The sequence below is a fragment of the Nomascus leucogenys genome, chromosome 12 (genome assembly GCF_006542625.1).
Source record: "Nomascus leucogenys isolate Asia chromosome 12, Asia_NLE_v1, whole genome shotgun sequence".
Taxonomy (NCBI): domain Eukaryota; kingdom Metazoa; phylum Chordata; class Mammalia; order Primates; family Hylobatidae; genus Nomascus; species Nomascus leucogenys.
The window spans coordinates 53,437,436-53,581,614 of record NC_044392.1 but is presented as its reverse complement, the minus strand read 5'-3'; the positions used below and the strand labels follow the sequence as shown (position 1 = coordinate 53,581,614).

Sequence of the window (144,179 nt, the reverse complement as noted above, 5' to 3'; positions counted from 1 at the left end):
GATGCTTCTGTGTAGAAACAAGACTCATTTTGACTCAAGAGTTGGTACATTGCACCCATCCATCAAATCTCACCATTCACAATCTCATAAACGATCAAATTCTGGGTATTTGATTAGAGAAATTTAATATTGAACTATCTCTCCTACGAGGTGTTAGAACTATTTGCCTACAATTTATTGGGGAAAAAATTGCTCATTTGTGTACACAAACCTAGAACAGAGCACATTGGGAAGATAACATTCCAAAACAGGGGAATTTTGCCCAAGGCTCATGATAGGACCCAAGCCAGTTCTCTCAAGACTTGATCTCAGGCCTACTGGAATATTTCTCTCAAAGTCTCCTGTTCTCACACTGACAAGACTGATGCCCCTGTGTTAGGATTGGACAGAGGAATGTTTCTGTATGCAAGGAAGAACTGCTTAATGTAAGAGACCCCATCTGAATTTATTTGCAGGACCTGTGTGATCAAGTGAAAAAGGAGGATCGAGAGGCAACATGTCCCAGGTGAGTCTGAGAAATTGTGGGCAGTTAATTTGGTGTTGACACCTGGAGATGCCAAGTCCAGGGAAAACCGAACATGCTGAAAATAGTGATTTCATTCTTGTCAGCCAAGCCTGAATTACTCCTACTAATATCGCTGTTGCTTTTCATTGCACTAAATGTTTAGGTTTCCATTTCTTCCTACCCTTATCATTTACTAACCTGATGAAGATTGGCCATACCTCAAAAGCTGTATTCTCATGGCGACTGCACAGAAACTTGAGCACATTTTATGGAAAATTATTGAGCCCACACTATTCATGCTCACTGTTTGCTGTGTGTCCTGAGGGCACTAACTCAGAGTGTCCTTTAACTCCCTCATCAGTGTGTCACCTGGACAATTCACTAAGTTTTCTTTGTCTGTCTCTCTTTCTTTCTCTCTGTATTTCTCGTTCATCATTTACTACCCAGCTGTGGCCTATTCCAACATAAAGGCAATAATTTGTTACCTCATTAATGGATCTATCCTTTTTCTTTTTTAACCACTTCCTTATGCCTCATGAAATCTAGCTGGGGCTCTGTGGTTTCTCATTTTCCCTCACTTACCCTTTAGTTTTTCCTACTTCTTCAGGCTCAGCAGGGAGCTGTTGGAAGCAGAAGAGCCTGAAGTCTTGCAGGACTCACTGGATAGATATTATTCGACTCCTACCAGTTATCTTGAACTGCCTGACTCATGCCAGCCCTACAGAAGTACTTTTACTCATTGGAGGAACAGCATGTTGGCTTGGCTCTTGACGGGGACAGTGAGTACCTTACTATGAAGGTGATAGGACTCCACCTGGTCTTCCAGATAGGGGTCATATTCCTGCACCAAGTGGCCCTTACTGACCCAAGAGATGTCATTGCCACAGGGAGGACCTATAGGTGCATGTAGGTTGTAATGAAACTCTAGTTCCACTTGGAAGCCCAGACATGAAATGGGTCAGTGAGCATGGCTCTATTCCTAGTCTCCAGCCATGCCTGTGGCAACCTGAACCCGCTCTCAGCACATTGGACCCAGACAGATGTAAAAAATTCACAGAACTATGATTTTGACTCAAGGGTTTGTAGGTTTCCTCCTTCATTCTAATTTCAGTGTCTAAAATTCTTGCATCCATGAACGAGCTGGGCATTTGATGAGACAGGGCTGAATACTGCAGTTTTCCTCCTAGAAATCATCTGGGGCATTTTCTTTGAATTGATGGGAACAATAAGGCATAACTGTTTGCACAAACTTGGGATAAATGATTTTGGAATAATGATCTACCAGAATAGGGATATTTCACCCTCGATTCTGAGATGCAAACCAAAGAATCTCTGTCATGACCAGCTTTCAGGCCTCCTGAAGTATATCTCTCACATTGTCCTGTTCTCATGCTGAGGAGCCTGAGATCCCTGTGTGGGGATTAGACAGTGGGCTGTTATGGATGTAGGTGAATTGGCTTATTTTGTCTGTCCCTGTCTGAATTTATTGCAGGAATTAAAAAGGACCAAGAAGAGGAAGAAGACCAAGGCCCCCCATGCCCCAGGTAACTTTGAGCAATTGTGAACAGCTACTTCTGTGTTGACACCTGGAGACTCCTGGTTCAGGGAAAACAGAGCAGGCTGACAATATCGATTACATCTTTTCAACCAAGCCTGAATTATTCCTACTAACATTGCTGTTGGTTTTCATTGCAGTAGATGTTTAGGTTTCCATTTCTTCCTCCCCTTATCATTTACTAAGCTACCATAGGTGGACCATACTTCAAAAGCTGTATTCACATGGCGACTGCATGGAAACTTGAGCACATTTTATGTAAAATTATTGAGCCCATTCTTTTCATGATCACTGTATGCTGTGTGTCCTGAGGGCACTAACTCAGAGTGTCCTGTTACTCCCTCATCAGTGTGTCACCTGGACAATTCACTGAGCTCATTCTCTCTCTCTCTGTCTCTCTGTCTCTCTCTCTCTGTCTTTCTCTTTCATCCTTTTCCATTTGGCCCTGTTCTGTCCCAACAAATAGCCAATAATTTGTTGCCTCATTAATGGATCTATCCTTTTTCTTTTTATAACTACTACCTTATGCTACTCATGAAATCTAGCTGGGGCTCTGTGGTGTCTGATTTTCTTTGGCTTACTCTTTAGTTTTTCCTACTTCTCCAGGCTCAGCAGTGAGCTGCTGGAAGGGGAAGGGCCTGAAGTCTTGCAGGACTCACTGGATAGACGTTATTCAACTCCTTCCAGTTATCTTGAACTGTGTGACTCATGCCAGTCCTATAAAACTGCCTTTTACTCATTGGAGGAACAGCATATTGGCTTGGCTCTTTACGTGGACAGTAGATTCCTTACTATGAAGGTGATAAGTCTCCACCTGGTCTTCCAGATAGGGGTCATATTCCTGCACAGAACAGCCCTTACTGAGCTGAGAGATGTCGTTGCCGCAGGCAGGACCTATAGGCGCATGTAGGTTTGAATGAAACTCTAGTTCCAGTTGGAAGCCCAGACTTAGGATGGGTCAGTGGGCATGGCTCTATTCCTATTCTCAGACCATGCTAGTGGCAACCTGTGCTCAGTCTGAAGACATTGGACCCAAGTTAGTTGTGACAGGTTCACATAACTATGCAGCACATGCTGGGAGTAATCTATCAGACATTCTAACTTGAACCACATATCTCTGGGTAGCTACAAAGTTCCTCAGGGATTTCATTTTGCAGGCATGTCTCTGAGCTTCAATACCTGCTCAAAGTCAATGTCATCTTTGTGTACAGCTCATGCAAAGGTGTTACCCTGGTTTTAATTAACCTAACCTCATTCTTTGTATCTTCAATGTCTGCTTGTTTTAGCTGATCTGTCTGTTATCTTTTGTTTTGGTTTTGGAAGCAAGACTGAGCCCTGTCACTTTTTGATGCCATGAATAACCAATGTTTTCTTATAGAACCAAAGACTTATTTTTGACTCAAGGGTTTGTTGATTTTCTCCCTCATTGTAATTTCAGTGTCTAAAATCCTCGCCTTTGTGAACAAGCTGGGTATTTGATGAGACAGGACTGAATACTGCAGTTTTTTTTTCCAGAAATTATTTTGGGTGTTTGCTTTGAATTGATAGGGAAAATATTGCATAACTGTTGCACAAACTCAGGACAGATGATACTGGGATAATGATCTACCAGAACAGGGGACATTTCACCCTTAGGTTCAGAGACAAAAACCAAGGAATCTGTATCATGTCTGACCGTCAGGCCTCCTGGAATATATCTCTCACAGTGTCCTCTTCTCATGCTCAGGGGACAGATGTTCCTGTTTTAGGATTGGACAGTGGATTGTTGCATGAATAGGGGAATAGATTTAATGTGTCTGCCCCTGTCTGACTTTGTTGCAGACATTGAAAAAAATCAAGAAGAAGAAGAAGACCAAGACCCACCATGCCCCAGGTAACTTTGAGCAATTGCAGACATTTATTTTTTATATCTGGAGATGCCAGATACAGGGAAAACAGAACATACCTGTCCATTCATTCAGCCAACCATGAAATCGCTATATTAGTAATGTTAAGATTATCAGTCTGCAATAATTATTAAGCAGGATTATTAGTTAATATTAATATTATTGGTACAATATTAATAAAGGTGCCTCTTTTCATTTTACACCTGTATTTGTTTCTCTTGTTAATTCCTCCAAAATTGTACTAATCTTTATTCAATTGACTTTGTTGAACTGATCAATCACATTTTCTGCAGTTTCCTTTTCTGCCTTTTTGGCTTAAAGAGAACTTGAGATGCTCATCCAATGTCTGCCTCTTTGCCATTATATTTGCAAATATCTGAGAGCAGGAATGTGAATACAAGTAATTCATATCATGCCAAAATTTTGAGAATAAGAGATGTTGAGGTCACAGTAACTCTATCAGTCTATGAAGACACAGGATCTGCTGCATGTGCCGTGTTTTAGCTCTTTGGTAGAGGGATCATTCCAGCTCACTGTCTACCCAGGGCACTGAGCACCTGCTGCTCTGTCTCCTGCTGGAGACAGAGAAGGATCATTCTCTGCCTGAGGGGACTGTTTTTTGCTTCCTCTGGCTTCTCCTGTCAGACTCTCTGTAGAACCAGTTGGGCACTGTAGTTTCTGTTCCCTCTGGTGTTTATCTTCTGTGTTCTTCACTCACCAGGCTGAGCCTGGAACTGCCAGAGGTGGAGGAACAGGACGTCCTGCAGGACTCCCCGGATGAAGTTTACTTGACTCCTTCACTCCCCCATGACCTGTCTGGCTGCCAGCAGCCTTACAGCAGCACATTGTACTCATTGGGGGATCAGCTCACCTGATTTGCTCTCGATGTAGCCTGTGAGTACTCCAGCCTGAAGGTCACAAAGCTCTACTATTCTCCTGGGCAGCCTCTATATGTTCTGTTTCCTGTAACTTGTGCAGGTGAGATGGATCATCTCTGCAGCCAGGCCCTGTAAATTCAGAGTGTTTTGAATCTGGTTCTTGGATCCAGTTTTATGCTCAGACATTCAATGGGTGGAACCCCTTTCTCTTGTGCCAGGTGATTCCTCTGTCACCCAACCCCTTCTCACAAGAGCAGGCTGTAAGTATCAAAACAGGCCAGAGAGGGGAATGATGAGGGATCATTGCAAACTCTTGGCCACAACAGCTCACCTGGAGAATTTTATATAACAGACTTCATTCCTTAAGATAGGGTATCTCTCTTTTCAGACATTATGTTGAGCAGCACCCTTCTCATCACATATCCTGAGCAGCGCCCTTCTCTCTTCTCTGGCCATCCACCTATGCCAGCAGTTTTCCCCCATTATTTTGGAGGGCTGTTTCATGATTCCTGTGTTTCAAGCCAGATTCTCTACTACCTCCTCTGAGGTGGCTTCCCTCCACTGAGGCAGTTAGTATCCCTTCCTCCGTGCATGGCCATGGCTTGCATCCTCTGTAGAGCCCCGGTGGTTTCTTTCATGTGCGAGTTTGTAGTTTCAATCATGTGTCGTCTCAGTGCTATATTCTCATGTAAACCATCAACAGCTAGATTCCCTGATCAGGTGCTGGCCTAACTGATGAGCAAAGCATAGTGGTTCTCATCCCCATGATCTCCAGCAAACCCCTCCTGTGAGCAAGTGCCCCTTGAGGTCGCTGTTTCATAGGGTCTGTAAAGGAAAAAAGAAATTTTATTTCGTTCTCACTCATTCTATTTTTTTGTACCATTATTCTGGGAATTTCATGTGAATTGTTATGAGTTTTACCCATTGGCTCTTGTAGGAAGAGCAAGTAACTCTGTGATGTCCCCCATCTGAATATGTTGTAATGAGAGTAGTGACTGAAACTTTTGTCTTCCATTCTATTTTTGTCAGTAAGCACCTTCCTGCTGGAACCATCCTCTTTCCTGTGTTTCATTTCTCCTTTGGTTTCAAAGAAGCAAAGGCTTTTGTAGGATCACAGCAATTCATAAAACGAAGTAAAATACACATCGCCCTTCCACCTGTTGTACACCTTGCCCTTGGTCAAGCAAGCTCTGTCCTTGCTATAATCTATACAGTGCTCAAGGGGCACTCCCAAGTGGGCAGTGGCATCTCCATGTTAGAGCTGAGGATGCTGAGGCTCAGCAAGGTCCCTTCACTTGCCCAGGATGCCCTGACTAGTCACAGTGAGAACACGGGCTCCATGTCTGCCTGACTCCATAGTGCAGTTGCTGTCATTTCTCTGTGGTTGGATCTCTCAGAGACTGAGCTAGGATGGGTGCTCAAGCTTTCCCCCTTTGTAGAAAATTTGTTGGAAATTATTTCAAACTGAAACGGAAAATTTGCTGGTCTGGTACAAAGAACTCCTGTAGCCCCTCACGCACATAACCCAGTGATAAATACCTTGGTGCACTTTGTCTGTGAGCAGAACCAGTGGCTCCTCCAGTCCCTCCAGGGGGACCTACAGCTCCAGAAGGTGCTTGCTGGAAAATGTCTCAGGGAATGAAAGGTGCTAGTCTATTCCTACCTTGTATCACTTAGGTTTCTGCTCTCCACATGGCAGTCTTGGAGCCCTTGTAAAGTTACTGGGCTCTGTCTCAGGAACACCCCCGCCAGGTCCAGGCTCCCATGAGCAGGAAGGGAAATGCTCAGACACATGTCTCAGAAGTGAGATGTCTGTGATATGGGCCAGTTCTGCCAGGGCATCATGAAACATGGGCCAGGAGAGGCCACGTTCATCCATGCAGACAGGCTGAGATGCATTAATGCACTGTCTCAATTACACCAGGAGGCATCCTGTGTGTGGGTTCTGCTGATAACCTATGAAGAGTCTGTACCATGCACAGCTGTGATCCTAGCCGTGGTGCCAGAATTGATGTGCCCCACCTATCCTCTCGCTTCAGGGAAAGTCACAGTAGAATCAACCTAAATCATAACTTGATCACTTATTGAGGACTTTCCCCACCTGTTCAACCAATAATATGTACAGTATTTCAGAAGTTTGAGATATTTTTTGTTTTTTTCTGAAAATGCAAACAATATTAAAAGTATAAGCTTAAGAAGGCTTAGTATTCTGAGAAAGAGAGATAAAAGGACTTAACAAAATTAAGTATTTAGAGTTAAAAACATTCCTAAACATTGATTCTAAATGGCACTTGCAGAGGACAAGAATGGGAAGCCTGGGTTTGATCAGGCTTCCCCAACCAGATTTGTTGTTTTGAGTTGTTTCTCCATCTGCCCCATATAAACTACCATGAAGTTGCATTGAGTCTCCTAAGTGATGTTTAATGAACAGTAAACTGTGCCCTGAGCAACTAAGGAGGCCACGTGAGGTGGCGCGAAGGGCTCGGGGACAAAGACCCAGAAGCTGGAAGGCACCCCATGCAGGGCTGTGCCAGAGAGGGGCCAACCTGACTCCAGGGAAGACTCTGTATGAGGAAGTGGTGGGAGGTGATGCTGGATAGGATCGTGAGGCAGAAGTTGGAAGGGGCACAAAGGCAGGGTAAGCGGGGAGAGTCATACAGTGGGCAGTACAGAGAGAGTTTTCAGAAACAGAGTAGGAATGTGGAAAGAACAGGACTTCTGGGCAATAAAATTGCTGAGAACATTGCTAGTGTGAAGATGGCAGAATCAGAGAAAGCAGTTGTGGGGGTGTATGAAGCCAGGCATCAGTGATGAATGTGTAGGGAAAAGAAAGAGAGCTCAGACTGTTACTTTGTCTATGTAGAAAGAACTAGACATAAGAGACTCCATTTTGTTCTGTACTAAGAAAAATTGTTCTGCCTTGAGATGCTGTTAATCTGTAACCCTAGCCCCAACCCTGTGCTCACAGAGACGTGTGCTGTGTTGACTCAAGGTTTAATGGATTTAGGGCTATGCAGGATGTGCTTTGTTAAAAAAAAGTGCTTGAAGGCAGTATGCTTGTTAAAAGTCATCGCCACCCCCTAATCTCAAGTACCCAGGGACACAATACACTACGGAAGGCGACAGGGATCTCTGCCTAGGAAAGCCAGGTATTGTCCAAGGTTTCTCCCCATGTGATAGCCTGAGACATGGCCTCATGGGAAGGGAAAGACCTGACCTTCCTCCAGCCTGACACCGGTAAAGGGTCTGTGCTGAGGAGGATTAGTAAAAGAGGAAGGAAGACCTCTTTGCAGTTGAGATAAGAGGAAGGCATCTGTCTCCTGCTCATCCCTGGGCAATAGAATGTCTCGGTGTAAAACCCAATTGTATGATCTATTTACTGAGGTAGGAGAAAACCACCTTGGGGTGGAGGTGAGACATGCTAGTGGCAATACTGCTCATTAATGCACGGAGATGTTTGTATATGTGCACATCAAGGCACAGCACATTTTCTTAACCTTGTTTATGACACAGAGACCTTTGTTTACATGTTTTCCTGCTGACCTTCTCCCCACTATTACCCTATTGTCCTGCCACATCCCCCTCTCCAAGATGGTAGAGATAATGATCAATAAATACTGAGGGAACTCAGAGAACAGTGCTGGCGTGGGTCCTCTGTATGCCAAGGGCTGGTCCCCTGGGCCCACTTTTCTATACTTTGTCTCTGTGTCTTTTTCTTTTCTCAGCTTCTTGTCCCACCTGATGAGAAACGCCCATAGGTGTGGAGGGGCAGGCCACCCCTTCAAGTCTGATACACTGTGCTCTCAGGAAGATGAAGAACAGATACACAGAAGGCATTTTAAAGAAAACTTAGAGAAACCTTGGGGAGAATGAGGATGTGCAGAGGGGAGGAGAGAGAAAGAGGAGCCCTGCAGCAACGTGGATCAGGCCCTGAGGGCCCTGTCCCTCTTCTGAGCCCAATCTGGACTGGAGTGAGGCCATTGGACGTCTTTCCTTAGTCCACTTCCTGAGAATGTGATTTCCTCTTCCTGTGGAAATAGCAATAATTTTTATAAGGGGGTGCTGCCCGGACCCCACTGGAGGAGCGGGTAAGATGAGGATTGTGCTCGGTGTTGCCTCCCTACAGAACCACACATGCTGATCAGTAATACCTGGTGCCCCTAAGTGTCCACGAAGGGACTGGTCCCTCTACAACATTGCTTATGGCTGCGGACACCCACTATATGGCAACAAGATGTATATGTGTGGGTTGGTGGTAAAACCATTATAGGCAATGGAAATTCAAAGTGTTTCAGAACTCTAAAAAGTTCACCTCGTGTAGTATTTGGTCTATTGCAGGGGGCCCCAAGCCCTTGGGGCTGTGGTCAGCTACCTGTCCCTGGTCTGTTAGGCACCAGGCCATGCAGCAGGATATGAGTGGCCGGCAAGCAAGCATATTCCAGCCTGAGCTCCATCTCCTGTCAGATCAGCGGTGGCATTAGATTCTCATAGAAGCACAAACCCTATTGTGAACTGTGCATGCAAGAGACCTAGGTTGTGTGCTCCTTATGAGAATCTAATTAATGCCTGATGATCTGAGGTGGAACAGTTTCATCCCAAAATGATCCTTCCCTCTTTTCACATCCCCCACCCCTGGTCCAAGGAAAAATTGTCTTCCACAAAACCAGTCCCTGGGGCAAAAAGTTTGGAGACTGCTGGTCTACAGTGTCCCAAAACCCTTTTCTATGGTTCCTTCCCAAAGCCTGGAGGCTCTAAGTCCTCCCCTGTTCTTATACTCCTGTGTGTTGAGAAAAATAGCATTTCCTATGCTCTGAAGTTTCTCCAGAACATTCTTTCTAGGCGGCAGGATGGGGATTAATTATAACAGAATATTTGGCATGGCCTTGTTAGCCAATCCAAAGCCCTCTGGGCTGAAGTGGGGGTTTTTCACTTCAGGGGCATCCAGCCTGGGTACCTTCCATCTCAGCATCCCCAGGCACAGACAGGAAGGTGACATCACCCCATTTACATGATGTCTGTCTTTGTGGCCTGGGCCACTGGGTGGCTTACCTCAGAGGCAGAGATGCCAGAGATGGGTGTTCTGGGCATGATTAAGAAAGGGAAAAGTGAGAGCATTCCTACTGAAGCCCCTTCTCCTTTCAGCTCTCACCCAGGCGGCCTGTCCTTATGGGCCTTGGAGTGGAGACTTGAGCCACCACCTGTTAGAGGTGCAGGCTTCACAGGCATAGCCAGAGCCAAGAACCCTGGTGCCCAGTTGTCTGTGACTGAAACTGGATCAAGGGTTTGACTGTGGCTATGGCTTAGCCAGGTGGGGCGTTTCCTCCACCACCTGCAGCTTCACAGCCAACGCTTAACCTGGGAAGCAATGGCCCTTCCAAGGTAGGGAAGGAAAGGGGACCAGGAAGCTCTAATACGGGTGTTGGTGGTCATGGTGCTGTGAGGGGAGGAGGCAATGGGGTCTCTTTGTGCTCCCTCTGAGTCAAGCAGAAATCCACAATGTTCCAACCCAGTGAGGTGAGCAAGAGCCTGGGGTTTAGGATCAAATCTGCTCTCAGGTCCTGGGTTTAACCCTTACTCATTATTGACCTTGGCAAAGTCATTTGTGGTGGTGGTATTTACATCTCAGTTCTGTCATCTGTGAGATCTGAAAAATAATATTGACATTCAATTATTGTTGATAACATTAACTATGAGAATTTCCAAAGGGCTAATTCAATAAAAATTGCTCAATAAATCTATGAATAGTTATCTAATTCTGTTATCTTTCTGGTAAATTAGCACTTAGGAAGTTATTGTGGGATCTGGCCAGCAGCCCACAATGCAACGGGGCTCTTCCTTTGTTCCCAGGCAGATCGGCAGGTCGAGAAATTATAGACACACACAAGATAGTGAAAGCTGGGTCCAGGGGCATCACCACCTTCTGGTCCCATGATGCTGCCAATGCACTGGATATGCCAGCATTTATTATTAAGTTTAGTGAGGGTGGGAGTAGGTTAGTGAGGGATTTAGGATCATTTGATTATGAGGTGAGATGGTCACATGGGGATGAAGTAATTTTTTAACGTAACATCTGTATGCAGAAGTACAGTATACAGAGATAAGAATTTACAGTATAGTGTGTGCATCAGTAATTTCTAACAGAGCCTTAAAACAGAAACACAGTCTTTCCATAACCTATGATTAGCAAGATATTAATCAGCAGTAACAGTTGCAGCAAAAGCTTGTTACAAATAATCCATAGAAACAGGACGTGAAGCTAGATAACCAGTTAGACCAGAAATCCTCAGAAGGGAGTATGCCTTAACCCCAAAGAGGCCTAGAAGAGCCGTGGCAAGATGAGGGTGTTTATAGCCCTATCTTATCCATATAAACATTCGCCCCCCATGTGTCCGTTTATAGACTCTCCACAAGGGTTGCATTCCATTCCCAGAGCTATGAACATCTGCTTTTCTGGGATAGGAATCTTGGTGATGTGAAACCTCCCTGAATGCACATCTGTTCATAGGGTCTCTGCAGGGGGAAGCACATCACGCGCTGTTGGCTAATTCTGGCAGCCCAACCTGGCATTGTCTTTACACAATCCTGCATGCAATTTTGTATTTACAATAATCAGGAGCATTTCATCTTTTATTCCATAGCAATAGTTTCAGGGGGTCTCCCTACAGGAAGTGACTTCACATGCACTGTTTCATCTTAGGGAGAGTAACTGTTAGGATCTCTACTTTCTAGGGACCCCTCTTCCTGTGTTTTCTTAGAAAGTCTCTTTTGCTAGTTTTCTTCCTCTTTGTCAGCATCCCTTTTTAGGTCAATTTTCCCCTATCAAGCACTTTCAGTAACAACTTATTAGGCACATTCAGTAAAAGTGCAAATCCTGGGCCCACAAGTTAGTCTCCTGACATACCCAGCTTCTTGCTCTGTTTTTTTCCCCCCTTGATTTGAAACAAAAGAATAAAATGGCAACCTTCTCATGGAAAGTGTACAAATCTGTCTCTTTTATGAAACTCCATTTAGTTCATCATCTCCACTCACGTCCATGGCCATGTCCTCAGTTTCCTCCCAGGGTTCCACTTCTGCTCCGATTTCCTTAAAACCCTGGGTCGTGTTCATCCTTACTCTCTGTCCCACTCAATATCTCCTCCTGGAGCCCCTGGGGCTGCCTGGTGCTCATCTGTCAAGTGATGCCCCCAGCTGAGGAATAAGGAGACCCGCGTCCTCAGGAGGAGGGAGGGTCATGTGAGATAATGAGCACCATCTGGGTCATGGAGAGGACACATGGAAGATGCTCAGTGAGTGTCGGGGGATGTGTAGTCCCTGACACGTGCCCTGGTAACTTTAAGTATTTAAACTGATTTCTTCCACTGATGTCTCTTTTGCTTCTCCATGGATTCCCACACCCCCAGTCAGGACTCACCCACCTGGCTCCGACACTCTCACCTGCTGGCTTTCCCAGGAGTCGAGAGCACTAACCAGGCTCCAGGAAAGAGGACAGAGTGGATGCCTTTTGTTTCATTCTCCTTTACCGGTGACTTCTCCCTGCTGTCTAATAGGGCATTTGTTTCTCACCATGTCTTCCCTCTCTCATTCATCATATTTTTCTGAATTTTTTTCCAATTTCAATGGACCAGATTATAATGTTAGTGATTATAATGCTAATTCAACATCCTCCACATCCCTATGTAATTATTTCTTCCAGTAGATTTTTATATATAAATACATGCATTTATGTCTTTTGTCATGTACATTATGCATATTTGGCATGTGTTTTTAATTAAATGTGTATATATGCCATATACATATCTGCATGATCATTTCATCAATATCCCATGTTTAGTCTTCCCAATTCTTTTCTCTCATATGTGCATTTAATGTTGATTTTGCTTGATTTTTAGAATCTCCTCCCTCCCAAAACACAGCCTGTATCCAGTGTGACTTCCTTGCCTTTGCCTTATCTACCTAGAAGCTATTTGTGTTTATTAATCCTAAGTTTCTTGAATATGTTTGTCAATTGAGATCACCTTTTCCTCCTGGCAATCTTGTCATTACCGGGTGATGCATGAAAAATCAACAATGTAGAAAATACCAAAATGTCTTTCTCGGCTTCCCTTTACCCCTTGGACTTTCTTGTCCAAGGCCACTTTCCTTCTCTGATGATCCTCTTGGGTGGAAGAGAAAGTCACAATAAGATCATGGACCGCGTGAACACTGTTGGGTGTGGTTTCATTTTCAGAGCTGGATTTAGAGTCTTCCCTTGAATGAAGAACCCTCCCCAGCTGGAAGGTGATGCTCTTGAAGGCTCAGCTGACAACACACATGGGCATCAAGTCATTGGCCACATTCATGCCTCAAGTGTCCTAAAACCGAAGATGATCAAAAGAAAACTGCCTTTCAGCAAGTGGAGACTGGCATGCAGATTCCCTGGCCTGCAAGCTTAGGGTACGAAGGTAATCACATCTATGGTTCTTAGCTGCACTCACTCCTGTGTCTATGATGACAGCTCATTCTTCCATTGCTTTTCTCTTCCCTATTTGTTCTCTCCAGCAGCTGCTGTCATGTCTGTCTGGTCTTACCTCTGTGTTCCATGAGCTGCCACCCTGCCAGGACCTTCCATTCCCATCTGCTCTTTGCTCTCTGAACTCTGCTCGGTTCCCATTGCTACCATCTTGGGCGTCCCTCTCTCTTCAGAGTTTTGTTTGTCTAGATGTTGAGAATATTTCTAAATGCCTTAAGGTGTAACCAGGTGTGGAATCAACTTCAGGGAATTAGAGAAAATAAGTTGAGCCATGGTTACAATCCCCGCTCTCTCTTTGCTAACTGCAAGTAGACTCTCTTGTTTTTCCTTCTTTCCTGAGCCCCTTGGAAAGAATACTTATGATTTTATATATATATATTTTGTTTGTTTGTTTGTTTGTTTGTTTTTTGAGACGGAGTCTTGCTCTGTCGCTCAGGCTGGAGTGCAGTGGCACGATCTCGTCTCACTGCAATCTCCACCTCCTGGGTTCATGCCATTCTCCTGCCTCAGCCTCCTGAGTAGCTGGGACTACAAGTGCCTGCCACCATGCCTGGCTAATTTTTGCATTTTTCGTAGAGACAGGGTTTCACTGTGTTAGCCAGGATAGTCTTGATCTCCTGACCTTTTGATCCACCTGTCTCAGCCTCCCAAAATGCTGGGATTACAGACATGAGCCACCGTGCCCAGCCTTCTATATTTCTCTTTTTTTCATTTTTTATTTGTAACCAACCAAACAAGCAGCAGTAAAATCGTATTTCATTATAAAACTTTATTCCTGTCCTAGCCAAGGTGACCCAACAGCCTCTCATGACTGTTGAAATTCCAGATTGGAGCCTTTTCTCTCCCTTCTTCCAAACGCTATTGAAAGGGTCTGAGGCTGGGCTGTAGTTCCCAGGTGGTCAAGAGCAACTCATGTGGCCTTAGTTCAATCTTAGCCCTGTGGCATCACTGCTTCTCTGTTGTGAAAGGCAGAACTGGACGTGGATGTGGTCTGAGGCCCCTGCTGCTTCTCACATCCAGGGTTCTTCCCGTGGCCCTCCCACTGCTCCCTTAAAAGACTGGGACATGGAGTTGTAAGGGGGTGGGTTTCTCTGCAAAGGGTCGTCTCCTTCTGCAGCCCTCTGTTTCTGGGCACGCATGGTTGATGCTGAGCACAACCTCACTGGGAGGTGTGAAAAGCAATCACTTTGCTCCAAACAGAGCTAATCAGGAAGAAAGGTACTGATGTTACCGGTTGCTAGTAGGGCATAGATGAGGTCCCTACATTCTGCACCCCAGGCTGACTGGAAGTTCTGCGGTATTTTCTTCTCACTTGTGGATGGCACCTGCCACTTCAGCCAGCCTGAGGCTCACCCTGCAGCTGGTCCTCCCAGCAGGAGCTCAGTTTGCCCCTGGGTTATCACCACTTAGCAGTCCCTCCAGACTCAGCCAGACAGGACCAGACAAAGATTCTCCTTTGATTTCTGTCTCTCCCCATACAGATACCAAATACTGCTGGAAGAATGAAAAGGATGAAAGGATGTCATCAAAGTAGATTTTTCACTTGATGGAATAGACTAAAACAGCAAAGCAAGTTCAAGATCAAACACAACACCACAGGGATCCTTTGCTGAGAAGTGAACTTAAGACCACGAAATGCTGTTGATGATTTTAACCCACCAGGCTCCTTTGATTTGAGAAGCCACAGCGCTTCCCCCTCCAATTGTGATCAATTGTGATCAGTATCTAAGGAGACCGATGCCCAGATGGACAAATAGCATTGAGAGGCCTTAGCCCTGCTCCTCTCAATTCCATCCTGTAGAGAACAGGAGTCAGGAGCCGCTGGCAGGAGACAGCATGTCACCCGGGACTTTGCCAGTGCAGAATATGAACAATGGCATGTTCTTGCTGAAAGCGCTTAGCCTGAGTTTCATAGGAGGTAATCACCAGACAACCGCAGAATGTAGAACACGAGCAGGACAACTGACCTGTCTCCTTCACACAGTCCATGTCACCGTGAATCACACAACAAAAAAGAGCAGAGACATTTTGGGTTCAAAAAGATTGAAAAGATAATGTAGCTACACTTCTTTAGTCATTTTGAACCCAAAGTATCTCATCTTTTTATTGTTGTCATTGATGGTGGTGACATGGATTTGTTTGTAGAGGACAGGTCAGCTGTCTAGACCAATGGTCTACATTCTGAAGTTGTCTGAAAATGTCCTTATGATTAAATTCAGCCTAAACATTTTGCCGGGAACACCGCAGAGTCAATGCGGTGAGTTTCCTACCTCAGCCCATCTGTGGGCAGAGAAGGTCCAGTTTGTCCATCACCATTATCATGATACTAGGACTGGTCAGTTGGTTAAGGAGGGGCCTAGGAGATCTTTCACTTGTAAAGACTCCTTATGTATAATTCATTTGGAAATTGGTTTGAAAAAGTATAAATATCCTGTATTCTAATGATCTTCCTCTGAACATTTTATCATCAATTAATCACCCCTGCCTGTGTCTGTTGTCGTATTTTGTGGGTGGCAAGCCATCCAGGTGCCGAGGCAAGAGACTGAGGACATGAGCTGTTCCAGTATAATAAAATATATAAAACAACAAGAGTTATACTAGATCTAGATCATAGACATGATTATATATGAATATTATTAATCATTAGTTTGTAGCAATTACTCTTTATTCCAATATTATAATAATCCTCGCTCTATAATCATAATCTAGGAAAACCAGGCCATACAGAGATAGGAGCTGAGGGGACACAGTGAGAAGTGACCAGAAGAGTGCGAGCCTTCTGTTATGCCCGGAGAGGGCCACCAGAGGGCTCCTTGGTCTAGCGGTAACGCCAGTATCTGGGAAGACGCCCATTGCCAAGCGGACTGTGGTCTAGTGGTAGCCTCAGTGTCAAGGAAAAACACCCACTACTTAGTGGATGGGGTAAGGGAGTCTCCCTTTCCCCCAGGGAGTTTAGAGAAGACTCTGCTCCTCCACCTCTTGTGGAGGGCCTGACATCAGTCAGGCCCACCTGCAGTTATCCAGAGGCCTAACCGTCTCCCTGTGATGCTGTGCTTCAGTGGTCATGCTCCTAGTCTGCCTTCATGTTCCATCCTGTACACCTGGCTCTGCCTTTTAGATAACAGTAGCAAAATTAGTGAAAGTACTAAAAGTCTCTGATATGCAGAAATAATGGCATAAGCTGTCTCTCTCTCTCTCTGCCTTGGCTGCCAGGCAGGGAAGGACTCCCTGTCCAGTGGACACGTGACCCACGTGACCTTACCTATCATTGGAGATGACTCACACTCTTTACCCTGCCCCTTTTGCTTTGTGTCCAATAAATTACAGCGCAGCCAGACATTTGGGGCCACTACTGGTCTCTGCGACTTGGTGGTAGTGGTCCCCCGGGCCCAGCTGCCTTTTCTTTTATCTCTTTATCTTGTGTCTTTATTTCTACACTCTCTCATCTCTGCACATAGGGAGAGACCCAGTGACCCTGTGGGGCTGGTCTCTACAATATTTATGTTTGTACACTGGAAATTTTCTATCTCAATGATTAGTATATACTTGTTTTTGCTGGCATTCTGTCATAAAAAGAATAGCCCCTGCACAAATTTTAACTTTCATCCAAAATTAATTTTAGTCTATTAATGTTAGAATGTTTAAGTTTTAAATCTGTTTAATTAAAATGTTTTTGCCTATCACTGTGGCCTACTGTACTTTTTACATACAATATTTTAAGCTTTTACTATAATGTTTGGTTTTGGTGGATAGGATATGGATTAACAAAAACATTCTTATTTCCCTGTTTATATCTAAACTCTTCCGTATTTTAGTCTATATTTACCATATGTAGTAAAGTGTATTTACTGTATTTTCTTGTCGATGTGATTTGTTTTCTTTGTGTGTTTGTGTGTGTGTCTGTGTGTGTGTGCCGTTTATTTAGGAAAAGTTGTATAGCTTATGTTTAACAGTGCACTAAAAACATTTTGACATCACTCGTCCCCTTTTAACTTGACACACTTCTAGTATATGGTTTATAAATGTTAAATTATATCTTTCGACTTCAAATTTTTACCACTATGACAACCAAAGACATTATTTTCCTCTTCTCTGACCTCTTTACAGCACCATTTTTTATAGTGTTAGTTCAACCTAAGCATATACCAGTGACAGCCTGTGTTTCCCACCTTGTCTCCACCTTGGCTTTTGGTTTAGATCCACAGTTAAATATATTAATGCTCATGAGCTATTCAAAAGCACATGTCCTAGGCATTACTCGTTGAGAGGAATTCATCCTTAACAGAGTCCTCATGAGGGAATCAGTTCTCGCTGATTTGCTTGCTTAATCACCTTTTCCCGCTGCCTTGGTATATGGATTGCATCACTGGATATAAGGTACTTGCCAAAAATGATTTTTCTTGAGATTTTAGGAAATATTGTCTTGCTCTGGGTACCGGCATGATGTGTGTTCTCATTCTGGGATTCTACTTTGTTCTACCAGGACCTCTAATTTCTGCCAGTTACTTCATTCATTCTCTTCACCATGAGTATCTAGGGGATAATTCCTTTGTCCAGGCCTCTCCTTCCCTCTCCCTGCAATTCTGCCTTTCCAAGGTTGGCACCTCTGGTCCTCTGCACTTCTTAATTTCCATTAGGAAGCCCCTGATTGGTTAAGTTTTAAAATTTAGTTTGAAATTCAGCTATTATCCTATCCTAATTCTTTAAAGGCAGAACTTCAATAGTATAAAAAGGGAGACAGAATTATATAGTAAAGCACCCCCATAATCACTGGCCAGCTTCAACAATTATCATTGAATAGCTGAACTTTTAAAACTACAAAACTTCCTACTTACCTATGTAATGTGTCTATACATATATATTAATATACATGTATGTATATGTACATGGCATGTACATGTGTGTGTATATATACATTTGGACATGAGATTATGGAGGCAGAAATTCCTAAGATGGAGAGGCGGATACCCAGGAAAGCATTTCCTTCTTATTAGGCCCTTTCCTTCTCCTCTGGCCTTTGGTTGATTGAATGAGGCCCACCCACCACAGGGAGGGCAATCTGCTTCACTTAGTCTGCCTATTCTGGTGTTAATGTCATCCAGAAGCAGCCTCCAGCACACAGCCAGAATAACGTTGAACCAAATGCCCTGGCACATTGGGGCTCAGTCACAGTGACCCACACAATTAACCATGACACAACTCCTTTGTGATATGTGTGATTTTCACATTTTTCTCCCAATCTGTAGCTTATCTTTTTATTCTATTAACAGTGGCTGGTGCTGACCAAGAACTTTTAATTTGTGTAAAGCTGAATTTATCAATGTTTTCTTTAATAGTTTGTGTTGATGTAATAACTAAGAATACTTTGCCTAACTCCATATCATGAAGATTTTTTCATGTTTTCTACTGTAAGTTTTCTAGTTTTGCAGTTTACATTTAGTGCTATAATCAACTTTGAGTTACTTTTAGTGCAAGTATGGAGGTTTAAGTGGATTTTTTTCTTTTTTTGTGGTTTTTTCTTCAACTTTTGTTTTAATTTCAGAGGTACATGTGCAGGATGTACACGTAAATGTGTACCATGGTGGTTTGCTGCACAGATCATCCCATCACCTAGCTATTAAGCCAAGCGTCCACTAGCTAGTCTTCCTAATGATTTCTTTCCCCCAACCCTGCCTCCCAACAGGTGTCAGTGTGTGTCATTCCCCACCATGTGTCCATGTGTTCTCATCATTCAGTTCCCACTTATAAGTGAGAACATGTGGTGTTGTTTTTCTGTTCCTGCGTTAGTTTGCTGAGGATAATGGCTTCCGACTCCATTCATGTCCCTGCAAAGGACATGATCTCATTCCTTTTTATGGCTGCATAGTATTCTATAGTGTATATATGCCACTTTTTCTTCATCCAGTCTGTCATTGATGGGCATTTAAGTTGATTCCATGTCTTTGCTATTTTGAATAGTGCTGCAATGGACATATGCCAGCATGTATCTTTATAACAGAATGACTTATATTCCTTTGGGTATATACCCAGTAGTGGGATTACTGGTCAAATGGTATTTCTGCCTGTAGGTCTTTGAGGAATAGCCACACTGTCTTTCCCAATGGTTGGACTAACTTACACTCCCACCAACAGTGTAAAAGCATTCCTTTTTCTATGCAACCTTGCCAACATCTGTTATGGATTTTTTTCTATTTTTGCCTATGGATGTCCATTTTTTCAGCAGAATTTGTTAACAGGACAATGCTTTCTCCCCTGAATTGTTTTGAACCATTGTCCACCCATTGGCGGGGATGAGACTGGAGAGAGGACTGTCCTATCATTGGAGGGACAGGGCTTGAAATAGGGCAGGTCTTATGGAAAAGAAAAGGAACACATATTTTTTCAATGAGGCAGAGGAAAGCCCCAAGCACAAGTGGGGTACTCCCTACCCCCATGTGTGGCACACTCGCCTCTGCTCTCTCTGCCTCTCCTGCTGCACAAGCTTGGGTGTATATAGACACTGAGGCCGAGTTGTGCCACTGGGCACATTTGGGTATTGACATCAAATGTGTAGCATCAAATCCCAGAATCTCAAACAGGCAAGTGACAGGAAAACATGAGACACAATAAAGAATGAAATAATTCGGTTGAAAATGACACACATATTAGAAATAGCAGACAAGGACATTACAGCAGTTATTATAATTTTAATTAAGTGAAGAAGTGGGAGATATTTTTTAATATAAAATTCCATAAGTGAAAACTGCAATTTACAGTCTGAAGTTTAAAAAAATACACTTGATTAAACATTGCAGAAGAAAAGATTAATGAACTAGAAGGAGTAGTAGAAGAAACTAACACAAATGAAACACGCAGAGAAAAATTAATTGAAAACATAAAAAGCCCATCAATGGGAAGCTTAAACACCCTACTGTAGGGGTAAATGGAATCCCTGAGGAGAATGGAGTGGGTAAGAGGGATAGAAAAATATTCAAAACACACTGAATGGAAGCTTTCTAAGCCTCATGAAAACCATAAACTGCAAATATCCCAGAAACATAATGTATCCTAAAGACAAGAAACATGAAGAAAACTACACTAAGGAACACCATATTCAAATTGATCAAAACCAGTGATGAAGAGAAAATCCTAAGAGGGCTAAAAGGGGGAACAAATATGTTATATACTGAGGACTAAATGTAAGGATGGCATCTGATTTCTCACCAGAAACATTACAAACAAGAAGTTTGCAATACTTTTAAGTACTGCAAAAAAAGTCAACCTAGAATTCTATACCCCCCGAAAATCTCTTTCAAAAATGAAGATGAGGCAGGGTACAGTGGCTCACACCTGTAATCCCAGCACTTTGGGAGGCAGAGGCAGGCGGATCATGAGGTCAGGAGTTCGAGACCAGCCTGGCCAATATGGTGAAACCCTGTCTCTACTAAAAATATAAAAATTAATCGGGTGTGGTGGTGGGCACCTGTAGTCTCAGCTACTCGGGAGGCTGAGGCAGAATTGCTTGAAACCGGGAGTTGGAGGTTACAGTGAGCTGAGATCACACCACTGCCCTCCAGCCTGGGCAACAGAGTGAGACTGCATCTCAAAAAAAAAAGAAGAAGATGAGCAAAAATGGTTTGGAAAGAAAACAAATTATCTCAATTTGTAGATGACATGACCCTATATAGAGAAAATACCAAATAATACACACACACACACACACACACACCCCACACACACATTACTGGAGTTAACAAACTAATTCGGCAAACTTGTAGCACACAAGATAAATGGACAAAAACCAGTTGCTTTAGCAATGAAAAAAATTTTAAAGGAAAATTAATATATTTCATTTATAATAGCACCCATAAGAATAACACATCTAGGAATAAATTTAAGAAGGTGAAATACTTGTACACTGAAAACTACCTAACATTGCTTAAAGAGATTAAAGAAGAACTAAAAAAATGGAAAGACATACTGTGTCCATGGTTGGAAGATTTAACATAGTTAAGATGGAAATGCAACTCAAAACAATCTACAGATTCAGTGTAATCTTATTCAAATTCCAGTGGCCTGTTTTTTCAGAAATTAAAAAAACAGAACTTTTTATTTGGAAGAAATTGCAAGTATCTGCAAATAGCAAAAGGAATCTTGAAAAATACGATAAATAACTTATAGTCCAAAGATCTTTTTTATTTTAATTTTTTAAATTTGTTTTTGAAATGGAGTCTCACTCTGTCATCCACGCTGGAGTGCAGTGGCATGATCTCTGTTCATTGTAACCTCTGTCTCCCAGGTTAAAATGACTCCCTTGCCTCAGACTCCTGAGTTGCTGGGACCACAGGTATCCACCAGCACTCCCGGCTAATTCTTTGCATTTTTAGTGGAGACTAATGGGTTTCACCACATTTGCCAGTCTGGTCTCGAACTCCTGACTTCAGGTGATCCACTCTCACCTCGGCCTCCTAAAGTGCTGGGATTACAGGCCTGAGCCACCACACCTAGGCTCCAAAGATCTTGTATTGCTCTCAGCAATATTGTGTAGTCTTCAGTGTACAGGTGTTCACATCTTTTGCTATGTAGTTCATATTTTTTAATGTTATTGTTAATGTTTGTTTAAAGGAATCTTTTAAACATTTTTATTAAAATGCTGTATTATTAAAGTCTACAACATGATGGTTTGATATACATATACATAATGAACTAATGGCTACAGTCAGGCTTATTAGCATATCCACCTTCTCACATAGTTCCTTTTTTAGTGTAGTGAGAACACTTATGATCTACTCTTTCAGCAAACTTCAAATATACAATACAGCATTAACAATAATTCTCATGCTGTACATTAGATCTCTAAAACTCATTCTGTAATCAAAAGCAGGTCAGTTGCTCACCACATGTAGAGTCCAGTTAAGTGTGAGGCCCGCTACAAAAAAAGTGAATTTATTTCCAAAGGTAGCTTGGGGGAAGAAGCACAAAACCTCTCTGTTTAAATGTGTCACTTCACCTTTGGAGCAAAAAGTGGATGTTTTTATTAGGTAAATGGGGAAGTGAGCAAGGACAGGGGGTCTCCCTGCTCCTAGGCAGTTATCCACTGGGCAGCCAAGGTGGTGCCTTTCTGGTCAGAAGTAAGTTGTAAAAGTGGCCAAGTGGGCCTGCTTTTGACATGCCCTCCTAGTGGGTGTAAGTTCTGAGGTGACCCTTCATTCACCATCGGCAGACACTTAGGCTGTTTTCATGTCTTGACTACTGTGAAGAATGCTGTGATAAACACGGGGGTGCAAATAGCTCTTTGAGATACTGACTTCATTTCCTTTGATTATATACCCAGAAGTTGGATTGCTACGTTGTTTGGTCGTTCTGTTTGTAATGTTTTGAGGAGTCTCCACAGTGTTTTCCCTAATGGCTGCACCAATTTACATTCCCACCAACAATATACAAGAGTTCCCATTTCTCCACACCCTTGCTAACACTTACTTGTTTTTCTGATAATAACCACCCTGATGGCTGTGAGGTGCTATTTCATTGTGGTTTTGACCTGCGTTTCCCTGAGGATTACTTATGTTGAGCACCTTTTCATATACCTGTTGGCTATTTTGTATGTGTTCCTTGGACAAATGTCTATTCAGATCCTTTGCCCATATTTTAATCAGGTTATTTGTTGTTTTGGCTATTGAATTTTGTGAGTTCTATATATATTTCGGATATTAACCCCTTACCCTATTGATGGGTTGCAAATATTTTCTCCCATTCCATAGGTTGCCTTTTCTTTTCTTTCTTTTTTTATTGTTTCCTTTGCTGTTCAGAAGCTTAGTTTGATGCAATCCCACTTGCCTAGTTCTGCTTTTATTTCCTGTACTTTTGGTGCCATACACAAAAAAATCATTTCCAAGACCAATGTCAAAGAGTTTTTTCTCTATGGTTTCTTCTAGGAATGTTAATGTTTCACATCTTACATTGAAGTTTTGAAAGGAGGCTGGGCGTGGTGGCTCACACCTGTAATCCCAGAACTTAGGGAGGCCAAAGGGGGTGGATCACCTGAGGTAAGGAGTTTGAGACTAGCCTGGCCAACATGGTAAAACCCATCTCTACTAAAAATACAAGAATTTGCTGGGCCTGATGGCCCAAGCCTGTATTCCCAGCTACTCAGGAGCCTGAGGCAGGAGAATCACTTGAACCTGGGAGGCAGAGGTTGCAGTGAGCAGAGATCACACCACTGCAACCCAGTCTGGTGACAGAGTGAGACTCCCTCTTAAAAAAAAAAAAAGTTGTGAGAGGAAAAGAAATCTCAACACTCCAAACTCACTATGCTAAAAGGAAAAGTCAAGCTGGGAACTGGGTCATGCAAACCTGCCTCCCATTTTATTCCTGAATAGAATAGGTTAAATAAAAATAATAAAAATAATAAGTGGAATAGAATAGAATACAAATATAAAGCTACATAACTTTCCCACAATTTGCTTGCAAGGACATTCCTTGTGGGCCCCAAGACCTTTACCCTAAAACAGTTCTGTTAAATTTCAACCTGACAATGTAAATTGATAGCTTCTCTTCATAGGTACAGGACAACGGAAAACACTCAGTCATCCCCTTGCTCACCTGGACAAATACATATGTAATTGCTTTCTCTGTCCTATGTTTACATTATCCTATGTAAAAATGCAGATTCACTGAGCGAGACAAATACTAAGTGATTGTGTATTTACACCCACCCCCCACATGTAAACAGCTGATCAAAGACTCAAAAGAATTGCAACCAGATGCAACAGCTTGCCTCGTATCTACCCACACCCTTTAAAAAATGTCTTCCTCTTTCCCCACTACCTGCCATTTTCCCACTAAATATTGAGGTCCCCAGACCCTCTTTGGGTAAAAAGTGGACCACAGTTTTTCCTGTGGATCTATGTTCTTTTCTGGAAACATCCTTAATCTTGGTAAATAACCCTCCTAAAATAATGGAGACTTGCCTTGATCAGATTTTTTTTATTTACAAAGTTTTAATCCATTTCAAGTTAATTAAGTATATAAGACAAGAGTTCAGTTTCCTTCTTTTGCATCATGTGGACATCCAGTTTTCCCAGGACCATTTTATAGGTGAGACTTTGCTATCCCTATCGTGTTTTCTTGGTGTCTCTGTCAAAGATTAGTTGACCATCTACGGGTGGCTTTATTCCTAGGCGTGACAGGTCACCTTCCAAAGATTTACTTATCTCTTCATAAGAGTATATTTCTCAGGAGTTTCATTGCTAAGTGTTGACAAGGAAAATAAACTGGAATGCTTTTCTTTCTTTTCAGGCCAACCTCCACTGAAGGGAGATAATAGCAACTGGAAGGAACACTGTGTCCTTTTTCCCACAGAAAAAAAAATATCCAGGAAAAATTTTTAGGCATAGCTTGCAAATCAGCAGTTCCGTTTTCTTCCTTTGAGAAAAGACATGCTGTTTTCTCCCAGCGTTGCTGATGAGTCAGTCCCAGATTTCAGCGGCATAGCTGAGAGTATTATTCCTAGAAATAGCATGCCTGCAATTCTCTCTGGAATCATGACCTACATATGAGCATGCCTTGTGTTTGCTTCCATGTCCGCTATTTCCATTTACTACCCCTATCACCTACATCCTTCCCACAATGATTGAGCCAGGTCAGGTGGATTGCTTAACCTGGAGGCAGGCTCAAGGAGAAACACAAGCGTGGCTATAATGGGGCAGCATCTAAAGTTCGACCTAATTTGTCTACATACAGTTACAACTTAGCTTGAAGTACCATTATGAATATGCAGTGTCAAATTCAACAGTATTGGTATGGTATACTTTTTGCATTGATAGCAACTTCTCTTTTAGAAATGTTTAGGCCTAGGAATGGGACCATGGAATCAGGTAAAATGAAAGGAAAACTGTGTGAGGTTGGAGAGATACTAAGCTAAGTCAGACTGAGTTGTAATTATATAAGTGTATTCTCCCTTAGCTCCTCCAATTCCACCTGTTGAATGTAGAAATCATTTCAGTGTAGTTCCATTTTCCTGGCCATTTAGTTCAATCTGAGGACACAGTGACTGAAACAGTTAACTCCTACTTTCAAGCTTTTTCTATAACCAATTTTAAATACCGTGTGTTTCAATTGCACATTCCCATTTACAGTGGGACCATCACTACTAGTGAGGGTGATAATGTGGTATGTCCAAATAATATATGTTTCTTTGTCTATTTCTATACTCAGGGTGTTAGCAGTTGGCTGCTAGTCTAGCTGTAACCAAAAAATAGGAGATCCAACAAATCATAAAAGTGTAGGGTCCCTGGCTTGAGCTTAGATAATGCCAGCCCACCCTTTGGATTCTGCTCGAGCTGAGAATCTCTCTTGGTGTTGCAGGCGGCTAGGTAGTTTCCCTGTCATTCCCTTGTGGAGAGTATATCTAAATTTCAGATCCAGACACCTTATCTCAGCCACAGCAAAACAAACACACATACAAACACAACTCCACTGCTTTCATGTTTGTAAAAACGTTTACAAACCTGTGAAATGCCTCCAGTCTGCTCTGGACTCCCAAGATGTGTGTTTACTGAGTTATTGAGATGCCCGTCCTCCTTTCTATCCACCCTAGGAGGAGACCCTGTAGGAGCTCAACCTAGATCACCTGAGATCCCTATTAGCCCATCTGTATAATCCTTCCCTGCTTTTGCTGCTGTGTTTTCCTTCCAAAGATTCTTCTGAGAAGAACTATCCTTGGGCAACTGGAGCCACTTTACACCCAGGTCCCAAAGAATGGGACATATCTGGGAGTAAGGGACCCACACATCCCATTCATCTCTCCCAAGGCACTTAGCCAATCACTAACAGGTGCAGGAGTATACAATCTGTTTCCTGGGCTAGGGGAGGATAACTCTTAAACTTCACTTACCATCAAGTTCCTCGCCAATATCTGGACAAAACTCCCCCAGGGGACTTTGCCTAAGATCACACATACACAGCAATCAACTCAAAATGGATCACAGACCTAAATGATAGACCTAAAATATATAATTTCAAGAGAATCCATGGGAGAAAATCGTTGTGACTTTGAGTTAAGCAAAAAGTCCTAAGACACTACAGAAAAAACATAAGCCATAAGAGAAAAATATTAGTTGGATTTTATTACAATTTAAAAATTCTGTGCTTCAAAAGGCACTATTTAGAGAAAAATAGATAAGCCACAGACTAGGAGCAAATATTTGTAATTAAATATGTAATAAAAAACACTTCTATTCACAATACCTAAAGAAGTTTTTCAACTTAATATAAAGCAATGCAATTGACCAGGTGCAGTGACTCATGCTTGTAATGCCAGCACTTTGGGAGGCCGAGGTGGGTGGATCATCTGAGCTCAGGAGTTGAAGACCAGTCTGGGCAACCTAGCGAAACCCCGTCTCTACCAAAAATACAAAAAATTAGCCGGATATTGTGGCAGGCATCTGTAGTCTCAGCAACTAGGGAAGCTGAGGTGGGAGGATCACTTGAACCTGGGAGGCGGAGGTTTCAGTGAACTGAGATCGTGCCACTGCACTCCAGCCTGGGTGACAGAGTGAGACTCTGTCTGAAATAATAATAATAATGATGATGCAGGTGCAGTGGCTCACACCTGTATTCCCAGCACTTTGGGAGGCTGAGGTGGGCAGATCACCTGAGGTCAGGAGTTCAAGACCTGACTTGATTACAGTGGTGCAATTTTGGCTCACTGCAACCTCTGCCTCCTGGGTTCAAGTGATTCTCCTGCCTCAGCCTCCTAAGTAGCTGGAACTATAGGCACGTGCCACCATGCCTGGCTAATTTTTATATTTTTAGTAGAGACAGGGTTTTGCCATGTTGGCCAGGCTGGTCTCGAACTCCTGACCTCAGGTGATCTGCCCACCTCGGCCTCCTAAAGTGCTGGGATTACAGGAGTGAGCCACCACGCCCAGCTGATTGGTGAGATTTTGATGCACCTATCTCCTGAGCAGTATACTCTAAACCCAAATTTTAGTCTTTTATCCCTCCCCCCTTTCCACCCTTTCCCCCTGAGTCCCCAAAGTCCATTGTGTTATTCTTATGCTTTTGCCTCCTCATAGCTTAGCTCCCACTTACGAGTCAGAACATATGATGTTTTGTTTTTCATTCCTGAGTTATTTCACTTAGAATAATAGTCTCCAATCCCCTCCAGGTTGCTGTGAATGCCATTAATTCATTCCTTCTTATGGCTGAGTAGTATTCCATCATTCATTCATTCATATATATATATTTTTTTTTGTTTGTTTGTTTGTTTTGTTTTAAACCATAGTTTCTTTATCCACTCGTTGATTTATGGCATTTGGGTTGGTTCCCCATTTTTGCAATTGTGAATTGTGCTGCTATAAACACGTGTGAGCAAATATCTTTTTCATAGAATGACTTCTTTTCCTCTGGGTAGATACCCTGTAGTAGGATTACTGGATCAAATGGTAGTTCTGGCGGGGCACGGTGGCTCACGCCTGTAATCCCAGCACTTTGGGAGGCCAAGACAGCGGATCACGAGGTCAGGAGATGGAGACCATCCTGGCTAATATGGTGAAACCCTATCTCTACTAAAAATACAAAAAATTTGCTGGGCGTGGTGGCAGGCGCCTGTAGTCCCAGCTACTCTGGAGGCTGAGGCAGGAGAATGACGTGAACCCGAGAGGCGGAGCTTGCAGTGAGCGGAGATCACGCCACTGCACTCCAGCCTGAGCAACAGAGCGAAACTCCGTCTCCAAAAAAAAAAAAGGTAGTTCTACTTTTAGTTCTTCAGGGAATCTCCACACTGTTTTCCATAGTGGTTGTACTAGTTTACATTCCCACCAGCAGTGTAGAAGTGTTCCCTTTTCACTGCATCCATGCCAACATCTGTTGTTTTTTTTTATTATGGCCATTCTTGCAGAAGTAAGGTGGTATTGCATTGTGGTGTTGATTTGCATGGAAATGCAAATCAAAACAACAATAAGATACCACTTTACGCCCACTAATGTGGCTATGTTAAAAAAATACAGAGAACATCAACTGTTACTGAGAATGTGGAGAAAATGGAACCCTCATATATTGCTGGGAAGAATGTAAAATGATACAACCACTTTGGAATCCAGTTTGACAGTGTTTTAAAAAGTTAAACAGAAGCTTGCCATACTACTCAGCTATTCCACACCTAGAAGTCTATCCAAGGTAAATGAAAATACAGGTGCACAGAAAACTTCTTTGGAAATGTTCATGGCAGTATTATTCATAATAGCAAAAACTAACTCCAACTCAAATGTCCATCACTGGTAGATGGATAAATAAAATGTGGCATTATCTGTACAATGTAATTCTATTTAGCAATAAGAAGGAAAAAATCTGACACCTGCTACAGTATGGATGAATCTTAAAGCATTATGCTAAGTGAAACAAGTTAGTCACAAAAGACTACATATTGTTTCATGCCATTTATATGAAAAATATAAATTTGTAGACAGAAAACAGATAAATTGTTGGATGAGGTTAAAGGAGGGAGTAGGATTTGCTACAGTGGCAGTGGAAAAATTTGGGAAGGTAAAGGACATGTTCTAAAAGTGGATTATGGTACAGGTTGAGAAACTCCATACAATAGAATCACATATTTACAATGGGTAAAATTTTTGTACGTAAATTTAATTGAAAAGAAAAAGATAAGGACAAGACAGCCCTAAATCAAAGGGTTGTGGTGTCCTCTGATCCTGTGATGAACATTGCATATTGAGATGCAACAATCTGGAATGAGAGCAAATGGTTACTTAGAAGGTGACTTCTGATGTCACATGCTTGAGGAAGGGATTCAGTGCCTGTGTCTTCAGCCTCTGACCCTGGCAGTTCCCCTGGAATCTAGAGCATCAATGCGGTGAGTGAAGGTACCCTTTGCCTTCCAGGGAGTGCAAGGTAAGCAGTGGCACCATGTGAAGATCTGGGAAAATGAGTTTGCTGGGAGAAGCTTCATGAACACCCTGGGTGATGAAAGGAGGAAATCATGAGGAGGAAATGAGGGCTGCAGGATGAAGTGGCTGCTTGAAACATAAAAGCTGCTCAAAAGTCTTTATAGGTTATGAGTAGGTTCTGTTCCTAAGTGAGCTCAAACCAGCAACCTTTTTCTTAACAGAAGGCGCCACAGAGAAGAACTACTGTGAATTTATATGCTGATATTATGGAATGACATCATACTCCCTACCTCCAAAACTATGTAATTGATTTTAATTTTTACCTTTGTTATTTACTTTCTTCCTAGTTGGAAATTAATTTGTTCTTTTGTAGTTTCTTGAAGTAAAGCTGAGGTCACTGATTTGAAAGCATTTTTTTCATTTTTTGGCTATTTTATTTTATTTTATTTTTTATTTTATTTCCAGAGGTTTTGGGGGAACAGGTGGTATTTGGTTACATGAGTAAGTTCTTCTGTGGTGATTTGTGAGATTTTGGTGCTTGCATCACTGGAGCCCTATATGCTGATTTTTTTTTCATTTTTAATGTAGACCTTTATGCTATAAATCCCCCTTCTTCATTTTGATATATTGTGTTTTCACTTTCATTCTTTTCAAAAGAATTTCTAATTTTGCTGTTGATTTAGTCTTTGATCCATGGGTAATTTTAAGTATTTTCCTCATTTTCCAAATATTTGTTGGAATTTTGCAAGTCTTTCTTCTGTTGATTTCTAACTAAATTCCATTGTTATCAAAGAACACATCTTTATGACTTGAATTCTTTTAAATCTTTTGAGCCTTGTTTTGTGGCCCAAAATATGGTCTGTCTTGGTCAATGGTGCGTGTGCATTTGAGTAAAATATGTCTTATGCTCTTTTTGGGTGCAGTGTTCTACAAACATTATTCAAGTCAAGTTGGTTAATAGTGTTGATGTCTGCTATAACCTTGTTAATTTTCTGTCTGTTGTATCAATTAATAAGAGAGGGGCATTGGAAACTCTGACAATATGGTGAATTATCTATTTTTCCTTCAGTTCTATTAGTTTTTGCATTATGTACTTTCAAGTTCTGTCATGGTGGGGGGGTGATTATTATGTCTTCTTGACAAATTAATTCCTTTATTATTATGAAATCACCCTATTTATCCCTGGAAATATGGTTTGCTCTGAAATCTACTTCATCTGATATTCATATAGCAGCTTCTTTCTCCTTTTGACTATGTTTAGCGTGGTATATCTTTTTCCATCTTTTTACTTTTATACATTTGTATTTTCATTTATACAGTGCATTTCTTCTAAGCAGCACATAGTTAATCTTGTTTTTATCCAATGTGACAATCTCTGCATTTTAATTGGTGTTTTTAGACCCTTTACATCTAATATAATTATTGAAAGGGCTAGGTTTGAGTTTTACCTTTCTCTTACTTTTCAATTTGTCCATTTTGTTTTTTATTTTTCTGCCATCTTTTGTATTAAACTAGCATTTTTATTATTCCATTTCAACTTATTTGTTTATTACCCATTGCTGTTGTTATTTTAGTGGTTGCTTTAGGGATTATATTATATATTTTCTAGTTAACACTGTCTACCTTGTAGTGATATTATGCCACTTCAAATATAGAATTAGGCTGGGCACAGTGGCTCAGACCTGTAATCCCAGCACTTTGGGAGGTGAGGCAGGAGGGTTGCTTGAGCCTAGGAGTTCAACAGCAGCCTGGGCAACATGGTGAGACCCTATCACTACAAAAAATTTGAAAATTAGCCAGGTGTGATAGTGCATGCCTGCAATCCCAGATACTTGGGAGGCTGAGATGGGAGGATCACTGGAGCCCAGGAGGTCAAGGCTGCAGTGAGCTACATTCATGCCACTATGCTCCAGCCTAGGAGACAGAGCAAGACCCTGTTTCAAAAAATACAAAGAAAGAAAGATGGAGTAAGAGCCTTAGAGTATTATATCTCTCTATCTCCCTTCCTGGCCTGTGTGCTATTGTTACAAGAATTTTATTTTATATATTTAAAAAATTTTTTTGAGACAGAGTCTTGCTCTGTCGCCCAGGCTGGAGTGCAGTGGCGCATGCTTGGCTCACTGCAACCTCTGCCTCCTGGGTTCGATCGATTCTTTTGCCTCAACCTCCTGAGTAGCTGGGATTACAGACATGCGCCACCATGCCCAGTTAATTTTTGTATTTCTGGTAGAGACAGGGTTTCACCATGTTGGCCAAGCTGGAACTCCTTGTCTCAAGAAATCTGCCCACCTTGGCCTACCAAATTGCTGGGACTACAGGCCTGAGCCACCATGCCCAGCCAAGAATTTTATTTTTATGTCACAAATTCCACAATCCTTTGTTGGATGCACAGTTTGTGAAGATTTTCTCAAACTCTGTGGGTTTTCTGTTTACACTGCTGATGATGTCTTTTACTGGGTAGAAGCTTTTAAATTTAGTTAAGTCCCATCTACTTATCTATGTTTTTATTGCATTTGCTTTTGGGTTCTTGGTCATGAAGTCTTTGCCTAAGCCAATGTCTGGAAGGGTTTTTCCAATGTTATCTTCTAGAATTTTTATAATTTTATAATTTTTACAATTTCAGGTCTTAGATTTAAGTCTTTGACTATCTTGAGTTGATTTTTGTATGAGGTGAGAGATGAGGATCCTGTTTCATTCTTCTACATATGACTTGCCAATTTTCCCAGTACTATTTGTTGAATAGAGTATATTTTCCCCATTTTATGTTTTTGTTTGCTTTGTGGATAATCAGTTGCTGTAAGTATTTGGCTTCATTTCTGGGTTCTCTATTCTGTTTCATTGGTCTATGTCCCTATATTTATACCAATACCATCCTGTTTTGGTGACTATGACCTTATAATATAGTTTGATATCAACAGATAATGTGATGCCCCCAGATTTGTTCTTTTTGCTTAATCTTGCTTTGGCTATGTGGCCTCTTTTTTGGTTGCATTTGAATTTTAGAAATCTACAAGAAACTCAGACAAATCTGCAAGAAGAAAACAAATAATTCCAACAAAAAGTGGGCAAAGAACATGAATAGACAATTCTCAAAAGAAGATATGTACAAGTGGCCAACAAACATGTGAAAAAACATGCTCAACATCACTGTCAATCAGGGTGATGCAAATCAAAACCACAATGCAATACCACCTTACTCCAGCTCATCTGGTCTTGTGGCCCCTACCCAGGAACTCACCCAGCTCAAGAGGCTGCTTTAGCTCCGTATGAATTCATCTCCCACCTGACCAATCAGAACTCCCAACTCACTGGCCCCCACCCACCAAATTATCCTTGAAAACTCCGGTCCCAGAATGCTCGGGAAGACTGAGTAATAATAAATCTCTGGTCTCCCACACAGCTGGCTCTGCATAAATAACTTTCTTTATTGCAATTCCCCTGTCTTGATAAATTGGCTGCGTCTAGGCAGCAGACAAGGTGAACCCATCAGGCGGTTACACTCCCTCAAAACCCACTACACACTTTATGATTCAGTTTATATGAAAGTAATGGGCAGGAAAAAACTCGCCTGATAGTTTTGGAATCTGTGGAGTATTGTCAGAGTTTGGGGTTGTATTCTACAGATTAAAATTAATCAGTTAAACACCTCCAATAAAATTTCCCCCAAATATTTTTTGCCAAATTTGGGTGACTTTGTTTCTGTCTTTGCACAATATAAAGTGCTAACATGAGGTAAGTGCTAAGGTCTAGAGAAGGCGGTGAAAGAGATGATAAACTCCAGCACCATGCCTGAGTGTCCCCTGTGCTCTGCTGAGGCAGCATATTTTTGTACATTGCTGTATTTGCAAAAACCCTACAAGATTCACGAAATTGGACAACCATCTGTATAACACTACTAGTGGTAAAACAACTAAGGATGGCTGGTTTGCAGTCATCCGAGCAACCTCTCTAGTTTCATAGATATGGTTTCTCTCTGATATTGAACGGCTTCCAATTTCAAGTAGAATGCTACATCACAAGAATAACGATGTGAAAAGAACTGGTTTCTTTTGTGATCCCAAACGTTCTAGTCAGTGTATTAAAAGCCATTATTTGAAGAAGGGTGCACAGGCTCCAGCTGCCCGCCAAAGAGGTCCTCAGCAACACAGGCTAAGAACCCGCTTCTGGCCGGGCGTGGTAGCTCACGCCTGTAATCCCAGCACTTGCGGAGGCCGGGGCGGGCGGATCACCTGAGGTCAGGAGTTCGAGATCAGCCTGGCCAAAGTGGTGAAACCCCGTCTCTACTAAAAATACAAAAATTAGCCGGGATGTAATCTCAGCTACTCGGAAGCCTGAGGCAGAAAAATCGCCTCAACCCGGGAAGGGAGGTTGTAGTAAGCAGAGATCGTGCTACTGCACTCCAGCCTGGGCGACAGGGCGAGACTCCGGTTCAAAACAAAACACAAAACAAAACAGAAATCAAAACCCTCTTCCTTGGGGGAGACCAGCGGCACGGAAGGGAGGAAAAGGAAGGAGTGGCAAACATCACTTCTCCCGCAGGCTCTGGCAGCATATTGTTCGGCTGAGTGGCGGAGGGTGGGACGAAAAGCTGACCGGGACGGGGAAGGCGCTGTTGTTGACATCACGGCTAGGGCGACTTCTATGTAGATGAGGCAGCGCAGGGGCTGCTGCTTCGCCACCGGCTGCTTCGCCACGAAGGAGTTCCCGTGCTGTGGGAGCGAGTCCAGGACCGCTGGTCGGACCTGAGAGTCCCAGCTGTGTGTCGAGGCTAGGAGGGCTCCGGGGTGCGCGGGGCAAGTGACCGTGCATGGGAAGGGTGAGGCGTATGAGGCTGTGGCCGGGCGGAAGTGTGCGGATTCGTACTTAACTAGCAGAAGAAATATCGTGATCATGAAGGTGGTTTTCTCAGAGCGAGATTTATTCACTGAATAGCGAACGCGCTGATCCCTGCGACTTCCACAAATGTGAGAAGCTCCACTGCATCATTTGTGGTAGTGAGGGACTGCGTTCGCATTTTCTCCTCTTTTTTTTTTTTTTTTTTTTTTTATTGCAGTGTGGAAGGGTAGACTGCGCGCAGCGATTATTCTTAGTTTATACCGTGTTATATTCTGGACGGCATCCCGAGTGTTTTTCCTTGTATTTAGGAGGCTATGAAACAGAAAGTAACGCATTGTTGTCCTTGCCGCCGGAGAAATTATAAGGTCAGCCGTGGTGAGATTGTTTAACATAAGCTAACGAGCGCGATGGCCCCAGAGCGCTTTCCTTTCTACGCGGGTCTGCTTTTAGCAGAGATTGGCCCATGGTCTCTAGTCTCCTGGGTTCTCACGCTCTGTGAAAATCTTCGTGTTTTTCCGCAGCCTCTAGAGTTACCTTTAACAGCCTCTGCTTCTAACCGCAGCCCCACGGGAGTTTATAGGATTTCTGTGCTGGCGGGGAATGTGTTCTCACCTCATAGAGCCAGGTAGAAACTGTACGCAGACGGGCTCTGTTCTTTGGGATGAAAACAGGGCCTTTGGGGCTCTGTGACCCCGTTCGGTTGTAGACACAACACGCTTACTTTGTGGATGGGAACGGCTCTGCCCGCGCCCAGGTGCCCTTGCGCATATTCACCGAGGCCCGCAGGTCGGAACCGCAGTCTCATCTGTCAGCAGAATGCCCTGCGATCTACTCTAACTACCCGAACTACCCAGCAATAAAATGGGACACATTATAAAACATGAGATGGCATGGATAATCTCAAAAACATTTAAGCTGAGTGATGAAAGCGTGCATCCTGTGAGGCGCCATCAAGGTGAATTTCTAGAACAGGTAAAACTAACCTGTATAGTGACAGAAACTACATCATTGATTGCTGGGGTCAGGGAAAGCGGGGACTGACTTCAAAGCGCACAAGAGGACCTTTTAGAATAATAGACATGTCATCAAAGTTGAAATGGATGCATTGTACCTAGTCACACCTTAATCAACTTAATTGTAAAAAGTAATAAGAAAACCACGCCAGGTGTCGTTGCTGTTGCTGTTTGTGAGCCTGTGGCACGGCTCTGTGGGACTGGAACTTTAAAGATAGCCACAGTGGCTGCAAATGATGATAATGAAAAGACGGCTGCCCTGGAGGCCAAAATCTGTCATCAAATTGAGTATTATTTTGGAGACTTCAATTTGCCACGGGACAAGTTTTTAAGGGAACAGATAAAACTGGACGAAGGCTAGGTATCTTTGGAGATAATGATAAAATTCGACAGGTTGAATTTTGTTGAATTCTCACAACAGACTTTAATGTAATTGTGGAAGCATTGAGCAAATCCAAGGCAGAACTCATGAAAATCAGTGAAGATAAAACTAAAATCAGAAGGTCTCCAAGCAAACCCCTACCTGAAGTGACTGATGAGTATAAAAATGATGTAAAGAAACAGATCTGTTTATATTAAAGGCTTCGGAACTGATGCAACTCTTGATGACATAAAATAATGATTAGAAGATAAAGATTAAGTACTAAATATTCAGATGAGAAGAACATTGCATAAAATATTTAAGGGATCAATTTTTGTTGTGTTTGATAGCTGAATCTGCTAAGAAGTTTGTAGAGACCCCGGCCAGAAGTACAGACACAGGCCTGCTAATACTTTTCAAGGACGATTACTTTGCCAAAAAAAAATAATAATAATAAAATAAGAAAGAAGAAGAAAGAAAACAAAATAAAGTGGAAGCTAAATTAAGAGCTAAACAAGAGCAAGAAGCAAATCAAAAGTTAGAAAAAGATGCTGAAATGAAATCTCTAGAAGAGAGGATTGGACGCTTGCTGAAGTTTTCAGGTGATTTAGATGATCAGACCTGTAGAGAAGATTTACACATCCTTTTCTCAAATCATGGTGAAATAAAATGGATAGACTTCATCAGAGGAGCAAAAGAGGGGATAATTCTATTTGAAGAAAAAGACAAGGAAGCATTGGGTAAAGCCAAAGATGCAAATAATGGTAATCTACAATTACAGAACAAAGAAGTGACTTGGGAAGTACTAGAAGGAGAGGTGGAAAAAGAAGCACTGAAAAAAAATAACAGAAGACCAACAAGAATCCCTAAACATATGGAAGTCAAAAGGACACACATTTAAAGGAAAAAGGAAAGGGTAATAAAGTTGCCCATCCTGGGTCTGGTAAAGAAAAAGTACAGTTTCAGGGCAAGAAAATGAAATTTGCTAATGACGATGAACATGATGAAAACGGTGCAACTGGATCTATGAAAAGATCAGGAGAAGAAACAAAGAAGAACCTGTGTCCAAACAACAGAAAAGAGAAAATGGTGCTGGAGACCAGTAGTTTAGTAAACCAATCTTTTATTCATTTTAAATAGGTTTTAAACTACTTTTGTTTATGGGGGCTTTTAAAAGGAAAACCGAATTAGGTTCACTTCAATGTCCACCTGTGAGAAAGGAAAAGTTTCTTTATTGTTTAAGTTGTCTTTTTTTTGTTATCCAAATGAGAATTTTTTTGAATGCATAGTTCTTTTTGTGTTATTTCAGATGATTCAAATATCAGACGGAAGATTCTTCCACTAAATTGCCTTTGTAATATGAGAGTATATTAGTACAAACTAATAAAATATATACTATTTGAAAAGAGAAAAAAACTCTAAATCTTAATGTCTTCTACTTAATGTAGTGTGTGTTTAGTCTTAGAAAGGTGTCTGTCTGTGATTGAGAGTTCAGGAATTCCTTGATTTCTGTTTCTGTCTCTTTGTCTTCAGTTAAATTCATGCACTATTAAATGGAATCTTTGTAAAATAGAGTCTAAGCTCAATTTTATGAAAGTATATATATACTTATATAAAAGTATATATATACAAGTATATATATACTTATATAAAAGTATATATATACTTTTATAAGTATATAATATATATATGACACTAACAAGAGAAGAGCATATGTATTTATTTAATGTAAGTTTTACATGACAGGAGTGCCTTCAAAGGAAATGAAGACCTGTGGAAAGAGCTAAATCTCAGTTGTTGTTGTTGTTTTTTAACAGTATGTTTTATGAAGAGTGGATACTCATGGAGAAGTATGATAAGACAAAAAAACTGTATGATCTAACAGTAACAAACTGGAGATAACGTAGCCAGGCCTTTGTGTTCAGGCTCTTCTCTGTGTCCCTGTGTCTTCAGACTCAAGGATGCACCTTTCCTCTGGGTACAGAGAGGGCACCTCTCACATGAGAGTCTTACGATAGGCTTCAGGGAAGAAGGGCAGGGGGAGGGTGACAGTGACCTTCCTGCTTCTGTTGTTTTCTCAAATTCCTTTAGCATAAATACTTCCTCAAATTCCTTTAGCATAAAATATTCAATACCCCATGTATGTAAGAGTGCCATAAATGCTCAATAATTGTCTTCTGTTATTATTTTCATCAGTAGCATCATCTGAATCATCAGTATTGTCTATTTTTAACAATGAAAAATGCATAAAGTAACATACATTACCTTATTTAAAGTTCAGAACAACCAAAGAAATGAGTAACTTGTAGCGGGCGTGAGAAGTTCCGTGGCACAAAAGGAAGATAGGCATTCAAGGAACACCAGGATAGAAGAGCCGGAGTAGAAGGAGAGAGAGGAAGAGGAGTCCGCCAGGTGGGATGCAGGAAGCCACCGGATAGCTCGGGCGGAGAGAGGGCGCTCCTGCTCCGCAAGCCTCCCTGCGACCGCAGGCTTCCGGCCGCCTTTTTCCAGGAAGACGCACCCTCCTTTCCTCTGGTCTCGGTTGAGACACTGCAAAGGGCATCGTCCTGGAGCATTTCTCCTCTCCCCAAGGCCCTCCGAAGGAAGGATGGCTGCACGGAAGCTTCACCCCGAAGTGGTCAAGCGCGCAGAGCTCCAGCTTCCGCAGGAGCATTTCCTGGTGTCTCTCATGGGTAAGAGTGGGCCCTGCAGGATAATGCCTCCGGTTCCCTGAGGAGCAGTGCGGGAGATGCCCATGTGGCCAGCTCCTAGGCCACGCGACCCAGGCCCTCCAGGAGAAGCGAGGAGTCCTGGGCCCTGAGCCAGCTCCCTGGACCGGCTGTGCCAAGAGAAGCAGCAAGGGAAGCTCCCGCCTCAAGGTCTCTGTCCTCCTGTGGTTAAGAGACGTGCATCTGACTCCCTCTACAAGTGCTGGAGAGGAGGCTAGGTCTTTCCCACGGGCTGGGGGCCTTGCTGTCCCAAGGACTGCTGGGGAGAAAGAGGAAGCCGGCTGAGATGTGTGAAGCAGCTCTTGATATCGCCGGTGGGGAGAGGGCGCGCGGGACCCAGGAGCCTCCGTGCGGAGCCAGGCCTCAGGAGCAGCCGCCTTGTTCCTAGAAGGGGTGCCTCCATCCATCTGGTGTCCAAAGACTGTAGGGAGACCTTCTCGCCCGGTGGGAAAGCGACGTCTCCCATGCTCTCCCACCACGCAGGCCTTGTGTGCTTTCTCCTGCTAGTGTCTGCCTGCCAGCGGGCGGGAGCTGCGGCTGCAGCAGTTCCACACTCGGTGGACGCTGCCAGCCAGCGAGCCAAGAGCCGCGCTTGGAGGCGGGAGTCGGGGAGTCGTGTGCAGGTCGGGAGAAGACCCAAGCTCTGGGTCAGGGCTTTTTTGCCAATAGCCAAATTCAGAGTGTAAAAGACAGAGAGCTCACATCTGTGTGTTCGAGAGCTTCAGTGAGAACACCAAGGAAGCGCTCTCAAGAGCCCTAGCAGGGCGGCAAAGGGTCTCTGGCGGCGATATCCGCGTAGGCGGTGAGCCAAGGCAGGTCAGGAGCGTACGCGAACCCAGCCCCCGGGTAGCACGAACACCACCGCAGACTAGGGCCCCGCGTGTGGGGAAATCGCAGGGGTGAGCGCAGCCAGAGTGCGGTGGACTAGCCTCATCCAGGGGGAACCCCCTTCCTGAACCACGGTCTGTCCCCCGCCAGGTACGGGAAGAGAAGAAACAGCACAGCCTCCTCTCCCCTAGCCGAACGCTCAGGGTCACCACCTTCCCCTCTGCTCGCCCGTCGCGCCATTCTTCCAAAACGCTTTCCGCGAAACATTCCACCAACAGTCACCCACAGGACAACACAGGCCTCCTTTCAACAGCGGCTCCCGCCCCGCAGCCACCGCGCCCTTTCACCCCCTCGGTTCTGCTCGCCGCTTCTGCCTAGTCTGTGCACTTCACTTCCCTCGCTCCGGCTCCCCCCTGAGCTTACAATGGACGCGGGGTTCCTCCGAACCCCTCTTGGGAATACTGAATGGAAAAGGGGGAGCGTGCGCAATTGCTTGGTAGAGTATAGACAGACATTGCGGGATTTGACTGTGGTACCATCGCTTTGACGTCCTAGTGATTTTCACACCTGCCTTCTGCTCACCGGCCAGTTTTCCATTCGTGCCTACTCCATCTGCTGTCTTTGTTGGGTCAGCAAACATCGCCTCCCTTTACCGCTCAGTCTACAAACGGGCGGTCCTGGAGGACCTCACCCGCCGCTCACCCCACTTCCAACCTCGCAGGCATCGCCTCCAGTCGCTACTTCTGAAGGCCTGAGAGGCACGTTACCCGCGAACGGAGGTGAGGAGGCTCCACTGACCGTCCCGTGTCAGCTGACAATTTGTGGCACGCACAAACGCTACGACTTGCCTTGGCCTCTCTCTTAGTTATTCGCAGCTCAGCCCGATCGGCGCCTCCGGGACGGCAGAGGCGGCAAAGAAGGTGGGCTTCTTGGGTGCAGCTCCAGGAGGGCTGGCATCTCTGCACAGCGGTGTACACCTGAGCGAGACGCTCAGTCGCTCTCTAAAGCCGCTTGTGCGAATGACAGACGCGGAGATAAATAAGAGCGCTGTGTCATGAGAGGTGGCCCACCAGGACTTGCCCTCCTTCCCCAGGGTTTGCACCTCGCTATGGAGACTGTTCTGCCTCTGGCCCTTGGAGAAGGCCCGCTTACAGCGGCGTAAAGGAAGATTCCTGCGGGAAGGCAGTCAGTGCAAAACAATTCCCTGACTGGTAATCGAACCCGAGCTGCGGCGGTGAAAGCGCTGAATTCTAGCCACCAGGCCACTAGGGAGGCACAGGAGGGGCTTTTTCAACCTTCTTGCCACTGAAGTGACAGTTTCCCTGTAAGTGACAGTTTCCCTGTGCGCTGGGAAGACTTGGGACTTGTGGGGGTCGCTGGTCGCTCCTGGAGTCGTCTCACAAGGTCGTTCCCTCCCTCCTTTCTACAAAAGAGGAGCACGCAGGCGACGCACCCAGCACTCCGCTGGGCTCACCAAGGCCACGAGTACCGGAGCGAGTTGCAGCGTCCGGGCAGAACCTGACCACTGACCTAGAGATGCGCCTTTGTGAAGCGGCAGTGCGTGGAGATACAGTAGCGGGTCACCGGGGCCAGAGCCGCGCACTGGGTAGCCGGGAGCAGGCAGGAGCGAGGAGCCTCCCAGGGTGAGATCGGGGCACCCCGAATATCATAAAAGACTCAGACCTTGGCATCCGCGACATCATAAAGGACTCAGTCGGATGCGGAAACCGAGACGGGCTGGGTGGGAAACTCTTTCCAGGAAGGCTCCGGGGCCCTGAACTGGTCTCCGATCCTGCTGGTTTCCCTGCAACCTGCAATACCTGCCATTTTCCCATCTTAGGCTATACTGCAACGCCACCCTTCCGTATGCTCCGGGCAAAGCTCCACGAGTTCCCGCTGACCTTTGAGTTTTTTCCTCAGAGCCAAGATCGAACTGGTCACCAGTTCGTGATTTCCCATCGGCCAAGTGCGTGGGCATTGATCTACACGTGAGTTTCTCCACCTCCGCGGAATGGCTGCTTCGGGGTCGGGGAGGGGCCCTCCGGTGGATTGTAAGATGTTTAGCAGCATCCCTCGCCTCCGCTGACTAGATAGATGTCAGGGGGTTAACATTGTCCCTCCCCGCTTCCCCTAGTCGTGGCCTAGTGTCCCAGCGGGGATGGGGGACGCCTGTGAGGAGGAAGTTGCCCCTTGTCTACAATTGGTGCGCCTAGTCCTGCTCTCTGAGCTTGTGCAGAGGACTCTCCAGATGAAGACTCAGGGGTGGATCCAGCTCGAGACCCCCTCCCTTCCCGGCACAGTCAGACCTTAGGATTTGAGGCTTTCAACATCTCGACATCATGAGTTTCTACCTTTAGGTCTTTCCTTCTGTTCTGTCCTCCAAATCTGCCTCTTCCGAGCCTGTTGACCAGGGCCAGCCAGGTAGAAGTCTGGGTTCGCTCAACGAGGATCCTCTCGCCCCTCCTGGAGCATCAGGCCTCTTTCGGTTTGGCCTGCAGAGAAGCCTTAGGGGCCACTTCGTTCGGTACAGTAGGGGGCAAGTGCGCGGTGCGCGGGGAAGAGGAGGGTGTGGCTGTGGTTCCCGACCCCCGGCGCCCAACCTCCACCCCAGTGCGCGCGCCCTTCCCGGCTCCTGCTGGTCCCACTCGCCCCGAGGTAGGTCTCCGGTCAGCGTAAGCTCCCAAGAAGCCCAGGCCCAAAAGGACAGGTAGGGGAAACAAGCTGCTCATTTCGGTCCTGTCCGGAAGGGACCCCTTTCTGATCGGAAAGAAAGGCGAGTCCTGTCCCGTTGGGTTAGCGGAAGAGAGATCAAAGGGAACAGAAGAAAAATCCTGTGAGGTTTCAGGATCTAAAGTTACGATGAAGTCGACCTCACCTCCTCTGAAGGTCCTCCCAGTCCTCCAGTGGCTGGAGAAGGTGAGTCGAGTCCCTGTCTCCAGTTTGCCAAAGTGGACAAAGCCTACGACAATGGGCCCCGAATCAGCTACTAGGTATCCCTGTCTTTCCAGTTGGTGGTACTCGAGCTTCCCTACCCAGGATTTCTGTGGATTTAAAGGGTACAACCGAACACCTTTTGTTGTTCCAACTGCTCTTATTTGAATTAAGGGCTGATCTGTTGAGAAGCACATATTCGGTAAGACTATAGCAACTGTTGTGGAGACTGTCCCATTCTTCCTCCTCCTCCCTCTTCCTAGAATGTGCAATGAAAATTAATCCCCACGACGGGCCTGTTATTTCAATGCCCAGTTGGCAGAACCTAAGGGGAGTCTAGGAGGTTCCGGGATGAGTATTTGAAGTATGACACAGTCATTTTTATTTACATATGCATTCCAAAAGCACATTGGACAAATGCATCCAGTTCACCTGTGTCACACTTACAAAGATAGGAAAAGAGGGTCTACATACAAACAAGTGAAAGATGTAATCGAATGGCTCTTAAATATCTGCTGTTTCTACTGAAGGTCTTCTTCTCTGGCTACACCTACCAGTGTCTTCTCTTTCTGCAAAATCAGACATTCAAGTGCCAGACCCTGAAATCAGTTTTCTGGTACCAGCTTATTCTTCCCCGTTCTGTATCCCTTCCTCTCCACTCTCGTCTTTCATATGCAGGAAAGGTCACTCTCCCTCAGTTTCTAGTTTGCAACACCCCACTCGAAGAACTCAATGACCAGCATCAAAAATTAGACACTCTCCATGAGACTCCATCTATGTTTTAGTTGGAGCTTCTATAGCAATGTACCATAAACTGGGTGGCTTATCCACAACAGACATTTCTCACAGTTCTGGAGTTTGGAAGTCTAAGATCAAGGTGCCAGCATGGTAGGGTTATGGTGAGGAACCTCTTCCTGGTTGTAGACTGCCATCTTCCCATTGTATCTGCAGGTGGCTGAAAGAGGGGGAGAGAGCTCTCTAGTGTCCCTTTTATAGGGGCACTAATCCCACTCAGGAGGACTCCACCCTCTGGATCTAATTACCTCCCAAAGGCCCCTGCTCCTAATTTCAACACTTTCCAGGTGTGGGTGGAGGAAGGTTAGAGTTTCAACCAAGGCATTTTGGGGGGACACAAACATTAAGTCTCCTGTGATCTTTCTAGAAGAAGAAGAAATTATAAATGACCCAAAGTTTTGTACATTTCACAGTTAGAAATAAAGAAAACTTTTCGTATAATTTTGAAAGGCCTGAAATGTGAGCTTCCTCCCCATCAACCCCACCACCAAAATCTGGACTCTGTGCTGTGTTGTGGACTTTTTGCATGTTCATTCTCCCTGCAGACAACTGGAGATTTATTCTCTTCAGAGGGTAGAGGAGAGGATCCTTGGCCCCAAGAGGGCAATCAGCATAGGCAAGCGAAGACATGTGTCCCACACTGAAATGAGAGGGATGAAGTGACAGCATACCTTGATCTATGTGATGGTTACATGAGTTATGACCTATTTCAAAGGTTATTGTGCTGTGTGAAAAAGAACAAAACCAGAGGACTTGCACAACCTGACTTTCAGACTCACTCTAAGCTGTTACAGACAAGGCAGTGTGCAAGTGGCATTGGGAGACACAAATACATCAACAGACTGCCTTGGGAGACCTGAAATTGACCCACAGCTATATGGTCCATAGGTTTTTTTGGTTTGTTAATTTTGTTTTGTTTTCTGAGACAGGGTCTCACTCTGCTTCCCAGGCTGAAGGGATCCTCCTGCCTCAGCCTCCCAGGTAGCTCATACTACAGGCGCATTTTAGTAGACATGAGGTTTCGCCATGTTGTCCAGACTGGTCTCCAACTCCTGGGCTCAAGTGACTCACCGGCCTCAGCCTCTCACAGTGCTGGGATTACAGGCATAAGCCACCATGCCTGGCCATAGGTTTTCAATAAAAGCAGTTCAATGGGGCAAAGAAAATAGTTTCAACTAATGGACTTTAATATGGGGGAAGAGGGAGACCAACAAGGTTATTTCTTCCTCACACTACACTCGAAAGTAACTTGAGGAACATTATAGACCAAAACTTAAAAGCTAAAGGTATAAAACATTTCGAGGATACTTTTGACTTGTTGGTAGATGAAATTTATTAAAGAGGGCACCGAAAAACACATGTAAAAAGGAAAGACTTGATAAATTTGATTTATGAACGTTAGCCATATCTTCTCATCAAAAGATGCCATAAAGAAAATGAAGAAACAAGCCAGCCTCAGATGAGGAGAAAATAGTCACAAAACCTATCTGACCCCCAAACCCTGTAACTATAATGTATGGTGAGATCTTCCTAACTGGTAATTAAAAAAAAAAAAACAAAAAACAACCCAAATGTGCTAGATGGGTAAAAGACTTGAACAGATACTTTAGAATAAAAGGTACACACATGGTCAACAAAGCACATAAAAGAGTGCTCAATATGATTAGCTATCAGGAAAATGGAAATTAAAACCACATTGAGACACCACTATAACTCTCAGTAGCATGGCTAAATTTATAAGGAGAGGAAACAACATCTTGGAGAAGATGAAGAACAACCACAACTGTCACACGTCATTGGTGGAAATGTAAAATGGCACAATTACTTTGGGACAAGTTTTTGCAGTTTTTATGAACTTGCACATATCCCACTCTTTGGTACCTGCAATTCGGCACCTAGGTTTTCCCCAAGGGACATGAAAACAGATGCCCTCAAAATCTCTTGTGGGAAGAATGTTCAAAGCAGGCTTATTCAGAATAGCCAATACCGGTTTATTCAGAATAGCCAATACCCAAACACCCATTATCAGGGTAGGGATGGGGTGGGAATGGCAAACAAACTGTGCTATTTCCCTGTAATGGAATACTACTCAGCAATGAAAGAGGAATGAACATGTGCTACGCTCAGCAATGGATAGAGCCAGACACATTATGCAGAGAGAAAGAAGCATGTAGAACAGAGTAGATGCACTGTCATTCCATCTACGTGAAGTTCTAGAAGAAGCAAAGGTAAAGTGAAAACAATCAGGAGAGTGATTGTTCACAAATAAGGCAGAAGACAACGACAATGATTTTTGTAATTCTAGTGATTACGTTATTGATTGAACAGTCACTAAATCCAGGCATGTCTGACAATAGCAGTGTAAGGCAGAGTTCTCAAAGTGGCCCAACCTTCCATAGAAAAATGTTGAGGCACATAAAATGTAAGATACTTAACCAAGGTCAGGCAAGGGCCAACGTAGATTACCAACACAGAACCTAGGTTCTTGGACATAGATTAGACTGGACCTGCCCACTTCTCTCTTTCAGGTGTCTCTGGGATTCTCAGCTGCACCAGAGGAGAGACAGAAGGACAGAGAAAGAGACCGAGCGAGAGAGGAGTAGGGAAGAAATGGAGGGAGGCACAGGGCCCGTAGCTGTCGAAGAGCAGAGAAGTAACTCTTGCCAGTGTGTTTACACTATAGAGTTTTCTGGGGATCAGGACATTAGCAGATGCTAAGCTTGCTCTGGTCAGGAGACGAATTTGATATGCCATAGATTTAGAAATTGAAACGGAACCCTAAAGTTATTGGAAGAGATTGTAGCAGAATACATTTCTGCCTTACCCTGACGCGCCTGGTTGCGGGGAGCAAAACGGATCAGCTGACTACCCAGACGAGCAAGTTTGCCGTGACTCGGATTCGAACCGAGATTGCTGCGGCCACAACGCAGAGTACTAACCACTATACGATCACGGCGGGCCACAGGCCAAGCAGCGATGCTTGATCTTGCTCTAGCAGTTTTGATGTCAATAGGTTTCCATTGTTAGGTGGCTTTGTTCCCAGACAGCCACAGGGGGTTCACGTTTTTCTCCCTTTCATGCCCGCTCTGCTTTCCCCTCCCTCCCTCCCAATCCTAATAGGGGTCGAGAATAATTCTCATCTCCTCCACTCCAGCCTGGGCCTCTCTGCACCAGCCTCGGCCTCCCTGCACCAGCCGTTCTAGGGAGGTCTCTCTGTCCTGGTCCGCACCTCCTCTGCTTCTCTCCTGCCTCTCTGTATTTCTGCTTTTCACTCTTTCTCTCTCCCGCGCCACCGACCGAAGCCGAGTTGAGCAAGGGGAGCCCAAGCGGCATAGAAAGTCGGGTGAAAGCGGAGCCAAGAACGGGAAGAGCCATCACTAGAGCCCACGGGGCGTTCCGCTTCCTTTGGGAAGTCGCGGACCCGGGCGTTTCCCGGGACGCTGGCTCTGACGGGGCGAAGGCCATTCCGCTGCCCTTCCAGCTTCGGAATCACCCAATGCACGGCTTTCAACCGTAGCCAGCAAGATGCGCCTCTCCGGTTTTCTGAGGCTTTGGAACCTGCACAATTGTTCCACAAAAGGCGGTGGCTCCGCCTAGCGTTGGATGGGCGCGTGCTCTGCATGGTGAGGCGGGAGCGACAGTTGACTGTCCATCCGTGTGTCGCAGTCGGGTGGTGTGCTTGCTTCCAAGTTTGGAGGTGAGTAGTTCGAACCCATCCTATGGAGCGTTTCTTGCATTTTAAAAACGCTTAAACCGCTGGCAACTTTCGTCTATCCAGCACATGCTCTCATGGAAAGGCAGAGTGAGACAAACTTTACCCTCCTCTCTTCCGTGTCTCTTTCCTATACGACAGGAGGACTTAAATCAAGGTCCTCCAGGATTCTGGGATCTCTCTCTCTCTCTATCTCTATCTCTGTCTCTCTCTCTCTCTCTACGGAATCTCGTTCTGTCGCCAGGCTGGAGTGCAGTGGCGCAATCTCGGCTCACTGAGACCTCCGGACTCTCTAGTTCAAGCGATTCTCCTACCTCAGCCTCTCGAGTAGCTGGAATTACAGGCAGATGCCACAACCCCCAGCTAATTTTTGTATTTTTGGTAGAGACGGGGTTTCCTCATGTTGGCCAGGATGGTCTCGAGAGAGAGAGAGGGAGCCGGGCATGGTGGCTCACGCCTGTAATCCCAGCACTTTGGGAGGCCGAGGCGTGTGGATCTCGAGGTCTGGAGATCGAGACCATCCTGGCTAACATGGTGAAACCCTGTCTCTACTAAAAATACAAAAAATTAGCCGGAAGCGGTGGCGGACGCCTGTAGTCCCAGCTACTCAGGAGGCTGAGGCAGGAGAATGGCATGAACTCGGGAGGCGGAGCTTGCAGTGAGCCGAGATTGTGCCACTGCACTCCAGCCTGGGCGACAGAGCGAGACTCCCTCTCCAAAAAAAAAACGTAAGAATGGTATTTCTTAGGTTTTCTTCTAGGATTTTTCTACTTTGAGGTTTCCTTATATATTATTTCATTGCAGGTGACAACCAACCAGAGACTAATCATTACAAGTCAAGAAAGGGAATTTATTGTTTGCCAGGAAAAACATCCAACACAAAAGAATTAGCAAAGGAGGTTCCTGAGTGTCTCTTTCTGTAAAGCATGTGGCATTGTTCTCTGCAGAGTTCAGTAAACATTTTTCTGAAAAGGGCTAGAGAGATATTAAATACTGTAGGCTTTTAAGCCAAGAGGCAAAACCCATGGTATTATGTAGGTGCACATGTAAGCAATGAGAAAACAAATTTCTATACCATTTTCATTGATGAGATCCTAAATTAACAATAGTAACTGGGTAGAACCTCTCAGGTCGTAAATGTTCTTTGCATTGAGAGTCTAGATCTGCTCACCTAGGCTCCCTGGTACGGCCCTCCCTTCCCTCCCCACAGGCCATTTCCTCCCTGCGTCCCTCAGATGAAGAGTTCCATACAAAAGACCTACTCCCCTGAGAAGCAGTGAAGTGCTCCTGGGACCCAGCAAGGCCACACAAATCAAGGAGTGGGTGACCTCACCCAGGCTTCAGCTCAGAGCTGATTTTGAGATCACCTTTGCAAAACGACATCGTGCTGGGAGATGTCATCAGGACAAGGCCATAGATGTGGCTGTTAAAGGAGGTGAGAGGAGAGATGTCCAGGGGGAGAAGTGGCCAAGCACCAACACCTCTGCATCTAACCTCACAAAAGACTAAAGGGGATGCAGAAATGGAGATGGGGGAATGGAAACCTCTTTCAAGCAAGGCTTTGAGGCTTGGTACTGATCTCTCTTCTTCCTCCTGCAACCTACCGCACCTGCAGTTTTCTCACCTCAGTGATGGAAACTCCATCCTTACATAAGCTCAATCCAGAAATCTTAGAGTTTTCTTTGACTGCTGATCTGTCTCTCACACCATATGGCTGATTAGCCAAGAACTCAAGTTATCTTGAACTGTCAGGCGTGGACCTTAATCCACACCACCCTTTTCTCCCTAGTTTAGGAATCTTGGCAAGTCATTTCTCCTGATAAAGACAATAGCATTTCCTTGAAATTGCATGATTTCAGTCCTTCCTAGATTCATGACTCACTTAAGAGCACTGTTTTGTTTGCTACCATTTTCCCCTATTTTTATTTCATACCTGTTTGATCTGCACTCTTTCCTATATGGCAAGCAAACCAGCTCAGGTGTGCTTTCCTAATCATAGAATTAACAATAATAGCAGCCTTGGTAACAACTTATTTCTGGCCACAACACCAGGCAAATGTCACAGGATTTAATAGGTAGAGGATCTTAGGATCATCTGTATTGCTTGATGTTATAGACTGAAGTGTTTCCCTGTGAATTCGTATGTTGAAAGCTTAATCCCCAAGTTGACTGTATTGTGAGATAGGGTTTTTAATGTGGTAATTAATGTTAATGAGATCATACAAGTGGGGCCCTAATCTGGTAGGAATGGTGTCCATATAGGAAGAGGAAGGGCATCAAAGAATCTCTCTCTTTCTCCACGCAGGCACAGAGGAAAGACTATGGGAGGACACAGCAAGAAAGTGGCTTTCTGCAAGCCAGGAAGAGAGGCCTCCCCAGAAACCAACCCTGCTACCACATCCAACCTCACAAAGGACTCAAGGAGAACTTCTGGCCTCCAAAACTTTGAGAAAATGTCTATTGTTAAGCCACCCAACCTTTGTTATCTTTCTGTGGCAGCCTGAGCTGACTAATACCCTTGGTAGATGGGCGGCATTCACCTAATTGGGCTACATGATGTGAAATTAAAGTACCTTTAGCAATAGGCACCATCTAATTTCGATGTATAGATATTGTGTCTTTCGCATTGATATTGCCTCTCTTAGTTGTATGTATATTGATGCATGGGGCTAGGATTACAAGACTAGTCAAAATAGGAAGAAAGAAGAGAAAGGTGGTGAAGATATCAAGTTCCATAATTGCATCCTCTACCCACATCCTGTTCTTAGAATCTTTTCCACTGGAGGCTGCACCTGTGTACCTTCAACTTCAATCTGAGCACACAATTATTTATACAAGCAAGGCAACTTCTCCAATTTTGCCTATCACCTGCTTGGAGAAACAAGTATTTCAGTCACCAATTTGAATATTCATTGAGATAACTGTTCGGAGTTTGACAAAAAATGTGGCATCTCTCTCTATTGTTGCCTTCTCCTGGGTCAACAATGCTGTCTGTACTCTGCTGGTTCGCATTTGACCACAAACTGGAGTCCCAGCAAATCTTAGCCCCTTGGGAAGCCTATTTTAAGATAGTCCCTATCTCAAACTTGTTTTAAGACTAGTATGCTGATTGAGAAGAAGGAGCCTTATTGTAAAAATTTAACTAGAGCTGGCGTGAACCCGGGAGGTGGAGCTTGCAGTGAGCCTAGATCACGCCACTGTACTCCAGCCTGGGTGATAGAGTGAGACTCTGTCTCAAAAAGAAAAAAAAAATTTAACTAGAGCTGCAGGTGACAGCTGTGAGTTTCAGTACAGGTCTGGGCCCAGGTTTCCCTTGAGCACCAAATGAATATGCTCCTTTGCAGGGTTCTTCAAGGTGCTCATTATTTCTATCTCATAGCCTCAAAAAAAGTGATCAGCTAACAGAATTTGTGTACTATCCTGAAGAGAAATTAGTCTAGAAATAGAGAAGATAAAGAATTTATAAAATAGATTCTACAGTTGTTTAAGATGTAGAAAGCTGCAAGAGACAGTTGTTCCACTCTAATGACAAGAGAAAGCTGTATGGTCTGCAAAATCATATTTGTTTTGATCCCACCAGAGCTGAAGTTTGAAGGCCACTAGATCAACTGAAGTCCAAAGCATGAGAACCGCCACCAAAGAAGGACAAACACATGAACCAGTTTGCTTCCAGATAATGGAAGAAAAAGATGGCAGCCATAAATGTTGGTTGGAGAAAGTCACTGAAGTTTTCATCATTTCTTAAAGGCCAAGTGTGAACTATTGTGACAGCTTAGAATCTATGCGAGTCCCAGATACATAGCATGTTTTTGCTCATTTGCCAAGTCTTTTCCTCCCACATTTCCTGAGTGCTGACAAGAAACATGTGTCAGGGAAAGAGAATTTCTTGAGCTTCCCTCAGTGGTATAGGCATATAGGTCATGATTGGCCACCACCAGAGTACAGGCACAAAACCTGGTCGCTTCTCTCACATGAAACAAAAGGCATCTGCCACTGATGTTGGAGGAAGGAACCCTTCCTACCCTTGGTCCCAGGTATAGGTCACCTGCTGAGTAGAGTTAGACACAAAAGCTACCTATACTAGACAAGGAGAGGAGAGTTACTCTTTCCCAAGACTTCCCATCATTGAAAGGTAGAGTTCCACCACCCCAAGGGGATGTCACAGGAACACTAGGACTCAGGCACCCATGGCCTGAGGTTTGGTACACATTCAATGCAGTCAGTAACTTTAGTTGGTTTCAACCAATCATTTGAATTGGTTGCAGATCCTTTCCTTTAATGAAGAAAAACTCTGATATGGGTACAAAGTTTCCATGTTTGGGACAGATTGGCCTTGTCCTTTAGGAAATTATATGAATTGGGATTTCTCTCAACCTAGTTGTGTTTACCATTATTAAAATTAAGCAACATTCACTTGGATTAAGTGGTAATAAAAAAATGATGTGAGACTTTCTAGTGATTTTTGAACCCAAGCCTTGTATGACTGTTGGGCCTTCATGTGTGTACTTGAAAACAATATATGTACAAATATTGCACTGGTTTGAAGATTTTAGTGGTGAAAGTGACCTAATCCGTAATCAGTAGAAACCAATCGGCTGGGCGCGGTGGCTCACGCTTGTAATCCCAGCACTTTGGGAGGCCGAGGTGGGCGGATCACGAGGTCAGGAGATCGAGACCACGGTGAAACCCCGTCTCTACTAAAAATCAAAAATTTAGCCGGGCGTGGTGGCGGGCGCCTGTAGTCCCAGCTACTCGGAGAGGCTGAGGCAGGAGAATGGCGTGAACCCGGGAGGCGGAGCTTGCAGTGAGCCGAGATTGCGCCACTGCACTACAGCCTGGGTGAGAGGGAGAGACTCTGTCTCAAAAAAAAAAAACAAAAAAAAAACCAATCTTGGAAATATGTGATTATGCTCTTTTAAAATAGCTGAAAAGAGGGCCCAGTGTGGTGGCTCATGCCTGTAATCCCAGCATTTTGGGAGGCCAAGGTGGGTAGATCACCTAAGGCCAGGAGTTTGAGACCAGCCTGGCCAACACCGCCAAACGCCGTCTCCACTAAAAATACAAAAATTAGTTGGGGGTGGTGGTGCATGCCTGTAATCCCAGCTACTTGGGAGGCTGAAGCATGAGAATCACTTGAACCTGGTAGGTGGGGGTAGAGCTTGCAGTGAGCCAAGATCCTGCTACTGCACTCCAACCTGGACAACAGAGGGAGACTTTGTCTCAAAATAAATAAATAAATAAATAAATAAATAAATAAATAACATAGCTGAAAAAATTACTGTGTGTTTATTCTCACTTTGTCCTTGTTTTGTTGTGTGGTGTTTAAAGAAAAGGAGATTATTTATCCCCATACTAAATTTCCAAAACTGTTCTTTGCATTTACCGTTTTGTTAAATGATGGAGAGAAATGTTAATTGTCTTACTTTGATAAGTTTGGCATAGGCCCTGTCACATTTTTGATGCTTTTGGTCATGGTTCTGTGATTAGAATGCTAGCAATTAGGTATATGCAAGGAGTATCCTAATCGCTTTAATACAAGGGTTTGAAGTGCTTCAGGCAGTAACTACTGGATACCAAATCACAGTGTTTTCATTTGTGACGTGTTAGAGAGAAATAGGACTTCCTGCAGTACCAATGTCCTATTAACTAATCCCGTGGTTTTAGCTTACAGGGCTTTGACTCCTGGGTCTGAAAAAAGGCACCTACTCTTGCTAAATCTTGAACATTGATGCCAATCAATGCCTTGTCTTCAGACCCTGGAGAAGATGACAACCAAAATGAACTGCTTTCATGAGACACAAAAGCAGAAATTGAAACCATTCAATCCATCTAGGCCCAACAATCCCACATGCACCTCTCTTCTGCCTCATACCCCCCGCTTCCTCTAGGCAGAAGAGATGGGCACATGAGATTTGTAAGGTCGGAGTTTGAGGAATAAGTTTAGTTCAGAGATTTTCTCTTCTTTAATTTTCTTTGTTTTCTTTCTTTCTTTCTTTCTTTCTTTCTTTCTCTTTCTTTTTCTTTCTCTTTCTTCTTTCTCTTTCTTTCTTTCCTTCTTTCTTTCTTTCTTTCTCATCTCTCTTTCTTTCTCATCTCTCTTTCTTTTAGTCTTTTTGGTAGAGACAGGGTTTCACTACATAGCAAAGATGTAAAAGCCAGCCAGGCTCACAATAGCATCAAGAAATATCAACTACATAGAAAACATGTGAAAGCCAGACAGGCTCAGCTTCAAATCCCAACACTTTGGAAGGCTGTGGCAAGAGAGTCGTTTGAGCTCAGATGCTTGAAACTAGCCTAGGCAACATAGTGAGACTTATCTCTACTGAAAATCAGAAAAATTATCTGGGTGTGGTGGTGTGAGTCTGTAGTCCCAGGAACTCAGTGGATGAGGCCCTAGGATGTCATAGGCCTGAGAATTCCATGCTGCAGTGAGTTGTGATCATGCCGCTGTACTCTAGCCTGGGTGAAAGAGTGAGATCCTGTCTAGAAACAAAACAAAAAAAAATGCGATAGCCTGTATATTGAAGACTACCAAGTATTGCTGAGAGCAGTTAAAGACCTTTGGAAAAGAGAATGTTCCTCCTTGCATTTCAAGATTGCTTTTGTTTTGGGGGGACACTTGCTATTTTTTAGGAATATGAAGTTCTCCTTAGCCATTCTTGTAAAAAAGGCCACTTTTTGATAGGATTGTATTGAATCTGTGGATTGCTTTGAGTTGTATTTTTATCTTAACCATGTTACAACTTCCAATCCATGGACAAAATATGTCTTTCCATTTATTTAGGTCTTTCTTAATCTCCATAAGCAATGTTCTGTAGTTGTCTGTGTACAAGTACTGCATCTTCTCGAACAAATTTATTCCCAGGCATATTATTCTTACGGGTGCTATTATAAATGAAATCATTGTGTCAATTTTCTTCCCAGATTGTTCATTGCTAACACAAGTGATTGTTTGCTGAAAGTTTGCTGAATTAGCTTACTAACTCTAGTAGTGTGTGTGTGTATGTGTGTGTGTTTGTGTGTGTCTGGTGTCTGGGTGCATGTATGTATGTTTGCATTTGTATTATTTGGGATTTTCTATATATTGGATCACATCATCTGCAAATTGAGATAATTTTGTTTTCTTTTCAAAAATATTTTTCTCATGTTTATTTTTGAAAGATAATTTGGCCAGGTGTAGAATTGAAGGCAATAGTTTTTCTTTTTTTAATTACTTTAAAACTGTTGCAAACTTCTTGTTTGTCAAGTATCCTGTGAGAAATCTTATGCCATCCTTATATTTAGTCCTCTATATTTAACATGTTCTTTCCCCTTTTATTACTTTTAGAACTTCCTCTTTATCAATGGTTTTGATGGATTTGATTAAGATGTTCCTTAGTTAAGGTTCTTCATGTTTCTTGTTCTTAGGATAATCATATTTCTGTAATATTTGAAGTTTATCGTTGCCATGAAGCTCCTTAATCTTTCATCCAGTATGTTTTAAATATCTTTGTCTCTCTTCTCCACTACACGCCCTTCAGGGATTCCATTTAGCCCTATACTAGGGTGTTTAAAGTTTTTATGCTGATGGTCCTTTCATGTTTTCAAGTAATTTGTTACTGTGTGTTTCATTTATGTTAGTTTCAACTTCTATTCCTTCTAGCTCAATAATCTTCTCTTCTGCAATGTTTAATCCAGTGCCTTCTTCCATTTCGGACTGTAAATCATAGTTTTTATCTACAGAATTTGATATTTAAAAAATCTTCAACCTCTCCATTTAATTAAAATACAATTATAACTGCTCTAATGTTCTTTTCTGCTATTTCCAACATGTGTGTCAATTTCAACTAGATTATTAGATTCTTCATTACGTGTCATGTTTCCTTGCTTCTTTGGCTGCTTGATATTCTTTTATTTCATTTTATTTTTTGGGATGGAGTTTCGCTCTCGTTGCCCAGGCTGGAGTGCACTGGTGTGATCTCAGCTCACTGCAACCTCTGCCTCCCAGGTACAAGCGATTTTCCAGGTACAAGTGATTCTGTGCCTGGGCAAGTCATTGACTTTCACTGGGATTTTTTTTCCCCACATCTAGAAGCTTAAGTTGGCAATTAATTTTCTCAAAGAAGTTGTGTGAAATTAATGAGACCTAAAAATTGCATCTTTAAAATGATAGCTAATCTTTATTAGTTATAGTGTTCATGCTGGGTCAGGTACTGTTTTAAAATCTTAATGGATATTAACTAATCGAATCCTCATAAGTCCATGAGGCACATTCTATTATCCCTGTTTTATAGAGGAGGAAACAGACTTCTGAAAGTAAGTAACTTGTCCAAGCTAACATAGCTAATAAGTAGCAGATCCAGTATCAACCTAGGCAGTATAGCTCCTCTGTTTCCTCCACTGTGTGCCATTGGTTAGTACAGAAATAGAAACCATCGCTATGATAGCAAATATAGTGTTTAGTATGCCTTTCAGCTGATCGTTTTATGCTTCCCCCTATAAAGTTACACTGGGGAGAAAACAAATAAATGAACTGAGTGTCCATTTATCCTCATCTAACATTAATTGTTACATGCCCTGAACAAATAGGAAAAAGACTTATTTCAGAAGACAATATGTATGCAAGTGGCCACTAGAGATAGTTTTCTGTATGGTTTGTATTCATTCCTGGGACATGTATTTAGAGACTTCTGTGTTCCAGGCTTATGCTAGATCTGGTAAAACAAAAATGAGTAAAATATGATACTTATTCTCAAGAATCTCACACTCCTTCTTCTATGATAGATTCTTACAAGCCCTTTGATATTTAGTAGAGGCAGTTCTTTCCTCCAGAAACTTACAGTGTCCCTTCTGCATTAGGATCTTAGTGCAACATTGCTCTGCAAACTTGGACCAGGGCACAGTGAGATAGCAGAGGAGCTGTGCCAGCATCTACAGCGAAAGGAAAGGATGCTGCAGGACCTTCTAAGTGATCGAAACAAACAAGAACATGAAATGGAGATTCAAGGCCTGCTTCAGTCTATGAGCACCAGAGAGCAGGAAAGCCAAGTAAGGATTAATGCACAGATCAGAAAAGTATCACATAGTGCATTTATAGTCTGCAACTAGGAAACATTTGCAGACTGTAGATGTGTGTATATTTATATATTTTACAGTCAACTCTGTTAGTTTCTTTCCTTCTATTTATTACCTAGACCACAGTTTTATTTATTTATTTACTTATTTAGAGGTGGGGGTCTCGCTGTTTTGCGCAGGCTGGTCTCAAACTCCTGGGCTCAAGCAATCATCCTGCCTTGGCTTCCCCAAATGCTGGGATTATAGGTGTGAGCTGTTGCACCTGGCCTTAGACCACAGTTTTACATTAATCATCAAAGTATGAAACATTTCTTGAAAACCTTGTATTTGGAAGGGTGCCTAAACAATACATGTATCCATTAACTTCACTACATACATTTTGTTTTCCTTAATAATCTGATCATTTTGAGAGAAAGGAGTAGGGGTTGTGAGTGTTTTGATTTTGATTCTAAATTATTAAGACTTGAGTGATATTTTGCATTTCCAGTAAAGGTATGGGAAAACTTACACTCAACATGTTTTTTCTTAGTTTTTGTAAAATCTGAGTTATCTTAAGAGGGAAAAAAGATTGCATTTTTCAGAGGTCATGATGAGAATAAACAATCTCATAATAGTATGGGGTCTATTAATTTCACAAATTTAAGAAGTAAATTCTTTTTTTTTTTCAAGAAGAGAGAAGATGGTGCAAGCCTTAATGGAAAGAAATTCAGAATTACAGGCCCTGCACCAATATTTAGGAGGGAGAGACTCCCTGATGTCCCAAGCACCCATCTCTAACCAGCAAGCTGAAGTTACGTCCATTGCTCCCCCCACCTTGGAGAACAGACTGATCAAGTAAGAACTATAGACTTAGATAATTCATGCTGATTCCATTTCCTTTTTACATTTGAGGTGTAAGTTTGATAATTTTAATACTAAATTCTGACAATATTCTCAGTACTGTCATTGTGGTCATAGTTCCTGCATCTTCCTAACTCCCCCGACTTTTCCAAATTTTTAGGGTTCAATGCAGATACCTTCCAGAGATGATAGCACTTCATTGACTGCCAAAGAGGATGTCAGCATACCCAGATCCACATTAGGTAAGTATCAAATTTCATTTCATTAAGGGACTTTGTTTTTCTCTTGTTTTTCCTTCTAGTAATCTCCGTATCTATAGGTTTGGCCAAGAATCTTTTCTCTTCCTACCTTAATGGAACAAATAAGTTAGGAATTCCTCTGAAAGGCTGAAGAATTGTCCTTACCTTATGTTGAGTTGAGGTCATTGCTCTCGGTTCACAATTTGGCCCAGAGAAACTCTATCATTATTCTCCTTTTCAGATAGCTTTGCAGGGATTCAGAAATGCAGGAGGTAGTGGTTCCAATCCTGCACAGCAGGGCCATGAGCTGACACCTTTTTCCGGGTATCTTTCAAGTCTGAGGCCACTCACTGTAACTTGATATCACCTACATGAAACTGTTAGGAAGGGTAGGCAGTGTACATTGAGTTATTTGCCAAGCCTAGCCCCATTCAGGGGATGGTTTAGAAAAGTCTTACAAGTAGTCATTCTCTAGTAGGAAAGCTTTACACTAATCAAAGAGTAAAAGAATGTTGGATTTGTTTTATTTATTCTTTATTTGCCTTTTTAAAAAAGTGTACTTTTCCCTAAAGTTTTTTATTTTGGAAATTTCAAACCTACAGGAAAGTGGCAAAAATAGTATAGTGAATACTCACAGACATTTTTATTCAGACTTACCAGTTATTAACAATCTGTCACATTTGCCTTTTTTCTTTCTATTACACACACATATGTAGTTGTAATGTATTTTCTGAACCATTGGGGAATTTCTTAGAGAAATCATGACACTTTATTCCTGAAAACTTCAATGAATATTGCCTAAGAACAAGGGCATTCTCCTACATAGCTACAATATAATTATCACACTCAGAAAATTTAACCTTGATATAGGCTTAGTATCTAATATACAGTCCACATTCAGAGTTCCTGTTGTCCCCATAATGTTCTGTGTAGCTACTTTGGTTTCCCCCAACCCAGGGGTTATGCATTGTGCTTAGTTGTCATGTCTCTTAGTCTCTAATGTAGAACAATTGTCTAGCTTTTTTTTCTTTAGTGAGATTCGCATTTTTTTTTCTTGTTAGCTGGATATATTTCTTTTCTTTTTCTTTTTTGTCACAGAACACTCTTTGCAGTAGAGGAAACTGGCATTGCAGTCTGGTGGTATAATGGCTTATTCACGTAAAACAGTACATGTTCATCCTTTAGCGCAAAAAGTCCTAATGGCATGTACCCTATTAAAATTCAGGACATTTCCAGTATTATCTCTCTCTGTTTTTCTTTGTCATCTTTTTTTTTTTTAAAAATAAACATTTTCAAGGTTTGTCCAAAAGAAGGCCCTATGGGTTCTTGGCTAGCAGAAGACAATTCCAGAACAGCTGTTGCACACTTGGACTATCATCTTCTCCAGGCTGGCAGTTGATACCTTATTTTTTTCCAACTAATTTTTATTTAAAAAAATTTAAAAATGCTCCAGCTATCAGTTTTACAAAATCTCTAAGGGAAACAGAAGAGCAAGGTGACGAGGTAAAAAACACCTGAGGTAGCTTTTTCTGTGTGTTTTTCCCATTAAAAAAATCTGTAAATTTAATGCCCTGGGCCAACAACCTTGGTAAATTTCTACTTTCCCCCACATTTTTTTAAAAAAAGAAATCATTTTGCTGAATATTGATGGCTTATACACCAAAATGCAAAAAGACAAAATACATTCTTTCATTGTGGAATTTTTTCTTTGTTTGGTTGATTGGTTGGTTTGATGGGTTCCTGTTTTCCTCTTCCAAAATGCTAGGACAAGTACCATTGCCTCTTGTTCTTTTGAGTAACCAAGTGTAAATTGAGGCTGGTTTGTGTGTTTCGCTTTTGTTCCTTTCCTGTGATGTGATACTCAGAGCACTGCTTTGCCTGAGAGGGAATGAGGTGCGTAGATACGGGATTGAGATGGAGGGATGAGGGAATTCAAAAGAATGGAGATGAAGAAGAAGGGTAGGGGAGGGAGGGGAGAGATAAACAGAGAGAGACGGAGAATTATATAGCAGTATGCAAAAATCCAGTGTAAAACCTGTGAAGCAAAGAGAAATGGGTGTAGGAACTAGACAGGCATGAGGAGTGACAGAGTTTCCTCTTCAAGGAGATGGTATCCCTTCTGTTGACATACACAGGTGATCCAGAACTGCTGTGAGTGTCCTTCCTTTGAGATTTCCCCCTGGGTGAATTTTGTGTGGGTGGCCTCAAAGCTCCTTTCTATACTGTGAGACCTCCCAAAGAAAGACTTTATTCTTCAAAGTCTAGAAAAGCCTGCTTTCTCTTTAAAAAGAAAAAAAATTAACGATTGATTAAAAATTGTAGATGAGTTATTTGAGATATTATTTCTAAAATACCTTACTGCTGCAGGCACCCTGTGTAACCCACAGGCCACATATCTTAACATCTTCCCCTTCTAATATGTACACACACGAACAGAGACGACTTGTTACAAAAAACAGATGTGCATTTTGCTTGGCTTTGAACACATTCACCTATGTTAGTTCAACTAAAAGGGATAGCATCGTGGGAGTTAAGGAGAGATCCGAGTAGATGGTGAAGTGGATGGCTGAAGCCTGCAGAAGCCCTGGGGGGCTGAGGGGCGGGCCCAGTGGTTCTGGCAAACCTGGCTGAGCTTCCCCACCCCTCCTCGGCCCCTGGAATTCTCAGGGCCTCTGCAGAGTCCCTGGCTGCCTCCGCAGACTTCTCATTCCTCAGATGGTCTTTGGTTTGCTCCCGATCTGGCTGGCTGTGTTTGGTCTCATTCTGTCAGGTGTTGGAAGGGCTCCATTCATCCGTTGTTTTGCTGGTGCCTGTGGGAGGCTCACTTGCTGCGCTGTGAGGCGACTCCCTGAGGGTATTTCTGCTCCTGCTGCTTCACCTGTTGTGGAATTTCCCTGATCCTGCACTGTGCAGTCTGGCAAGCAAAGAAGTGTCCGATAATTCTGATGACCACTTCCTCATTTTCATCTGGCATTTGGTCATGAGGCACGATGACTTCTTCACTGGTTAAGTTCTGCAGTTCATTCACGGTCTTGCCACCTTTGCCAATCACCCGGCCAGCTGTGGAAGAGGGCACTCTGATATGGGCTTCCAGCTTCACTTCTTCTTTGGGGTTAAAGAAGTTTTCTTCTTTCAGTTTCCCAAAGAACCATCCCTAGGCCTTGAACTGGGCTTCCGGTGGCCGGGTGATGATGACCATCCTTTCGCTGACGTCTGGGCCTTCCGCAGGGGCGATCTTGATGGAGGCTGCGGCGAATCTCTCCAGCTGTTTGATGTGTGCTCCCTTCTTCCCGATCATGGCGCCCACAGCCTGGGTTGGGATGAAGAGATTCACAAGCTCCTGCTCTGAATAAGAGTGATAATGCGGGAACGGGCCAAACTGGTGATGGGGGTACGGGCTGGAGAAGTATCCGGAGTGCGTATTAACAACCAACATATAATTTTCAAAGGTCTCACGCAGCTTCTTCATAATCTCTATCTCAGCACTGGCACAGGCCTCAAACTGTGCCCTTCACAGTGATGGTTCTTTCCTGGTTGTATATGCTCAAATACTGCAAAGATGAGATTGCTATCTTGGTCCCTGTTTCATGTTCAATTTTCTTCAAATGTCTGCCTTCTTTTCCAACCAAGCCATTGTGGGCCAAGATTTTCAGAGGAATCTCTTCGGCTAGTTTGTTCTCATATGCCTCTTTCTGCGTGATTTCAAGAATCATGTGACATGCTTCAGAAGTCCCCCCTGGACTGGCATAGATGTGACAGGGTTCTCTGCAGCTCCAGAGTTCTCTTTTCTATGGATGTCTATCTGGGACTGGGTCTGCTTAGTGATGTTCTTTATGGTCAAGCCCTCCTTTCCAATGATGGCACCAACAAACTGGGTGGGGACCAGGATCCGCAGCAGGAAATCAATCTGTCTGGCCTGAGAAGCGCCCCCAGGGGTGTGGCCTTGCTCCCCGGGTAGAGTGGTCCCCACGCTGGGCTCGCTGAGGGGGCGAAGGGGAGCTCACCTCTTCATCCGGGATGTAGGAAATCTTGAAGGACTAGTTCTCAAACTGATGCCCGCTTAGCCTCTCCATGTCTATTTTCTTCTCTTGTTGCATATGTGACGTTGACAACAATGGTTTCTGTGTCTGTGTTGACTTGTTCCACATTCTCCACTGTTCCATATTGAGCCAAAAGTCCATCCAACACCTCCCACTGGAGGTGAGGGGGGATGTTTCGAATCTGAATTTTCCTGCTCAGATTTGTGTGTTTTGCAAATTTTGGAGACTGAGTAATGAACTTCCGTGATTTTCCCATGCAATTCCACTTTACCCGAGAGAGTCACGATGGCGCGGATGGCCCAGTTCTTGTCGGGGTAGTCCACGAAGGCGTAGCCCGAGACTTGAGCAGGACTTGCCCCGTGGGGGGCAGCTTCCTGTCCCCAAAGAGCTGCCAGAGGTCGTCGGCGGTGACGGCGGGGCTCAGGTTCCCCATGTAAAGATTGTTCATCATCCGTCTCTTCCCCGAGAGCCCGCGGCTCCCCCGGCCTGGTACCCGGCGCTCCTCGCCTCCTCCGCTGCCCTTCTCTCCTCCGCTGTCCTCGTCTCTCCTCCTCCTCCTCCGCCACCCCTCCCCGCCCTCCGCCCGCCGGCCACCCACCCCCACCCTCAGCCTGGCTCCCCCCACCACGGCCCCCCGGCCAGCCCGGGGGCAGAGGCAGAGATAGGCATTTTGAAGAATCCAGGCCAGATAATATTCCTCAATTGAGCTGTGATTGTTTCCTAATGGTGAGATTCGAGTTAAACATTTTTGGCAGGAGTACCATATGGATGACTTCCTCCCTCCCTCCCTCCGTCCGTCCGTCCGTCCTGCCTGCCTGCCTGCCTGCCTCCCGGTTTCAAGCGATCTTCCCGCCTCAGCCTCCCAAGTAGCTGGGACTACAGGCATGTGCCACCGTGCCTGGCTAGTTTTTTTGTATTTTTTCTTAGAGACAGGGTTTTGCCATGTTGGCCAGGCTGGTCTAGAACTCCTAGCCTCAAGTGATCCACCTACCTCAGCCTCCTAAAGTGCTGGGATTACAAGCGTGAGCCACCGCGCATGGCCTGGGTGACATCTTTTTTAGTGCATCACGTCATTGCATGATAATCAGTTTGTGTCATCCTTGGTGATATTAAATGTAGTCATTTGGTTAAGGTTGTAGCTGCCAAATCTCTCCATTATAAAAGGTTTATTTCCCCTTTAGTATATAAGTGAATCTGCTGGCTGAATTTAAACTACGTTGGTAGTTTAAAAATAGTGATTTTCAGGATTAGGCGCGGTGGCTCATGCCTATATCCCAGCACTTTGGGAGGCTGAGGTGGGCAGATCACTTGAGCTCAGGAGTTTGAGACCAGCCTGGCCAACATGGTGAAACCCTGTCTTTACTATAAAATACAAAAATTAGTCGGGCTTGATGGTGCATGCCTATAATCCCAGCTACTCAGGAGGCTGAGGCAGAAGAATCGCTTGAACCTGGAAAGCGGAGAGATTGCCCCACTGCACTCCAGCCTGGATGACAGAGTAAGACTCAGTCTCAAAAAAAAAAAAAATTATGATTTTCTGTTTGTAAAATTTCTTCTTTATTTATTGGTGGGTATTATTAATAAAGAAGAGCTGTCCTTTCCTTATTTCTATACTCCATTTGTTTTTATCAATATGGAGTTTTAAAAATCATTATATTATTGATTTTGGTCATTATTTCCTTTAATGCCCAAATTAACCCATATTGGTCAGTGGGAGCCTCATCAAGCTGTTTCTCTGAGCCTTTGCCATATCCCCATCAGTTTTTTTTTTAGCATAGTTTCATAGTTTCTGGCACAATAAGATGGTATATGATTACCTTTTACTTTACCTGCCTCAGTCCCAGAATCAGCCATTATCCTAAAGAGCTCCCCGGTTCCTTTTGGTGGGTAATGGCATTCAGAAACTATGATCCAGACACAAGATATGTTCATTGCTACATGAATGCCTTTTGCTTCTAGGCCCTTTCAAGAGAACAGAGCTAGCAATGAATATTTTTAAGTATGTATGTGCGTATTTGTATACATAATGAAGATTTGATACTGATTTCTGTAATTCCAATTTAACAATATAGGTTCTTTTTTCCCTCATTTCATATTTGTATCTCCTCGAGAGCCCTGGTTACTTATAGCATCAATATGTTTCAAAATATTTACACATTTGCAGAATATTATAATATGCAAAAGCAGTTTCAGAATTGCTAAATACCACCATCAATAATAAATGTATTAAGTAATGTTTAAGATTTTTTTGTAATTCTTTTTATCCTTAGGATATTTTGCACTGACAGGGTTCACTTAGAATAGTGAGTTCAAAAATTATTTGGATTAATTTTTTTATTATCTTCTGGGTAGTTTTATTATCTACTTGCTATATAGCTTTATTTATATTAGTATTCAATTTTAGACATTTTCTCTCTCATTAATTGTAAAGCTGACTTACACTTAAAAATTAAATATTTACACAGTTCAAAACTCCAGTATATAAAACAATATACTCAGATGTCCCATATTTCCCTATACATTCTCTCCTGTTTCCACTCATTTCCTGCAGGTAATCAGTTTCATTTCTGGGTTATTCTTCCTGTATATCTTTTTGCAAAAATAAGCAAATGAATCATCTGTGTATATGTGATGTATATATGTACATTCTTATATCCCCTTTTTCCTAATATAAAACCTACTACCTTAGATGTATTCTTAAGCACACAGCTTGTTTTACTTAACATATTCTTAGAATCTCAAAATCAGTCCATAAAAGTTCAAAAAGATCATCGTTATTCTTTTTTTACAGCAGTATATAGTGCCATCTGTGAATATACTATAGTTTATTCAATCTTTTCTTTATAGCATCTAGGATGATTGCAGTATTTTGCTACGATAAATAATGCTACAAAGAACAATCTGTGTATCTTTTCTTTTTTCTTATTATTGGAATGTGTCCTCTGTAAATTACTCAAAGGAGGCAGCAGATATCACATTATGTTAATAGCAATTAAAACTAGTGCTATATTTTCATTTTAGGAGACTTGGACACAGTTGCAGGGCTGGAAAAACAACTGAGTAATGCCAAAGCAGAACTTGAACTCACGGCTAACAAAGAAAGAGAAAGTCAGGTGAGTTTTCTAGTCAAGTCTTAATTTCTAAATCCCTTTTATTTTTTCTTTCAAAATAGTTTATATTTAAAAGCATATAATTCTCCAAGTGTAATATCTGAGTCCAAATGCCAGGTATGACTTTTTTCTTTATGGAGATGTTATTTTATATATACATTATCTCAAAAAAATGCTCCTGTTTTAAGATTGGGACCATTAAAACTTATTAAGTGCTGGAAAAATGTAACCCTCTCTCCTCGTTGCTAACTGGAATAAAATAATTGTAAAGGCCGGGTGCAGTGGCTCATGCCTGTAATCCTAGCACTTTGGGAGGCCGAGGTGGGCAGATCACTTGAGGTCAGGAGTTCAAGACCAGCCTGGCCAATATGACAAAACCCCGTCTCTACTAAAAATACAAAAATTAGCTAGGTGTAGTGGCGAGTGCCTGTAATCCCAGCTACTCGGGAGCCTCAGGCAGGAGAATCGCTTGAACCTGGGAGGTGGAGGTTGCAGTGAGCTGAGATCGTGCCATCACACTCCAGCCTGGGCAACAAGAGCAAAACTCCACCTCGAAGATAATAATAACAACAACAACAATAATAATAATAATAATTGTAAAGCACTAGTGAAAAAAGGAAGTGTTGTGTGATTGCTGCTTAGAGTTATGACATTAGACCCATGAAATCAGTTTTAGAAACATTAAACGAGAAATTTGAGTATAATCAGTGTTTATCAAGTATTCATGTGCAATGTACTGTGCTAGGTATTTAAATAAGCACTACTGCTCACAACTCTACACAAAGTAAGTGGTGTCGGCCCAATTATTATAGACGAAGAAGCTGAAACACTGATTTCTCTTTTAAAATGGGAGTGGAGAATAGTCATGTAACTAATAAATGCTAGAGCTATGATTCAAACTCAAGCCTTTTGTGACTTCACATACTTCCTAAGAAGATTCATTTCCTAGAGCACATTTTTCCCACCTTAAGCTTTAACTCTCTCTAGCGTAGAGTTCTCATCAATTTTTTTAGAAGAGGCCTTTAAGTCTTAGAGATTCTCTTCCCCCTGCCTTTCCTCCACAGCTAGTCGCGTATTCAACTATGATGTTGAAGAAATACTAGGACCACAGCGCAGAGTTACAGACTGAAACTAAAAGCTTATTTGTTGCTATGTTGGCATCTCTTTTAGAAGATCAGTCAGTGTCATAACTTCCTAAATTCAGTTTAGCTAGCTAGTTCAAATAGCTCCTTAGTTTTTTTTACCTTTTGCCATAGCTAGATCTATAATATAAAACCTGTGTTTGTATTTGTGATGGAATTATCATATTTTATCTTTTGATTTCATTACCATATTTCTGCTTCCAAACAGACTCATGTTTTATGACTCAATTAGTTTTCAGGATATGAGAATGTGTGGCATTTAAGAAATACCAGTTTAAAAATCCCCTAGCCTCCCTTCATTTTTGTGGTTCTACCTCAGCCGTTATCTGAGTATTCATATCAGATATTTTAGTTTCCACATCCTCTTCCTGTTTTTCTCACATTTATCAAATCCAGAGTAATGTTACTTTTTGATTCTGTCCTGTTTTCAGGATCATGAAATTGTAATGCCTATGAATAGATATTTTGAGTCAGTGATATTTAGCTATTGCTAAATTCCTTTGAAGGGTTTATTTAAAATAACTTGTCCTTACCATAAAGATTGTATGGATATTTGGTATCTACAGGAAAGACATTATAGCCTAGTGGCTCTGAGTCAGCTTCCCTGAGTTCACGTTCTGGATTTACCACTTACTAGCCAGCTCTGTGATTTTTTTTTAATTCTTTTTTTTTTATTATTATACTTTAAGTTTTAGGGTACATGTGCACAATGTGCAGGTTTGTTACATATGTATCCATGTGCCATGTTGGTGTGCTGCACCCATTAACTCATCATTTAGCATTAGGTGTATCTCCTAATGCTGTCCCTCCCCCCTACCCCCACCCCAAGCCCTGTGATTTTTGAACAAGCTCCTTAATTTCTCTCAGACTCAATCACTTTGTCTGTAAGTTGAAGAGTAGAAGAAGTCACCTTATGTATAAATAAAAGTGTAGTTATCTCATAGGATTGTTGTGAGGATTCACTCAATCTTTCATTAGCTATATGGGGACCTTCTCTAAGCTTGGGCTAGTGCTGGGGATGAGGTAGTGAATGAAATCAGTAAGGTCTCGGGCTCTATGTAGTTAATTTCTACTGGGGAGATACAGACAATAAATAAATAAACATTATAATTATAGAGTATAGTAAGTGATATGAGGGAAATGATAGAAAGCAACATGGATGGAGACCATCTTAAATAGGGTGGCCAAAGAAGTCTTCTCTGAGCAGGTGACACGTAACCTGGACCTAAGGATGAAAAGGAGGCAGCCCTGGGAAAGATATTACAAGCAAAGGGAGTAGTAGTTGTAAAGGCCGAGTCAAGAGAAAGTCTGGTGTTCCTAGAAGAGAAAAAGTCTAGTGTGCCTACGGAATCATGAATGGGCAGTAAAATGGCAGATATTAAAGTAGGAAAAGTAGGCAAAGTAGGCAGGAGCCAGATCACTCGGTTTGTTAAAAGGATTAAATATATACAAAGCATTTATTAGAGCCCCCGGGGCATAGTAAGTGTTAGCAGCTATGGTTATTATCAAGTTTTTTTTTTTTTTTTTGAGATGGAGTCTCGCTCTGTTGCCAGGCTGGAGTGCAATGGCGTGATCTCGGCTCACTGCAACCTCTGCCTCCCTGGTTCAAGTGATTCTCCTGCCTTAGCCTCCTGAGTAGCTAGGATTACAGGCACACACCACCACACTTGGCTAATTTTTGTATTTTTAGTAGAGATGGGTTTCACTATGTTGGTCAGGCTGGTCTCGAACTCCTGACCTCGTGATCCGCCCACCTCAGTCTCCCAAAGTGCTGGCATTACAGGCATGAGCCACCGTGCCCGGCCTATTATCATGATTTTTTAATGAACTTTGTCATAACCAAGTACATGTCATTTTCTGGTGAGAACACTGAAAGTTTAGGGCATGTAGTGCCAGCTTTTGGCAATATTTCTTCATAGGTGGTGGCGTGTTCTTCCATCAGGAGGCATATAATGTTTGGTGATCTCTCGTGATGTTAGCAGCTGTTGCTGTTTGATGCCTTATCCTTTAATTCATTAAGGGTTGCAAAATGGAGATATCCTAATGCTATCATTTTTTTCATCTGTTAGGTGAAATACATAAAAACCTCATCTCTTCTTGCTTCTGCTGCTAATGGTGACCATTCTTTTTCAGTATCATAATAAGCTTGTTAAACAAATTTGATGTGTTGCATAGTGCCAGCTAAAGTGGAAGACATTATTAAGAACAACTGTGACATCTTCCCATGAAACATCCTTTGTTACCATACTGCATGGATTATTGGTTTGATGCTGTAGAGCCCTATTCATGTTCTCATTTTCTTTTGCATTACTGGCTGATAGTGATATGAGATGCAAAAGCATTTGCCTCAGTGTTAAAAAGTAAACATGGCAGATACTGTTTCCTCTTTTCACAGATGGAACGTTCTGCTCTACAGTCCATGATGGCTGTGCAAGAAGAAGAGCTGCAGGTGCAGGCTGCTGATATGGAGTCTCTGTCCAGGAACATACAGATTAAAGAAGATCTCATAAAGGTCTTTCAACACTTTTTAAAGACCACTGGAAATGTTCACAGCTCAGAATACCTGTAGGGCCTCTTCAGACAATATTTGCACACATCGAATCCCTTGGCCAGTGATTATCCATATCCCACTTGAAAGTATAGGCAGAATATTTCAAGAGCATTTGTTCCCGTGCTCCTCTGCTGAATAATCCTTTTATTACTATTTTCACGTCCACACTTATTTTTTGACTTCTAGGACCTGCAAATGCAACTGGTTGATCCTGAAGACATACCGGCTATGGAACGCCTGACCCGGGAAGTCTTACTTCTTCGGGAAAAAATTGCTTCAGTAGAATCTCAGGGTCAAGAAATTTCAGGAAACCGAAGACAACAGGTAAATTATTGGAATATAAACCTTATTTATTTATTTACATTTTTTTGTATTCTTTTTTTTTTTTAGTAGAGATGGAGTTTCACCATGTTGGTCAGGCTAGTCTTGAACTCCTGACTGCAAGTAATCCATCCTCCTCAGCTCCTCAAAGTGCTGGAATTACATACAGGAATGAGTCACCACATTGAGACAAGGTCTCACTGTGTCACCCAGGCTGGAGTGCAGTGGTATAATCACGGCTCACTGCAGCCCCAAACTCTGGGGCTCAAGGAATCTTCCTGCCTCAGCCTCCTGAGTAGCTGGAGCTGCAGGTGCACACCACCACGCCCGGCTCAAACCTTATTTTTCTACTGTGAAATAAACCATGGTAAAGCTGTCAATCTCAGCTATTTCTGGAGGGTTAGTTGATGGTATTTCACAGAGAAACTGTGCTCTAAAGTTTCCTACTTTGGTCGGTAGCAGCTATAGATACCCCTTTTTGACATTTGTAGTTCTGAAAAGAGCAGCAGTTCTTTTGGACACATACCAATAGTTATCCCTCACACTCATACCTAAGTCACCTCCCTCACAACTGAATCTTTCTCTTTTATCTGCATTTAACCACGTTCAAATCTCTTCCAGTTAAAAAAAAAAAAAAAAAGAAAGAGAAAGAAACCCCTGCCTTTGCCCCAAATTTCTTTGTAGCTACAGCCCCATTTAACCTTTCTTCAATGCCAGACTTTTCCAAAAGACTTACTTGTCTGTATTCCCCGTCTCCATTATCATCTCTCTCACTAACTACTCACTCCACTGCATTCTGGCTTTTAACTCTATGTTAAACAACTCTGGTTATACATTATCATAGCTCATTATCTTTATAGCACTTATTACACTCACAATGACACACATCTATGATTTATGAATGTCTTTTTCCTCCACTAGATAGTAAGCTTTCCCCTAGAACCTAGAACAAAGTCTGTCCCATAGAAGGTGCTCAGTAAATATTAATTGAATGAATGAAGAATACTAGTAAGTCCTGTTATATACATTTCCCTCTTGCCTGTCCTGTTTCCCTCTTACTCCTTTCTCTTAGCTGCTTTCCTGTGCTTCTAGCTTCTCTCTCCTTTTTCTTCTTTTTGCTCCCATGTTTGAATTCTACCTTACAGGTTTTAAAGATAAAAAAAAGATAATATGACACGGATTTGAAAACTATAAAATAGTATCAAAAGCTTAAGAACTAAGATAGTGGGCTTTTTAAGTCATAGTACATGCTAATGCATTTTCTTGTTTCTCGGGATTAACTGTGGCTTCATGTCTCACTGTGCCATTTGCGTATTGCTTCTTCTCTCTTCTCTTCTCAGTTGCTGCTGATGCTAGAAGGACTAGTAGATGAACGGAGTCGGCTCAATGAGGCCTTACAAGCAGAGAGACAGCTCTATAGCAGTCTGGTGAAGTTCCATGCCCATCCAGAGAGGTAAGAGAGTGGCTGTTTTTTCTTTTATTCTTCATTGAAATTTTTATTTCTTTTACTATTTTATGCCTTTTATTCTTCATTAAGTGCAGATGGCTTATGATACTGAAAGGGGAGAAAAAACGGACAATTACCGGGGCTACCCACTTTGTCATTTGTTTTATGGATTGCTCTGAGCTTCAGTGTCAAAATCTTAAGTTGGGAATAGCGCCTGTTTCACACAGCTATTGCAGAGATTAAATAAGAAGACAGCTTTGGTGTCTAAAACAATGCCTTGCATATAGTAAGCACTCAAAGTGTGTTCATTTCTTTTCTGTGATCCATGTCCTGTTAAAGGCTGTTCTATTATAAGTGTAAGGCTATACCCTGTCTCTACTAAAAATACAAAAATTAGCTGGGTGAGGTAGCGCACGCCTAGTCCCAGCTACTCGGGAGGCTGAGGCAGGAGAATCACTTGAACCTGGGAGGCAGAGGTTGCAGTGAGCTGAGATCACACCACTGCACTCTATCCTGGGCAACAGAGCAAGACTCTGTTGAAAAAAAAAAAGTAAGGCTATAATGGGCACTGATATTCATTTAGTATCATCAAAGAAAATATATTAATTGGGACGGCTAATATCATCCTGGGACCACTGGATAACTATCATGATGAATATATTTTCTTCTACCTCTTGATTTTTGGTCACATATATGATACCTCTCTGGATCATTTTATATTCTCTTCATTTTTTTTTTGTCATTTTGCCTTCCCTACTAGCCTTTTTTCCTCTTTTTCAATTATTATTATTATTATTTGCTATTCAGTTTCTTGTAATTTATTTTTGGGCTTTAAAAATGTTTCTTTCTACCAGGAAAATGAAGGCAGAGGAAAGGTATGATAGGACCACTTGATTGTGTTACTTTTTAAAGAACCTCTGGAGCTTTAGTTTTTATCAACCAGATTCCTTTTCAGCACACCATCCCACCGTCAAGTTTGGTAACAAATGAGAAAACAAATATCTTCAGTAATGGTTCTACTTGGCTCAGTCTTGCTCCAGTTTATATTTAGTTTGTCCCGGGTTTTAGTTTTTCAGAAACAAAAGCTTTTAGTCAAATAATGAAATTTATCTTGTTTGGGCTATAGGGGTGTGAGATAAGTCTTAGGAGCTATAATTTTATGTGAAATTGGCCCAGAATCTAGCGTAAGGGGCAAGCTTTTAAAAAAAGAAACAGTCGGCCGGGCGCGGTGGCTCACGCTTGTAATCCCAGCACTTTGGGAGGCCGAGGCGGGCGGATCACGAGGTCAGGAGATCGAGACCACGGTGAAACCCCGTCTCTACTAAAAATACAAAAAATTAGCCGGGCGTGGTGGCGGGCGCCTGTAGTCCCAGCTACTCGGAGAGGCTGAGGCAGGAGAATGGCGTGAACCCGGGAGGCGGGGAGCTTGCAGTGAGCCGAGATTGCGCCACTGCACTCCAGCCTGGGTGAAAGAGCGAGACTCCGTCTCAAAAAAAAAAAAAAAAAAAAAAAAAGAAACAGTCCTTACTAATCTATCAGCAGTGAACACAAATGCCACACAAAGACTACATTCATTTATTGTGTCCTGGAGAATAATTACTTTACAAAGTCATGTGGCCCAAAGTGGCATTGATGGTTCTTTGGAAACAAACGTGGATTCACTACAGTTGATAGCTAATCCATTTTCCTTCCGTGAGGCATGTTTAATCAGCTCTGAGAGAGACCAGACTCTGCAGGTGGAACTGGAAGGGGCTCAGGTGTTACGCAGTCAGCTAGAAGAAGTTCTTGGAAGAAGCTTGGAGTGCTTAAACAGTCTGGAGACCCTGGCTGCCATTGGAGGTGGGGAACTGGAAAGTGTTCAAATTCATCACAAGCATGCCTACTGAGCACTGGTAGGTCAGACTGCAGCCCAGGATGGAAAACCTTGTTTGCACTAACCAGAAAGATCCTTGTCTGACTTTGGCAGAATTAAATTGTGACTTACTAATGATAGAACTGGTACAAGTAGCATCAACTACAAAGTGAAATTCACTTTAGCCTACATGGATCTCACTGTACATACATATCAATCCCTAAATTGAATGGTGGAGGTTGCAAAGTGTATTTGCACATTTTAAATCACTCTGTCTTAGTTTTTCCATTTTTATTCATTCTTATCCCTAGCCCCTTCTCATTCCCTCATCCCTTCTGTGGGCCAATAAAGTTTATTCTTCCCCCACTTTCACAATCCATTTCATATGTTCCATATCATATCATAAATGCATGTGTGTGTATTATTTTTGCCATTCAGTCAACTCCTCTTTGAGCGAGAGCATTTTCTAAATCAAAAGAATACAAGTTTTAAGATGAGAGAATGGGAAAGAGATTGAGTCTATAAGAATGACTTCATGAAAGCGATATAATCCTTATCAGAAGGTAATCAAAACCAGGAGAGTAGTCTTGTAATAGTAGACTGCAGGTATTGAGAAGGCCAAGTTAAAGAACAGAGGTAAAAACTATGAAAGTGATCATAGTCAACTTTTATCTCCAATACTGTCTCAGAGTTGACTGTTGTACACAAGTGAAATTAGATTAGGTACAGATTAAGTTCTACTTTAAATTTGTTCTTTACTGATTCCTTTAGGTTTCTTTAAACCAAGATGTTGCTATTTAGTCAGAACATGACTTCTAGAATCGTCTTCCAGAGTCAGAATTCTCTGTTTACAAAGATAATTTCAAATGTAGTATTCCTGTTTACATTCAGTGTTTCACCAAATAACTCATTATAGCCAGAAGAGGGTATTGCTTCTTCCATTTGTGGCACTAGATAGGGTCCTGTGTTTTTCACTATTTAGTATGTATACATTTCTCCATATAAAAATAAGTAATAGGCTTCAGGCTTTGAAGTGTTTGAATAGCTTAAAAAGAAATGTTACAGATGTATGTTTATAGTTTTAATCATTGTCTCAATGCTTTCTTGTGGCAACATGACAGGTATAAGGAGAGGGGCACTGGAGATTGTATTTCTGATGTCTTGAATGTCAAGAGGGTGAAAAGTAACCAGGATTGCTTTGCAGCTTTGTGAGTTCAACACCATGAATTTGTTTTTATTTCCTCTTGTTGTAAGTTTCCTAGGTTAGAAGCTGAGGTTTCAGTTACTTTATTTTTTTTTTAATTATACTTTAGGGTTTTAGGGTACATGTGCACAATGTGCAGGTTTGTTACATATGTATCCATGTGCCATATTGATTTCCTGCACCCATTAACTCGTCATTTAGCATTAGGTGTATCTCCTAATGCTGTCCTTCCCCCCTCCCTCCACCCCACAACAGTCCCCGGAGTGTGATGTTCCCCTTCCTGTGTCCATGAGTTCTCATTGTTCAATTCCCACCTATGAGTGAGAACATGCGGTGTTTGGTTTTTTGTCCTTGTGATAGTTTACTGAGAATGATGTTTTCCAGTTTCATCCATGTCCCAACAAAGGACACGAACTCATCATTTTTTATGGCTGCATAGTATTCCATGGTGTATATGTGCCACATTTTCTTAATCCAGTCTATCGTTGTTGGACATTTGGGTTGGTTCCAACTCTTTGCTATTGTGAATAGTGCCGCAATAAACATACGTGTGCATGTGTCTTTATAGCAGCATGATTTATAGTCCTTTGGGTATATACCCAGTAATGGGATGGCTGGGTCAAATGGTATTTCTAGTTCTAGATCCCTGAGGAATCGCCACACTGACTTCCACAATGGTTGAACTAGTTTACAGTCCCACCAACAGTGTAAAAGTGTTCCTATTTCTCCACATCCTCTCCAGCACCTGTTGTTTCCTGATTTTTTAATGATGGCTATTCTAACTGGTGTGAGATGGTATCTCACTGTGGTTTTGATTTGCATTTCTCTGATGGCCAGTGATGATGAGCATTTCTTCATGTGTTTTCTGGCTGCATAAATGTCTTCTTTTGAGAAGTGTCTGTTCATGTTCTCTGCCCACTTTTTGATGGGGTTGTTTGTTTTTTTCTTGTAAATTTGTTTGAGTTCATTGTAGATTCTGGATATTAGCCCTTTGTCAGATGAGTAGGTTGCAAAAATTTTCTCCCATTCTGTAGGTTGCCTGTTCATTCTGATGATAGTTTCTTTTGCTGTGCAGAAGCTCTTTAGTTTAATGAGATCCCATTTGTCGATTTTGGCTTTTGTTGCCATTGCTTATGGTGTTTTAGACATGAAGTCCTTGCCCACGCCTATGTCCTGAATGGTATTGCCTAGGTTTTCTTGTAGGATTTTAATGGTTTTAGGTCTAACATATAAGTCTTTAATCCATCTTGAATTAATTTTTGTATAAGGTGTAAGGAAGGGATCCAGTTTCAGCTTTCTACATATGGCTAGCCAGTTTTCCCAGCACCATTTATTAAATAGGGAATCCTTTCCCCATTTCTTGTTTTTGTCAGGTTTGTCAAAGATCAGATAGTTGTAGCTATGCGGCATCATTTCTGAGGGCTCTGTTCTGTTCCATTGATCTATGTCTCTATTGTGGTACCAGTACCATGCTGTTTTGGTTACTGTAGCCTTGTAGTGTAGTTTAAAGTCAGGTAGAGTGATGCCTCCAGCTTTGTTCTTTTGGCTTAGGATTGACTTGGCGATGCGGGCTCTTTTTTGGTTCCATATGAACTTTAAAGTAGTTTTTTCCAATTCTGTGAAGAAAGTCATTGGTAGCTTGATGGGGATGGCATTGAATCTATAAATTACCTTGGGCAGTATGGCCATTTTCACGATATTGATTCTTCCAACCCACGAGCATGGAATGTTCTTCCATTTGTTTGTATCCTCTTTTATTTCATTGAGCAGTGGTTTGTAGTTCTCCTTGAAGAGGTCCTTCACATCCCTTGTAAGTTGGATTCCTAGGTATTTTATTCTCTTTGAAGCAATTGTGAATGGGAGTTCACTCATGATTTGGCTCTCTGTTTGTCTGTTATTGGTGTACAAGAATGCTTGTGATTTTTGTACATTAATTTTGTATCCTGAGACTTCGCTGAAGTTGCTAATCAGCTTAAGGAGATTTTGGGCTGAGACAATGGGGTTTTCTAGATATACAATCATGTCATCTGCAAACAGGGACAATTTGACTTCCTCTTTTCCTAATTGAATACCCTTTATTTCCTTCTCCTGCCTGATTGCTCTGGCCAGAACTTCCAGCACTATGTTGAATAGGAGCGGTGAGAGAGGGCATCCCTGTCTTGTGCCAGTTTTCAGAGGGAATGCTTCCAGTTTTTGCCCATTCAGTATGATATTGGCTGTGGGTTTGTCGTAGATAGCTCTTATTATTTTGAGATACATCCCATCAATACCTAATTTATTGAGAGTTTTTAGCATGAAGGGTTGTTGAATTTTGTCAAAGGCCTTTTCTGCATCTATTGAGATAATCATGTGGTTTTTGTCTTTGGTTCTGTTTATATGCTGGATTACATTTATTGATTTGCGTATGTTGAACCAGCCTTGCATCCCAGGGCTGAAGCCCACTTGATCATGGTGGATAAGCTTTTTGATGTGCTGCTGGATTCGGTTTGCCAGTATTTTATTGAGGATTTTTGCATCAATGTTCATCAAGGATATTGGTCTGAAATTCTCTTTTTTGGTTATGTCTCTGCCAGGTTTTGGTATCAGGACGATGCTGGCTTCATAAAATGTGTTAGGGAGGATTCCCTCTTTTTCTATCAATTGGAATAGTTTCAGAAGGAATGGTACCAGTTCCTCCTTGTACCTCTGGTAGAATTCAGCTGTGAATCCATCAGGTCCTGGACTCTTTTTGGTTGGTAAGCTATTGATTATTGCCACAATTTCAGAACCTGTTATTGGTCTATTCAGAGATTCAACTTCTTCCTGGTTTAGTCTTGGGAGGGTGTATTTGTCGAGGAATTTATCCATTTCTTCTAGATTTTCTAGTTTATTTGCATAGAGGTGTTTGTAGTATTCTCTGATGGTAGATTGTATTTCTGTGGGATCGGTGGTGATATCCCCTTTTTCGTTTTTTATTGCATCTATTTGATTCTTCTCTCTTTTCTTCTTTATTAGTCTTGCTAGCGGTCCATCAATTTTGTTGATCTTCTCAAAAAACCAGCTCCTGGATTCATTAATTTTTTGAAGGGTTTTTTGTGTCTCTATTTCCTTCAGTTCTGCTCTGATTTTAGTTATTTCTAGCCTTCTGCTAGCTTTTGAATGTGTTTGCTCTTGCTTTTCTAGTTCTTTTAATTGTGATGTTAGGGTGTCAATTTTGGATCTTTCCTGCTTTCTCTTGTGGGCATTTAGTGCTATAAATTTCCCTCTACACACTGGTTTGAATGTGTCCCAGAGATTCTGGTATGTTGTGTCTTTGTTCTCGTTGGTTTCAAAGAACATCTTTATTTCTGCCTTCATTTCGTTATGTACCCAGTAGTCATTCAGGAGCAGGTTGTTCAGTTTCCATGTATTTGAGCAGTTTTGAGTGAGTTTCTTAATCCTGAGTTCTAGTTTGATTGCATTGTGGTCTGAGAGATAGTTTGTTATAATTTCTGTTGTTTTACATTTGCTGAGGAGAGCTTTACTTCCAACTATGTGGTCAATTTTGGAATAGGTGTGGTGTGGTGCTGGAAAAAATGTATATTCTGTTGATTTGGGGTGGAGAGTTCTGTAGATGTCTATTAGGTCCACTTTATGTAGAGCTGAGTTCAATTCCTGGATATCCTTGTTAACTTTCTGTCTCGTTGATCTGTCTAATGTTGACAGTGGGGTGTTAAAATCTCCCATTATTATTGTGTGGGAGTTTAAGTCCCTTTGTAGGTCACTGAGGACTTGCTTTATGAATCTGGGTGCTCCTGTGTTGGGTGCATATATATTTAGGATAGTTAGCTCTTCTTGTTGAATTGATCCCTTTACCATTATGTAATGGCCTTCTTTGTCTGTTTTGATCTTTGTTGGTTTAAAGTCTATTTTATCAGAGACTAGGATTGCAACCCCTGCCTTTTTCTGTTTTCCAGTTGCTTGATAGATCTTCCTCCATCCCTTTATTTTGAGTCTATGTGTGTCTCTGCACGTGAGATGGGTTTCCTGAATACAGCACACTGATGGGTCCTGACTCCTTATCCAGTTTGCCAGTCTGTGTCTTTTGATTGGAGCATTTAGCCCATTTACATTTAACGTTAATATTGTTATGTGTGAATCTGATCCTGTCATTATGATGTTAGTTGGTTATTTTGCTCGTTTGTTGCTATAGTTTCTTCCTAGCCTCGATGGTCTTTACAATTTGGCATGTTTTTGCAGTGGCTGGTGCCAGTCGTTCCTTTCCATGTTTAGTGCTTCCTTCAGGAGCTCTTTTAGGGCAGGCCTGGTGGTGACAAAATCACTCACCATTTGCTTGTCTGTAAAGTATTTTATTTCTCCTTCACTTATGAAGCTTAGTTTGGCGGGATAGGAAATTCTGGGTTGAAAATTCTTTTCTTTAAGAATGCTGAATATCGGCCCCCACTCTCTTCTGGCTTGTAGAGTTTCTGCTGAGAGATCAGCTGTTAGTCTGATGGGCTTCCCTTTGTGGGTAACCCGACCTTTCTCTCTGGCTGCCCTTAACATTTTTTCCTTCATTTCAACTTTGGTGAATCTGACAATTATGTGTCTTGGAGTTGCTCTTCTCGAGGAGTATCTTTGTGGCGTTCTCTGTATTTCCTGAATCTGAATGCTGGCCTGCCTTGCTAGATTGGGGAAGTTCTCCTGGATAATATCTTGCAGAGTGTTTTCCAACTTGGTTCCATTCTCCCCATCATTTTCAGGTACACCAATCAGACGTAGGTTTGGTCTTTTCACATAGTCCCAAATTTCTTGGAGGCTTTGTTCATTTCTTTTTATTCTTTTTTCTCTAAACTTCCCTTCTCTCTTCATTTCATTCATTTCATCTTCCATCAGCGATACTCTTTCTTCCAGTTGATCGCATCTGCTACTGAGGCTTCTGCAATCTTCGCGTAGTTCTCGAAACTTGGCTTTCAGCTCCATCAGCTCCTTTAAGCCCTTCTCTCCATTGGTTATTCTAGTTATCCATTCTTCTAATTTTTTTTCAAAGTTTTTAACTTCTTTGCTATTGTTTTGAATTTCCTCCCATAGCTCAGAGTAGTTTGATCATCTGAAGCCTTCTTCTCTCAACTCATCAAAGTCATCCTCCATCCAGCTTTGTTCCGTTGCTGGTGAGGAACTGCGTTCCTTTGGAGGAGGAGAGGTGCTCTGTTTTTTAGAGTTTCCAGTTTTTTTGCTCTGTTTTTTCCCCATCTTTGTGGTTTTATCTACTTTTTGTCTTTGATGATGGTGATGTACAGATGGGTTTTTGGTGTGGATGTCCTTTCTGTTTGTTAGTTTTCCTTCTACCAGACAGGACCCTCAGCTGCAGGTCTGTTGGAGTTTACTAGAGGTGCACTCCAGACCCTGTTTGGCTGGGTGTCAGCAGCGGTGGCTGCAGAACAGCGGATTTTCGTGAGACCACAAATTCAGCTGTCTGATAGTTCCTCTGAAAGTTTTGTCTCAGAGAAGTACCCGGTTGAATGAGGTGTCAGTCTGTCCCTACTGGGGGGATGCCTCCCAGTTAGGCTGCTCAGGGGTGAGGGACCCACTTTAGGAGGCAGTCTGTCCGTTCTCAGATCTCCAGCTGCGTGCTGGGAGAACCACTACTCTCTTCAAAGCTGTCAGTCAGACAGGGACATTTAAGTCTGTGGAGGTTCTTGCTGAGTTTTTGTTTGTCTGTGCCCTGCCCCCAGAGGTGGAGCCTACAGAGGCAGGCAGGCCTCCTTGAGCTGTGGTGGGCTCCACCCAGTTCGAGCTTCCTGGCTGCTTTGTTTACCTAAGCAAGCCTGGGCAATGGCGGGCGCCCCTCCCCCAGCCTCGCTGCCGCCTTGCAGCTTGATCTCAGACTGCTGTGCTAGCAATTAGCAAGACTCCGTGGGCATAGGACCCTCTGAGCCAGGTGCGGGACACAATCTCCTAGTGTGCCGTTTTCCAGGCCCGTTGGAAAAGCGCAGTATTAGGATGGGACTGACCCGATGTTCCAGGTGCCGTCTGCTTCCCCTTTCTTTGACTAGGAAAGGGAACTCCCTGACCCCTTGCGCTTCCCGAGTGAGGCAATGCCTCGCCCTGCTTCGGTTCGCGCACAGTGCACTTCACCGACTGTCCTGCACCCACTGTTAGGCACTCCCTAGTGAGATGAAACCGGTACCTCAAGCAGAAATGCAGAAATCACCCGTCTTCTGTGTCGCTGGGGCTGGGAGCTGGAGACCGGAGCTGTTCCTATTCGGCCATCTTGGCTCCACCCTCCGGTTTCAGTTACTTTAAACACGGAATTTGGGAACAGGGATTGAGGCTTTCTAGCACAATAAATGTGTCTGAATACTCTTTCTAAACTGAGGCACAATGATTTTTTTCCCCCCATTTTTTTTACATGACACTTTATTTCTTTCACATCTTGACATGGCTTTTATTACATTCTAAATTTCATCTGTTTTTGTAACTTTAGCTGTGTCTATAACAGATAGAGCATCAGTCAAACTAGAGTGGACAGGGAGAAACTATTCTACTGGGGAAGCACTCTGGAATCTTCTGATTAAGTAATTTGCCAGAGATTGATAGCCATAAGCCTTACTCTTAATGGATCTGCCATTTCAGTGTCAATGGCTTTTGAGGAAAAAGGAGTCATTTAAGGAAGGAGATAGGAAGTGTAGGCCGATCCGTTCACTTTTCTCAGTGTCCCAATTTTAAGAGACCCTTTCTTGCACAAAATTTTTTGTAACTTTCCAGAAGTAAAAAGGAAGGTAATGGAGCTGTAGAAATGTCAACCCATCAAAGACTAGTTTGTCATGTCATTACGACAAGGCTTTTAGGGAACATCTTTCCTTAATTTTACTAATAGACCAAAGAAGCCTTCTGAGTGTGCTATTAAGATTCAGCTCTGGGTGATTCTTGATTTCTAATGGCTCATAGTGATTACAGTTTATGTTAATAATCACTCCTACTTCTGTCAACCTCCAGCAAGAGTAGATTGATAGAAGGATAAATTAAAAGTCTGATTTTAATGTCATAAATGTGACTAAAATATGGTACTAACTTTTTCTAGTCTAGATAGCTGGAATGAGGCTTGCAAACAGTTATCTGGAGAGAGCTTGCTGGTCTAACAACTTTGTGTGTTGGACACATCATTTAATAATATTTAGCATGATATAATATTCCATTTTCTCTTCAGGAGCACAGGTTCTTTCTCATACTGGATTATTCTACCTTTGACAGTCATTTTTCAACATGATAGTAATTTTAGATAAAGCATCTTGTGCTTATAGAACCTTGTGCTTGAGTAAAAATAATCTTCAAATGAAAATAATGAAGTAAATTTTTACTTAGGCCATGCTTAATTGGAAACATAGAACTTAAATTGAGAAAAAAATCCATATGATAGATTTTGTTTTTCTCATGCTTCCCTTTTGAATAATAGCAAATAATGCAGAGTAATGGTTGTAAGAGTTCAGGGTAGATGAAGTCTGTAGGTTTTAGAAGTATAGAGTTGAAAAGAACCTCCAAGAGGACTTATTTAATGAGTGAAATAAATGTCCTTAGATAGATATTGTCCCTAAATTCTTTTCTATTGAAATTTATAGTATTGAAAATTTGATGATTATTAGTACCTAGTATAAATCAACATTCATCTGATGTTCTCTTTTTAGATAGCCAAGTTATAACTTTTTTGAAAAGACATTATTGGACTATGTTAGTAGGTCAGCCTTTTCCTTTGATAGTGTGTACTCTTATCTGTCACCTAACCTTCTCCACACCCTCTTCTCTTCATTCAGCTGTGGACAGCAGTAATATTTTCAGTACCTTTGCTTCTTAGAGGAAATACATTTTTCCCTATTTATATTTTTAAAAGATGTTTCTATTACATTATATATAGCAAGAGATCTATTAAGGATCCAGAAAATTTTAACCTGTAGAGGATATGAGTTCCTAATCATAAGAATTAGTTTCCTTGAGGGTTCTTTAGTATATTCTATTTACACAGTTTATACATAAGTAAACTCTGTGGCAGATATACATAAAAAACCTATCACTTTTATGCTCATTCATCCTCCTAATTCAGTGTCTGGGTCATGAGATGTTTGGCTCATAGCTTCAAAAACAGTTCAAGAAAACTGATTTCAGTTCTCTCTATGTTGAACTTCCAGCTGGATCTGGAGTCTTCTGATTGTGGAAAGGAGGAGCAGATCACATTATACTGAAAATTGTCCTTTTCATTGAGAAATAAAGGTTGACTGAGCTACCTAAAGTCACTTTCCTTTGGACTGTAAGCCTTAGAGAGAACAATAATACCTTTGCTTTTCTTGAGGTAGTATTAGAAAACTCTAGTTCCCATTGATAGGATAAACTTGTTTTCTCATTTCATGATCTTTTTATATAAAACAGTCACAAAATATTGACATTTGGCATCCCTGCAAAGCTCAAGTGGCCTTTTCAAATAGAATATTATGTAGTATTCTGCAGGTTTACAGTCAGTATCCTGCAAGGAAAGGTGACAAACTTCCTGTGAGGTTAGGAAGAAATATTAGTAACCCACACACTTAAAGTCTGTTTTCCATTTTACCTTGTAGAAATTGTACTAGAGATAGAACAAATGAAATGAGTTTTCTTTTCCAGGTATATCCTGTGAGATACCAGCACAGAGCATTTTCTCTCAGTTCTCTCAGGGTTAAAGCTCAGTGAGCTTTTCTTTTCTCTTTGGTAGTGTGGAACCATTTGTACCATAGAAAGACTAGCTGGAAATACAGAACTCCAATGTGGCAATACAGTAATAAACAGAAGGAATGAGTCAGTAGGATAATATACTGGAGTGATTTCTGTAGGGTAATGATTTCAGTTATAATGTGTTTTAGAATGTGGATTTAAGCCACCTTCTCACCCTTTGCACCAGTAGCTTTGTTAAAACATTTTATTATGATCAAATAACAAGCCTGTTGCTTTTAAGTAATCTAAGTGTTAACAGAAGGCAAGTCTTCAACTTCTCCGTGTTCTCACCTGGGCCAAGATGAATTTTCTAAATAAAAAATAGCATCATAATTTGCCTCCAACAAAGAATGGGAAATGGAAAGAAACACAAAACTGTGGTCCTGACAATACTAATTCTACCAGGTTTCAAACAAGAATAATTAAACTCATAAAGTGACATACTGATTATGTTTGTGTTACTCTCCCTTTTTGTTTAAAGTCAAATTCCAGAAGTAAAAATCTTTATCATACTGTTTTCCTCTTACTTAAACTGGAAGGGTAAAATAGAAAGTTCAGCAACATCAGAACATGTTGTATTTTAAATAATGTGAAGAATAGGGGTTTTAAGTACATAAACCAAATTGGCTTCCTTGCAGGTTTACTTTTAGTGTATAACATGAATATGTAGTGCTTCTTTTTACAATAATCAAAGTCATAGCTCCAAGATAGTGACCTCTCTCTCAATTTATAACCTTTGGCGGCATGTGCATATATCAGCACATTTTATAAATTATGAGTTTCTGTGTCCATGAAGTCTTATTAGTTTTCACTTAAAATTTTGTGGGTTGTTGAGAAGAATTAAAGTGATTCATAACTTGACGCTTGAACCTGGAAGGTGGAGGTTGCAGTGAGCCGAGATCATGCCATTGCACTGCAGCCTGGGCAACAAGAGTGAAACTCCGTCTTAGATAAATAAATAAATAAATAAAGTGGTTCATAACATCAGATGAAGAAGGAGGTGAGTGATATGTTAAATGATCAGAAACTTGGCATTACATTATTTCCAGGACCATTTCCCCACCAAAATAAGCTGTGTATTTTTCATTTCTTCATGGCACTGTGCTGTTAATTTGTGTTAACATTTGTGCTAAAATGGAGTGTAATTTTTATATATAAGTGTTAGAATTTTAGCTGTCTTAGTTGAGACACAAAAAATTGTTACTGATCCAATAAAATTATCAAAGGCCAACAGAAACTATTTGGTTTTATTTTTAAAACATTTATTAAAAAAAGAAGTAGAGAAAGCTTGTATCTTTTTTTTCCTTATAGGAGAATCAGTCTATTGATTATTTACTAAATTCCAAGTCAAAGCAAGGCTTGTAGAATGAGTATTTATTTAACTAAAGGAAGGAAGAAGAAACTCGAATTTTTCTCCTCTCGAAGAAGTGAGACTAAAGAAACAGTGTTATACTTTCCCCAGAAATGCGACATAGGCTACTTTACCTTAAAAACCCTTCCTTGCTTTCTTTGCTGCAGGAGAATAGCAGAAAGCACGACAGTCGTTTGAGGAGCCAACTGCGGTGGGTAGTGCTGTCTCTAAACATTCCTAGAAAAGCCTGTTTCTTGTGTTCTCTGAAGAAAAAAGAGACCATGAGCAGGAAGAATTTATTGACGTTACAGAATTATGGCATCACAAAATAGGTGCAGTGGTCATATCTCCTGGTCTGCCCGGGAGTCCTAATTTACATGTGCCTTGGTTAGCCTAAGGATAGAAGACTGTAGTTATATTGAATAATTACCCTTTTGGAGAAGTAGAAACTCTTTCCAGAATTTTAGTGGGATTTCATACCCCCAAAAGTGTTTTAGATTATGATTTGGCCTTTTCAAGTCACTTAAAACAGCTACTTTCTGAAACATTTGAGCTGGAAAGCCCTAAGGCTACTTAAGAGATGTTGGAATTTAAAGACAAAGATAACGCCATAAAGGGGTTTGACTGCAGACAGCAGTTTTCTACCACTTCTGTTCCATGATCAGAATCTGTCTAGATAGAGAATTTTATTTCTTAGCAGAAATTATGGAGGACTATATGGAATCTTAATAGTTTTCTTATGATCTTGAAGGGAATGTGTGCAGGCGAAATTGTAGTTTGATAGGAGGCCTCTTTTCCTTGATTCTCTCATACAGCACCATAACATTAAAGTCAGCAATAGTTGGTTCATGACATGAAAATGTGAGCGTTCTTGTAATGAACGCATGGCAGAGTACCTGGGAGTCAGAGTGAGATGGGGCTGGGAGTATTAGACACAAGGGCCCAGTACCCAAAGGAAAGAACACTTGGCACTGCCACTTATTCATGCTTAAAGTTTTAGTTCTTCAGATCACCTTTTAAAATTAATAGAATATAATCTCTTGCTATGTTCTAAGTAACTATACGGAAAAACATCACTCCTTTTCTGTTGATCCCATATTAATGGCTAAAAGGAAGATAATAATGACTACAGAGTAGAATTTGGGGGAAATGGTCTTGACTCCACCCAATTTGGACTCGTTTCTAAAGAATTAACGTGTCATGAGCCAGGTGTGGTGGCATGCACCTATAGTCACAGTTACTTGGAGGCTGAGGTGGGAGGATCCCTTGAGCCTAGCCATTCAAGACCAGCCTGGGCAACATAATGAGACCTCATCTGTAAAGCAAAATAAAACAAAAAAAGAGGTCATGAAGTTTCCCCTAAGGCTTATTTAGGCATGTTGGAGTTTTAAGACAGTTATCATTTAATGATGATTAATCCTTTTTGTAAGGCACCTATTCCAAAGAGTTCGACCTACTTTACTGACCTCCTGCTGGGGAAACAAGTATTCAGAAATGAAGAAGTGCAGGTAGAATCAATCAAGATCATTCAGATAGTAACATCAAGTATAAAACTTCCTTCTGCTGATGCTATTTAGGTTCTATTGCCTTCAACTTTCTCAGCCTTCAACTTATAAGCCCACGGACTACTTCAGTTTACTTACAATAACAATAATAATAATAATACTGTTTAAGGATGGTATTTATTGAGTACACATTGTGTACTAAGCACTGTTCTAATTACTTCAAAATCAGCAAATCCTTTAAAGTTCACAACAGTATGGAGTGGGTAATGCTCTTAACCCTAGTTATTAAATGAAGAAACTTAGTTATGGAAAGGTTATGACTTGCCTAAAGTGACATAACTAACAAAAAAAGCACAATTCAAATCTAGACAGTCTATCTCCATAGTTCATATTCTTAATTATTATGCCATACTCAATTTAAAAAATTCTACAAAAGTAGGAATTTTTGCCTTAGTGATAAGAATACCTTATATTTGCATAATGCTTACATTTTCACCCAAGGATTTTATGATCTTATGTTTCAGAGGCTTATTTTTGTGTACTTTGTAGAATTAGATAGCTGATAGAAAATAATCTTCTAAATCTAAATAGGGGACATCTTGGTATCACCTCCATTTTGTATTGTTCAGAGCCTAGAAACTTCCAAGAACCACAAGTTGAGAACATTTATTGAAGCCTCAAATAAAAGTTTTTGATAAAATTGGCAGTCTAACATGTAAAACTTAATCTTGAAGCAAGTTAAATGAACAGATTCTTAGCTTTCAGAGAATCTAAAGGTGGCAGACTATTTTATATTTTATCAAAAAAATAAGCAGAAGAGTCATCAATATAAAAGCATAGGTACCTTTAAATTAGAAATTCAAAATATTCCGAGTTAGTTCTGAAGACAGTGTTTCATTGTGCTGTAAAAGTTTAGAAAAAGGTATCACTCACAAAAGAGAAGTTCTCTCATTTATTCAAAAAATGGAAAATAGTAAAAGATGTCTAATGTTGACTTATATACAGAACCTTGTATGAGATAACATACTCTTTTATTTCCATATTTTCTATAAATTTTTAGCTTTACCCCTCAAACATGGGAGAAAAAAGTTGCAGCATTTTAATTCAAATTGGTAAAAGGCTGAGCAACCCTTAAAGCTGCCATAATGGAAGAAGACTGTGAGCTAGCTTAAAAAAGAGAGAAAGAAGGGGAAGAAACAAAACCCCTGTGTGGCAGAGTGTAGAGATGAGATGAGCATTTATTTGTCTCCATCGAATTCCTTATGAAGCCAGAACCATAGCATCCTGCTCTTAAGTGAAGTAAGATGGAGCATTATCCAAGAATGCAGACATGGCACCAGAAAGGCTGTCAAGATAAGTGGAGGGCAGAAAGTGTCAGATAAAAGCCTTCAAGACCAGTGACAGTCACCCTTTCCAATTCTCGCTTCTGGAACCTGGCAGGAATGGTCCTGGGATGTGGGCCCAGCCTGACTCCACAACCCAGCAACAATGGTAGGGGATGAGGATACTGACCTCATAGAGCTGAGCTTTCTTCAACTACAGGATCCTTCTCTAGCCCCGTGTTCAAATGAGAAACAATGTGAACAGTCTGTTTTCTGTCACTGAGTGAGACAATTCATTTCCTTTGCTGGAAAAACATAAGATTGTAATCCCTACTGTTGTACAGGGAAAGATTTTCCAAAGTAAGCATAACATGATATGGGTGTCCTACATAAGTTAGTATTCTGGGTTCAGTAAGTTTTTAAAGCAGCCAAAGATTAGGGAATGTGTCCATACACCTCTACTCAGCTAGCGTCCTGAATGAGATGGCTTCTGGGGTTGGTTTGAATGAGTAAGTATTGGAAATTCCTCTTGTACACTGTCTGCCACAGACCTCTAAAGATGCTGAGTGGTAGACGTGGTAGATGCTTCACTGAACAGGACCCTTCCTTGATGCAAAGTTAACACAAAGTTCATGGTGTAGATGAGGAAACCTAAGCTGTTATCACAGCATACTTACTACCTCTTAGCACTTCCATGAGATCAGCCTGGGCCATTGCAAATATGTAAATGTGAACTGCCCCTGCTTACCTTATCTGCATTAGGTAGTGAATGCTCATGATTCAAGCACAGCCTTTCATGCCTGGATGTCTGAACTCAACAGAAGGTTCTTTGGTCTTGGAGGAAGAAGAAAAGATAAAGATCTGATTTGTCACCAGATGAAAAAGTGAGTGGCTTCTAAGAGTCCAGAGTCTTGACTTATTGGTGCAGCTCTTGTGAGGGCTAGTTGTGTAACCTTGGACACACCACCGAATCTCTTTGAGGTCCTGGTTAATCTGGTCAGAAGTGGAGTTGTAACTGGTTGGTTGCTGAGGCTAGGATCAGAACAAGATTTCAAGATTCTTTAAGTTGGGGAGGTTCTATAAGACACAGTGAGTGTCACAGTAGATTTTCTTTGATAGATTAACCATAATAAATTTCTACACTTCCTGAAAAATACAGTAATGTAAAAACATAGCTCTTGGTCTTAAAATGTATGAATAGTCTTAATTTTAATCAATATAAGGAGGAAGAAACACCCTAGATTTGTGCTGTCCAATAGGGTAGCCACTAGCCACATGTAGTCATTTAAATATGTTAATTTAACTAAAATAAAATTAAAAATTCAATGCTTTGAAATGTGGGCCATACTACCCACATTTCAAAGCTCAATAGCCATATATGACTGTGTCCACTGTACTGGGCAACACTGGCACAGAACATTGCTGTCATTGCAGAAAGTCCTCTTGATCAGTGCTGCCTTAGACCTTTGCCCATACCACAAACTGCAGCTACTTGTACCTTAGAGCATGGTGTAGATGTTTGGGCCTTAGAGTGGCTGTGTCCATCTCTGGAGAATGAAAGGATGAGTTAAATCACATGTGGATAAAGCAGTGCAAGAAACCTTTCAGGCAAAGGGTGTCTGCATAGAATAAGAGTTTGAGAGAGGTGAGGAGGAAGGGAGGTTAGAGGAAGATATTAGGGAACAACTGAATCGTTGGGTGTCTTGAATCTTGAGTAGACCTGAATGTTAGTAGGACACAGGACCCCCACAGGGAAGTCCTCAGAGAGATTGTCACCCTATGCAACTGATCCCAACAATAGATACCTCTTAGAGATTCAGGGCAGCTCTAATCTCCAGGCACTCAGTGGTGGGGAAAGGGTTAGGCATGTGGGACTCATGTTATGGAAGAGAAAGTTTTTATGTAGCCTGGCAGTGGGGAATAATTCAGGCTTTCTTGATATTCCAGTGGGGTAACCAGTGCATCTGACAGTCGGCTCCTTAGAAATGGGTCTGTGCAGGCAAAGTCAGCTTATGTTGTGAGGCTCAGGCTTGAGTATGAGTAAGAAAGTGTCTGTGATCCAAAAAGTTCTATTTTTCTTGCCGGCCCTGCTGGCTAGGGAGAGTTTCTTCTCCATGTATATGGAGAAACGAAGAAATGAGAGGCAGCTGGCAAAAAGAGTATAATTTAACCTGCTGTCTGGAAGCCATCTGTGAAGGGAATAACTTTTCTTTGCTGGACTTGTTTCCAGGTGCAGCTGCAGGGGATGACACCGAAGATGCAAGCACTGAGTTCACTGACAGTATTGAGGAGGAGGCCGCACACCATAGTCACCAGCAAGTAAGTCAGTGTCAGGGTCTGGGACTTCCAGGGTGGATGGCACACAGCCCTTCTGAGGTCTGATGGTCTCCTGCAGCCCTTGTGGACTTAGTGAGAAGATATCTTTTTATATAAACCACTTCTCAGTATCTTCCTGTTCTCCTTGAACTTCCCAGCTGCCTTTCCAACCCATATCTTCACTCCATTTTTCTCTCCAATCCACCCTTTGGTTTGTATTGTGTCTCTTTCTTCTGCTTCCTTCCCCCTCCTACCCACCTTTGCCCCTATTTATTCTCTGTAGCTATAGCTTCAGAAGAATTTTTACTTGCAAGACAATCGACACATTCCTCCTGGGCTTTTTGTAACTGAAACGTACCACAGAAGACAGGGAGTCATCGAAGGGCTGCTCGGGGAGGTGGCAGGGCGGAGGACCTGCTTGGGAAGAAACTCCAAGAAGACTGGAATGCTTCCAAAGCAAGACTCTTTCTCAGTGAAATCTCATTATACAAAGAGAACCTTATGCAACCTGACAAACCATTGAGGTCCTGGTGACTCAGTGATCAGCAGATGGTACTTCAACAGCAATCCCGTCAAACCTCAGAACTTGAGGCTGAAACATTGTTTCCACCCACCATCAGTGAAGATGTAACTAGCATGTTACAAGAGTGAATAATCTGGACTTCAGAGATTAAGTCACCAATAGTGATCCCACAAGCACTCACTGGAACTCCTATAATGTCTCCACTTTGTCCAAGCCATTTAGCAATCTCATCTCCTAGATGGACTGTGCCTATGATTCTTAAGGAGAAAGTGAATCATTGGTAGATATCCTGCACAAGAAGCTGGACTTTCCAGTGATAGCTTTCTTGGGGCTATTAGGAAAACTAAACAAGAAATGAGGCTTTCTGGGTCTGCCTGTATGTCTTCTGCATAAGAAAAAGAGGAGACATTGAATCAACAAATAAGAAGAGCCCAAGTGAGCGTCCTCAAATCTTTTGGGATTTGGCACCTGGGGACATGAGTAGTTGTCTGGGATACGTCATATTCTCAACAGTTTCTTTATAGTAGTAGGATCACCTTCTTATAATAGGATCACCTTCTTGTTGCTTTAGCTGTACTCGACCTTCCCTGCTCCCTTGAGTGTTTGCATGAGCTCCACTTTTCCTTCTGCTTGAACAGCTTCTCCTGAGTCCTCCTTACCGATGGTTGTGACTTTAATTATATACATCTCTGTCCCTCCAGACAGATCCCTCTGTCCGCACTCTTTGACTTCATTGAGGATCTTGGGTGAGAGAGAGGGACCTTCAGGATGAAGAAATGTCTACTCTGAGACAGCTAGATTGGGAGGTTGGCTGGTCACTGATGGTTATAATGACTGTGGGACAGGATTAACTTCGGAATAAATGAACAAGAGACACAGATATGAAGACAGTCAGATTCTGATTGATATGGTCTGAAGTACTCCTGGTACTGCAAGTCATTTGCTCTAATTCTCAACTGTAGGCAAACTGATTTGTAAAGTTGTTTCTTCTTCAGCCTTCTTTCCTGTAGCCTAGCATGGAGAATCTGACCAGACCCCATTTTGAGGAGGTCAGCCCACCCTGTAATGTACCTTTTACATTAGGGCATTTGTATTTCCCTCACAATACTTGCCATATTACTTGGCATAAGAGAGATGCTTACTGTAATTATGAGTTAACAAGCCTTTGGATCAGGGCTTGACTCATGATAGACAAAGTATATGCCTGCTGGGTGGAAGAATCTCTTGGGTAAGCACCATCTTTCTTTCTATCACCTTTCCTTGAAAATGCATCTTCAGCTTTGGGTAGGAGGAATCTTGGGGTATGAAATCATTGCAAATTTACTTCATCTTTTCTGGAGTTTGAGGTTGTGACTCTCCTGCTGCCAATTAAATAAAGCTTAGTTTACCATAACTGTTTTGTGTCCAGATTCTCAAAATTTGTTTGCTTGTTTTCAGGGAAGTGGTCCCTTAAGTTAGATTTTGAGTTTCTCCTTGTTATGTCCTTGGAAGGTAAACTTTTGCTTGACACAAAGCTCCCTTCCTACTGCAAGCATTCATACACTTTCCCTAACAGACACATCCAACCTTGTCTTTCTTCCAAGGTGAGAATCACCTTTTAGCCAATGCAAGTTGCTTCCTCCTTATTTTTTGGACTCAGCCACCTCAGGAAGCCTCAAGTCTGGCCATGATAGTAATTTTCCCTAGTTTTTCTCCCACAAAATTCTATTCTCAAGCAGATGTAAGAGCTTTAATAAATACCTATGAAATTGCTGTGAAAGAAACTAATCAACCATTGCATTTTTTTATGTGAAGTTTTGTAATGGAGAAAAAGTTAATCAAGAACAAAGATTCAAGCCCAGGTAGTGTGCATCTATAGTTGCAGCTACTCAGGAGGCTGAGGCAAGAGAATCTCTTGAGCCTGGGAGTTCAGGGCCAGCCTGAGTAACATAATAAGACCCCCACCTCTTGAAGAAAAAAAATCAAGATGCAAATATGAAGAACAGACATTAGTAGAGAAAGTGTGATAAACTTGAAAAAAGCTATTTAAAAAATTAGTTATTTTTGATTGACAAATCATAATTATATACATTTATGGGGTATGATATGATTATATACATATATACACACATACATATATATACACACAAACAATATGGAATGATTAAACCAAGCTGATTACATATTCATCAACTTGCCTACCTATCATTTTTGATGGTGAGACATTGGAAATTTACTCTTATTTTGAAATATACATTATTATTGGCTATAGTCACCCTGCTATGAATATACCTTAAGACCTATTCTTTTTGTTGATACCTTTGATCAACAATTCCCCCTACTCTCCCTCCCCACTCCACCAGCCTCTAGTAACCACCATTCTACTCTCTGCTTCTATGAGTTCAACTTTATTAGATTCCACATATAGGTGAGATTATGTGGTATGTGTCTCTCTGTGCCTGGCTTTTTTCACTAAGCATAATGACCTTCAGATTCATTCATGTTGTCACAAATGACAGGACCTCTCCCCCAACATTTTAAGGTTAAATAGTGTTCCATTGTGTATTATCTGCTACATTTTCTTTACCCATTTATCTACTGATGGATCTAGGTTTGTTCTACATCTTGACTATTATGAATAACGCTGTAATGAACACGAGAGTGCAGATACACCTTTAACATATTCATTTCAGTTCCCTTGGATATATATCCAGAAATGGGATTACTGGATCATAGGGTAGATTCTATTTTCAGTTTTTTGAGGAAACTCCATACTGTTTTCCACACCAGCTGTACTAATTTACATACCTATTCACAATGTGTGTGTTCCCTTTTCTCTGCATTATCTCTAACACATCATTCACCTTTTTGATAAATGCCACTCTAACAGGTGTGAGATGATATTCATTATGGTTTTAATTTGCATTTCCCTAATGATTAGTGATGCCGAGCATTTGAGAAAAGCTAATTTTTAATGCCTTAATGTTGAGAACTGACTTAATATTGTGACAGATACGAAGCAATAGGGTAAAAACAAAACAATGTCATTCAAACAGGATAGCAGATTTGCACAGAAGCCCAAAATGAACAATAACAAAGTCTAAAAGTTAACAAATTCCCTTTTGAGGAAAAGCCATAAGATCTGCTTTAATTAAAACATTGATGAATAACTTCAAGGGTGTCTTCGAGAAATAGAAAGGTGCTGGGCAGTTATTCCTACCTCTGTTTCTTCCACATGCTGAGATTTGTAGAGAGAGTTTGTCTGGCAGCATCAGCACAAGGATAAATAACCAAAAAGTGAGGTTGGCTGCTTGGCAGGGTGGCTTCACCTCCACCTTCCAGTAGCTGCAGAGTTGGCTGCTTGGCAGGGTTTCTGTAGAGGCCCCTCCCTCTCCTCTCAGCTCTCACTCATAAGTCCTTGAATCATAGAATATCAATTTTAATAATCTCTGCTGCTTTAGTAATTTTACAGAAATCACAGATAGTTCATTCATTGGTTAGATTGGCCACTCTGTCTTTGATGGCTTTTTGTCAAAAGATACTTGGAGAACATGCTGATACTGTAGGGCTGATCCATTTATTCATTCACTCCCAGGACTATAATCATCACTGCCTGTTTAAAGTACACTGTACAACTTCTAAATCATGCCCTGTTGTTTCCCTGCATATTACATACCACTTAAACTTCCCTGAATAATGTTAGCATTTTAAAAAGGGCCTAGGCATCTAGCCTCATGTCCTTGTTTCATAGCTGAGGAAACTCAGGCCTAGAAAGTTAGACAAAAACCACATGATTATCTCAATAGATGCAGAAAAGGCCTTTGACAAAATTCAACAACGCTTCATGCTAAAAACTCTCAATAAATTAGGTATTGATGGGACGTATCTCGAAATAATAAGAGCTATCTATGACAAACCCACAGCCAATATCATACTGAATGGACAAAAACTGGAAGCATTCCCTTTGAAAACTGGCACAAGACAGGGATGCCCTCTCTCACCACTCCTATTCAACATAGTGCTGGAAGTTCTGGCCAGAGCAATCAGGCAGGAGAAGGAAATAAAGGGTATTCAATTAGGAAAAGAGGAAGTCAAATTGTCCCTGTTTGCAGATGACATGATTGTATATCTAGAAAACCCCATCGTCTCAGCCCAAAATCTCCTTAAGCTGATTAGCAACTTCAGCAAAGTCTCAGGATACAAAATCAATGTACAAAAATCACAAGCATTCTTGTACACCAATCACAGACAAACAGAGAGCCAAATCATGAGTGAACTCCCATTCACAATTGCTTCAAACAGAATAAAATACGTAGGAATCCAACTTACAAGGGATGCGAAGGACCTCTCCAAGGAGAACTACAAACCACTGCTCAGTGAAATAAAAGAGGATACAAACAAATGGAAGAACATTCCATGCTCATGGGTTGGAAGAATCAATATCGTGAAAATGGCCATACTGCCCAAGGTAATTTATAGATTCAATGCCATCCCCATCAAGCTACCAATGACTTTCTTCACAGAATTGGAAAAAACTACTTTAAAGTTCATATGGAACCAAAAAAGAGCCCCCATTGCCAAGTCAATCCTAAGCCAAAAGAACAAAGCTGGAGGCATCATGCTACCTGACTTCAAACTATACTACAAGGCTACAGTAACCAAAACAGCATGGTACTGGTACCAAAACAGAGACATAGATCAATGGAACAGAACAGAGCCCTCAGAAATGATGCCACATATCTACAACTATCTGATCTTTGACAAACCTGACAAAAACAAGAAATGGGGAAAGGATTCCCTATTTAATAAATGGTGCTGGGAAAACTGGCTAGCCATATGTAGAAAGCTGAAACTGGATCCCTTCCTTACACCTTATACAAAAATTAATTCAAGATGGATTAAAGACTTAAATGTTAGACCTAAAACCATTAAAATCCTACAAGAAAACCTAGGCAATACCATTCAGGACATAGGTGTGGGCAAGGACTTCATGTCTAAAACACCAAAAGCAATGGCAACAAAAGCCAAAATTGACAAATGGGATCTAATTAAACTAAAGAGCTTCTGCACAGCAAAAGAAACTACCATCAGAGTGAACAGGCAACCTACAGAATGGGAGAAAATTTTTGCAACCTACTCATCTGACAAAGGGCTAATATCCAGAATCTACAATGAACTCAAACAAATTTACAAGAAAAGAACAAACAACCCCATCAAAAAGTGGGCAAAGGACATGAACAGACACTTCTCAAAAGAAGACATTTATGCAGCCAAAAAACACATGAAGAAATGCTCATCATTACTGGTCATCAGAGAAATGCAAATCAAAACCACAGTGAGATACCATCTCACACCAGTTAGAATGGCCATCATTAAAAAATCAGGAAACAACAGGTGCTGGAGAGGATGTGGAGAAATAGGAACACTTTTACACTGTTGGTGGGACTGTAAACTAGTTCAACCATTGTGGAAGTCAGTGTGGCGATTCCTCAGGGATCTAGAACTAGAAATACCATTTGACCCAGCCATCCCATTACTGGGTATATACCCAAAGGACTATAAATCATGCTGCTATAAAGACACATGCACACATATGTTTATTGCGGCACTAATCACAATAGCAAAGAGTTGGAACCAACCCAAATGTCCAACAACGATAGACTGGATTAAGAAAATGTGGCACATATACACCATGGAATACTCTGCAGCCATAAAAAATGATGAGTTCAAGTCCTTTGTAGGGACATGGATGAAACTGGAAAACATCATTCTCAGTAAACTATCGCAAGGACAAAAAACCAAACACCGCATGTTCTCACTCATAGGTGGGAATTGAACAATGAGAACTCATGGACACAGGAAGGGGAACATCACACTCCGGGGACTGTTGTGGGGTTGGGGGAGGGGGCAGGGATAGCATTAGGAGATATACCTAATGCTAAATGACGAGTTAATGGGTGCAGGAAATCAACACGGCACATGGATACATATGTAACAAACCTGCACATTGGGCACATGTACCCTAAAACCTAAAGTATAATAAAAAAAAAAAAGAAAAAAAAAAAGAAAATGTGGCACATATACACCATGGAATACTATGCAGCCATAAAAAATGAAGAGTTCATGTCCTTTGTAGGGACATGGATGAAACTGGAAACCATTATTCTCAGCAAACTATCGCAAGGACAAAAAACCAAACACCGCATGTTGTCGCTCATAGGTGGGAACTGAACAATGAGAACACATGGACACAGGAAGGGGAACATCACACTCCGGAGACTGTTGTGGGGTGGTGGGAGGGGGGAGGGATAGCATTAGGAGATATACCTAACGCTAAATGACGAGTTAATGGGTGCAGCACACCAACATGGCACATGTATACATACGTAACAAACTCACGTTGCAATGTACCAAAAAAATAAAAAAAAAATCATTAAAGTGGTGCGAGCATTCCACTCATGTGGACTGACATGGAACTTGACACAGGGGAACATCACACCGCTTCGTAGTGACTGAGGAATAGCATTAAGAAATACCTAATGTAATGACGAGTTAATGGGGCAAACCAACATGCAAATGTACACCTATGTAACAAACCTGCACGTTGTGCACATGTACCCTAGAACTTAAAGTATAATGTATAATAAATATATATATATATATATATTTTTTTTAAGTGGCGGTGCAAGGGCTGCTGCACAGCTAGCACAGCTGTGGTGAGGAGGACAGCGCCTGCATCGAGCTCTCCCCCTCCCCCGCCCGCCAGCCCAGGTGGCCCCAGCAGCAGCCACCAGAGGAGCCCCTGCAGCAATGCAACGGCCAGGTGGACGCCTCCATCTACAGCCTTGTGGCAGACGGGACCTGTTAGGACGCGGCCATTGTGGGCAACAAGGACCCACCCTCCATCTGGGCCGCCGTTGCAGGGAAAACATTCATCAACATCACGCCAGCTGAGGTTAGTGTCCTGGTTGGCAAAGACCGGTCAAGCTTTTTCGTGAATGGGCTGACACTGGGGGGCCAGAAATGTACTGTGGTCCCGGACTCATTGCTACAGGATGGGGAATTGACCGTGGATCTTCATACGAAGTGCATCGGTGGAGCACCCACCTTCAATGTCATTGTCACCATGACTGCCAAGACGCTAGGCCTGCTGATGGGCAAAGAAGGTGTCCACGGCAGTTTCATCAACAAGCAATGTTATGAAATGGCCTCCCACCTTCAGCGTTCCCAGTACTGACCTCCTTTGTTCCTTCCCCTCCACTGCTCCCCACAGCTTTGCCCCCATTTCATTCTCATACACACACCATTTTAATTTCGGGGTCCATTACCCCACACACCTTATTGCTGCCAAAACCACATGGGCTGGGGGCCAGGGATAGATGGACAGACATTTTCCCCTACCCATACCCCTCCTGTGTGTGGTTGGAAAACTTTTTTGACGGATTTTTTATGAAAAAGATTCTACTAAAAAAATTAAATAACTGGGCAATTTGTTTGAATCTGTATTCTTTTACTTTGATATATTTATGAATACTTACACCATTACTACCGTTTTTAAATTACTGTAGCTTTAAAATCAGGTTTGAAATCTAGCAGAGTAAGTCCTCCAACTTATTGCTTCTTCAAGACCGACTTGCTTATTCTAGGTTCTTGGATTTTCAAATATATTTTGAAATTAGCTTTTAAATTTCTCTAAAATCTCCTACTAGAAATATTAATCAGAATTGTGTTGATGTAATATGCTAACAAAATTGAGTCTTCCAATCAATGAACACGATATATATTTGTTTGGTCTTAATTTTTCTCACCAATTGCTTTTAGGGGCCTTGTACCTGCTTCATTGCATGTATTCTTAAGCATGTAATGATTCTGGCTATTAATCTTTTTTATGTTTTACTGAATTTCATTTTCTAGCTGCTGCTAGTATGGAGAAATTAAGATGATGAAATCAACTTTATAAAGGTATAATTTAGGTACAACAGACTGCACCACTTTAAAATGTGTAATTCAATGCATGTTTACAAATGTATACACTAATTGAACTACTGCCACAACCAAGATAGAGGAATTTCCCTATGCCCCAAAGTTTCTTGTACCCCTTTGCAGTTCATCAGTCTTTCAACCCTTGGCCCCAAGGAGCCACTGTCACTTCAGGTCCATTTGCATTTTTAACCATTTTCTATAAATGAAATGATGCCTGTGTTCTTTTGTGTCTGCCTTCTTTCACGCATCAATGTAATTTTAAAATCCATCCATATGAGTATTTGCATCAACAGTTAATGCCTTATAATTGCTGAGTAGTATTCCTTTGTGTGGCTATACCATGTTCGTTTGTACTTTCACTTGTTATTGGACGTTTCTATCATTCCGCGTTTGGGCTATTATGAAGAAACTATCATGAGCATCCATACGTGGCAGGCCAGGTCTCACTAACCCAGGCCTCCCTAACGGCTGTTTCAGTACTGACTGAGTGGTTCAGTCAAATATTAAGAGGAAAGAAAAAAAAAAAGCCAGTGCCCTTATATAAAGGCTGGAATGTAAAAAAAGCCCACCAAGAGTTTTGCCTAGACTTTTCCTGGGCCTTAAAGCATGACGAAATAATGAAGGCATTCTTAACAGGAGTCATTTAGTATTAAATAAGTTTTATTGGGGGTCTGAAGAAACTCCGTAGGCCTCCAGAAACAAGTTTATTGGAGGTCTGAAGGAACTCCCCAAATCTCTGTGATGTAGCCAGAGACAAGATAAGGGTCCCCAGCCCACCTAGACCCATTTAGATTAAGTGAATTTACTGAGGCTCCAGAAGGTCTTCAGGACTCAGACCTTAGTTATAGATTAAAAGAAGTTAATCACTTATGTGTTAAATGAATGCACACTTCCACATACACATATAGCTTAGAAGGTACATAAGCTCAGGAAAACTTTGTAATTTTGAGTTGCTCTGGTGATAATTTCCAGGCCTTTTCCCTGTAACCAGTTGCAGAAGTAAAAACTCTCTTCCTCCCCAGTTCATCAGCATCTCGTTACTGGGACAGTAACGAGATGCTGCTGATAGCAGCCCGCCCCTCAGTTTGGTCTGGAAACACACATACAGATCATTGTGCAGAGAGTGTGTAAATTCCCAGGAATGGAATGACTGTCCATCTGATTGGTATATGTTTAACCTTTAAGAAACTGTTAGATTTTCAGAGTTGTACCATTTTTCATTCCTACAAGTATAAGACTTCCAAGTGCTTTATATCCTCACCAACATGTGCTGTTTTTAGCCTTTTTAATTTTAGCCATTCTCATGGATATGTACTGGTATCTCATTGTTGCACTGATCTCCCTGATGACTAAACAGTGGAGCATCTTTTCCTATGCTAATTGACCATTCATGTATCTTCTTTTCTGAAGTATCTATTCAAGTCTTTTGAGAAATTGTTTCACTGTGCTGTTTATCTTATCAGACTGCAACATATATATATAGTATATATGTATAATATATATAGTATATATGTATTATACATAGTATATATGTATAGTATATATATAGTATATATGTACAGTATATATATAGTATATATTATATATATACACACTCTAAAAAAATCCTTTGTTGGAGATAAATATGATATCTCCTATATTGTGGCTTCTTTTTATGTTCTCTTAATGTTCCCTATTTGGATAACGATAGATAGTCTTCAAAAAGGTGTATATATATACACACATACATGTGTGAGTGTGTGAGGGTGGGTGGGTGTGTATACATATATATATGTCCTAGGAATCATTAATTAGACATATATGTGAGTATCTATTTCTGGATTCTCTCTTCTCTTCCACTGATATATATTGTATTTTTTTTTTCAACAAAACACATGATCTTGATTTTCGTAGCTGTAGAGTAATTCTGTAAATAGGTAGTGAATTCATTCACCATTATTCTTTTATAATATTGCTCTTTTATTGTTCTTGATCATTGACATTACCATATAAACGGTAGAATCAGCTTGTAAATTTCTACCAAAATGCTGCTTGGAATTTTTACTAGAATTGCATTGGATCTGGAGATCAATTTATGAAGAACTGACTTTTTAAACATAACAACTCTTCTGATCCATGACAAGGTTTATCTCACCACTAATTTAGTTCTTTCATAATTTCTCAAAGCAAATTTTTGTAGTTTTTGGTGTACTGTACTGGCCTTACATAAATTTTGTTGACTTTTTTTTTTGAGACAAGAATCTCACTCTGTCACCCAAGCTGGAGTGCAGTGATGCGATCTTGGCTCACTGTAACCTCTGCCTCCCAGGTTCAAGTGATCCTCCTGCCTCAGCCTCCCAAGTAGCTGGGACTACAGGCACATGCCAACATGCCCAGCTAATTTTTTGTATTTTTAGTAGAGACGGGGTTTCACTGTGTTAGGCATGATGGTCTCAATCTCCTGACCTCATGATCTGCCCACCTCGGCCTCCCAAAGTGCTGAGATTATAGGTGCGAGCCACCACGCCCAGCCTGTTGAATTTATTTATAAGCACGACATGTATTTAGATGTTACTTTAAATGAAATTGTATTTTTATTTCATTTTCCAAATGTTCATTGCTAATATACAAAAATACAAAAGACTACTTATATTGAGCTTATATTCTGCAACACTACCAAACTCACTGATTAGTTTTGGTAGATTTTTGTAGATTTCTAGGATTGTTAACATACACAGACATTATCTGTGAATAAAGACAGCTTCAATTCTTTCTTTTCAATCCTTTTATTTATTTATTTTTCCTACTTTATTGCATTGATTTAGATCTCTAGTATAATGCTGAATTGAAAGAGTAACAACAGATATTCTACATTTTTCTCTGATTTAATAGAAAAGCATTCAATCTTATGCTATTTAATATAATGTTACCTGTGGGTTTTTCAAATCTGCCCTTAATGGGGTTGGAAGTGTTGCCTTCTGTTCCTATCATGCTGAGAGTTTTCTGGGATTTGTTTTTATAAATCATGAAAAAAGTTTCAATTTTGCCAAATGCTTTTACTGTGTATGACAAGGTAATCATACAGTTTTTCTCTTTTGCCCTGATAATATATAAAATTATATTTTTTAAATATAAAAAAGATTTCTTGAGTCAAGCTAGGACAGTTTTTTTAATTATAAACTTTTAACAAATATACTGAAATATAACTTACATGCAATTGAGATGCAATAAAGTGTATAATCATTAAAGTATATAATTAAAGTGTAATTTTAAGAGTTTGAGCACAGTATACACGAGTCAAAGAGAAAGGACAGAAAATACTAAGTATGGCTCAGCATATGTGGTCTATCTTGGTGAATGTTCTATGTGAGTTTGAGAAGAGTTCTTAGCTGTTCTTAGACGTATTTTGCTTAAATGCTGACTTGGCTAACTTCTATCATTGATTGTGTGAATTAATTTTGTTCTGGTGGGCAGTAAAATTACTGTCTCATCACATTGGACTTATGTGGACTTGGTTTATGTTTTATTACAGTGGATTCACAGAAAGCCCACAGCATTTCCCAAGACCCTCTAATTTGGCAGGACTCAATCACCAATCCACTGCTTTTTGGATTTTGACAGGGTTTGGTTTTAGGCTTTACTAGGGCTGGTCTAGAATAGGCCTTATTGTAAAGCATGACAATTATTCCTAAAGCACAACCTTTCTAGTGTCTCAGTTGGATACCTGGGTGCTAATGAGGTGTGCATGAGTTCATCCCACCCTGGATGGCAGGAGCTCCATCATCCATTCCCCAACCCTCCTCCACCACAAGTACCTCTGATCCAAACTCGATTTTATAGCAGCCACTCCTATGTTAAACCTGTTAGTCTTTTCCTTGTGCAGGTATACTCCAGTCCTTGATAAGTATGCACATAGAACCCCACATGGACTTCAAGAGCTGCCCCTCTGAACAGCTGTCTCCTATTGGTGCCCTGCCCTGCAGATTGCAATTTCTTCAGTGGCCTTGAACTCTGATCTCTGCCTTCTCAGCTCAGTGGGGCTGCCCTGCTCTGAGAGGACTCTAGCCCACTGTGCAGCTGCTGAGAAATTCTCCCCAAAGAACTAGGAAATCATGGGGTTTCCCCCTTAAGTCTCCTGTTGTACTGTCGGTTGTCCACTGTCTGAAAACAATTTTATGGTTGTTTATGGAAGCAGGATTAGTCTGATATGATTTATTCTAACAGACACAAGCAGAAATCTGTTATACTCTTTTAATTACTGTGGCTTTAGAATATTATGGTAGACAGAATCCTAAGATGACCCCCAGTGATCTTTGCTCTTATATAATCACTTCTTCCTGAGTGTAGACAAAGTCAGTGATATCACTCCTGTGATTGTGTTACAATTCATGGCAAAAACAAGTCAGCAGATGTAACTGAGATCCCAAATCAGTCAAATCTAAGATACAGATTATCTTATGAGCTTGACCTAATGAAGGTGAGTTCCTTGGAGGGACTGAGGTCTTCCTGGAGAGATGTGAAATGCAGGAGGGTTTCCATGCAGGGCGATTTTCACTGCTGGCTGAAGGAAGCATGCACTAGGAACATGGGAGGCCTCTAGGAGCAGTGAGAGGCCCCTGGCTGACAGCCAGCAAGAAAACAGAGATCTCAGTCCTACAGTCACAAGGAACTGAACTCGGCTGACAACCTGAGGAAACTTGAGAGGAAGTTCTTCCCCAGAACCTCCAGAAAGAAACCTAGCCTAATTTCAGCCTTTGAGGCCCGGAGGAGAAGACCCAGCTAATCCAGGCCTGAACTTCTGATCTGTGGACACTGCAAGAAAGTAAATCATTGTTATTTTAAGACTCTAAAGCTTGCAGTAATTTAGTATGCAGCAATAGAAAATTAATACAAGTAAAATGGAGAAGACTTTGGAGTGGGGACAAGAATGAAATGGTGGGAGAGGGATGCCTGTAAGCTGATATGGTCGATGCCTGTATGGTTGAATTGGGTCTACCATTCTTCATCTAATTAGCTATGTTCTATTAAGGTGCATAGCTATACACTAATATTGGTACTATGTGAATCCAGAGGAATAAGATATTGCATTCTTGAGAGTAGACGAGAACATCCTGTATTTGGGGTCACCGTATCGTAATTCATATATCAGGTCCCTTTGGGAAGGCCAGAGGAAGATTTACAGGATACACTTGTGACAACATTGCAGGCTTCTTTCTTCCCCAAAGGGACCCAATCTCCCCTCAGTCAAGAAGCTCCAAGTCTCTGAACTGGATGCAACATTATAAATTCCCACTATACTGACTCCATCAAGCTTCTGTCCTCAGAACTAGAGTTTATCAGTAAAAGATAGACTCATGGGAGTGTAGGCATTTATTCTCTTATTTTATATAAATCAGCTAATGTGCATGAACAAAACAGACTTTGAAGAAAGAAAGTCACAGTTGCCACAGGAAAACAGCTTCGACATCCTAATGAGTCATCACGGGTGTTCTGTTGGTAGGACTTGATATGAAGCTTTCCTCCTCATGGGCTAGTACTGATCTGGGGGAAATGTCATCAAGCCCTCGATTCAGAGTGTAGCACCTGGGGCTGTTGATTCCATAGGCCTCCTGCAGCTGGAGATGCAAGCAGTGCATTTTCATGGCCACCACAGGTGCCCTTAGGTTAGCATTCTTCAGAGCCAGAATCCAACAAGCCACAGAAGCTCTGATTATTTCCCTTTCCTCGGTCACCCACATAAATGGTTTCAGGTCCTTCTGGGGAAGGCCTGGAGGAAGATTTACAGCATACACTTGTGGCAGCATTGAAGGCTTCACTCTTCCTCAAGGGATCCAATCTCCACTCAGTCAAGAAGCTCCAGGTATCTGAACTGGATGCCAGGTCATAAATTCCCACTATGGTGACTCCATCAGGTCTCCTTCCTCAGAACTAGAGCTTTTCTAATTATTACATAAGTTGATTTCTTAGTAGATTTCCCATCCATTACATTCCCAGACACCTCACAATGATTAGTAACCACCACATGTCCCTGCCTCTCAAGGAAATCCCTCCCACCTTGTTTCTAGACTGCCGAGTCCCATGGCCTGTCCTCTACTCTTCCAGAACCCTATTGTTCTCACTGATAGCAGGGAGGGCAAATCCATGCAGCATCTCCCGCCATGACCTCCAGTCTGCAGAGAAGAGGTGCCACAGGACCTTTACACGTGTGCCACTGTTCCCCTCACCTGTGCATTTCTTAACGCCTTGGTGAGGAGAATGTCTCTGGATCTTCCTTGATGGGGGCTAAAGGAACAAAGGTAAATAATGCTATGGGACTCACTGAGAATTGGGGCTGTGGAAGAGTGGCCACTGAAGTAATAGACAGATGCAGCTATTGCTAGATACTCAGTGCCAGAGCAGGGAAGGAGAGGGAAGAAATACGGACCTCACCTTCCTCTCACTTCCAGGCTCCATCAGGTGCCCCCATTGCTAAACCTAACTAGAAGTGTGCATGCAGGGGAGCCAGGGATGCATTTTAGAAGGGACAAGCCCTGAGTGGCATAAGACAGGATGGAAATGAGTGGAGAGTGGATCTGTGGGAAGGAGGAAGGGATGTTATGGGGAAATAAAAGGAGAATACTAGCTAATAACGCTAGGTGACACTAATATCCCAATGTCTGTGCTCGTATTCAGAAAAGAAAGCTCAGCATAAAGCACTCAACCAGGAGTCAAGATATTGTTATTTTCAACTGTTGTTCCAACAGCTGTATTATAACGGGCCAGTTTATTTCACGCCTTTCTAATTTGACATAAAGTGCTATGTGGCATTGGGGCTGGCACAGCCTCGCTCAATTATGTGTTGAAGAGTATACAGAGACTGTCAGGCTGAGGGAAGATGCAAGAGAATACAAGAGATGCTCACAGGGAACAACAGACCACACGGCCCCAGAGGCAGGGGCAGCATCAGCCACTGTCGGCTGCTCATTTTCCCAGACAGAGCGCACAAGCCTCAGCCATGCTTTGCTTCTGCAAGATGCTTCTTCACCTTTTCAATAAACCTGCCTGAATTTAAGCTGATGGGGTTTTATTTCTCCTTCATCATAAATGAAATTCTTCACTACAACAATCTCCAGTGAATTGTGGGCACAGCAGGCAGGCCCATCCCTGCTTCTGTTCCACTATCTCCCCTGTAGGTTGAAAAGGAGGAGGTACTGACTTACCTCCAAATGTTCCTCTGGCTCTGATATTCTGTGATTCTGGTTTCTTTTCGGCTACTTTGTTTTTGGAAGCATGTATCCTAAGGCGTCCAGTTAAACAACCTTCGTCTACTGTGTCCAGGCATTCCTGGTGGTATTTCAGACAAGACTCTCTTGGGTTGCTGCACTCACAACCACTGAACCAATTCTATTACCATCCATTTCATGGCCACATGTTTGCTCATTTTCTATGCACATAAAGGGAGGGGACAGACAGCAAACTTGCATGTTATAAATTGTATCATCTTAAAAAGGAAACAAGGCAACACTTTGCAATAAAACCTTAAGATGCATTAAATTTAAGCCTAATGCAATAAAGAATGCCCATAAAATTCTTATCTAAAGAATGTTTAGAAAATTGTTGAACAAGGGAAATCATCATTCAAAGTGATATGAAGAAACCTTCTCAGCTAAGCATATGGGCTAGATTAGAGAGAAAAATAAAGGACCCATCTCTGCTCTGGAAAAACTACTGGTAGCATCTTTCAAAAAGCTCCCTGTGTTTGAGTACATACCTTGATCCATAGGCTCACATTTGATCCCAACTGGTGGCTGCTTCTTGGCATTAACATTGGATTCCCAAGCAGTAAATCTTAGCAAGATCTGAGTTTCTCCAGGTACGATATTATTTTGTTTGACCATATTTATCCTCAAGGGCTACCAAGAAGGAACAAATAATTTATTTACCTCCCCAAAGGAAAAGGTTTTACCAATTAGACACTTTCTCACCATGACCCCAGGGCCCCCTATGCCCTGTTCACTTGAGTGCCGTGTGGCCTGACAGAAGCTCATACTGGTCACAGGGTTCTTTATATGATTAACCTCCTTCCCGAATCCCAACTTCATGGTGGTGGTGATGACAGGTGTCCTGTATCCCATGCTCATGTCCCTGAAGTCATCAGCCTATCTCCAGTTAGAAAAAATTACATGTATACAGAGAGGCCTCTTTGGAAGTAGCAAAAGCTTCCTCACCTTCATACATTAATGGTTGGAATGTAAAATAGTATAAACACTTTGGGAAAAAATGTCTGGCATATTCTTACGGAACTAAACAACTATCTATTCTATGACTCAGTAATTCCTAAGCATTTATCCAAGAGAAATTAAAACATATGTCCGGAAAATGATTTATATAAGAACGTTCATAGCAGTTTTATTCATAATAGGAAAAACTGGAAATATTCAAGTATCTGTCAATACAAGAATGGATCAATAAACTTTGATACATTCATTCCATGGAATGGCTAAAGGAACAAACTGTTGATACACAAAACAACATGGATGAATCTCAAAAACATTTTGAGTGCAATAGGAGCCATACACAAGAGTGTGAGAAAAATGATAAATAATAATGGTTTCAAGAAATGCAGAGCAGAGAGCCCAGAGGCAAAGACCCACAGGACACAGGGTCAGTCCCAGGCTATGGATCCTAACTAAGAAACTCCTGCTGGATTTTGCCCAGCTCCATTTCCAAACTATTTTGGGTCAGTGACTTCTTTATCCCTTCCATATTCCCTCATTTTGAACTAGAATCACTGTAGTTGTTATTCTATGTCTGTCCCATCATTTCACATCAGGGGCAGATAAGCTGTTTGTTCAGTTTCACAGGTCGACGGAGGTAAGGGAATTACATCAAGGATCTGTACTTAATGGACACTCTCAGAAGCCTCATTCACACCTGGTGTGGATGTTTTAGATGGGTTTTTAAATTTTTGATCTGATGTGGTCTACATGACATTTTTCATGTTGAACTAATGCTTTAATGACATGAAATTTGGAAACCTTAGGGGAGAGGGTGAATGCATTTTGTAGATGGGGGAATGTGAGTGTCCTACTGTGGTAGATGTAATTTCTGAAATGGTCCCCAAACATGCCACACCCTTGTCTCTAAAGCCTGTTAAGGTGATGAGACACCATTCCTGTGATTATGTTGTTATATGCCAGTTATATGACTTTAAGATGGTGAGGTTACCGCATGAACTGGATCTAATCACATCACTCCATACATGACAGAGCTTTGTGTGGCTGGTTGGAGAAGATGAAGTCAGAGAAGGTGGGAGCTTGAGAAGGACTTCATGAGTTGTTATTGGTTGAAAGATGGAACAGACAGGTAAGGAGGAAAGCAGGTGGCCTCTGAAGTCAGTGTCTCCCCGCTGACAGCCAGCACAGAAAAAGGGCCCTCAGTCCCCCACAAACAAGAATAGAAACTCTTTAAATACCTGTAGTGAATTTGGAAAAATAGCTTGAGCTCTAGGAAAAAAACACAGCCAGCCCATTCCTGGATTTTAGCCTCACATGACTCTGATCAGAGAACCAGCCACTTCATTCCAGCTCCTGTGGTTTCAAACCACCGGTTTGTGGTAAAGTGATAATAGGCAGCAAGAGAAAACTAGTACAGGTGCCTGTCTCTCCTCTTGAATTTCAATTTCAGATACACAGATGCTAACCCCTCTAAGAGAAAAAAATCAATCAATCAATCAATGAAAGAACTATAGTAAAAATATTGCCCTCATCTTTATGTGGCTGTTCCAGAGCCCTTGCCACCTGAAGAAGACAATGAGAGGTATTTCAGGCACGTGAGGAGTGTGGCTTTACTGTTATCAATCACATTTCTGAAAGAATAAAAATGGTTCAGGTCAGGCAGTGGCTCATGTCTGTAATCCTAGCACTTTGGGAGGCCAAGGCAGGTGGATCACTTGAGGTCAAGAGTTAAGAGACCAACGTGGCCAACACAGAGAAACCCTGTCTCTACTAAAAATACAAAAATTAGCCAGGCGTGGTGGCAGGTACCTGTAATCCCAGCTATTCAGGAGGCTGAGGCAGGAGAATCACTTGAACCCAGGAGGTGGAGGTTGCAGTGAGCTGAGATCGTGCCATTGCATTTGAGCCCAAGGAACAGAGCCATAACTCCATCTCAAAAAAATAAGATAAAATAAAATAAAGATGGTTCACTACTTAACTCCACATATTATTATGTGAAAATGTATCATCTCGATTTTAATAGCAGATTTTTAAAAATTCCTTTTCTTGTGCTCACCAGACAAGGTTTGGTAACAAATACCAGTCACCAGCACAGATGAACCAATTCAAGGAGAGCCATAAACAGGACTACTATTATGTTCCCCCAAAAACCATCCCTAGAATGCAATCTCTTCTCTACTTGTCACAAAACAAACACAATAGTCCACTACATAAAGTCCCAAACACAGGAAAATGTAAATATAATGAAGTCTGCTTTCCAAATATTTATTCTATTCAGACCCAGTCACGGGGACCAGGGCTTAGGAAATGACTACAAAGAGGTTCAAGGGAATTTGGGGAAGTGACAAAATGTGCTGAAGTAGAACTCTGCTGATGGCTGCACAATTTGATAAATCAACTTAAATCACTGAGTTGTGCATTGACAATGGGTGACTTTTATAGCAAGTAATTCTTTAAATGAACTTTTGGGTTTCTATTTCAACATGGATCACTTGTCCTCACAGCTAGAAAAAAGCTGAACGAACTGAAAGTCAACCCTTTTAGGGTGGACCAGAGAATTGAGGTCACAGGGAAAACTGCCACCCTAAAAATGAGAAACACAGGCTAACACACAAGGAGTCACAGCTCACAGGGAAGAGAAGCTACTGGAGACACAAGTGGGAGGAGCACTTAAATGGTATTGACAGATTACTAGAAGCTGAGGGTGGCCTGGCTAGAGCATTAAAAACTCCTTGAAGACCAGACTAAGGGGGAATCTCACACATTTCCAAGTTTTACTACAATGGTCTCAACCAGGTTCTCATGATGAAGTTCAGAGAAACTCCCTGATGTTTGGCACTACCAACTTCAGGACTTACATTAAGCTACAGTAACCCGAGTAGTGTGAAGTTGGTGAAAAGAGAAAACACACACAAATAGATACATGGAAAAGAATATAGAGCCCAGAAGCAGGCCTACATACAGTCCACTGATCTTCCGTGGAGGTTTAGAGACAATTTAAAACAGCAAAGATAGCCTTTCCAACTAGTGGTGCTAGAACAGCTGGATAACCACATGCAAAAAAATAAATAAATCCAGGTATGCATGTTATACCCTTTATAAAATAAATCTTACATGTAAATGTAAGGTGCAAAACCATAAGAATCCTAGGAGATAACACAGAAGAAAATCTCAGGGATCCTGGGTTCGATGATGGCTTCTTAGGTACAAAACCAAAAGCACAATCTACTAATGAAAAAAAATTAAGTTGAGCCTCATTAAAATGAAAAACTTCTGCTCTGTGAAAGACACTGTTAAGGGAATGCAAAAAGCAAGTCACAGACTGGCAGAAAATATTTACAAAATAATCTGATGGAAAAACTGCTGTCCAAAATATATGAAGAATTCTGAGAATTAAAGAACACAAAGCAAAAAACAAAACAAAAAGAAGGTGAAAGATCTGAACACCTCATTAATAAGATATACAGATGGCAAGTAAGCATACGAAAAAGATGCTCAAAATCATTTGTCGTGAGGGAATTGCACATTAAAACAACGAGATATCACTGTAAACCTATTAGAATGGCTAAAATGCAAAAAGGTGAACACATTAAATGCTGTCAAAGATGAGCAGCCAGAACTCTCTACAGCTAGTAGAAATCAAAAGGGTACAGTCACTTTGGAAAAATTAAGTTCACTAAAAATCCTGCACATAAGTACTTACAGCAATTTTATCATAATTGTCAAAACTTGGAAGTACCCAAGATGTCTTTCACCAAGTGAATGAATAAACAAACTGTGTTGTAGCCATACAATGAAATCTGATTCAGTGATTTTACAAAACAAGCTATCAAGCCATGAAAAGACATGGAGGAACTTAAAGTACATAATGCTAGAAAGAAGCCAGTCTGGAAACCTACATACTATACAATTTCAACTCTAGGACATTCTTTTTTTTTTTTTTTTTTTTTTTTTTTTTTCTTTACTGGATAGTCCCCTCCTCCCCCCCCCCCCCCCCCCCCCTCCCCCCCCCCCCCCCCCTAATTTTTTTTTTTTTTTTCCTTTCTTTTATCTATCTTAATTTTACAACTCCCCCTCTAGGACACTCTTGGAAAGTCAAAAAGATAGTAGTAAAATGATGAGTGGTTGTCAGGGGTGGAGGAGAGGAGGAGGCATGAAACGGTGAAGCACAGGGAATTTTCAGCAGTGAAACTATTTTGCATGATGCTGTATTGGGGATTTAGGACATTATGTAATTGCCAAAACCCGTAATCTGTAAAACTCAAAGAATGAACTCTAATGTAAACTATGGGCTTTAGTTGATAATGATGTATCAATAGTGGTTCATCAATTATAACAAATGGACCACACTAATACAACATACTAATAGGGGAAATTGTGTGCTGGAAGACAGGGGAGTCTAGGAGAACTCTCTGTACTATCCACTCCATTTTTCTGTAAACCTAGAACTGTTCTAAAACAAAGTATCTATTAATTTTTTTAAATTAGGATGCAGCAGCCCCATATCAAGGTTTTGGTGGCATCCTGTTATCGTTTGGTTAGTACTTGGCATTGAAGTGCACCAACCTGGAGTCAGAGCAGTTGGAGATTTCAATGCCTGTGCCATTTACCTCTAACCCTGGGGTGCCCCCAGAACACAGATAACAGATCAGTTAGGTAGAAGCAGCCTCAGTGATCTAGACCGTGCAGGCTTCTGGTAAAGACAGGGACAAACTATTTGGGTGGGCAGAACTTGGTGAAGACTAGGAACCACTGAGACTCAGCAACTGCCCCAGGGCACCCACAAATCAAAGGAGGAGGAGGCTGGGAGGAGCTAAGGGCTGCAGGACCAGCTCCCTGCCTGCAAGACAGAAGCAGCTCCAGAGATTTTGGTAAATAATGTAGGTTTCAGTACAGCGTGGTCTATTCAAAAAAGTAGAGAGAACGAAAAGGAAAGAAAAAGAGCATGAGAGGGAGAGAAAGAAAAAGAAGAAAGGAAGAAAGGAAAGGGAGGGAGGGAGAAAAGGATAAAAGAAGGGAGGGAGGGAAGGAGGGAGGGAGGGAAAGAATAAAGAGAGAGAGAAAGAGAGTGGGAAGGAAGGAAGGAAGGAAGGAAGGAAGGAAGGAAGGAAGGAAGGAAGGAAATGAACAAATTTACATGAAGATGAGAACATCCAGGGGAACTTACACCACCAGTATTTTCCATTAACAGGAACACGCTAACTAGTTCTTAGAGAGAGACGCACTACTGTAAAACTATATACTGTTTCCATGGGGTACAACCCCTTCTTCCTCCTCTGAAACACATTCTGTCTCTGGTCCACTGTTGCCAGAGACACTGAGTCTTGTCTTTGGATAAGTTCTGGTGCCCACAAGAATGAGATGAGACAGTGGACCCCAGAACACCAGGCCACGACCTTCCCTGCTGCTCCTTGTCCACTCCAGAAGCTGCCCGGCTGCAGGTGGGGGCCTCTGCCCCTGGGTCTGATGTCATCCATTTGCCATTCTCACCGGACTTCTCTCCTTGCACTGGCTCCTACTCCCCCAGGATCTGGTGGGCGGCCATGTGAGAAGGACACAAAGAGGCCATGCCCCTTTCTTTCTCCCCCTCTCAATGCCTGCAGTGGTGGGGTAGTAAACTGAGATTTACTCATTATGGGGCCTCCAGCCCAGACCAGGCCCTGGTACCTAATAGTCACCCCATGAATGCTCAGTGAAAGAAGGCGTCCACCACAAGGTCCTGGGGAACCAAGAATTCCACTGTGGCCCATAAATTCTAAGTCCTACAGGATTCTGGAATGGGAGATGGGAACGGCCTTCAAAAGTGGCCTCTCTTTTAACCCATTATACTGGCAACTGAGCCATGTTTCCCCATCCTGGACACATCTAGAGGGCACTGCCTAAAACCACACACATCTCCCCACCCAGGACAGTGCAGGGGCCTTAGCCTGGGGGATGTGGGTGGACAGGGAGGGGGTGAGCCATGAAAGCTGAAGAGAAAGCAGGTGAAAGGGGACAGCAGGGTGGAAACAGAGAGAGAAATGGGGGCAGAGAATGGGGGGTGAGATGGGAAGAGAGAGGAGAGAGATGCAGATCTAGCTACTAAGGAAAAGTCCCGGAGAAAACACTGTCCTCTCCTGAAGTAAAATCACTTCCACCTGACCACGGCACTGCAGGTTGAGGGTGGCACACGCTGTGAATATTTGTTCATTCATTTAACAAATATTAATTCAATATCTGTTTCATGCCAGGCAAGGCCCTGCGATGTTTAGGGCCCTTGGCATCTTCCCTTCACATCTGAGTCATAATAGAAAAAGGACTCTCTGACTCCATCGAGCTGGCAATGCCTCAGGGTTTTTACCTGTGGGATCTGGCAGCTCTTCATTCGGCCCACACCGTGTGAGGCTGCTCTTGGTGCACCGAATGGGGAAGTTTCTACATCAGTGCCTCGGAGAGTCCACTGGAAGCCCTGGACAGTGGGAGTCGGTGGCACCCCCAGTGTGGAGGCCAAGAGCACACAGCACTGAAGCTCCAGACACCCTCAGGAGGACGGTAAGGGACAATCTGCTCATGAGAGCCTGGGTCACCAGGAACCTTTGCCTGCGTCTAAACAGGATTTGCCTTCAGAATGCCTATGAGATAAAAGAGAAATCAAGGTTAACATTGAGATTTGGGGCTTTGGCAACTTGAAGGATGGAGCTGCCATTTACGGAGACTGGGAAGACCCAGGCAGGAGCAGGTTGAAAGGTGGTGGGGAACTAGAATTGGTTGGGTTTCTGTCATATGTAACCAACAGTCCTCACCAGCCTCGGCAACATAGTAAGACTCCATCTCTGAAAATAAAAAATGAAAAATTAGCCGAGCATGGTGGCGCACACTTGTACTCTCAGCTACTCGGGAGGCTGAGGCAGGAGGATTCCTTGAGCCTTGAGTTAGAGGTTAGTGAGCTATGATGGCACCACTGCACTCCAGCTTGGGGGGAAAAAAAATAAAGAGTCCTGACTAAATATTTGAGTAGCCAGGGAAGTCTTCACAAAGTAAGGAATATTTGAGGCAGATCTTAGTGAACAAGAATTCGATTCTTTCCATTAGGGAATTAAGAGTGTGTGGGTGTAGTTAGTTAATGCTTATTGAACTATCTTTGGAATCTCATCTACTGGTCTATCTAGTCTATCTGTACATGTATATTCTATAGGCTGTCTCACTGAGCTTTCACTAGGTTATGCTACAGTAACAAAAGCCCCAAAATCTTAGCAGCTACACATACAAAGGTTTATTTTTCATTGACATTTCCTTTTATGGCAGGTTGACTGTGACTCTGCTCTATACAAGCTATTTTATCTGTTAGATGGTGAAAACCGTGACATTTGGAGATTGTTGAATATGGTATTAGTATGTTCATTCATTCATTCATTTAACAAATATTTATTCAATATCTGTTTCATGCCAGGCAAGGTCAAGTACTGAGAATACAGTGGTGAATAAAAGAGACAAAATCTCAAATTTCCAGAAGCTTATATTGAAAATGAGATTGAACACATACAAAATAATCATAATAACAATAATGAATACTATATTTACAAATAATAGCTGTAAGAGATTTTAGTACCTGTTTTAAATTAGAAAAATATAAAAATTATTAAAACTAGAATGGCCAGATGTGATGGCTCACACCTGTAATCCCAACACTTTGGGACGCCAAGGTGGGACAATCAACTGAGCCCAGGAGTTTGAAACTGGTCTGGACACCACAGGAAGACCCTGTCTACAAAAAATAAAAAATTAGCCGGGCATGGTGGTGCATGCCTGTAATCCCAGCACTCTGGGAGGCTGAAGCAAGCAGACTACTTGAGCCCAAGGGTTTGAGAGCAACCTGGGAAACATGTTGAATCCCCATCTCTACAGAAAATACAAAAATTAGCCAGGCATGGTGACACACACCTATAGTCACAGCTAATCAGGAGGCTGGGGCAGGAGGATTGCTTTAGCCAGGAGGTGGAGGTTGCAGTGAGCTGAGATTATGCCAACACACTTCAGCCTGGGCAACAGAGTAAGACCCTGTCTGAAAAAAAAATGCAAAAACTAAAATAAAATAGCTATAAGGTTAATATAGAAAAATGTGTTCATATTCTTAGGCTAGGCATTGATTTCTTTTTTCTTTCTTTTTTTTTTTTGTACAAGACAGAGTCTTGCTCTGTCAACCTGGCTGGAGTACAGTAGTGAAATCTCTGCTCACTGCAACCTCCACCTCCTGGGTTCAAGCAATTCTCCTGCCTCAGCCTCCTGAGTAGCTGGGATTACAGGTGCCCGCCACCACACCCGGCTAATTTTTGTGTTTTTAGTAGAGACAGGGTTTCACCATGTTGGCCAGGCTGGTTTCATACTCCTGACCTCGTGATCCACCTGCCTAGGCCTCCCAAAGTGCTGGGATTACAGGTGTAAGCCACCGCACCTGGCCAGGCATTGATTTCTTAAACAGGACACAATAAGCAGTAACCATAAAGGAAAAGATGGATAAAGTATATTTCATTAAAATTAAGATACTCTGGCCGGGTGCGGTAGTTCATGCCTGTAATCCCAACACTTTGGGAGGCCGAGCCAGGGGTATCACTTGACCCAGGAATTCCATATCAGGCTATGCAACATGGCAAAACCCCATGACTACTAAAAATACAAAAAACAGCTGAGCATGGTAGTGGTGGTCTCCTGTAGGTCCCAGCTACTTGGGGGCTGAGACACGAGCATCATCTAAGCCTTGGGAGGTCGAGGTTGCACTAAGCTGTGATTGTACCATTGCACTCCAGCCTGGGCAACAGAGTGAGATCTTGTCTCAAAAAGAAAAAAAAATAGAGAATCTCCATTCATGAAAAACATCATTAAAAGAGTGAAAACGCAAGCTGCAGATTGAAAAAAGAGAAATGCAATCCATATATATCCTAGAAAGGATGCATATCCAGAATAAAGTATTACAAATCAATAGAAAATCATACCAATGAAAACTGGATAAAAAGATTTAACAGGCATTTCATAAAAGAGGACATATAAATGGCAATAAAAGATACTCAACCTCAATACCAGGAAAATGGAAGTTGAAACCACATTGATATATTACTGCACCTCTATTAGAATAACAAAATAATTTTTAACTGACCAGCATCAGCAAGGATGTGGGGTAACTGGAATATTCCCTGCTAACGGATAAAACCACTTTGGGAAAATGTTCAGCCATATGTAATACTAAAGTTTTATCATTCATATAGCTTTAAAACCAACAATGCCACTTCTGCATATATACCCCAATATAGTAATGTTCTATTTCTTAATCTGTGGTGGTTCATTTAATAAAAACTCATAGCCTGTACTTTTTTTTTTTTCAGACAGGGTTGCACTCTGCCATCCAGGCCAGAGTGCACTGGCACGATCACCGCTCACTGCAATCTCAACCTCCGGGGTCAAGCGATCTGCCCACCTTGGCCTCCCGAAATGCTGGAATTACACGTGTGATCTACCACGCCCAGATCACCTGCACGTTTAAAATTGTGAACTTCTTCTGTATACTTTAGTAACTTTTCGAAGATTTCTTTGACACAAAGTTCTCAGAACTCTTAAAGCTAGCATTTTAGAATAGAAAAAAAAAGACCTTTTGGTTCACTGGTGAAATTTTACTAATCAAATTTAAAAACAAAAAGAAAGCTATTAACACATATCAGCTCAGAACAAAGATTAAAAACTACCAGCACATCAGTTTTCCTTAACTTCGTGAAGCAGTGGGATTCATTCTTTCGGCAAAGAAAGGATGAACAACACTGTGACTCAAAGAAAAGATACCACTGCATGAAAAGGCCTTTTTTTTTTTTTTTTTTTTCCAGAGGGAGTCTCGCTCTGTCACCCAGGCTGGAGTGCAGTGACAAGATACCTCCGCTCACTGCAACCTCCGCCCTCCAGGTTCAAGCGAGTCTCCTGCCTCAGCCTCCCAAGTAGCCCGGACTACAGGCGCCCGCCACCACGCCCTGCTAATTTTTTGTATTTTCAGTAGAGACGGGGTTTCACTGTGTTAGCCAGGATGGTCTCAATCTCCTGACCTCGTGATCCGCCCGCGTCGGCCTCTTAAAGTGATTCTTTTCGAAAGCAGCTCCACCAGCAAAAGGTAAGAGGAAAGCGAGGAAACCACTCCTCGCTTGGTTAACTCTTGGGTGAAAGGACGCCAAATGAGATGATCTAAGAAGCCTCAAGGAAAGACAGACAGACAGGCAGAGGAAAATCACAGCAACTCTTTGGACTGCCAACACCAACACCACAGTCCAACCTACCAGAAATCCAGTGGTTAATTTGAGGCTCGCCCCGCTAATCATGAGGTGATTCAGTGATGGCTACAAACGCTCCTCAACTGCATCCTGGACCTGGCACACCTGGCTTGCCCATCATCAGCCTGGAGACACCGCCAGGAGCGGAATCCCGGAGGCCAATAAAGACCCCAACTTTGCAAGTCGGGCGGGAGCACTCCTGCCTCTCAAGTTCCCAGAAAGAACCGCCTCGAGGGTGGGTGCGGGGTCAGTGTGTTCCACAGGACTTCCGAGGACGTGCCCCCCAAGCTGCTCCGTCCCTCCAACCCCTGGGATGCCACAGAACACCCGCCAGCGAGTTTCTTCCCCAGCGCCCACGAGAGGAGGGCTGCGGGCTGCAGCGGCAGGCGAGGAATCAAGCGCAGGGAACTTAAGCCTGCGCAGGGAATTTAAGCCTCCGCAGAGCCCTGCGGTGCCCGACAGGGCCAGGCGCATCCGCCCCGCTCGCGTAGCAAAACTTGCGCGGCCCGCGCGCCGCGCCTCAGTCTAGCTGTGCACCCGCGGGAACCGGACTCACCTCCTGCCCGGCCTGGCGCGGTGTCCTCACCTCCGCAACGCTAGGTGGACTTCGCAGTAAACTTTAACTTCCCATCCAGGCTGCAGCCGTGCCGCCGTGCCTCGGTCCCGCTCCTGGCGCCGCAGGTCGCCCGTCCCGCGTTCCCAAAATCACCAGGCTCACTCAGAAGCTCAGGCAACCTCGCGATCCTCACCTACCCCTCCCAGCACCGCCGCTGTCTCAACCGCCGCCCAGCACCTTGCCTGCGGCCCGCTGGCTCCTCAGGGTCCCGCTCGGCCGCGTCAGGAGATCCTAAGGCGCAGGCGCAGCGGGGCCTTAAAGGGACCCGGCCGCCTCTACAGCACAACGGGTTCGAGCAGGTTAGGGGCCGCGCGGGCCGAGAAAAGGAGTAATGGAGGACGGAGTGCAGCGGGGACGGGGAAATCCCTCTCTCCCCTCCGCCTCTCTTTCAAAGCACCAGCCCTTGACCCTGAAATTCGCTGATTTCCCCGGCCACTTGAACCGCCCCTGCCAAGTTAAAGAGGCGGGAGACACACCCCCTCGGAAGCCCGGAGCGACCCCGCGTTTAGGACTGCAGGCCTCGCGCTGCCGTAGCGCCCCATAGTCTGACTTCCAGGCTCGGCCCGCGGGGCAGACGCACAGGCGTCGGAAGGCAGCCCCCAGCTTCCCCGAGACATGGCCTTAGGTCACTCGCAAAAACAACCAACGTGTCAATGGCACTTGTATTTATTTTCTAATTTAAATTTATAACAGATTTCGCAGATGGGCTTCCACTGAAATAAGCCTTTGAGAAAAAGAAAAACTTTTTTTTAACAGGATTAGGAAATACGAAGAAATAGGAAGTAAAGCCATGCCATCTACCCAGCTAAAAACTTTGAAAACTTGAAATTTTATCTAAGGCAAATGTTTGCATAATTTTAGGTCGTGCCATTATTTAAACTCAATTTCAATTAACAATTTCATTGCAACTAAATACATCTTCTATAAGAAAACTAAGATACATCCCTGATAATCTACCTTTCCCCTCCTATAGTCCATCCATCAGCAAATCCTACTGGTTTTTACCTTCCAAATTTTCCTTGAATCTGTCCTCTTCTATCTCCTCCATCACCACCCTAGTCTAGGCTACCTTCACCTGGGGAGTGGGGTTGGAGGGACTACTGACCTAGTCTCCTTGTGGTTTACCCATATCCCCTTTATCGCCTCTCTAATCTCAACACGACAGGCAGAGTGGCTTTTTCAAAATGTAATGTGACCCTGTCACTTCCCAGCCCAAACCACTTAAACACCTTCCCATTCTCTTAGACAAAACCTCCTAACTAACCAAGCCTTGAATGGCCAGGCGCTTTGCCCACCTCTCCATGTCTTCTTACAGGTCAGACCAATTCCATCCTGCTCTCTCTGCTCCAGACAAACTGGCCTCTTTTATTCCCTATTTACCCAGCTTCCTGGACTCCACAGAGCTTTTGCTCATGCTTTGCTCTGTGCCTGAAGATTCTTCCAACCCTCATCCTTCTGACAACAGCTGTAGTCTCCACCTCTGAGAGGCAACTTCTGACCTCCTACGGTGGTCCCTTACTCCTATCACGTGGCATAAAACTGTAATCGAGTGGTTACGTTGGGGAATGTTTTGCCATCAGCTCCCTAAGTCCAGGATTTGGTTTTGCTTAGTTCATGGTTGTATTTCCACATTTGTGAAATACATATTTGTTCCTAAATGAGAACGATAGATGTTAGAAGTTGAAGTAAATTTGGCATAAAGTCAGAGAAAGGTAAAATGTCACAATCTGATATTTGGAGTCAGAATCTAAAAACTTCAGTTATATTAAAACTGATTTTATATCATTTTAGGCTGGGTTGTCGCAGGGATTCTTTGGGTAATCTTTAAAGCTGAGTTCTCGGAGAGCCTTGTATAAACACCTGAATTAATAATGATAGCCCTGGGATGGTCCACATAAAACTAATAACATTGGTTGCTTCAAGAGAGGAAGACTGAGCCAGGCACAGTGGCTCATGCCTGTAATCCAAGCACTTTGGGAGGCCAAGGCTGACAGATCATTTGAGCTCCGGAGTTTGAGACTAGCCTGGGCAACTTGGTGAGACCCTGCCTCTACACAAAATACAAGCAAAATTAGCTGGGCATGGTGGTGGGCACCTGTAGTCCCAGCTATTTGGGAGGCTGAGGTGGGAGGATTGCTTGAGCCCAGAAGGTTGAGAGGCTGCAGTGAGCCATGATCATGCCACTGCACTCCAGCCTGGATGACAGAGCAAGATCCTGTCAAAAAAAAAAAAAAAAAGGAGAGGGAGAGAAAGAAAGACTCTTGACTGGTGGCTACTGGTGGGAAGGAGGTTTTTACTACATCCCCAATTGGACCTTTTTATTTTAAAGTATGTGAAGATAAATAAATGACACAAAAGAGTGTATACCATCCCATTTATTTGAAATTCCAGAAAAGGCAAAATTAATCTGTGGTGAAAAAGTCATAACAGCAGTTCCTTCTAGCAGGGGATTCACTGGGAAGGTACACAACAGAAATTTCTGGGTGCTAAAAATGGTCTGTCTTGATAGGGGTATGAATTACGTAAGTGTATTCATTTATCAAAAAATTCAGTTAACATTTCAATGAATGTAAATTTTATCTTAAAAACTTTAAAAATAATTTAAAATTTAAAATCTAGTAGCTAACACCTAGTTGAGCACTCAATGTGTATGGGTATCGGCCAAAGCTATACGTACACAATTTTGTTTAGTCCTCATACTGTCCTCACGAGGTAGGTATTATTATCATAACCCCCTTGCATATGAAGAAGCCCAAATTTAGTAAATACTAAATAATTTTCCTTAATTTACACCTGCTGGAAAATGGGGGAAGAGCTTTGAATACCATCAGTCAAATGCCAGAAGTTATTAAACATTAGACTCTATAGCACTCCTCTGAAATTGTAATATTTTTGGTGTATATATATATATATAACTCATCTACTAGATCAAGAGTTTCACAATGATTGAAATAATAGTTTGCTTTTTGTGTGTTTGAGGTTTATGTGTTTATTTTATGTCATTATTTTAAAGATTGGGTCTTGGCTGGGGACGGTGGCTGACGCCTGTAATCCCAGCACTTTGGGAGGCCAAAGTGGGTGGATCATTTGAGATCAGGAGTTCGAGACCAGCCTATTAGAGAGAAACACCATCTCTACTAAAAATGCAAAATTAGCTGAGTGTGGCGGCGCATGCCTGTAATCCCAGTTACTCGGGAGGCTGAGGCAGGAGAATCACTTGAACCCAGGAGGTGGAGGTTGCAGTGAGGCAAGATTGTGCCGCTGAACTCCAGCCTGGGCCACGGAGTGAGACTCCATTTCGGAAAAAAAAAAAAAGACTGAGTCTCACTGTGTTGCCCAGGCTGCACTTGGACTGTTGAATTCAAGCCATCCTCCTGCCTAGGCGTCTTGAGTAGCTGGGACTACAGGCACACACTATCACGCCCAATATTTTTGTCTTAAGTTTCTAAGGAGTCCCAACACTGCACAGTAGCTGTTCAATGTATTTTGAGTGAATGATTAAAAACAAGCTTGGTGTTGATTTTATTGGTACAATTTATATTTACATATGTAATATTTATATTATATGCTTTTTATATATTTATATGTGTGTAGGTATATAATTGGCACCAACTTAGCATTGCTGTGCTTAAGTGCCTGAGATGTATCTGAAATGAATAGACCTGAGGAGTGAAGCTTGTGTCATTATCTGTGACCCTGCAGCACTAATTCTGGTTTACCCCTTTCTTTCACTCACCCTGAGCACATCAATTTATTTGGTGAAAGAGCTTACACTTTAACATCTGACTGAAATAGCTCATTCCAAAGAAAGAGCTTTGAATACCATCAGTCAAATGCCAGAAGTTATTAAACATTAGACCCTATAGCACTCCTCTGAAATTGTAATATTTTTGGTATATATATATATATAACTCATCTACTAGATCAAGATGCCTAGGCTGCACTTGGACTCTCACAAGTGTTTAAGCATTTGCATAAGTGAAATTTCACTGTGTGAGTTTCACCCAATACCACCTCTGCTCCAGCTCCTGCTACTCTACTGCTCATACCGTGGAACTCCACAGGTGGAGTAGAAGATCATCAGAGAGAGTTTTATTTGCAGTAAATTCGCTGTGCAACGGGCAAAGCAACGAGGAGTCAAGGTGAGGCAGGAGAACAGCAGAGGGAAGTGGAAGTTGGATAAGGGGAAACTGAGTAGGAGCAGAAGCAGGATAAAGAGGTGGGTGAGCAAGAAGCAAGATAAGCAGAAGTTGAGCAGCGAAAACAAAAGTGAGATGGAGTAGTGAGTAAAAGCTTATGGCTGGCAGGATCCACAGCAAACCAATAAAAGGCATGCATATGAGAGAGAAAAAGTAGCCTTAAAATGTCCCCGTATGATAATCAGCTCATTAAAGCTAATGCGTATGGACTGCATATCATGGGTGTACTTAAAATTATGGGATGGAGGTGACACGGAAGCACACAGGGGACAAGTAACTAAGCAACCCACCTATCAATCAGAAGGCACGTGCTGGGTAGAGATTAGGCAGCACCAGGAAGAGGAGAAAAAAGAAAAAAAAAAACATATAAAAAGAGCCAAAGCCCAAAGTTCACCAAACTGATGCTGATCTCATTTTGCAGAAGTCAGCCCGTTCTCCCCTCTCTGAGAGTGTTACTGTGCTTAATAAGTCTCCTGCTGCTTTGCTACGGGTGTGTGTGTCACTTCCAATTCTTTGTTAAAGACACACCTAGCTCCTAGCTAATGGCACAGCAGGACCAGATGCCCTGGCTCCCAGCCAGTCTCTCTGTCTTTCATGTATGCCAGGCAATGTATGTTTTCTCACTGAATCTTTGCCACACTTTTTGGAGAGTTAGGTGCCATTATTAACATGTTAATCATGTTCCATCTCCAATGGGAGATATGGAACCAAAAGTTCGAATGTGTAATTCCTAAACCTGAATTAGTTCATTGAGTCAGTCAGCCTTGTAAGCACTGGTAAGCAATTCAAGATGAAAACCTAAACATTATTTTTATTTCATACTAAAAATTTTTGACTCTGTTCCCACAGAGAAATAGAGTCTATATACCATGGCCTTGAATCTGGGTGGTCTCTGTGACTGTTTGGCCAGTAAAGCCATAGCAAAAGTGAAGCCAGCCCAGATTCCAAGTCTACGCCTTATGAAACTGGTAGCTTTCACTTTCTGTCTCTTGGAACACTCTCTCTGGAAACCCTTAATCACTATGTAGGAAGTTCTACTACCCTAAAGCCACCCTAGTAGAGAGGCCATGTGTAGACACTCCAGTCAACAAGCCCAGCTGAGCCCCACCTTCTAGCCAGTGGCAGTCATGTGAGGAAAGCCAGTCTGACCCTCCTGACAAGCCCACCCACCAGCTGAAAACCTTGAGTGTCCTCAGTCAATTTGAAATAGAGTGGAAGAATCACCCAGCTGAGGCATGCCCAAATGCCCAAGCAACAACGTCCTGATATAATAAAATGATTGTTATTTTTAGCCACTGAGTTTTGGAGTAATTTGCTATGCTGCAGTAGATAATAAGAACAGAATTTGATACCTGGAAGTGGAGTGCTGCCATAACTATCTAAAACATGTGGCCATGGTTTTGGAACCAGACAATGAGCAAATGTTGCGAAGATCTTGAGGACACTGTTAATGAGAACAGAAAAACCTGAAGGAGACTTCTAGTGAATACTTAGAGGAAGATAGTACAGGAATTACTATTGGAGGCTGGAAAAAAGTGACCCTGGTTATGAAGTGGCAGAAATTTTGACAATACTGTTGCCTGTTGTGATCTAGACAATAGAATATATACCTAATGAACTGATGGATTTGGCTGGGTTTGGATCTCTGATAGGAATGCCAGAAGTGCCAAATGATTTGTTTTATGCATGTATAGTATCGTATAGAAAAAGGTGAGCTTAGAAGTGAAATGTTTATTGTAGTTAAATAATTAGTTATATTATTTTGTCATATTACTATATAATTCCTAGGAAGCAGGACTGAGATGTAATAAAAGAATGTGGACACGTGACCAGTGATTTCAGAAATACTACAGACTAGGGACTGCTTTTTGCTTTTCATTCTATTTTTGAATGAGAATGCCAACTGCATTTTTCTTACCTTCATCTCAACATTGTGTATTGGAGACGGAGGAGCAAATAACGTGTTTCTTTAGTTCACAGGTCGAGAGGAACCATACTTGAAGAAACATACCTGAAGGGTCTAATCCATACGTGGACCTGATTTGGATGACAAGATCCTGCATCTTGAGCCTGATCTTGATGCTGCCTGGGTTCTGATGCCATCATGAGTTGAGAGTCTAGGGGTTTTAGAAAGGGTGAATGTATTTTCACGTAGGCAAGGAACATAATCAATGGCCAAAATGTGCACTGTGACAGATTAAAGGTTGCTACAAATTCTCTGATACCCTTCCATTAAGAGGTAGGGCAGATATTCCCTCCCCTCAAATCTGGGTGGGCTCCATGATTTGCTTTGATCAACAGAAAATGGCAGCAGTGATGCTGGGCCAGTTGTTGGATCCAGGCCTTAAGAACCAACAACTTCCACTTAAGTTCTCTTGGAACACTGAGTCCCTGACTACCCTAATTTCATGTTGGAAAGGCTACATGTAGGCACTCTAGTTGCCAGTCCCAGCCAAGACCAGCTTTTCAGCCATCCCCATCACTAAATTTGTAAATGAAGCCATCTTGGAATCTCCAGACTAGCTCATTTGGCAGCTGGGTATTACCAAGTTATCTCTGCTGACTCCACATGGAACAAAGGAATCACCCAGCTGAGCCCTGTTCAAACTATTGACCAAAAAAATAGTGAGACATAATAAAATGATGTTTTAAGCCAATAAGTTTTAGGATAATCTGTTACACAGCAAGAGATAACCAGGACGCTAATTATACATGCATAGAGTAAACAGAGGTAGGCATACTTTCCACATTGAATTGTGCTTTCTAAAGAGGTGATGATGAGTTACCTTTTTGTAAAGGTAATACATTTCAAATGTGCTAAGGATGCTTTCTCTTTTTCTTATCCATAAAACATGCAGCCAATAGTCACTCTCTCCTTAGTTCATAAGAATTTTGAGGCCGGGCGCGGTGGCTCAAGCCTGTAATCCCAGCACTTTGGGAGGCCGAGGCCGGCGGATCACGAGGTCAGGAGATCGAGACCATCCTGGCTAACACGGTGAAACCCCGTCTCTACTAAAAACACAAAAAATTAGCCGGATGTGTTGGCGGGCGCCTGTAGTCCCAGCTACTTGGGAGGCTGAGGCAGGAGAATGGCGTGAACCCGGGAGGCGGAGCTTGCAGTGAGCCGAGATCGCACCACTGCACTCCAGCCTGGGGGACAGAGCAAGACTCCGTCTCAAAAAAAAAAAAAAAAAAAAAAAAAGAATTTTGAGAGGAACAAATGAGATAATATATGTCAAAGGCATCTGCAAAGCATTTCTCACTAAGCAAATATAAGATGTTATTACTTTTATAGAAATTTAAGTAAAATACAGGGTTTTGTGCAATTTAAATAATCGCCTAGTTTCTATCAACTTTGGAAGTTTAGCTAATCACATATCTGATTCTTCTACATACTCAAGTATTCATACACAGGTATAAAATTGCTGTCCAATAAACATAGACTTTCTTCAGTATTAAATTAAAGCAATGCTTGTTAATAAATTTTCAATAACACATTTTAGCACAATGTTGACATGTAACACATACATTTTAACTCAAATATGTAAAGCACAACTGGTATTAGTTAATTCAATCAAGCACGCAACTCTTGAAGGAGGTGGGAGGATGCAGAAAACAGCTAGCTTGAAACGGAAACTACCTCGTGCTGTCGTTCTGCCTCATCTTGGTTCATGATGAGAAACACACTGTGCCTAAAAGAGAGATAAAGGGGTGTTAAAATACTTTATTCTGTAGCACAGAATAAAGTGTTATGAAAGTACAGAAGTAGACACGTGCATTGTTTCTTGTTAGGAAAGCTGAGACTGTGGAAAACTTGCTGAACTTCAGGTTACTGAACTCAAATATAATGTGATGTTTTATGCTTTTAATGATAGTTCTTCCCTCTCAGAAATTTAGCATGTATAGTCTTTGAAATGTCTTTTCCTATATTTACTATCAAAAAGATAGCTAAAAGCATATAAACACAAGCACACGTGCATACAAAAAATTATCCCTTGGTAGCACTAGCAGTGTCTGCTCTTAACTCTAACCTTTCATTTGAATGGACAGTACACAGTGAATTGTCCAGTATCTTGGCTATCATGTCATGCAGTTATCTCTGCATCAGCTCCGCCTATCAATGCCTCTTTGGAGTTGGGCTCCATTCTGCAGAGCAGATAGAATTCCGAAAATCCTGAGCCCCTGTCTCTGTGAGCATGTTTGCCAAGCACATCAGAAGATGGGTGGTGAGATGCTGTTCACGTATTGGCCCATTATCCCTTCAATATATGGAGCTTCAAGGATTTTCAGGGCCATATAACTGAAGAGAGTTTACCACCACCTACCAGAGGAAGGACCAAACTCTGACTGGAGAAATTTTGAAAGTGTAACTAATGTTTGTTTCCATCCCCCTTCAGCCAACACCTTTAATGCACTCACACCTGAGGTTCAGGGAAAGTGCTAAAAAACAAAAACCTTTAGTAGAAGCTTGGAAAACATGGGAAGACAAGACCCAGAATTCATTCTCATTTAGCATGTTAGACTGACCAGTACGTAAAAAGCAGCAGAAGTATTGAGAGCTTACCAGATATCCTCACAACAACCCTATAAACTAGATTATCATCTTCATCCTACAAATGAGGAAACCAAGGAATAGGGAAATTGAGGAGCCCACTCAAGGTCACATGGCTGTCATTTATTGAAGGGAAAGAAACATCCAGCTCTTTGGACTTCAAACCTGAGCCATGAGCCTGGCCACTGAATTATACTGGCTTCTGGGTGAGGATGAGGGCAATAATGACAGCTGTCATTTATTGAAAGACAGCATAAGAGAGGAGAATCTGAGAAATTTAAGATGGGCAGAGCTCCAGTCTCAATTTCCAAATACCTCCATGACCCCCAGACAGGTTACTGAACATAGCTGAGTGTCAAGTTTTCATTTTAAGATAGGAAAAATTACAACACTCACTTGTGGGGTTGGTGTGAGTTTTAATAATCTGTCAAGCGGCTGGCATTTAATAAGCACAAGAGATTAATTATTAGTAGTTACTATGTGCCAGGCATCATTCATGTATTCATGTTTCATTTAACCTAACAATAACCATAAAAGGAAAATATTATACCTATTTTACAGATGCATAAACTGAGGCCTAGGATTGCCTAGAATCACATAGTTAAGTCAGGATTTGATCCCAGGCCTATGATTCCAAAATCTGTGTTAGTTACACATCGTTCTTTGGCCTCTCTCAATACACCAGCTATGTCAACCTGTGCCACAAATGACTTTTTCAATAATCAGTTAACATGTGTCAGCTACTAATGTGGTGAGGCTGTATTGTTGAGTTAACCCATTGCTTTTTAGATTCTATTTTATGCTCTAATGCTCAGGAGAAAAAGACATTTACGTTATATGTAACTTATCTCTCTTGGGAAAATTATTGAATTTATAAATGGTAGCATTTTAAGAAAATATCAAAGATAGCTTAATTTAGAGAAAATGAGTCTGGACTAAGAATCAGGACACTTGGCTTTTGTTTTCCTTTGCTGTTCACAATTCTCCACTGACTAGCTAAGTGTGCTTAGACGTGTCCCTTAACCTACAAATACCTCTACTTCGTTTCCATGAAGTGAGACATGAGCTTGAAGAGTATCTTCTGATTCTAAGTTGTTACTATTTAGTGCCTCTGACACATATGCACATATACACACGCAGAATTCAAGACCCTCTAGAGCAGTAGTTTTTCTCACTATCCAACAACATTGTTATTGCTTAAAGAGCTGTTTCAAAGCTCAGATTTTGGGAACCTTGAGAATCTGACTTGGTTAATCAGGTTGAAGCTGGAGGATCTATATTTTGTTAACACTTCCCAGCTTCTTCAGGAGAGAAGTTAGGCTTGGGAATCACTGCTTCAGACCACTTTGCGGGGTTGGCAAAATAACCATGCCCTGAAACCACGAGGATGACCGAAGCCTGCCTCATGACTTCTGTTCCATGGAGTAAGTTCATTGATAAGGCAGAGCTGTAACGCACCAAGTTTGCATTTCTTGGCCATATATTATTACATGGTGTGTAGGTGGAAAAAAAAAGATTACAGATTATTTTCCTGTAGAAAAGGGAATGCTGCCAGGCGCGGTGGCTCAGGCCTGTAATCCCAGCACTTTGGCAGGCCAAGGCGGGCAGATCACGAGGTCAGGAGATCTAGACCATCTTGGCTAACACGGTGAAACCCTGTCTCTACTAAAAATACAAAAAATTAGCCGGGCATGGTGGCGGGTGCCTGTAGTCCCAGCTACTTGGGAGGCTGAGGCAGGAGAATGGCGTGAACCCGGGAGGCAGAGCTTGCAGTGAGCAGAGATCACGCCACTGCACTCCAGTCTGGGCGACAGGGCAAGACTCCATCCCCCCAAAAAAAAAAAAAAAAAAAAAGGAAAGAAAAGAAAAGGGAATGCTGTCGTCATGGCATCAATTTTAAAACTGGAGTAAAAGTCTAGAAAGCAGTAGAATTAACCTACTTATTAGTGGCACCTCTAGTATGGATAATCACATTCAACTTGAGAATTACCCAAAGTCGAGAAAAAGCATGATCAATAAGACCCAAATACATAATCAGTACATGAACACCAAACTTGTCTTCTAGTAGATAGATTTACTGAGCTGGGATCATGACATGATACCTAAACAGGTAATACAATTGAACATGAGGGGCAAAATGTATTGAAGAGGGTCCAAAGACAAAAACAGTAATATATCTATATGAAGAAATGAGTTACAGCTATTTACCACTGTCAAACCCACCTGAAGTCAGTGTAGGAGGGATGCCACCAGTCAGAAAGGAATGGGTCATATTTTAAAGCATTAAAGCATGAATATTACCCAGACCATCATAGTAAACATATATGTATCAAAGGACCAATGATACCATGTGTAAAGGGCTGAAGGTTATGTAGCCACAGTCCAGTGTGAACATTTCTAAAACTTAAGGATTATGCAAGGCAGAAAGTAAATGCACAGAAATCATTTGCCAATTTAGAGAGAAATTCTGTGTGTTAACCTCAGTAATTATTTTTCAAGTGTTATTTTCAAAATGGAGCTAACAACGCTGTCTACAGAATGTCTGACAATTATTAAATTATAATCTACAACCACACTCAACTCCTTGGCAGAAAAAGACATGTGAGGAAAGGGGTGAAATGAATGAGAGTAATATAATCCTTAAAAACACCTGGACACCCTCACATATAAGCTTTAGAAATCACAAGGATCAGGCATTCTTCGAGATCTAATCTCAAAACTTCATCAGGTGTTTATTATGTACTGTTCAGAAAAAAGCTTAATGACAAACTGAATCCTACATAGATGACCAGCTGCCTGACTGCTCTGCCCAGAGGGTCATAGGAAACATAGGGATAAGAGGGTGCATCCATGTTCATGGAAGCTGAACTCTAGTTTCACTGTCTTCTATTTCCCTTAGGTACATTTTGTTAAGTCTTCTGGGCTGAATTTGGAAATCCTTGATGTTGGAAGAGAAGCTGACCTATTTCCTTATGCCAGAGCTTTTCTGAGCTGATGTTCCTCCAAAATTACATTTTCAGACTAAAAGATAACCAGCATCTTGATTTCAATCAGGAAACATTAAAATATGATGCTGTTTGGGTTATTTTCTTATTATTTGTTGGCTGGGTATTCACTTAAACCAGCCTGCTCTGTATGTTAAATAGCAACCTAAGTCTAAAATATTTTACCAGATGGCTTCTTAGTAAAACTCAATAAAAGTGAACAGAAGGAAAATCCAGAGCACAGAACCAGCCAAATAACCCAAATAGACTCAACCTAAGTCCTCTTCTTAGTCTCATTATCACATTACAGTATCTCTTCACCAACTCCAAACCCCTTCTGAGGTGACAGAGGGAGGCAAGAAAAGCTTGTGTTGTTTTATATTTATTTCCTTTGAAGTCATAAGCCATATATCATCTCCTTTTCAAAATCAAATACTCCATCATTCCTTTCTCTAATGTCTATCCCCATCCTCCCTAACCCCAGATAAACTTAAGCTTGTTCACTGTCTCAATTGCCGCTCATAAAATATATAATACAGTAGAAAGAGTACTGTTTGGGCAGGAGATCTGAGTTCTAGGTCTAATTCTTCCACTTGCTAGTTTTGGGACCCACAACAAGTCTTAAACTATTCAAGGCTTCAGTGGCTTTATTACTGTAATAATGCATTTGGAAGAGTTGATACTGAGGATCTAAAATTTTCTAGCTACATTTTCTATAATTGTAGCAATATTGGCTAGCTCCTGAAATTAAGCAAAGATCTCAGAGTTGTCCTATGGCAAATACCTGAAAATGAAGTTATTTTTTATGAGCACAGATAATTTTTTAAAAAGCTGATATATGCTAATTTTATTATTTAACAAAGTAAGAAGTCAAGAGATTGTTTAATTCTTGGCATGATTCAAGAAATGTGGGATTATATATGTTAATTAAAATTTTACATAAATACAAACACTCCAATCATCATAAGAGGAAAAAGAACAAAGAAAACCTAGTTCATATATCAAAAGAAAGAAAAAAGGCAGCCACAAAGACGCAGAGACAGAGAGACAGAGAAAGCACAGAAAAAGATTAAAAAGGATGATGTAAGTTAAAAAGCTTCTGCACAGCAAAGGATACAATCAACACAGTGAAGAGACAACTCATAGAATGGGCGTAAATATTTGCAAACTACCTCCTCTAACAAGGGATTAATCACCAGAATATAAAAGGATCTCAAACAACTCTATAGGAAAAAATCCGATAATCCAATCAAAAATGGGCAAAAGATTTTAATAGACATTTCTCAAAAGAAGACATACAAATAAATGGCAAACAGGCATATGAAAGGTGCTCAACGTCACTGAAGATCAGAGAAGTGCAAATCAAAACTACAATGAGATATCATTCCACCTCAGTTAAAATGGCTTATATCCAAAAGACAGGCAATAACAAATGCTGGCAATGATGTGGAGAAAAGGGAACCCTCATACACTGTTGGTGGGAATGTAAATTACTACAACCACTATGTAGAACAGCTTGGAGGTTCCTCAAAAAACTAAAAATTGAGCTATCATATGATCCAGCAATTCCACTGTTGGTTATATAACCAAAAGAAAGGAAATCAGTACATTGAAGAGATATCTGCATTCCTGTTTGTTATAGCACTGTTTACAATAGCTAGAATTTGGAAGCCACCTAAATGTCCATCAGCAGATGAACAGGTGAAGAAAATGTGGTACTTATACAAAATGGAGTACTATTCAGCCATAAAAAAGAATGAGATCCAGTCATTTCCAACAACATGGATAGAACTTGAAGTCATTATGCTAAGTGAAATAAGCCAGGCACAGAAAGACAAACAGTGCATGTTCTCACTTATTTGTGGGATCTAAAAATCAAATCAGTTGAACTCAGGGACATAGAAAGTAGGAGAATGCTTACTAGAGGTTGGGAAATATAGTTGGGGGTTGGGAGGCTGGTGGAGATGTGTAATGCGTACAAAAAATATAGAAAGAATAAATATGACCTATTATTTGATAACACAATAGGGTAACTGTAGTCAACAATAATTTAGCTGTATATTTTTTAATAACTTAAAGAATGTAATTGGATTGCTTGAAACTCAAAGGATCAGTGCCTGAGGGGATGGATACCCCATTCCCCTTGATGTGCATATTTCACATTGCATGCCTGTATCAAAACACCTCATGTACCCCATAAATATATATACCTACTATGTACCCACAAAAATTTGTTTTAATAATTAAAAAAACTCTTAAGATTAAAAAATAAAAGCAAAATATTAGTTATTAAAATAAATATAAATAAAGTTATTTATTAAAAGATCAAGGTTCTTAAACTGGGTTAGAAAAAACTCCAGCTACATGCTGGATTAAAAAATATATGTATAACCCAGACCCAGAAGGCGGCACCATGGCGGCGCCCCCGCTGGTGCCCGCGCCGCAGCCTGTCACCCACCTCATCTTTGACATGGACGGACTTCTTCTGGATACTGAACGGCTGTATTCAGTGGTATTTCAAGAAATATGTGATCGCTATGACAAGAAATACAGCTGGGATGTAAAGTCCCTGGTTCTGGGTAAGAAGGCATTAGAGGCGGCACAGATTATAATAGACGTCTTGCAGCTCCCGATGTCCAAAGAGGAGCTGGTAGAAGAAAGCCAAACGAAGTTAAAGGAAGTGTTCCCCACAGCTGCGCTCATGCCAGGGGCTGAGAAACTCATCATCCACCTGCGGAAATACGGCATCCCCTTTGCGCTGGCCACCAGCTCGGGGTCCGCGTCGTTCGAGATGAAGACGATCCGCTTGTTTTCCCACATTGTGCTGGGAGATGACCCCGAAGTGCCGCGTGGCAAGCCAGACCCCGACATCTTCCTAGCTTGTGCCAAGAGGTTCTCTCCCTGTCCTGCTATGGAGAAGTGCCTTGTCTTTGAAGATGCTCCCAACGGGGTGGAGGCGGCCCTGGCAGCTGGGATGCAGGTGGTCATGGTTCCTGACAGAAACTTGAGCCGAGACCTGACGACAAAGGCCACCCTGGTGCTGAATTCCCTGCAGGACTTCCAGCCCGAGCTGTTTGGTTTGCCCCCCTATGAGTGAGAGGGAGGGCCTCAGTCTTCCGCCCCCAGCCCACTCTCATGGTCCACACTGCTGGGGGAAAGGGAAAGGAAATCAGCAACTCTTCAATCCCAACCTGCGTCATGATTTTAGCCTCCTGAGATGGAGTTTCCATCCCATGTTGGTTTGTCCCAGTCTAACGTGTTGATAAAATGTGACTTGACGGTTGAGACAAAAAATACAGTAGAGACAGAAACGAAGCCCAGGACAAAGATGAAACTTGAATTATCATCCCGGAAATCAAGCTGATGGAGTATGTGATAAAGTGAATGTACACGTATACACACACGCACCTCCATATATACACGTGTGTATCAGTTTGGTAATATGCAGGTAGGCATTACATGCATATGTATGTAGATATACGCATGCATGTATATGTAAAATATATACTTTTCCAAGACAAAATGGCACATCACTTCTCTCTTATTCTAGTTTTTCTGAACATTGGCTGGGAAATGTAAACTGTGTATGCATATAAGTATATGCTTTATGTATGCATATGTATGTAGATATGTTTATATCTATCATCTGCATCATTCTCCTCAGTGTTGATGTCAACATGCAATGACGACTGATAATGCGAGATGGTAGTTCTGCCTGGTTTGCAGTCTGAGTGGGAAAGTCCTGTTTTTGGTAAGCACTCCTTGTTAGCTAACATTTAAATTCTTTTTGTGACCTCAGAATGTCTCTGGATCTTTCCTCACTGACTGACTGAGCCACATCATCCATAGTTTATTGTTAGTATGAACACAACTGTAACATTTACCTGGTATCTACATCCTTACCTACATTGGAGAATGTTTTCTACCTCAGAACAACCATTCGCCTCCTTTAAGAACACTGATGGGCTATGCTTTTTGGATAGAAATAGAATTTGATTTAAGAATGTATGCTTGGTGAGTCTGAGTGCCCAGGAACACTTTTGGAATAATTTGTCTGACATTGAACTTCTGTGATTAATCGCTTTTATAGATTTACTCAGTCTTTAAAATTCGTCTATGATTTGCCAGAGACAAACGGTGGTAGCCATGGAAATCGAGAGTGAAGGAGCACTGCTCCGTTGTGGCTCAGCCCTTCCTAGTGGCCTCTGCCCTTTGATGTCCTTGAGCTACTCTTCAGCTCTGGAAGTTGTGGACAAACCGTAAGAATGCATGTGTGCGTGTGGTGGAGTGATTGTCCATGAATGACAGGCCCTGGCGATTGATTGATGTTGCATCAATTTAGCAAATTCATTTCCTCATTCTTGATGGCCTGAATATATGTCTGCACTTTTAATGCTCCTCTTAACCAGTTGTAACATCTTACCATTTCCCTAACAAATTGAATTAGTTTAATAAAATCTTTTGACACAGGTAAAAAAATATATATATATGTATAAATTAAAAGTAAAAAGATTAGCAAAGATCTACCAGGTTTATGTAAATAAAAACATAATAAAAAGGCTTAGGTAAATAAAAAGGCAAAGTGTAGGCAAAATTCACTAGATAAACCAAATAATGTAAATTTAGAATGCCAAAAAAGTTAGACTTCACAATAAAAGTATAAGAGGTAGAAACCATTATGTACTTAGAAACTAGTATTAAAGTACACAGCTCTTCAATGTACTGGCAGAAATAGGTATATACACAATTGGAATCTTCAAACAGTGTTTTCATTGCTTGATAAATCAAGTAGGCCTAAAATAAAACGGATTTAGCTAATGATTTTTAGTTAGTCTAATTGTTGTAATTTAATTTTTACACTTACATAAGTACATATACTTTTCAAACATCTCTGGAATATTTTTGGAAGTTAATGGTGTAATAGAACAAAATTATAATTTTTATAAAATCCCATAAAGGAAAAGTACACAGCCCACATTCTAAATGTTTATTCTAAAATAAACTAGAAAATAGTAACAAGAATTTAAAATAGGAAAGTGTTTATTTGTAAATTAGAAAACATACACATAAATAACTATTGGACTAAAGAAAAAACAATTATGATTACAGATTATTAAAAAAATAATGATTAGAAGATTACATATCAAATCTTACAAGATTGAACTAAAACTACTCAGTAGGAAAAGCAGATTTATGTACTTGCTTTATTAGAGCATGAGTAACATAAAATAATTAAGCTGAATTAAATTTAAGAAGTTAAAAGATGAAGTTAGCTTTTGAAGGCAAAAAAACCCAGCAAAAATAAAAGCAAAGATTAATGAAAGCAAACACTAAAAATTATAGTGTTCTGGCAAATTCTGGAAAGTCCATCAAAAAGAGAGAGAGAGAGAAAGAGAGAGAGTTCACAACAACAAATAAATGAGAAATGAGTTATAACTATAGATATGAGAGACTCTTAAAATGATAAGACAATTTTATATGCAGTTAAATTTTTTTAATTCACTTATGTTCTGAGAAAATACAAATAGCTAAGATTAACTTGCTAAGTAGTAAATCTGCATAGGCTTTTGTCAATAGAAAAAAAGTTGAAAAAATAATTAATTCCAATAAAGTTTTTAAGTGAAAACCATTTTACTAGTCTTTGCAATGTTTTTTTTTTTTTTTTAACAGAGTCTCAATTTGTTATGCAGGCTGGAGTGCAGCGGCATGATCTCGGCTCACTGCAACCTCTGCCTCCTGGGTTCAAGTGATTCTCCTGCATCAGTCTCCTGGGTAGCTGGGATTACAGGCACACACCAGCATACTCAGCTAATTTTTGTATTTTTAGTAGACACAGGGTTTCATCGTGTAGCCCAGGCTAGTCTTGAACTCCTGGACTCAAGCCATCAGCCCTCAAGTGATCCTCCCACCTCCACCTCCCAAAGTGCTGGGATTACAAGTGTGAGCCACCACTCTCAGTCTAAGTCTTTGTAAATTTTAAAGGAATAGTTTGCACATCGTATATACTGTTTCAGTACAGGAAGAGATGGAGAACTTACAAATTCCTTGTAGCATTAGCATAACCATAATAACCTAATGAAGACAGTGTGGAAGAAAAAAATTACAAACCAATACTACTTATGAAGGTAGATGTAAATTCATAAGTAAATTTCTAGAAAACTGAATGTGTTACTTAAACAATAAGAACTGGCTGGATGTGGTGGTTCATGCCCATAATCCCAGCATTTTGGCAGGCAGAAGTAGGAGGATCACTTGAGGCCAGGAGTTCGAAACCAACCTGGTCAACAGAGCAAGACCCTATCTCTACAAAAATAATTTGTTTTTTAATTAGCCAGGCATGGTGGTGCATGCCTGTAGTCCCAGCTACTCTGGAGGCTGAGGCAGGAGGATCACTTAAGCCCAGGAGTTTGAGACTGCAGTGAGCCATGACCATGCCACTGCACTCCAGTCTGGGCAACAGAATGAGACCTTGTTCCAAAAAACAAACAACTGTAAAGGGTCTGACATCTTACCCTACTTGCAAGCTAACAAATTAGCCTGCCAGTTTCATGTGGCAGAAGAAATGAGACTTTAGGGTCAGAGACAAAGGATTTTGTTGCTCTTGGCATACATAGGAAACAGCATGAGCATCAGTCTGTTCATCACTGCTCCTGATCCCTCGCCCACCTGTTCTCAGGCAGGCCATGTGATATGGGCCCAGGTGGACACGGCACATTCAGTGGATTGCATTACAGGAGAGGAAGCCTGAGTTCAGGAAACTCAGATCTTTTAAAATGGGCAATAAACATGTGCCTGCTGCCCATTGCTCCAGAGGGAGACTTTATGACACTGGATCAGTAAGAATGTTTGTTTGTTGCACCAGGAAGAGACACTATATTTTTAAGTCTGTAAGCAAACCTACCCTTCGTTATGGAGGAAAAGCCTCTATCCTTGAAAACATACTCCCAAACAAAGAGCAGTCAGTGCCTGTGCTCACAAGGAGTACAGAAATGTGAGAGACCCATGGAGAATTGTCTCCCAACACATCATTAAATATTATTCTTAAAATACAAGGATGGTTTAATGTTTGAAAATATAATAAGACAAAGAAAAATAATATAATAAAATTCAACATCTAGTGCTGGTTGTTAAAGAGAAAATATTTTTTACAAATAGAAATATTATTTATTTAAATATCTATTCTAAAGCAACAAGAACTGTCATGTTTTACAGTGAAACCCTGTAGGCATTTCCATTAAAATTTAAACAAAATAAGGATGTCCATTATAATTGTTATTTAACATTATTCTGGGAGTTCCAGTCAATAAAATAAAAATGAAACATATGTAAAAATTGTAAGCAATGAAAATCATTATTTTAAATGATATATTTATGCACAGACAACTCAAGAGGATCAAAGGAAAAACTTTAAAATTAATGAGATCAATAAAGAAACTACAAACTAAACAAAAATACTTTTTAAAAATTGTCCACATAGTCCATATGCCAACAATAATCAGTTGTTTTAAACAGTGTGAAATCATAATAACTATTTATATAAGAATCTATTCCCAATAGCCACCAAATATATAAAACAATAGAAATAATCTGAACAAGAAAGAATGCCACATTCATGAGGACAAATTCATTACCTGAGACATGCAAGAGAAAATATTTAAGAAGAAATAAATAACAGGTTCCTAGATGGAAAAAAGGAATTCTGTAAAGACATTAAATACTTCCAAACTGAGTTGCAGATGAAACTAGATTCTAACTATATTCCCACTAAGATTTTAGGACAGAGACTTGATAAAATAATTTTTAAATGTATGTGGAAGAATATCACATGATGATAACAAGTTTCTAAAAATAAAGAGTACCAAGGTGGGACTCACCCTTCTAAATATTAAAATATGACATAAAGCTACAGTAAAAACTTCAACAAACAAATAAAACACAGAGTGAAATTACAGAAAAATTAGTAGGTAGTGCAATGGAGAAAAACAGAAACCAGAAACAGGTTTGGAAACCAGTGGAGAAAGGATGGTGTTGAGTCAACTGTTTGTTTTGTTTTCTTCGAAACAAAACAAAAAACTTAGAATGGTTCCCTTATATCAAATAATTTCTGGATGGCAAAAGTTATACTTTTAAAGTAAAACCATAGAATCTAAAGGAAAATATAGGTGAAAATCTGTTTATTGGGTTGGAAAGACTTCCTAAACACAAAATCAGATGGAATAAGTCATGAAGGAAAATAAGAATAGATTTTACTGCATAAAAATAAAAATCTGTATATCCCAAAAGTCATTATAAATGATATTCAATAACTACAATAAAATATTATTTAAAAAATAACAGACATATTCAACTATAGGAAACAGCATCGGGTAGAGTTTACAAGTCAAGCTACAATTGATGTGCAAAAAAGTTCGTGTGTTATTTATGATATAGAATAGATGAAGGGCGATAGACTGAAGTGGCTAGGAGCATGGGAGCAAATCCCAGCTCCCTTACTTGCGAGGGGCTTTCATCATGCCTCAGTTCCATCATCTGTAAAATGATAACAATAATACCATGACCTCACAGGGTTGTTGGGGGAATTATATGAGAAAATGCAGCTTGACCTAGAATAAATACTAAATAAATGTTAGCAATAGTAACATTAGTTGAGGTATAGGGCTATAACTAATAATCATTGCATTTTTTTCTCTTGACTCACTATCTCCCCTCATCTAAATTAGGAGCAAGTTGAGAGACAAATACAAGAATCCAGCTGATGAACATCTATCTATAATCCTAAAGGTTGACTAAACTGCATTAGAGAAGTAGCTCAACCTGCGGCTACAAGCCTACCACTTTTCCTTCAGAATTAAACACTTCCATCCCCAACTGCATGCCTGCCCTTTGCAGGAGCAAGAACATGCCAGAATAAGTGAGTCTTGTCAGACAGAGAAGCTGACCACATGGTGGGGCCCAACCAGCCATTCCAAGGAGATGAAACACAAGCCTCAGGGCGTCGCAGAATTGCTGTGGAGAGTGACTCAACTGACACCTCTTCCATCTCAGCAGCCAGAGGAGTCACTCTGCCTTTGGAAAGAAGGAGGGAGGGGATTGAGAGAGGTGACAAACGAGGGTTCCATTTACATGTCTCCTTCCTGGTCATTGAAGAAGAGCCCCTCCCTCACAAGGAAAACATAAGGTGAGAGGGCTGAATATTCCCTCTCATTATCTGGAAAACGTTTAATATGAAGCATTTGTAAAGGAATATTTTACAGCCATTCAAAATTATGTTTTTTTGAAAGAATGTTTATTTTTTGCCTCAGGCTCCCAAGAAGGTGGGATTACAGGTGTGTGCCATCACACGCAACTAATTTTTGTATTTTTAGTAGATAGGAGGTTTCGCCATGTTTGCCAGGTTGGTCTCAAACACCTCACCTCTAGTGATCCTCCTACCTTGGCCTCCCAAAGTGCTGGGATTATGGGTATGAACCATTGCGTCCAATGACAAAATGTCTCTTAACATTAGACAATTGTCACAATATAATATGGAGTGATTGAAGGGACCATTGTACCATCTCTACCATATTGGCAGAGAAAAATTTTGAAAGAAGTACACTAAAATGTTAAAACTTGATTATCTTTTGGCAGTAGACTTACGGGTGATTATAATTTCGTATAGTTTTCTGTATTTTTGAAATCTTTCAGTTTTTGTTACTTCGATATTTAGAAATAAAGAAATATGACGAGTTAGTACCTTCTTAAGACAACTTCAATCCCTCAAACTAAAAAGGCATTAATTTAAAAGGACTTAAAGTGCATGATTTACTTCTTGGCAACAGGATTTTAGAAATGTGTCTGGAAGAAGAGGTTTTTTTCCCCCTTTGTTTCTATGTCCATATCAGTATATTTTTATAAGCATGCATTACTTTTGAAAATAAAATATAAGCTATTAAAATTTGCATTTTAAAAAGTATTTAAAATATAAACTTTTGTATCAAGAAATAAGAGAAACAAAGCAAAGTCAAATATACATACACATAAAAACTTCAAAGTTTATGGCTGAGTTTAGGTATAACACAATCCACCTAGAAGACAGGTATTTATACCAGGGCTCTATTTCTGTGTGATTCAAGAGCACCAAAAGAGCATTATAAATATTAATAAAAACCTCGAAAGCTAAACCACATTTTTATGGAGTTAGGAGCATAAACTGAAAGAACTAATTTGAGAAGGAGACGGTGGTATTTTTCTATGGTTGTTTTGTTTTACTTTTACTGAGAAATCCAGTAGTTCCAATTCTGTCACAAAAAGGAAAATTATACAGCTCGTTGTTTTGAAAATGGGTGATGCGGCCAGGCGCGGTGGCTCACCCCTGTAATCCCAGTACTTTGGGAGGCCGAGGCGGGCAGATCACGAGGTCAGGAGATGGAGACCATCCTGGCTAACATGGTGAAACCCCGTCTCCACTAAAAATACAAAAAATTAGCCAGGTGTGGTGGCGGGCGCCCGTAGTCCCAGCTACTCAGGAGGCTGAGGCAAGCGAATCGCCTGAACCCTGGAGGCGGAGGTTGCAGTGAGCCAAGATAGTGACATTGCACTCCAATCCCGGCAACAGTGAGAGAATCTGTCTCAAAAAAAAGAAAGAAAAAAGAAAAGAAAATGGCCAATGCATGATTGTGTCAGGCCACACACAAACATGCAGAGGATCACGAATATTGTTTTCAGCACAGAATTTATATCTAAATGTCTAGTTGCTGATCTAGTCCTTAGGCCCTCCAGGAGTTGGATCATCAATTAGGTGGCAATGTATGTTTGTACATATGTGTTTTCTAAAACCTGACCCCCACAGCTGAAGAATATAAAGGGAAAAACCTAACTGTGTAACTGGTCTCTTGAAAATAAAAAACAAATTAAATGAACGGAAAGGATGGGCATTTCTAAGGTGAGGCTGCTGGATGGTGAATCCATGGGGACAATGATTAGAGGGTTCAACTCAGCAATCCTATCTTCCAGCCAGACTGCATTCCCTGCATAGGCCTGAGAGCTGCTGCATTAAACTTCAATCATAACAGGCCTGTGTTCCATTTATATAGCATATTTCATCCCGAGAATTTGGAGGACTTTGTAGACATTATCACATTTATCTTCACATCATCCACTGAAAAGCATGTTGGAGCAAGTGTTATCTTCCTTTCACAGGCTGGGAAACCAAGGCACGTAAACAGTTCCTCCATGTTCCCTGATGAGCCAGAGAGGTAAAGAAGAGACAGTTGCATGTTTTTGTCACTGCGAAGGAGCCAGGCCAGAACACATTCAGGGTTGAACTTTGCCTTACAATTCAAGAGGAATCCCATTGATGATTAGATAAAGCATCAGTGTCAGCAGGTAGAGTTAGCAAATGGAAAGATGTGTAAGGGGCTCAGGAAAAGTCCATTGGACAGCATGGAGAGGGGGTTTGCTTGACTACTTAGATGCCTGAAATTCTAACAGAGTTCTTCCTTTGCATTAAGGCACTGCAATTGGAAAAGTCTAGTGTAAAGTATGAATACCTCTAGAGGCATACTACCTTTCGTCACTTTCAGCTATAGCATTGCAATATTGATTAATTTGTTATATTTGTATCTCATTATATTGCTGGTTAAATCCTGAGTCTCAATGGAATGAGACACAGGACAAATAGATCTGATACAAGAAGGAAGTATTAGGATATGTTCTAAAGGCTTAAATCATTTTCAAAAAAGCTACACATTAATTAATTTGATTAACTAACTAGAAAAATATGCCCAGACTGATTCTGATGGAAACGTAAGTGATGGTGCTGATTCAAGTTCTGCTGGCCACTCACCAGCTGCATGTCCTCATGCATGTCAGCCTCCCAAAGCTCTCTTTCTCTCCTGTTCTGGGAGGACAATCATGCAGTATCTTGGTGGAGATTCCTTCAAGGACAAATAATGACACAAGGGATTGAGAACAAGTTTGGGCAGAAATCCCAGACAGCAATGAGAGGGAATGGTAAGTGAGACAGCAGGGACAGGAGACAAACCAATAAAGTGGCTGCCATGAGGTTACCACTAGGCCACTGCTGTCAATCTTTTTGAAGACCCTCTGGGAGACCTGGGAACCTACCCCAGGATTGTCCCACCATGGGGAATGGGAAGTCAAGAAATTTTCCCAGAAATTCCTACCCCTCAAAGGTTGAGGATCACTCCTGGACTGAGCACCTCTAGCTTAGCCCTCAATTTACCATCTTCTCAGGAGGCGAGGGCACCCCCTCAGGCAAAGGGACACAGCTGTCATGCCAACTGGCCTGCACGAGACCTCGTGGAGTAGGCAAGGAGACAGAGAGGGCACCAAAGGTATTCACTGCACTTATAGCTACTTCTTATAGCTGTTGAGCTCACACAGTGATGCAGAAAAATATGAATATAATGTGTGACATAATTCCAGGCACATAAGGAAGGGCCAATAAATGGTAATTGTGGTGGTGATTGTTGCTATATTTTTTAAAATCAAGGCAGGCCTAGGTTTAGTGTCATAGCGAAGGAGCCAGGCACCACAGCCAGAAGCCCCTGGGTAGGTCTGGGAAGTCCTAGGGATTGAGAAAGGTGAAAATAGTACAGGTATGGGGCTGTAAAAGGCAAACTTCTTGTCCTGCAGCGTTCTGCCTGTGGCTAGTCCTGCGGAACATTGGTGGGTCAGCTTGGCCAGACCTCCAAAGAGAGCCACAGGAAAAAAAAGAAGGCTAGAGGTCCTCACGACCCACCTCCCAAGATATAAGCAGACACTTTAAGTGGAAAATCCCAGCCACTCTGTAGGACAAGAACTACGTGGCCAAAAAGGGAAGCTTCAATAAATAGTTCTGGTTTAACCTGGGATGCATCACAGCTTCTCCAAAGTTTTGCTTTGACTTTAGGCCCAATTCAACCAACATGAAACACCCACAAATTAACTCCCAGGAAAAACATGGCTCTTTGAGAAGAGAACTGACACTAAGCAGCTGAGCCTGTCAGTCCAGGTTGCAGGATGGAGCGAGTGAGCTGTCGGCAGGCACAGTGGCTCACACTAGCTAAATTCATTACTATTCCCTTTGTGAAGCCTTGTGCTTTGACCACCCTCGTATATGGAATAGGACTTACAAAAGAAAACTGTTTTGTTTGGCAGGCGGGAAATCATTTCAATTGAGATATTTTTTCTGTTTACTTAAGTAAATATAAAGATGCTTTGATTTTCCACAAAGAGTTGTTATCCCTATTTGAATCTATGTTGCTTCAAAAACAAACATCTTACTTTGGTAATATGGTCAAACAGAAGCAGACCATTCTGTTCCTTAGGGAAGTGATATTCTTTGGTAGACTGGTGGGAGACTTGTAGAATATTAAAAGGATAAGACAAATTCCAGAATAAATAACAAGGAAACTTTATTTTCTGAACTCTAATAACTATGATCTGTTCCTACAGTAGAATGGGCATTCAATAACTGGAACATGAAGGATTGGCCTACAGGGAAAACCCAGGGTGGTCTGGGACCTCCCTGAACCTCCAGCAGATCTCATGAGACTGTCTTTAATTATCCTTTTCTCTGTCTTTCTCTCAGGCCTACAATGAGCCCTGTGTGGGGAAAAGAAAGAGAGATCAGACTGTTACTGTGTCTATGTAGAAAGAAGTAGACATAAGAGACTCCATTTTGTTCTGTACTAAGAAAAATTCTTCTGCCTTGAGATGCTGTTAAACTGTAACCCTGGCCCCAACCCTGTGCTCGCAGAGACATGTGCTGTGTTGACTCAAGGTTTAATGGATTTAGGGCTATGCAGGATGTGCTTTGTTAAAAAAGTGCTTCAAGGCAGTATGCTTGTTAAAAGTCATCACCATTCTCTAATCTCAAGTACCCAGGGACACAATATACTGCAGAAGGCTGCAGGGACCTCTGCCTAGGAAAGCCAGGTATTGTCCAAGGTTTCTCTCCATGGGATAGCCTGAGATATGGCCTCGTGGGAAGGGAAAGACCTGGGAAGGGAAAGACCTGACCATCCCCCAGCCCGACACCCGTAAAGGGTCTGTGCTGAGGAAGATTAGTGAAAGAGGAAGGCCTCTTTGCAGTTGAGATAAGAGGAAGGCATCTGTCTCCTGCTCGTCCCTGGGCAATGGAATGTCTCAGTGTAAAACCCAATTGTATGCTCTATTTACTGAGATAGGAGAAAACCACCTTAGGGCTGGAGGTGAGCCATGCTAGCAGCAATATTGCTCTTTAATGCACCAAGGTGTTTGTATACATGCACATCAAGGCACAGCACTTTTCCTTAAACTTATTTATGACACAGAGATCTTTGTTCACATGTTTCCTGCTGACCCTCTCCCCTCTATTGCCCTACTGTCCTGCCACATCCCCCTCTCTGAGATAGTAGAGCTAATGATCAATAAATACTGAGGGAATTCAGAGACCAGTGCCTGCCGGTCCTCCATAAGCTGTAAGCTGAGTGCCTCCATAAGCTGAGCGCAGGTCCCCTGGGCCCACTTTTCTTTCTCTATATTTTGTCTCTGTATCTCTTTCTTTTCTCAGTCTCTCATCCCACCTGACGAGAAACACCCACAGGTGTGGAGGGGCAGGCCACCCCTTCACTGGACAGAACCAATGTACTTCTTACATATATTGATTGATTGATGTCACATGTCTCCCTAAAATGTATAAAACCAAGCTGTGCCCCAACCACCTTGGGTACATGTCATCAGGACTTCCTGAGGCTGTGTCACAGGTGCACATCCTCAGTCTTGGCAAAATAAACTTTCTAAATTAACTCAGACTTGTCTCAAATTTTGGAGGTTCATTGTCCTAAAGTCATTATCTTATTTAATGGAGAAGCAATAGGGATGTTTCTACTAACATCAGAAGCAAGACATAAATATCTACTATCTCTGCTACTGTTAGAGATACTAGCCAGTGCAATTAGATAAGAGAAATCAATGAAAGGCGTAAGAGTGACTAAATGAGTGGTAAAACTATATTTGCAGATGATATAATAATATATGTGGAAAATCCCAGAGAATCAATAATAAAACTAACTCAAACAATAAAATAATTTACTGAAGAAGACAGATGTAAAATTAACATAAAAATCAATAGCCTTCATATAAACAAACAGGGGACATAATAGTAGAGAAAACACCATTTAAATAGCATCAAAATATAGTAAGTATTTATGAATAAATTTAACGTGAGGTATGAAAACCTATACATGGAAAATGTCAAAACACTCCTAACAGACAGTAATAAAAACTTGAATAAAAGGAAAGACATTCCCAGGTTCTTGGATAGAATTATAGCATTATGAAAATACTGCTTCCCCCGAGTTAATTTATAAATGCAATACAATTCCATCAAAATATGAACAGGCTATTTTCTGGAGTTAGAGATTTTGATACTAAAGTTCATATAAAAAAAAGATGGATAAGAATGAAGTAGAAAAACACTGAAAAAGAAAAGCTGTGGTGATTAGGCTTACCAGAAATTAAAACATTCGATAAAGCCTCGATAATTAAAACAGTGTGGTACTGGAGCATAAATAGAGAAATAGAGAAGCCAGTGGAAGAGAATAGTCCAGAATTAGATCAAAATACATATGGAAATTTAGTATATGAAAAAAGTGGCATCTCAAATCACTAGGGTAAAACATACCATAGAGCAGAATAAACTCCAAGTGGATTAGTGATGTAAATATAAAAACTAAAACCACATAGTATAGAAAATAAATGGCTACATTATTATTTAGCCTTGGTAAGGAAAAGTCTTTCTAACTAGGATTTAAAATCCAGGGGCAATTTTTTAAAAGATTAATAAATTTGACTGCATTTTTTTGTGTGACAAAAACCACCATAAACAAAATCAAAGAACAACTAACATATTGAGAGAAAATATTTGTAACATACACTACAGAAAAAGGGCTAATATTCCTTATACATTAAAAAATCTTAAAAAATGTTATAATTGCAAAACACTGGAAACAACTTAAATGCCCGTACATGGAAGAGTGCTTGAATAAGCTGGAACAATAACATGCAGTACTATACAAATGTATAAAAGAGTGAGGAAAGTCTCTAGAGTGGATATGGGGTGCTTTCCATGACATATTAAGTAAGGGAAAAAAAAACAACAACAAAACCCAAACCCAAAAGATGTGATTTTGAGTTATGTGATTCCTTGTGTAAGAAATCAGATATAAGAAAACACACAGGTATCTCATCCTTTATGGAAAAAAAAAATCAAGAACAATAAAAGGATTTGAACAAACTCAAAGTATCTACCTCAAAACACTTACCAGCTACAAAAAGAAATACAATAACTGTATAGTTGTAACCACCCAATGGGTTCTTCCTGCCTGCTCCCCAGAGAGAGCCAATTTATCAAGACAGGGGAATTGCAATAGAGAAAGTTTTACAAATACAGAACTGGCTAAACAGGAGACTAGAGTTTTACTATTATGCAAATCAACCACCCTGAAAATTTGGAGACTATAGTTTTTTAAAGATAGTTTAGGAGAAGGGGGGTGGCTAGGGAATGGGTGCTGCTGATTGGTTGGGGGTGCAATCATAGGGGTGTGGAAAACGGTCTTCATGAGCTGCTAAGTCCACTTCTGGGTGGAGCCACAGGACCAGTTTGTGGGTCTGGGTGGAGCCATCCATTTTCAGAAAAGCAAAAATCTGAAAAGACATCTCAAAAGGCCAATCTTAGCTTCTACAATAGTGATGTTATCTGCAGGAATAATCGGGAAGTTGCAAATCTTGTGACCTCTGGAATAATGGTTGGTAATTATTTATATCTACATGTTAACAGAATTCAGGTTGCTCTCATCCTCCTAACCTGGTGGGTTTTCATCAGCTTTACACAAAGGTGGTTTGGTTTTGAGGAAGGGATACAATCTTTTAAACTATAAACTAAATTTCTCCCAAAGTTAACTTGGCGTAAGCCCAGAAATGAGTAAGGCATTTTAAAAGCAAGATGGGGGTTGGTTAGATCAGATCCCTTTCAGTGTCATAATTTTCTCACTGTTATAGTTTTTGCAAAGGTGGTTTCATAATGGAGAAAACAGCAGACACTAACCTAATGGAGTGCTCAAAGTAAATAACACCATTAATAAGGCATATATCAGCATCATGAGTCCCTTGGCATGATGTGCTGAAAAGGCATACAATATCATTTCTGTGATATTCTTGCCAAAATGGCATAACTGCACTCTAATCATGACAAGACATTAGACAAAACTAAAGTGAAGAACATTCTACCAAATTACCAATCAGCGTATTTATAGGTAGACAGGCATAAGCAGGGCAGGAGTGGGCTTTTCCCCCACCCACTAAAAATGTCAGGTGATGGTTTGGCAGTTATCACATTGCCTCTCTAAAAGTGATAAATTGGCAGCCAGCACCAGAGAGAGGCCATTTCCTGATGGTCCACACCTGTTGCACTAAAGTGTGAACTGAA

General features: G+C 41.6%; 2 protein-coding genes, 3 non-coding genes and 4 pseudogenes across 7 annotated transcripts in view; 6 read left to right on the top strand and 3 right to left on the bottom strand.

Moving 5' to 3' along the window:
* LOC100585076 overlaps positions 1-13,256 on the top strand; it is a 1,278,821-nt pseudogene extending 1,265,565 nt beyond the window's left edge. The window contains exons 14-21 of the transcript XR_004032673.1: positions 456-505; positions 1,113-1,284; positions 1,998-2,049; positions 2,667-2,839; positions 3,882-3,933; positions 4,668-4,840; positions 9,967-10,203; positions 13,052-13,256. The product of XR_004032673.1 is annotated as a neuroblastoma breakpoint family member 10-like (transcript). The remainder of the gene's footprint in view (positions 1-455; positions 506-1,112; positions 1,285-1,997; positions 2,050-2,666; positions 2,840-3,881; positions 3,934-4,667; positions 4,841-9,966; positions 10,204-13,051) is intronic.
* Positions 13,257-34,076: 20,820 nt separating this feature from the next.
* LOC115837836 lies at positions 34,077-34,238 on the top strand. The gene has a single exon (XR_004032882.1). It is a non-coding gene; the product is annotated as a U1 spliceosomal RNA (small nuclear RNA).
* Positions 34,239-34,460: 222 nt separating this feature from the next.
* Positions 34,461-36,533, top strand: LOC105740598 (annotated as a pseudogene).
* Positions 36,534-38,974: 2,441 nt separating this feature from the next.
* LOC115837846 lies at positions 38,975-39,142 on the bottom strand. The gene has a single exon (XR_004032887.1). It is a non-coding gene; the product is annotated as a U1 spliceosomal RNA (small nuclear RNA).
* Positions 39,143-45,594: 6,452 nt separating this feature from the next.
* TRNAH-GUG lies at positions 45,595-45,666 on the bottom strand. Its single transcript has one exon. It is a non-coding gene; the product is annotated as a tRNA-His (tRNA).
* Positions 45,667-46,330: 664 nt separating this feature from the next.
* On the top strand, positions 46,331-87,722 carry PDE4DIP (phosphodiesterase 4D interacting protein). The gene is given in 13 exon segments (XM_030823648.1): positions 46,331-46,407; positions 52,531-52,576; positions 55,261-55,448; positions 56,140-56,278; positions 56,281-56,310; positions 56,477-56,558; positions 63,617-63,708; positions 67,243-67,359; positions 67,585-67,722; positions 69,060-69,172; positions 70,878-71,005; positions 87,328-87,416; positions 87,697-87,722. Coding segments are annotated over 13 exon segments (1,245 nt in total). The 3' UTR covers positions 87,703-87,722.
* LOC100596783 lies at positions 59,377-61,046 on the bottom strand (annotated as a pseudogene).
* An 875-nt stretch (positions 87,723-88,597) lies between the features above and the next one.
* On the top strand, positions 88,598-95,152 carry LOC100583758 (annotated as a pseudogene).
* A 33,983-nt stretch (positions 95,153-129,135) lies between these two features.
* On the top strand, positions 129,136-130,122 carry LOC100596451 (pseudouridine-5'-phosphatase-like). Of its 2 annotated transcripts, XM_012511068.2 has the most exons (2): positions 129,139-129,306; positions 129,436-130,122. In XM_012511068.2, the coding sequence occupies exons 1-2, from the start codon at positions 129,141-129,143 to the stop codon at positions 129,822-129,824; spliced, it is 555 nt and encodes a 184-aa protein (XP_012366522.2). In that variant the 5' UTR covers positions 129,139-129,140; the 3' UTR covers positions 129,825-130,122. The 2 variants fall into 2 exon arrangements, with proteins under 2 accessions (XP_004089978.2, XP_012366522.2); XM_004089930.3 differs by having other exon boundaries at positions 129,136-130,122.
* The last annotated feature ends 14,057 nt before the right edge of the window (positions 130,123-144,179 follow it).

What these genes read in the sequence shown, in the direction of transcription:
- LOC100596451 (XM_004089930.3), top strand. Translation starts at nt 129,141, where the DNA reads ATGGCGGCGCCCCCGCTGGTGCCCGCGCCGCAGCCTGTCACCCACCTC.